We start from the raw sequence: 144179 nt of genomic DNA on the forward strand, positions 1-144179 counted from the left end.
AATTAGGATTTTATACTTGTGTTATAGTGATTGGATTTTGTGAGTGAACAGCTCGAGTGTGATTTGATATCTTCAGTCTAAGGTAGGTTTCCTTCACTATATTCGTGGGTCGGAGGCACCAATGCTAAACCACTAGATTATGTTTGTAGTATGGGGATTGTCTCTGTGATAGTTTTCTGTTATGCCTATATTCATTTGATGACTCTGTGGCTCTGTTGTTATGATAGTATGTAGTAGTGGTAGGGGTGAAATAGACCCGATACCAGTTCAAAGAGACTGAAGAGTTTGAAATATACCAAGTACCGGTTGAAAGAGACCGAAGGCATTGAAATATACCCAGTATCGGTTTAAAGAGACCGAAGAGGTTGAAATATATCTTATACTGGTTGGAAGAGACCAAAGGGGTTGAAAGCACCCATATATGCTTTACTGTTATGTGTGTATGGTTTGTTTTTTTGGGGAATCTCACTAAGCTTTGTACTTATAGTTTTTAGTTTATGTTTCATGTACTTCATGTTCGAAGGGGAAGGGCCCGACCTGATCGCACCGCATCCCCCTATAGTTTTTTCTTTATGTGATTTTGGGATTTTTTTTCTCTAATCATATGTTATTATTATATACTCTTGACTTTTTTATATTATTACCATATGATTGAAATGAATTTAAAAGTCAGAATTTTATTTGAATTTTTGGGATGCTGCATTTAGAACCACAAGTCAGTTCCTGTTCGATTAAACCCAGAATCACCTGTCACAAATATGGTCTCGAAAAAACGCTTTGCAAGAGATTGTCATGCTAAAGAACAAAAGAAAATAAAACTGGAGGACCCTTCTTACCATGCTCGTCATGCACAAGAGCTAGCAGAAGGTGAGAAAGTGTTTGTTACTACTATTTCTCGAAATGTGGATGGTTATTGGTCATCCGGAGATGAGAAGGATGAGAACACTGCAAAAAAATATATATCTCATGGCAAGGAAAATTGTTCAGTGTGATGAAGGATACTGGTCATCTAGTTCAGAAGATGAAAATGAAGATGTTGATCCCAATTATTGCTATGTGGCAACAAATCACCCACGAGACAGAAGCATCATTTAGCTGGTAAAATCTATGATCTCTGAAAACAATTTTGATTTATCTATTTTTGAACTTTATCTAACTCAAATCAAACCAATTATAATAGTTATTCTAAAAGCTGATTATTCTTCCATAGAAGTGAGTGTGAAGCTGGACAGTGAATTAACTAGACTTAGATTACGTTTTGAAAGCTGCAAGATTAAGATTGAATCCTTAGAAAGTGAACTTGTTATAGTTAAGGATGAACGTATTATCATATATGAAAAGTTTCATATTTCTATTTGTGCAACAAATCTTTTGGTTACTGATAATATCCATCTTAATGCTAAGATTGATAATTTGCACAATTCTATTGACATGATTGAGTCGAATGAAAGGATGGCTCATAATTTTTGTCACTCTTGGTCAAAATCTCATAGTCTCGGAAGCGAGTTTCCAAAACCAGTTGCTATGCTCTTTAAAGAACTTCAAAATCTGACTTTTATGAATGACATTTTGAACCACACATATTTTGATACTCTTGTCTTTCCATTATCATCCCTTCAAGAACTAATAGAAGGATATCAATCCTTGATTCTTAAATGCAAACATATCACTGTCACATGTCCTGATTCTACAAAACTTCAGCCTCTGATATCCTTGGACCTAAATCAGTCTCAAGAAATTCCTTGTGGCACAGGAGGCATTAGAGTTTATTTTTTGAACTCGAGTCCTCCACACATTTGTGTTATTGAGGAAATTATTCCTGAGATGTTCATAAGTGACTCTAACAAACCAAACGAAAATGATGGTTCATTTTAGGCATCCCTGGATAGTGACATTGATGAAGAAATAAGATGTGATGACAACGCATCGTCTGATTTTTCTATTCTGAAATCTAAAGTTCTTTCCAAATGTACCTTAGTTTCAATAAAACCCAATTTCAAAAAACACATATTTCAGATAATCTTCCAAGCCAACACATGACTCAAGGAAAAAGCCATGGTTAAATAAGAAGAATATTTTTCATTTAAGGGTATAAAGTATAGAAGAGTTAGAGAAAGAGACTAGGTCTGGACAATGCGCTAGGTTCCTTGAAAAGTTCAACAAGAGTGTGTTACAAATTGTTGTTAGTGCAACAACTAGGAATCACAATATGTTTGTTCCAATTAAAATACTCTAATGACCTTCTATTCTTGCTAGTTTGTACACTGATGATACATTTGTTAACAAATGTGTTTTTTTTCAAAAATGCGAAAACTAGTTGTTACAACCTCACCCAAGAAAAGTAACACACCTTGGAAAATGCCCTCCCTATCATTCAAAGCTACCACAAAAGGCATGTTTTTAAACAAAAATAGTTTCAAAAATCAAATTTTCCCATGAGATCTATGAATAAGTGAAAGGACATTCAGAGCCATTATGTGAAAAATTATTCAACATAATTAATTCTGAAATATGAATGGAAAATTAAAGAGAATGTCATTCCAAATGAATCTCGGAAAAGAGTTTTTTCAAAACCTTCTTAGAAAATTGTGGTTCCGAAGACATTCATTACTAAACCACCGAACCTTGAATATGATTTCTGGATTAATGAAAGGACCCCTAAAATTGTACTTTTTTCCAAAAAGAATCTTGGATTGTTCCATCTGAGATCCTAGCTGTTTAGAAATCAAAGCCAAGTCTAATGCACAAGCTAAAGTGTCTCATACTAACTTGGAGCCGAAAAACTCCAAAACTAATTGATTTTTTAAGCTTTTGGTGCTTCGAAATAAGATAAAATATGGAATATTGATAGTGCTTGTTGCATGCACATGACGAGGCATAAAGATTTTCTGCGTGATCTCTAGTTAACTCCAAAAGCTGGTTACGTTACTTATGGAAAAAACAAGAATTCTCAGATTAGAGGTTATGACATCCTTACAAATGGCAACTTCTTTGTAGCAAATGTAGCACATATGGCTGATCTCAAGCACAACCTGATAAGTGTCACCTAACTTACTGATAGAAATCAAAGAGTTAAGTTCTATAAGAAGCAAAACAACATTATGATAGAAGATTAGAAAGAATGTATCGTCAAATCAGATCAGAACAAAAATAGATTTCCCTTATATATTAATATTATTGTCGAAAATCCTTAGATGTGCTTTCTAATGAAAGGTGATTACTGATGAGAGTCGGCAATGGCGTCCAAGACTCGCTCATCTGAATTTTCGATACATGAATCATCTGGTTTCTAGAGAAATGGTATGAGTATTTCCACTCCTCAAGTTTGAAAATGATCATCTCTGTGCTGCATGTGAATATGGGAAGCAATCCAAGAAACGTCATCTTGTTCTAATTGAAAAGTTAATTTTGGAGCCACTTGAACTTCTTCACATTTATCCGTGTGTCCTTCTGTCATCGAGATTTTACACCATAAGAAATATATTCTTGTGATTATTGATGACTACACCAGATTCACATGCTTGTTCTTTCTGAGAATGAAGTCGAAAACACCTTCTAAAATCATCAATTGTTTTAAAGGAATTGAATTTCTAGCAAAGCTACCCATCCGAAGAGATTGCAGTGGCAATGGAATCTAGTTCACTAATGTTACAATTGAAAACTTCTTGGTTGACAAAGGCGTTGAACACAACTTTTCTGCTCCGTATACTCCATAAAAAATGACGTCGTTGGTAGGAGAAACCAAACCCTTGTTAAAGCCACTCGATCAATGTTGAATTTCGCCAATCTACCTCTTTATCCTTTGGCTGAATCAGTTTACAAGGCTTGGTTTACTCAAAATTGAAGTATCATTAATCGAAGGCTTAACATGACACTTTATGAAGTATCATTAATCGAAGGCTTAACATGACACTTTATGAAGTATCATTAATCGAAGGCTTAACATGACACTTTATAAATCCATGGGTGGTAGGAAGCCTAGTGTATCATTTCTACATATTTTCGGATGTACATGTCCCATCAAGAACAATTGTGATCAACTCACCAAGTTTCAACCGAAATCTAATGAAGTTATATTCTTAGGAAACTCAGCTAAATCAAAAGCTTGTTAGTTTTTGAATCATCGTACCCGTGTTATTGAATAAAGATTTGATATAACTTTTGATGAAAACATCATTCGAAACTCATAACCAACTAATGTTACAACTTATATCATGGAGGTTGATGGTTCACCTCATGGTTCTCTGAATCCTCAAGTTATATATGAAGTTCACTGTAAAAGCTTTTTCGAACCAGTAGAAATAGCACTTCACTCGAAATCCAAATCAAGACTCTCTTCAACTCTAAATCCTCATGTTTCTTAAAATTTATTTGGTCCGACGCCCATTCTTGCTCCATTTGATTCCAAAAATTTTCTATCTCAGAATGAGGGTGAGATTATCTCTACTTTTATGGCTTAAGGGAAGGGAAGAAATCCAATCCTTGAATCAAATGTTGAAGGTTTTCAAGATGTAGTACATTAATTTTCTTAAATTGATCCCATTCCAAACAATGACGATGATGCAAACTTCTTTGATTTTCCCTTCGTGGATGCAAATATCTTTGGTTCAGAAGTTTAGGGGGAGCATCAGCCTTATATTCAAATAGTTCAGGGGGAGAAACAAAACCTCATAATTGATGTCAGATCATCTAATGCACAAGAACTTCCGAGACTACATATTTATACTAAAGATAATCCTCCAGGCCAAGTCATCGGAAATCTAAATGGCAAAATTCAAACTTGCTCTGAAATTGATATTCAATATTAATGTTACCTCTATGAATTTATCTATATGGTTGAACCCAAATCCATCAATGAAGCTCTATAAAATTTTGATTAGATTACAGCCATGCAAGAAGAGCTAGCTGATTTTGATAGAAACGAAGTATGGAGTCTTGTCCTTCCTCGTTCGGATCACCCAATTTTTGGAACTCACTGGGTTTTTCGAAACAATCTCGATGACGTAGGAGTAATCACTTGAAATAAAGCAACATTGGCGGTCAAATGATTCACACAGATTGAAGGTCTTGATTATGATGAGACATTTACACATGTTGCCCATCTTGAAGCATTCTTATCTTTCTTGCATATGCAGCTCATAAAGCCTTCAAGGTTTATCAAATTAATGTTAAAAGTGCCTTCCATAATGATGAAATTGATAGTGAAGTATATCTTTAATACACTCTTGGTTTTGCAAATTTAGCATATCCTTGCTACAAACTCAAGAAGGTTGTCTATGGCCTTAACAAGCTCCTCGGTCCTTGCATGAGACCCTTACTTGTTTTATAAGGTGATCTAACTTTAAAAGAGGAGTTCTTAATCCTAATTTATTACAAAAAACCAATGGGAAACGTCTCATGTTGATTTTGATATATGTTGATGACATCATCTTCGGGTCTACCGATCCGATGATGGTTGCTAACTTTTCTAAGTTGATGGTTAGTCAATTCCAAATGAGTATGAATCATGAGCTTAGGCTTCTTCTTCAATGAATCTCTATTCACTAAGAAAAATAAATTTTCGAGCTTCTTAAAAAGTATTCGTCAGACACATGTGCATCTGCATAGGTTCCAATGGGGTTCACACACAAGATTTTTTCCGACCCATACGGTGAAGCCGTTTATCGAAAAAATATAGGGGTTGATCGGATCAATGCTATAACTCACTGGAAGTCGCCTTGACATCATGTTCTTGACATCTTTATGTGCTAGATTCTAGGCTAACCCGAAAATATCTCTCCTCTTGGTTGTAAAATAAAGTTTTCGATATCTCAAATAAACAATTAGCCTTAGAATTTGGTATCTTGTAAAAGAAAGCTTTTTGTGGAAAGCTTAATCGGATTCTAGCTATGATAGCCTACAACTTGATCGGAAGAGCACATCTGGTGGTTGGCAATTCATAGGTGGAATATTGGTATCTGGTCATCTAAGAAGCAGGACTGCATCGCACTCTCAACAGCTGCGGCGGAATACATCTATGTTGCAAGTTGCACATCTCAAGTTCTCTCGATGAAATCAAAACCTTTAGACTATGGTTTCCAATTTCACTAGAGCCTGAACTAGTATGACTCTCAAAGTGTCATCACGGTTTCTCATAACCTGATCCAATACTCCGTGACAAAATATATCGACACTCAGTACCCACTTTATTAAAGATCATGTTTTAAGCTGTAACATGGAGTTTATTTTTGTCCCAACTAATGATGAGATCGTCTATGCCTTCACTAAGGCATTGGACGAAACCAAATTCAACAGTTTTTTTGAGTGAAATGGAAATGTTGTTACGTGATCCTCAATTTTTCAAATAAGTTTTCACTCTCTGATGGCAACATCAGAAAGTCAAATAATTCTGAGTGTAATTTATTTTTCTTCATAAATGTTGCATCTTGGAAAATAAAGGATCATTTTATGTTTTTTATGTAACCTTTCATATAGTTTATGCTTTTTTAAGTTATCATGATTGAGTTAAGTCAGTTCATTCTGAACTCATACTTTGTCAATAATTTTCAAAAGTCTCTCAAGGTGATCAATAATTTAACATTCCGATCTACCTTTAATAAAATTATCTTGGAATTCAAATCCGAAATGGTAATGTGATCTTTTTTTTCTCTCTTTCTGACCTCTATTCGTTTAGCTCTCGAAATTTCTCAAGTCTCTGTTTTAGTCTCTAAGACCTATAAGATCTTCAATGTAACTTTTATCTCTAATATCCATTCTAGAATTTGTGTAATTTCTCAGATCAATATCAAACATCATTGAATGATTTTCCTTTCTCGGAAGCATCTAATGTCTGTTGTTTTTTTTAAAATTTCATGGATCCAAATTTATCCTTCAAATAAATGAATAATTATCCATTTGAAGCTTTTCATGTAATCTTTGTTACTGAAAAATCCAAAAAAAGGATTTTCAATGCCATAATTATTTCTTCGACCTGAATCGGAACAAACTACCTATAAAAGTATTTTGAATGCAAATTGTTCCCTCTTTATTCTCTTTATCTCTCTTTGTCATAGAACTTATTATGTATTTTGCGCTCGTCATCTTAAAGCTTAGAACCTCATCAATGGCGTCCAAGGTCACAAAATCCCCATCGAAGAAGAAATCCTCCAAAGAATGTGTCACATCTTCTTCCTCGGAACCCATCTTGAAGGAAACCACTCAACTATTTTCACTCAATCCTCTCAATTACGTTAAATATGATAGGGTTATGATCGAATGTATCTCCCACCATCCCGTCACCATTCCTCTCATAAAAATCCCAAAACCTAATATACCTTTGAGATTGTTGTTCAAAGCTTTTGTACATTTGAATATCGACAACAATGTACTTGCATGTCTCATAACTAATGATAGGATTGTTCCTGTCACCAAAGAAACCTTCCTCAAATCTATTAGGGTTTCTTAATTGAAAAAGCTTTTCAATTTTTTGAACCCACTATAGAACAATTTCAATGGATTTTGAATGAAATTGGCTTCAAATGAGTGTATAAGTCAAAAGAATTCAATAAATCGGTGGTTCCTGGGATATAGACGATCCTTCTACACATTATGATGAAGGGTCTTTTAGGCAAGCATGGACGCATAGACTCCATGAGCCAAGCCTGACTATACCAGGACTACAACATCTTCATCGGAAGATCAAACATCGTCGACCTACCTAAAGTCTTATGGAAAGACTTTTAGAAGATTGCTATTCTTCAGAAAGCAAACAAGATTCTGAGTCAGACACACCTAAGTTATACTAGGCACTCACACTTCAATAAATCTACTAGGACAGATGTGAACCTGTTCCCTTGATGTCAGACACGTCTAAGTTATACTGATTCATTAAATTTATTTAGTCTTATCATTTACTAAATCAGATTTCCTTTGGTCCTATCCGATGTTTACTACAACATATGTTGGACTTTCTTCCTTTTGAATCTCCCTTAAAAGCACAACATATAGATGATTCATAATTAGTTGACCCCCTAATTCCTACCCGGAACTTAGGTGTCATCCCCTCATAAGAAGAGAAATCATCCAATAAACGAGGCCATATTATGATCAAAACCAAGAAGTTTCCGATTCCTTCACCTGTCAAAGTCAATGCCAAAAAGAGAACCAAAACCGATGAATCCTCTCAACAATATTCACAAACTAGTGCTCGACCTGACTTTGGGTCTCTGCCAACCCCACCCACCTATTCTTCTGATGTACCCATCAGAGTATTAATATCACGGGTGCATACTTATGGGGAGTCTAAACACAATCTACCACAACCCTCCCAACAGGGTGGTGCCAATATTGTACAATGTTGCATAGGGATCTCTGGAACACACTCACGAGTTACTATTGATCCTTTTGCTTCTACAGAAGCATGATCTATGGCATCCACCATAGATCGCAATTTTTACAAACAAGGAGGTGTTCCTCCAAGTTTGAAGCCACAACCGAACCGATAACCACCACAAGTAAAGGAAGTTCGGGTATTACTAACACCGCATGGGATGATTATCTTAACAGGGCTCAACTCAGACATCTAAAACTCACACAAAATTAGATAGAGTTCATCATGACTAGAATGCGACCCAGAGTTTCTTGTTACAACATGAGCATTATCTCATTCCGAAACATGTATATTGTGATGTTTATCTTTCCCACATCAATACATAAATTCACATTTCCAATGATGTTCCCACAAACATGGACGATCCAACCAATGTTTTAGAAGATTCCGAGTGAAGATGTGCCCGACCAAGGCCAATTTGGATGAGCCTCCTCAAATTAATGAATAAGCTTAAGGAGATGTTCTCAAATCTAATATAGTTTAGGGTGGTCCACTTCATGCTTATTAAATGATGAAGCTGGCTGTCAGATCTTGTTTGATGATGTAAACATTAAAATCTCAAATGTTCTACCTTCCCGTTCAAAATTTCAGTTCCTTCAAGATTCCTCGTCCAAATGCAAAATCAAATTTCATTTCCAATCATCTTTTGAAGACGTGGACCTAGGTGATAGTGGAAACAATGATCGAGTAAAAGCACCTACAACTGGTGGTGCTAGTGGTGGTAATCCGGATGATAATGGTGATGAATCGAGCAATTCAGGTGAAGGATCCAATTCCAATACTGACTCCTCAGATGAAAATATTGACGATCCATTTTCTCTGCTTGACATACGAGAGAGGATTGAACATGTTGATGCTAAAATTGATATTTTTAATGCTTAGGTTGAAGCCATGAACTCAAAACTGAATTTGTTCATTAAATCCATTTCCGATGTCAATTCTACAACCCTATCCATTCAATATCAAGAACAACAATTGGATCAACTGATATTTCTATGACTCTAGCATTCAATGGAAGATTCCAAATAATGTTATTCCAATCTCATCAATCATCATAAAGACATTATTCAGAAAATGTCGATGGTCTAGGATGAGTTAGTCAAGGCAATAAAAAAGCTCATCAAACAAACTCACATCCGACATGAAAAACAAATTGAACACTTAAAAAGGGAAATCTAATCAAAGGACTCAAATAACCTCATAATGCAGGAAGTCCACATCAAAATAATTCCGTTAGCCCAAAATTTTGTGGACATTTAGAATTACAAATTTGATGAAGTCCTTCAGATCTTTGAAGACACCCTTAAAGCTCAAGCTCCCACTGTAGAAGCTAAACATAATATTTCAAAGATGGTGAATATAATATTTTAAAAGGTATTTGATAAGATTACATAATTAAAGGATGATATGAGGCCTGTTTTAGAAGCGGGGCCTTCCACTGCAAGAAAAGGGAGAAATTGAAATGACTACATGGAAGCCAAACTTAGAATTCCAACTCCAAGATGAATCTACAGAAGAGGAAGATGAGTTGATGGTAAACAAAGAAGATGATAATAAGGAGATAGCTAATGAGAGAATTCTATTAGCACTCCAATCCAAAAGAGAGCTACCTTCGTTCAAAAAAATCATTTCCAATGAAGATAAGAAGATTTGGTCTTCCTGGACATCAACACTGGATGACTTTTTAAAACGAAGCTTGGAGATAGGCAAACTCAAAACGTAGTTGAATGTTGATGCTTTATGAGCAAACAAGGCCTCCTCCAATTCCCTATTTGAAAATTGCTCAAGTTGATGAATGATCCCTTATCAAGAAGGATGATGATCGTCCAGGCCCCAAATTTATCCTAACAATTTCCAAAGTGACTGTGACTCTTGCCACTCATAAAATCATCCAAGTCACCTTTGATGCTCCAATAAATAATAAGGGAAAATGGAATTTCTTTTGAAGGGTTCTTCGAATCCTATGTTTGGAATCTCACTGTACTATTTAGAAGGAAGATTATATGACATTCACATGGTTCCTTTTGTGATTTTTAACCTTCCTGCTTCAGACATAAAACAACTCGATCTGACAATTTTTCTTATGGTAGATTCTATGTGAAATTTTTGCCTTTTCATCCACCTGATGGACAAGAAATTATTGTTTAAATTAAAAGAGAAAGCATGCATAATTTCTACTTCACTAATGCTCTTCTTGTGAAAGAATCATAGTCAAAATGAAGAATTGAATAGATAAGTGGATGTGGAATCAAGATTCTGAGCAAATTCAGACAAGATTGCATTCTTTATATTTCCTACATCAATTGAACACTAAAAAAAGATCACAATGTAGGATGTTGACTATGCATCGATCAACGAAAACGATGTTCTTGTAATTCTTGCTCACCTTAAGAACAAGAAAGACTATGAAACAGGCATTGGAGTCTACAATGTTGCCTTGAATTTTCTGAAAGACTATGTTAAATAATTTAGCCGTTCTAATGTCGAGTTTATTTCTTTATTCGGAACTGTGAAGCTCCTTGCCCCAATTGACACTGAAGTAGAAGAAGTTAATGTGCTAAATGAAGGTCCTATCATAAATCGTGACCTTGAATATGTGTACAAGAAGAAGAATTAAAAAAATGCAAGAGTTCTTCAGAGTTACGCAAAAGCTCCAGGTTCACACCAATGTGCATCAAAAAAAGTTCTCCAAAAGTGATCAAGCAACTGCCATGGAGGATAAAAGTTAAAAACTAGTTGCAAATATCATATTTGTTTGCTTTTGGAGAAATTTGTGAACTCTTGTCAATTTTTAGACATTCTGAGTTATCAATATTCTAAGATGATGGTAGTTCCAAGGAAGCTAAATTTAAAGCTGTTAGAGATTCTGAAGTTAATTGAATACTAAGTGATGCAATATATCTACTATTTTGTCATGTTGTATTTTGTCTTATTAATTGTAACGCATGTAAGAGATAAAGGTCAACCACACCAATGTGCTAGGTGGTTGATCTGTAGTTAACTTTTCATACATGTGTCTCCTTCTATGATTAGTCCTACGTTAGTATAAATAGGACCAACCCATGTAACTTCTTGCAACTTTTCCCACTTTTAAAGTATCAAATCAAGAATTATTTAGTCAATTGTTTTTCGCACTCTCTTTTTTCTTGCTCATCTTCATACTTTTATTACTCTTTATCATTATCTTGAATATTTTTTTGATTATTATCTTCAGGGATTGATTGGTTCATCCAAACTTTACTAGAAAGATTATTCGCCTCCATTGTTGTGTATATCTCAACCTTTGAGTTTTCAAACCTAGTCCTAGATATCTTAGATATTGCCTTGAACTCACATTAAGAAGAAAGAAAGAAATGTCATTTTATGAAATGATATTTGAATGGGCTCTATTGTTAAAGAGATGCCAAGAGCATATAGAAAGATTGATATTATGGTATCATGATATAAGTATGTGTTAAAGATGAAGTGTCCTCATGAGTGGACAATAGATAGAATATGTGTCCCAAAAAAAGAGTTAATAGTGAAGTTATAGAATAAGGAAAGAAAAAGGGACATGAAGAGAAGAAAGAGTAAGATCATTTGTATACCCAGAGAGAGAAAAGAAATATGAGAGTCTATGTTGAATGGACCCTAGCGTCAAAGAAGTGTACTTATAAGTACAAGAGTTGATTGGTATTGCTTGAGAGCAAGTGACCATGCAGAGAAGAAATTACATTGCTAAATTGAAAGTGTATGAGATAAGATTAGTAGTGCTTGCACCAAGTCAATGATGCTGTGGTGATATCATTGACTAAAGATATATTAGAAAAGATGTAACACGTTAAGATTTCAAACAAATTTTTCATTTTAAAATCACATAATTCTCGTTAACACATTTCAAAAAAACCCCAAAGTGTCAAATTATCTAAAACACATATCCATAATTGTTTAAATAAAATCCAGGATCCTAAAAAGCGTAATTGCATCTAGTGTGTACAATCAAGTCGGTGCCTTCCCGCGATTCTGAAAAGTACCTGAAACACATATCACATAACACGGTAAGCACGAAGCTTAGTGAGTTCCCCAAAATACCACACACATCTCATTATCCTCTCATGGATATATCTTGAATAATACCCTCCGGTTAATGTGTCTCAGTGGAAACCCTTCTGTCCCATAACTCCAGTGGACCCTCCGGTCCTAATTCAGTAAAGCTCAGAATAATACACATCATAAATCACAAAGACATAATATAGGATATCACAACACTCAATAAAAGCATACAAGACCCTACGGTCACACAAAGTTACCACTCATGGTATGTATAGTGAGAAGACTTTCCTCGTAAGTAAGCAAGGAAACTGCGTACCCCTTGAACGGTCTAATCCCCGCCTACATATCATAAGCATCTCTAATTAACACTTAAAATCACAACTCTAAATAAATCAAGCTATCCCCCCTCTATAACTCTTGGGATAAGTAAAGGACCATTTTACCCCTCCATGGTCTCCATAATCCCTGTCTTGACTCAACCCTAAAGTCAACAGAAGTCAACACTCGAGTCAACAGTCCATGTTGACCCAACTCGTTGAGTGTATCTATGTAACTAGTTGAGTTCCCTTGTTTCTTCAGCAATGTCGTGAAAATCCAACTTAACTCGTCGAGTTGTCTCATCAACTCACCGAGTTACACATGTTCAGACTCGTCGGCGGAAAACCCTAGCCGACTCGTCAAGTCAGCTCATCGACTCGTCGAGTCCTTCAGACCATTTTCTCATTCAGACGATTTTAGACAGAAATTTTGCCTCATACTCTAGATCTAGCCTTCTAAATCTCACTTATCACATAAAGTTGCAATCTTTACGTTCATACATGGCATCTATGGCTCAAAATGCCAAAATAAGTTGGGGTCTCATGCATGGAAACTTGTCCAACGCTTGATAAAGCTTGGATCTTTGGGCTCATGGGACCTCAATATGTCCAGATATGGAGTCTCCACTCCATGAGAAGGTCATAATGCTCTAGAATCCAAAGAAGGATGGGAAAAAGGCTCTTAACTCCCTAAAAATGAGATCTGACTAAACAATGAGCAAGATAGTGACTTTTTACCTTCAAACAGAAGCTATAAATGAATCGACACTAGATCCAAAAGCTCTTTCTTGTCCAAGGTCTCTTGCTCTTCAACTTTCCTCCAAGAATGCACTAAAACTCACAATATTACCCCCTCTTTCTCACATACAAGGTTACAGCTCGATTAGGGTTTCACACTGTGTAGGAGGGTGACAAGGGTGGCGGAAATGAGGGCATAAGGTCCTTTAAATAGGAGACAGACCCAGAAAATTAGAGTTTCCTCACACAACTCCTACTCATCGAGTCGGGGTCCTCCGATTCGTCGAGTAGACTCTAAAAATCGTACGGCCATAATAGTTCCTAATCGACGAGTTGGTGCTTCCAACTTGTTGAGTTCCATCTCAAAATTAATAAAATAATTTAAATGTCATACATGGGAGTCGGGATGTTACAATTCTCCCCCACTAGAACCAGACTTCACCCCCGAAGTCATTCTCCGGAAACAACTCGGGGTACTGCTCTCGCATCTCGGACTCCAACTCTCAAGTCCAATCGGATCCTTTCTGATGTTGCCACTGAACCTGAACCAAGGGCACCTCTTTATTCCTCAAGACCTTCACCTTGCTATCTAAGATCGTTATCTACCTCTCAATGTAATCCAGGCTCGCATCTACCTGAATGTCCTCTAAAGGGACCACTATCGTCTCATCGGCTACACACTTCCTTAGCTGAGATACGTCGAAGGTGTTATGGATCTGATTCAGCTCTATAGGTTGCTCCAACCAATAAGCTACCTTACCCACTCGGGGGATCATGCTAAAAGGACCAATGTAACTAAGGGCACAACTTGCTCCATTTTCTGAATCACATCACCACTTTCCATGGGGATACCTTCAGGATGACAAAATCTCCGACCTGAAACTCCAGCTCTGAATGGCAACAGTCGGCGTAACTCTTCTCACGACTCTGGTCTGTCAGTAATCTCTGTCTGACCTGCTGCATCTGCTCTGTCATCTTGAGCACTATCCCAGTGCCCCCCAAAACTCTCTGCCCTATCTCTCCCAATTAGATGGTAGTTCGATACCGCCTCCAATATAAGATTTCAAAGGGAGGTATACCAATACTGGAATGATGGTTGTTGTTGTAAGAAAACGCAACCAAGAGCAAACAAGTGTCCTAACTTCCATCGAAGTCCATAACACATGCACGTAGCATGTCCTCGAGCGTCTGAATCGTCTGTTGACTCTACCCATCTGTTTGTGGCTGGTATGTGGTATTGAGGTGCAATCGGGTACCCAACTCCTCATGAAATTTCTTCCAAAACCTAGAAGTAAAGCGCACATCTCGATCTTACACTACCGATGTCGAATCCATGCCATATGACCACATTTAGAACGTAGATATCAGCTAATTTCTCTGAAGATGAGCTCTCACTGATAGCTAGGAAGTGAGCACTTCTCATCAATCGATCTACAATCACCCATATTGCATCGACACCTTGGGCAGTCCTTGATAATTTGGTGATAAATCCATTAAAATCTGTTCCTACATCAACTGGGGAATCTCTAGAGGCTGCAAGGGGCCATGTGGATGCTAGTCCTCCACCTTAACCTCACGACAGGTCAAGCATCTTTCAACTACCCATGCCGCATCTCTCTTCATATAGAGCCACCGATAGACCATCTTCAAATCCAAATACATCTTAGTAGCCCCCAGATGGATTGATAATCTCGATCTATGTGCCTCCTCCATTGCTATGCACCGAGCTCTTCCCGTACAGGGCACTCAGATCCACCCACGGAAAGTGATAAGCCCTTGACTATCCATCCCAAACTCAGAAATCTTCATAATTACCCACTTTCTCTTATGGTTCTCTGGTCTGACGACCTCCCCCTGGGCCTCTAGGATGGTATCTAAGAGTGGAGTCATCACTATCATCCTCATACACATATCTCGGATTAGAGAACTAGCTGCTCTACGATTCAAGGCATCAGTTACCATATTAGCCTTACCTGGATGATAGAAGATCTCGCAGTCGTAGTCTTTCACTACATCCAACCACCTCATCTGTCTAATATTCAGGTTGGGCTGATCCATGAGGTAGTTCAGGCTCTTATGGTCGGTGTATATGGTACACACGACACCATAAAGATAGTGGCACCAGATCTTGAGGGAAAACACCATCTCCCCAAACTCCAAATCATGAGTGGGATACCTCATCTCGTGAGGCTTCATCTGCCTCAACGCATACGCTATCACGTGTCCCCTATGCATCAATACAACACCTATCCTTGATATAGATGTGTCACAATAGACTACGAAGTCCTCCACTCCCTCTGGAAGGGCTCACACTAGAGATTCGCACAATTTGTAGTGAAGAGTCTTGAATAACGCTTGCTGCTCAGGCCCCCCAAAAAAAGTAACACTCTTTCGGTTCAAATCTAGTGAGAGGCGTGCCAATCTTGGAGAAATCTCTAATAAACCTCCGATGGTAGCTAGCCAAACCCAGAAAATTCCTGATCTTAGATGGGGATCTAAGCACCTCCCATCTCATAACTGCCTCAATCTTGGTCGGGTCGACCAATATCCCATTCTGATTAACGAGGTATCCCAGGAACTGGACCTATCGTAACCAGAATCGCACTTGGAGAATTTAGCATAAAGCCTCTCCGTCCTCAATACCCCGAGAATCTCATGAAGATACTCCTCGCACTGTTCTCTGGACCTCGAGTATACCAAAATGTCATCGATGAACACGATCACTAACTTGTCCAACATGGTCCTGCACACCCGGTTCATAAGATCCATGAACGTTGCCGATGTGTTGGTGAGTCCAAAAGGATTCACCACAAACTCATAGTGCCCATAACAAGTTCTAAAGGTCGTCTTCTGGATATCCTTATTGCAAACTCTCATATGATGATATCCATATCTCAAATCAATCTTGGAAAACCAAGATGCCCCCTGCAACTGATCGAATAAATCGTCAATCCTCGGTATTGGATAACGGTTCTTGTTCGTCAGCTTGTTAAACTACCGATAATCGATGCATATCTGGTGTGAACCATCCTTTTTTTGAAAAAACGGTTCGGTGCTCCCCATGGTGAGTTACTTGGTCTAATAAAACCCTTCCCCAATAGCTCTTGGAGCTGTGAGGATAACTCTTGCATCTCAGGCGGTGCAAGGTGATAAGGTGCCTTGGCAATAGGCGCCACACTCGGAACCAAATCAATCCGGAACTCCACCTGCCTCTCGGGAGTCACACCCAGAAATTCCACGGGGAAAATGTCTAGAAACTCACACACTATCAGAACCTCAGAGATAGAACTCGGTCTCTCTGTAGCAACTCGCGTATCCATCACGTATGTCAAAAAGCCAATACAACACTAATGTTGACTCTGTCTCGTCCTGGCGGCAGAGCAGAAAGCTGATCCAAAGTACCCTCGCCATACATTGTAAGCACTCCCTTACTAGGGTCTTGTATGGTCACCATCTGATGCTCACAGTCAATCAAAGCTCAAACTGAATCAACCAGTCCATGCCCACTATGACACAAATATTACTGATCACTATCAATACCTGATCTATCGGGAACTCAACACCAAAATCTTCAATACACACCCCCGTAATACCTTAGTGGCAAAAAGTGCATGCTCGTTGGCTACAGAAACCCTCAGTGGTCGACTCAAAGCCTCACGTCTGACATTAATGTGACGGCTAAAGGAAAAGGACATAAAACATTGATTCACACCCGAGTCAAATAACAACAAAGCAGGTAAAAAACTCACAAGAAAAGGACCTATATATAACATAGTATAAGCACAAAAAATCTCAAAATGATATAAATAAGGAAATACGTACCAGCCACGACATCAGGTGTTGCGTGGACCTCCTCTGTTTTCAGCTGAAAAGCTCTCCCACGAGCTCTCAATGTATCAACCTTCACTGGCTGACTATCAATAGCACGTAAAGCAGCAGGAGCAGAACCCTGGGCTGATCCCTGAATGAGATGAGGGCACTCAGCCTTCCGATGGCTAGTCTGGTTGTAGTGGAAGCAAACTGCAAACCCCTTAGGGCAATCCTTTGCCATGTTCCCCTATTTTCCACATTTTGTAGCAAATCCCAGCCCGACATATCCCTTGTGACTCTTTCCGCACTTGCCACAAGTGCGGCCCTTCTGGCCCCCAGCTCTCGTATCAGCGGGCTTTGCACACATCATTGTCGGCTATGACTGTATCAGTCTCTTATCTCTACACCGAGACTCCTCCTCCTCTCTAGACTGCGACTCTAGCTCAATTTCCCTCCTCTTAGCATTGGTATGAAGCTCAGCCAATGTCATGTATGGCGAGTTCTCCACGAACTCCTGTATATCCCTCCTCAGTATGCTCAGATAACATCTCACATGTGCCTTCCCAGTAGACACATGCTCATGGCAAAACTGCTCCCTCTCATGGAACATCCTCTTGATCTCCATCACGGTTTCTTTCTTCTCCTTGAGAGACGAAAAACTCTTGGGCTAACCATTCCCATTGCACTGGGAGAACATACTTGTCTTAGAACGACTGTGTAAACATCTCCCATGTCACTGCAACATGATCTGCAGGAGTAAAACTGGTTGTCACGAACTTCCACCAGTCCATCGCTCCCAAGCGAAGCTATTTCAGTGCAAACCGAACTCTCTGGTGCTCGGGGCATGAACACGTGTAAAAGCACCCCTAAATGTATAAGATCCATCTCATAGCAGCAATTAGATCTTATGTCCATCAAACTCCAGTGGCTTCGCGTTGATGAACTTCCGTAGAAACAATGAGTCACCTCCTTGTGGCCTAGTAGCAGCGACGACTGCGGTAGCTGTAGCAGCTGCAACCTTAGTAACAGTAGCATATCGCTCATTGAATGTCTCAATCAGTGTAGTCTTAATAGACCCAAACATCTCCGATATAGCCTCCCGAATGGCTGCGGCCACCTCCTCTACAATGATCTTGCAGATCTCATCATCACTGGTCCCACTGCTCCTAGGGTTGTGGCGTGTCCCCACCATAATGTCTCTGAAACACAACACGAAAATCATCAGAGACTAGCTTGAGCATACTCACACTCGATTACCCATCCTTACATGGTCCTTATTATCCTAAGGATTCTTACTTTAGTTACATACATATCTGATGCTTTCAGTAGCAAGAGCCTAATACTGAAGGGTTTTGAGCATTTTAACACTCCTATGGTGTACATGCAACCCTAGAAACCTTGGATCAATGTTTTCTCTAATATACATGCAAATTTTATTTTTCCAAGGTTATCATCTTAACTAGCATGTTATGGGGTACTTGTAACATAAAATCTAGTAGAATGACATACATTTTCTAGTGGTTGATTGCTTGGAGTTTTGTGATCCTAACACCAATAATGTGAATGCCTCAAGTGGAATCACAAATCACCACACAACTTGGAAAACTTGAGAGAATAGTAATGCACACTAGAAATCAACCCACCTTCTCTATCACACTCACTAGTGCCATTTCAATATGCCAAAGTCCTCTTTATATAGTATGGTGGATTAGGGTTACATCCATGTAAACCCTAATACCCATGACCTTTCATTTCCATAGGATCCATGGGTCAAAAACTCCATGGACTATCCATGCAAGCTTAGCCATCCTAAATGAACATTGGCCCATTATAAGAGTCCATATTTAATTAGTTTCTTTTGATCACTAAATTAATTCCAAATTAATTCTTGATCAATACTAATTAAATAATATGATTTCATATAAATATATAATAACTTATAATATATTAATAAATCATAAATATACTATTCTCAAAAGACTATCCATACAAATTGTTTCGGTAAAGTGAAACCCAAATGAACCATGCTAGTTCGGGTCAAGTACATACCAAATATAGTTATGGACTTAGACACCTTATCCAACAGTACTACCTTCCACACCAACTTGTACTCACCCGAAGTCCTCCTACCAGGATCCTAATTCACAGGTACTCTATATCTCATGAATATTAGACTAGTCTCTAAGTAGGCTTCTCATATGCTCATCTTGGTATCTCTCCTAGATTGTCCCTTGAATCAGAACTCTTTCTAAAAGGTTCCTGCTAGATACTCCTACTTAACACATACTTAGGGCAAATAACCTACAATATCAATTAATAGCATCTCCTAGGCTAAGGCATCACAATAAGGCAACTCTAGCCCTGTAATATGAAATACCTAGCCTATCCTCTATCATGCATCCCAAATATCTCATGAACATCTCATAACACAACAAGTAAATGTATTTTGGGAAATCACCGTTCGGGGTCTGGCTGATGATACACACTGCTCCATCTCGTTTTTCTCTTAAAACTCTTACTCGTTTTAGAAAAATCATTTCTTTTTGAATTTTTTTTCTCAAATCCTTAATTTGAGTCCAGACAAACCCAAGGGTACATCCAAATCCCTTATACCAAGGCTCTTACACCAACTTGTAACACCGTAGATTTTCAAGCAAAGTTTTCATTTTAAAATCACATAATTCTCATTAACACATTTCACAAAAACCCCAAAGTGTCAAATTATCAAAAACACATATCCATAGTTGTTTAAATAAAATCCAGGATTCTCAAAAGCATAACTCCATCTAGTGTGTACAATTAAGTCGGTGCCTTCCCACGATCCTGAGAAGTACCTGAAACACATATCACATAATATGGTAAGAACGAAGCTTAGTGAGTTCCCCAAAATACCACACATATCTCATTATAATCTCATGGCTATAAATCGAATAAGACCCTCCAGTCAATGTGTTTAAGTGGAAACCATCCGGTCCCACAACTCGGGTGGACCCATCGGTCCTAAATCAGTAAAGCTCATAATAATACACATCATAAATCACAAAGACATAATGCCTGATATCACAATACACAATATAAGCATACAACACCCTACGGTCACACAAAGTTACCACTCATGGTACGTATAGTGAGAAGACCCACCTCGTAAGTAGGCAAAGAAACCGCGTACTCCTCGAACGGTCAAATCCCCGCCTACATGTCATAAGCATCTCTAATTAAACTTAAAATCACAACTCTAAATAAATTAAGCTATCCCCTCTCTCTAACTCTTGGGATTGGTAAAGGACCATTTTACTCCATCCATGGTCTCCATAATCTGTGTCTTGAATCAACCCTAAAGTCAACAAAAGTCAACAGTCCATGTTGACCCAACTCATCGAGTGCATCTAGGTGACTCGTCGAGTTCCCTCGTTTTTGCTGCAATGTCACAAAAATCCAACTTAACTTGTCGAGTTTTATCATCAACTTTTCGAGTTACACATGTCCAGACTCATCAGAGGAAATCCCTCATTGACTCGTCGAGTCAGCTCATCGAATCGTCGAGTCCCTTCAGACTATTTTCCCATTCAGATTATTTTAGGAAGAATAGGTGTCTCATACTCTAGATCTAGCCTTCTAAAGATCACTTATCACAGAAAGGTGTAATCTTTACATTCACGTATGGCATCTAAGGCTCAAAATGCCAAAACAAGATCCATAAGGGGTCTCATTCATGGAAACTTGTCCAAGGTTGATAAAGCTTGGATCTGTAGGCTCATAGGACCTCAATATGTCCAGATCTCGAGTTTCCTCATCATGACTAGATCATAATGCTCTAGAATTCAAAGAAGGATGGGAAAAGGGCTCTAAACTCCCTAAAAACGAGATCTAACTAAACAATTAGCAAGATAGTGACTTTTTAACTTCAAACATAAGCTATAAATGAATGGACACCGGATCCAAAATCTCTTTCTTGTCCAAGGTCGCTTGCTCTTCAACTCTCCTCCAAGAACGCACTAAAAATCACAATACTACCTTCTCTTTCTCACACACAAGGTTACAACTCGATTAGAGTTTCACAAAGTGGAGGAGGGTGCCAAGGGCGGAGGAAATAAGGGCTTAAGGTCCTTTAAATAGTACACTAAACTAGAAAATTAGGGTTTCCTTACACATCTCCTACTCATCGAGTCGGGGTCCTCCGACTCATCGAGTAGACTCTAAAAATCCTGCAGCCATAATAGTTCCTACTCCACGAGTTGGTGCTTCCAACTCGTCAAGTTTCCCTCTCAAAATGAATAAAATAATTTAAATGTCATACCTGGGAGTCACGATGTTACAAAAGAGGTGAGACAGATATGTAAATATAGAGAAAAAGGTGCAACAATTGTCATGATGCTCACTTAAAAAAAATGAAATGTAGTAAGAATGTTTCAATGAAGTCAACTGAGAGCTCATGAGAAAATGTGTTTGTGTGTGTGTGTGTTATGTAAAAAAATATTTGTGAGTAACTTTTAGAGAAAGAAAAATATGTTGAACCTTATATGTAATAAGTGACAATTAGAAGAAGTGCGTGAAGTGGCATAAGATGGTGAGAATATAGTGGACTTGTCAGAAGATTCTAAGATTGGGTGTAGAGTCCTAGTTGAGAATGAAATGACCAAGTGTCATATATAGATGAGAAGTTCAAAACATTAGGAGTGTGTGACTTCTAAATGTAAGAAATAGTAAATGTGTAAAAATGTTTTCTTTTATATTTATCATGTATAGAGTTGGTAAGAAGAAGGGAGAAAGTCATAACATTTGAATTACGAGAAACTAAGGGATAAAGAAGATAAGAACCAAAAAAGATATGATAATATTGAATCAAATGATGAAGTTGTAATATTTAATCTAGGTAAGTAAGATTTTTATTTCGTGTATCAGCATTGTAGGCACATTGTACTTATTGTGTTTCAAGGGATCCATTATGTTTCATGAGGATCAAGTGGCTTGAGATATGAGGTGCTAGCATGGTAAATCGAGAAGAATTTATCATGAAATATAGGAGATTTGTGAACGAGGAAGTGAAATAGTGAAATTGAAACTATGTGAGTATAATGTGCATTCATAAGTATGGGCACTGCATATACATTGCACTTATTGTGGTTCAGTGGAACCATTCAACTACATTAAGATCAAATAGTGAATAGGAAAGGAGATAGAAAAGTGGTGAACCAGGAAATGAAATGGTGAAATTGAATCTATATAAGTATAGTGTGTATACAATGTATGGGCATTATAGACACATTACACTTATAATGATCCAATAGGCACATCAAGGTAATGGAGGATTGTATGGTGGCATAATAATATTAACATGGTACTTAGAAGAAGTATCACTATATAAATTACGATTTAGGGTCTCGGAAGTAGTAAGAAGGTAGATGAGAAAGTTAGTTCACAAGCACTAAGATATTGTTGGGGAAAAGAGTTGTAGTTAGATTCAACACTTTAGAATGAATGTGAAGTGATAACATGTAACACTTCATAGAGAGTTACAAAAGTGGAGGTGTGGAGACCTATGGAGTAGACCGGTGCAGTGTAGGCATTATGAGTTAGTAACTTACCTAAGAGTAGTTGGTTAAGAAGTGTGTTAGTATACTTCTAAGAAATCGAATGCGAAAGGTAAGTTTATGCACATGGTTTTGAGAAGTGGGACAAAAGATAAGAAATGGTTTTAAGTATGCAAGGTACATGCATAAGATCAGAGGGGGGTAGTAGATATCCCTTAACAACCATTATGGTTAGAAAATGACCAAGAGAGTAAGAAAAGATTTTGAGGACGAAAATTCTCTGAGGATGGTAGGTTGTAAGAACCCAAAATTTAGAGAGAGTTGACGTGTTAGTCAACTATTAACCAAACCGAAAAATGGTCAATTATACGAATTTAGTAAGTTTATGAAGTTGTGAGTTCACTAAAATGGCCAAGATGAGTTTAAGTCACTTATAAGTGGTTATATGAGTAAGTTTAAGAGAAATAATGCACAAGAAGATGAATTTTTTCCAAAAGGGTGAAATGGGCATCTTTATGGTTTTAGGTTAAGTTGGTGACCTAATAGATTAAGACGCATGTTAATTCACTAATAAATAACTTAACAGAGTTGCATAGTGTGTTCCTACATTTATGTGGATATAAAGATCATAGAATATAGGGTAGAAACAAAGAAGTTATCCAAGTTAGAAGTTAGGAGAAAAAGTATCCCCATAGCAAGAATGGAATCAACAAAGCACTTTGTTGATCTCCAAGTACTATGGCATGGTACATAGATTGCCACCGCATAGTGGAATACATGATCTTCCATTTACCAAATTCAAATGGTCATCACGTCGTAGTGTCATAATAGATGTAACAGTTATTAAGCCTTCGTTCTCGTCATCTAACACCCTCAAGCCCTTGGAGCGGAGCTCTAACGATTTTGAGGATGGAAGTCTATTAAGAGGATATCAAGGGTGTTTATGTCTCGGATTAAATGTGGAAAATCATGAGGTAATCATCTTGTCCATAATTATGCTAATTAGGGCTTAATGTTGTTTTGATGAATTAAGTTAGTTCTATTAGATTGTGTTAAGATAGATTATTAGTAATGTTTAATCAAGTGTAAAGAGGCTATGGACAAGCTCTATATGAGATTTACAAGGTGAAATATATATATATATATATATATATATATATATATATATATATATATATATATATGAATTGAGTTAGTTATGTTATATTATGTTAAGAGAGATTGTTAGTAATGTTTAATCAGGGTGCATTAGAGGATATATTATCATGAGTTAAGTAGTATGGGATGCTTAATTCATTAAATGGATTGATTTTAGAAGTAGAGAATGAAATGTTAGAATTATGATCAAGTAAGTGATCATTTTGACATTTAGAAGTACATAAGCTCTTAATAGGATAAGACAAGTTGTAATGAACTTGGAATATTGTATGAATATGAAATGAGCAAGTGGATGATCCAAGGTGCATCAATTAAAGATTTGGAGTCAAGTGGTAGTTAGTCCTTACTAACTAACAAGGTGAGTTATTACTTTCTCTCTCTCTCTCTCTCATTCTCTATGATGTTATATATATATATATATATATATATATATATATATATATATATATATATATATGTTTGTATGTGAGAGTCATGTTTCTGAGCATGTGTATGTAAGCATAGTATGTAAAGATGTATTGATTGAGAAAAAAGGTATTATGAGTATGGACCTTAATAATAGATAAAAAAAAGAATGGAATTATATGTATTATAATCCTATGAATGAGTAGATGATGAGAAAATGTGTTTATGGCTATGTTAGATATTGTAGATAGAGATAGAGAACGATTATATGTTGTATAATCATAAGTATATGTATGTGTAGCACCTGCTTAATGTATAAGCCAATCTACTATTTTTGAATTCTTCATTTTAGGTGGTAGTTGCATGGTTGAGCCTTACTACGACATGGTGATATTTTTTAAGGATCAAAGGATTTAAGGGAACGCCACGGCATGGCTATATGTGCGACGATGTGAAAACCTATTTTAATGAAACCTTAATTTTTTGGATTTGCAGCCAATATAAAAGAACAAGAAGGCTAGGTTTTGCTTGTCCCCAGGCTCTATCAGCCTCCTAAAGCACTAAAGAAACTATAACCTTTTTCCTCCATTATTGATGCTATTTTTGGTGATCTTGGTAGTTCTTGAAGGAAGAAGGAAGAGGAAGTGAGCTTGGATTCAACAAACAAGTCTCCATTCTTCACCCTAGCACTCTTCTTTCATTGCATATTTATCAATTTATGTTGCTACATATTGTATTTTATCACATAAACTTCTTGTTTTTTTTAGTTTGAGTGGTGAGATCTTATAAAGCTTTTAACTTAATGAATCTCTTTGCCATTTGGTGTGATTGTTGGTTTTAATCTTAAACATAGTTGAGTCTTGTGTCATGCATGAGATTTATATCAAAAACCCTTATTTTGACTCATTATGGATTCAAGACATGCATTGGACATGCATGTCTATAAAGCACAAACTTTAATGCGAGTTTTGGTGTTAGAAACCCTACAAGAATTGATGGGCTAAGAACTTTTTGGAATAAGTGCTTAATCAATGAATCTATATTGTTTAGCCTTTTTGGAACCTATGGTTTAAGATTTTGAACCTTTTGGGTGGTCTTAATGGATAATTTTGGAAACTTTATCCTTGTAGACCATGTTTCAGACCATATTTAAGCTTTGAAGTTCTTGGGGTTAAACAAAACAACTTAGTCTATTAAGCTTTTTGGTACCTAGTTTCCTTGATGTGGAATTAGGTTGTCACATTGTGGCTACTGGGGATGGTTCGACCATTGTCTTGATTTTGTTCCATGATGTGGCCAAAGATGGCCATGGAGTGGCAATCAGCTGAAGGGAGAAGTTTGAATGTTGACCTTGACCTTTGACCGTTGACTTTTGCCTTGAGTTGACCTTTGGAAAAAGTCTTACTTTTGGAAGAAGAGATAAGGGCTTACTTGGTAAAACTGTATAGGTGGTGTGTAGAATCTGTGTTTCTAGTAGTAAGATCTATAGCAGTTGAGTATCAACTAAGAGGTGAGTATCTTCATTGTATTCGTAGGTCGAAGGAACCAATGTCGGCCCACTAGATTATGTTTGTATGATGATAGTTGTGATTGTCACACTTTATGATATGCTTTTATATGCTTGTTCTCTTTGTGAATCTTGCTGATATGACTGTATGCTTAGATGTATGGAGTGGAATAGACCTATACTGGTTGAAATATAACAGAAGAGCTAGAATAGATGCCTTTATATGCCTGTTGTTTGAGCCTATAAAACTTCATGCTAGTATGGGTATCAGATATTGGATAGAATGGCATGTTTACATGATACACTGGTTTGAACTACTCGATGCTAAAATACTGCTTTATTTTTGCTTTTAGAGACCCCAATGATGCCAGTTAGCCATTAAGCGAATACGTTAAGTTACTTTTTATTGGTACTAAATAATTTTAGAAGGTTAGGTTCAACCCTATTGCAAACTCTTGTTTGAGTCCAACTGAAATAGAGTGGGACCTAACAATTGAAGAATTATCTAGTGTCAATTCCATGTAATGGTATTCATGAGGTAGGTAGAAGATATTGGAGGTAGTCTCTTCTGTAGCTGATGACGGAGAATGATGGGAAGGGAACCGTGGGAAACTTAGGAGATGTACTAGCTCATACGTCACTTTTTAGTGCAAATGAAGTAGTTGATAGTAGAGTGGTGACTTCGAGGATTTGAGGCGATCCTTGAGGAAGGTATGGATAGGTGTGGACGGTAGTATTATGCCCGTACTACTAAACTCACATGATTTGTACCCAAGTCAAGGAAAATCTTGATGATTCTAACAAAATTTTGGAGTATGAATGTATTCGTATGTAAACTAATTATATGTGTATTCTGTTTTAGTATGGTGATGACACGTTGTGGAGCAGGAGGTTTCTGGATCTGGGTCTAGTTTAGGAGATGCCATAAGACCAATTAATGAGGGACTATGTGAGTTCATCATGTTTGAGAATGCATGAGACCTTGATGTGACTCCGGTGAAGTTTGATACGTTCAAGGAGGGGATCATTGAGATGATGGAGGAGCACTTCCAAGCCTTTCAGGCCAAGATGTCTGTTGGACAATACGAAGCCTGTACCCTCACGTTCAGGGCTTTTCAGGGGTGTAGGGCACTAGACTTATTTAGAGTGAAAGAACCCATTGCAGCCAGGAGGTAGATAACGAAAATAGGGTGTGCCTAGATAACGAGCTTATTCCCCAAAAGGGTCGAATGTGAGGTTCGTTGCGAGCTATTTGAGGGAGTAAGCCCGAGATTGGCGGGAGAAGGTTGGATATGCTCTAGGCCACCAGCTTTTAAGTCCATGTATTGGCCTAACATTGTGACCCTATTTCAAGCAGAGTTTGCCCAATTTGTTGAGGTGCAACAACTGGAAAAGGAATTCTAGGACCTACGCCAGAAAACTGAGATTGTGGCGAAGATCAACCCCATGTTCCGAGAGAGATCATTATTGGTACCTCAATATGTCGTAGATAAGGAGATGAGGAAGATACGATACCACGACATGTTGAGAACAGACATTATAGAATTTGTTAGCTTTCCAACTCGTCAGAATTTGGAGGAAATGATAGCCAAAGCCTGAAACGGGAAATCTATTTGGAGCACCTTGGAAAAAGGAAGGCAGAGAAAGTGTTGACCACCGGGGGTTCAATAATGATTCCTAAGACTTTTAATTCTAGATTGATGGGCCAGCGATATCGAAGCCGATGTGGCAAGTGCAACAAGGTGCATGATGGGATTTATAGGGAGAGTGGTTCAAGTTGCTATAAGTACGATAAGACCGGTAACCTTGGCTGAGATTGTACTACCCCCACCCAGGTATCAAGACTGATTTTCTTTCATTGCAATCAAAGGATCCATAAGAAGGCCGATTGTTCGAGTTTGGCAGTACGAGTGGTAACAACACCCGCTCTAGTGACATTGAGAATCAATGACAGCTGCCAAGGTAAGGTGGAGGCATCGGTGATGAGCATTCGAGCTTTCCATCTGATAGTTGAGGAGCCTCGTGCAACACAAGATGTGGTTACTATTATGTATCTTCTCCCTATCTTATTTTATTGTATATTTCTCTTTCTAAAGTGTATCTGGTTGTATAGGGACATTTTAGTAAACGATGTTTCGGCCTTGGTTCTTTTCGATTTGGTGCTACCCAATCATTCGTATCTCTTGCGCTCTGCAAGAGATTTGGTGACGCTCCTGGGGAGCTTGATTATCTGTTGGTGGTAGAGATCACCAAGGATTGTCAGGTGCGAGTTCTAATTACCACTGATGAAGCTTCATCTCAACTCTTGTTGAAGATTTAGAGTTCTAATTACCAAGTGTAACCCAATGTTTCAAAATACCCAGAAGAGTTACAAATGTCGATAGTATCTCTTAATCACTTTGTGCTTTCCACAGTGATGATTGCTTCTTTTTCTATGCCAATGACAAGGTTATCTTTGGCTGGTTACACTATTTTGTTCAAGAAAACTTCTAAGATTTTCACATTCCAACTCACGAATGAGAAGAAGTACAAGGTTTCCAAGAAATATCTATCCCGCATCATGAAAGTTCTCACTAATGGTCCATTTTATTAAATAAAAAATGATCAGGTTATACATATGTTCAACAAGATGGTTCATCAACCTAGCCTTACATAACTCACTCTGCTACGTAAGTCTGGTCTACCCCGTATCTGGAAGTTACTTTTTGGGATTTTCTTCGATGCCTCAGATGTTGAAGTGTTGGACTTGATAAGGCCAAATTGGAAGCCTATGCCCTAATTGTTGGGTTATACTATGATCTGAATGTGGACTATATTTCATAGCTATTGGAGGAGTTTGGCACTAGTATCTCTTATACTAAGGTTGTCAATGGAGTTTCGTGTGCTAGGTACTGGAGTCTTATTCTTCAGGATGTATATGTGAAGGAAGGGATTCTTGTTCCCTCTAATGCTCCAAAAGTAGAGTTTACTATCTATCAACATCCAAAGACTGTTGAAGATGACTCGACAATGTTTCCTTCTATTGCACGAATTACAGATATTGTGCTTCGAAAGGTGGATCCGATGAACCCTACTAATGTTACCTACCTTTCCACACTCAACCGTGATGTTGAAGTTGGGATTTTTCTTCCAAAGGGAATTGAAGGCCCTTAGAAACATGGGAAAAAGTCCAAAAACCCAACAAGGTTGAAAAACCTGCATCTGTACCTCAGGATGGAGAGAAGGAGGTCACGAAGCCTATCAAAGAACCTATTGTTCAGGAAGTTCCAAAAGAAACGGTGCCCACTAAAACAGGTGTTCTCAAGAGAACGAAGAATCCAGCTCATATACCTCGTCACTCACCAGAAAGGAGGCATATTCTCAAAGAAAGTCCTGAGTAGTCTCTTTCTTCATCTACAGGCGGTTCAATATCAAAAATCAAGAAGATTTGAAAACCCCTGATAAATCGAAGGGGCATGGTTATTCATTAAATACCTGATCTAGTTTCTTTGGCTTCGAAGAAACGAAGAGCCCATTCCATGGTAAAGAAGATCAAGAAGAAACAAAAGAAACTTCAAGATCCTCTTGATAAGGATGTGCTCGAAATAGAATTCGAAGATGATAGTGATCGGTCTCCAGTTCAAAATGATAACATTGGCTTCGATTCACCTCAACAGGACTCTTCGGTCAAGTCGACTTTTGAGGAGACTCGAAGTCTTAGTGGCTCTATGAAATCATCTAATGTGACACATTTACTAATTTGGGTGATTCTTTAAATACTTCCATCCCTGAGCAGACTAAAGTCATACGGCCCGGAGTTTCAATGGCCGAATCAGTTTCTATGGAGGTTTGAACTTTAGGCATCCCTATGAACATATCTAGTATGGACACAAATGTCAATATGGGGATGGGATGTCAACTTCCGAAGCTCAAGGTAACTCTTCGATTCAAATTTCATCTATTCATGTTTCTATTATCTTATCATCTGCCACTGAAACCTCCAATACCGACACTTGAACTTCACTACCACCATTTATAAAACCTACTCCCACTTCATTACCTTTTTCAACTATATCACCTACTTTTTCCAACAGTATGGAACAAACCATCACTTCTCTTTTTCCTTAACAATCAACCGAAGGAGAAAAATCAATTCCATATGACAGACAAGATGATGACGATGTTATGATATATTTTGATGATATCCAATTTGATCCAGAGGAGGTAAATATTCCAGATCATATGCTTATGTCTGGTAAGCAGTTCAAGATCTTGAAATAAAACATGAATTCTTTACTACAGCTTCAGGCTGATATTGGGAGTAGATATACTGTGTCTGGCATTGAATTTGATGTTTTACTGAAATCCCAAGAACATCGCTTGATAAAAATTATGGAAAAGATTGAAACGAAGCATGAAGAGCATTTGAAGCATCACGCTGATTCTTTTCAATATGAGGGTAAGGAATTGAGGGTCGTTGCTAAAGAAATTCATATTCTATTTTTAGAAGAGGTTAAGAAAGTAAAGGATGATGTTAATATCAAAGTTGAGGTGATCCAAATAGTGATGTCAAAAGAGATTGTTAAACTCAGTCAGAATTATTCTGATCTTCATACTAAGGTTGATGTAATTGTTGGTGCAGTTATGAAGGAAAGGGAATACTTCACTTCCTTTAGTACTTGGGTTGATACTAAGCATGATTCTGATTCGAATATGTTTGCCAAGATGGAAGAATTATTGGGGAGTGTAAAGGAATCCTTTTCAAAGCTTAATGTTTCTCTTTCCTCTTCAGTTTCTCAGGAGTCTCTTTCAAAGATGTTTTCTTTCTTATAAAACAATATTAAAGCTGAACTTGCTCCTCTTTTACGACTGGTGAATTTGATGCCAACAGATGCCCCACCTCTATCTCATGTGGTGCAAGGGGGAGAAAAGGGTATGGCTGGGGATCTTTGAAAAGAGCTGGTACTAGTTTATTAAAGGATTATGATAGTGGAAACATTATAGGGAAGGTAATAAGTGTACAAATTACAACTTCACTTCCTACTTCTTTGTTAAAAACCTCGACTACCATGACTTCGAAGCCTTTAACCAAGGGTGTTGTGGGATATTATGATTCATGTCGACGATGTATAATTCATCTGGTGGAAGTTCGATTTCTAAGCCACCATCTTCGAAGCAAGACAAAGATGATAAAAGAAAGGTTATTGAGCCTTCTATATAAGAAAAGAAGAAAGCTATAGAGGCTAAAATCGAAAGAAAAAGGCAAATACACAGTATAATTCATCAAACACAAAATGATCCTCTAGGGCATGAGAAGGGTGATCCAACAAAGCCATTTTATTACGAGACTATTGAAGATATAGTTTTTCAATGGGATCATGAATGATTTTGAGAATGTTCCTAAAAAGAGCTTTGATACAGAAAATACTGATTTCAATCAGTTGGATAAGTTTAAAGGCAAGGAAGAATACAAAAGATTGTAAGTCCCAAAATTACCTTGATGTATCAATCAGATCCACTTGATGGTGTAGAATCCCAATCAAGTGGACGATGCAAGATAGAATGGAGAAGAAGAAGAAGAAGAAGAAGAAGAAGAAGAAGAACTTGATGAATCTATGATGTATAGATGATAAGAATGAAGAACACTACATAAGATTCACACTTGTCTCTACTTTCTCTCTCTAGAACTTCAAGGTGCTCAATAATGGCTTCCATTTTTCATGTGGTCCCCTCCTTGGTTCAATGTTACCTAACACTGCAAATAACGCTCTATATATACCTATCGACTACACCCAAGCCCAAAATACAAAGGCTAGACCGAAAATACATGTGTTTTCGGTCCAAGATACAAATAAACCATTAATATTTTCGGCCCAAGTACAAAAACAATAAATTCTTAGAAAAGCAAAGTATAAACCATATTTTTTGACCAACAATCTCCCCCTTGGTTTATAGCTTTCTTTTCTTTTGATCCAACAATTAACTCCCCCTAGGTCTGTAACTTGCTTTTCTTGATAATCTTCGCTTGGTGCTTGGCTTCATCTTTTATCTTTGATTTCTTCACAATTTCAAGATGATCAAGTAAATATTCTATGTGAATGACTTCCTTTTGAAAGGATGGGCTTTTCTTTAAGATTTGACTTTGAACGCATGTTGGGTGTGGAGGCTTCTAGAAAAGATTCTTGAAAATCTGCACTTTCAGCTTGAGAATCTTGAGAGGGAATAACAGAGAGATTCAATCTTCTGGATCACTTCAACAGGTTCATAGATAGCAGCAAATTGATTGAGGAGTCTTCAATGCAATTTGTCACATAATCGTTAAGTACAGCTTCACCTTGCTTCTGTTGTTGAAAGATTCTATGTTGAAAGAAAAATCTTCATTCCTTGTTCCTTCGAATGAATATTCTTTGACAATCACGGATGAAGCCTTGTCTCATAAAAATCTCGATACAGTCTCCATGAGTCTCATCTACATTTGAATTAACTTTTCAAGACAAGGAAAATTTTGAGATAAAAACAAAACTAAAAGAAAAATTAGCACACAATATTTTTGGATTTTTCAAATTTTCTGAAAGAATAAAACAGAAACAAAAATATTTTTGGATTTTTGAATTTTCTAAAAAAGAAATAAAACAGAAATAACACTATTTTTGGATTTTAAAATTTTAAATTTTTTGTTTGATTTTAAAATTTTTAATTCTGCCCATTAAATTTGTGTATAGAGGATAATTGTGAACAATTTTAACAAAAACAAAAATAATAGCTAACTTTAAAACTTTTGGGATCAAAGTTTTCAGACAATTCAATATCGTTTATCAGCACACGCCTGCATTTTTCAAAACTGATAAAGTCTTTGACAGGAAGGTCACGCACAATATCGTTTTTAACAAGTCGATTCAGGTTCTTGGCGTTCGCATGGCTGAGATGGCGATGCCAAAGCATGGCATTGTTTTCAGAAACTTTAGAGAAGAGACATGTGACTTGTTCTGGGATATTATGATTCATGTTGATGATGTATGCATTTCCATCTCTCTTCGATTTCACCAAGATCCGTTCTTCAGGGATAATAATTCCAGGCTTAAATATGAGGTACTCTTTTTCAGTGAAGTGTGTTGAATAGCCTTTGTAAAAGATCTGTGAGACACTCAAGAGATTGTGCTTCAGCTCGGGAGGATAATTGACATTATCAAAGCCAAGCACTCCCTTTATGACAGCTCATTTCTGGGTGATCTTTCAGCCTTCTCCTCCCGCGAAGGAAACATAGCCCCCATTAAAATTTTGAATGTCATGCAGTTGGGAGATGTCTCCTGTCATGTGCCTGGAATAACCACTATCGACATACCAGGGTATGACGACATTCCTCCGTAGCTGTTCCTGGACGATGCGCATGATTAATTACATTTTGCAACCCATGTCATTGAAGCACTGGGTTTCCCCTTTTTAGCAACTAAATTTTGTTTTTCACTTTTTGAATTTGATTGATTACCAGATGCATATACAGACGACTGAGATGATTGGACATTTAAAATCTTGGGCATCCATTGGTATTTAGGTTTAGAAATATTTACATGTTATTTTGAAACATTTTTCTTTGGTTTTGATCGTTTGGATTTCGATCTTGGCTTAGCCACGTTTGGTTTCGTTAAAGTAGATGTTGTATTTTCATGTAAAACATATTTATTCTTTTCAAGCTCAGCCCATTTTCTGTCTTTATTGACATTCCAATTATTATCATGAGAACGAGATCTCAAGAATTTTCTAATGAGAAATCTTCCTCGTAACTCGTTCTCTCTTCTATTTGCATGAAAATGAACAAATGACCGATTTGGACAATTGCATGCAATATGACCAACAATTCCACAATTAAAGCATGTTTGTTTCTTAGCATAAAAACCGGTGTTGCTCTTTTCTGGTCTAGTGTTTTTATTGACCCCCTTACTCTTCGCACACATGCATGTGCAAGATTCAGGTTGTGTGATAGGTGTAGGTGGAGTTTTTTGTGTTAGTAACAGGAACATCGGATTTATCAAACACATCACCATAAATAACATCTAAATCATCAGACTTTGACACAAAATCATCACAAACCAAACCATTAGTCTTAGAGTTAGAAACTAAAGCATCATTGTTTAAAACAGAAACATCAGATTTTGAAACAAGATTATTATTATAACCACTCTCTTCAGAAGCCTGCTTTCCATGACTTAATGGTTAATCTGCATAGGAAGTAGAAATATTAGTATACTTTTCCAGGAACTAATATCCGACACATGTACAATAGGTTTTCCATACACAAGATGTTCCTCTTTGTCTATCTCTTCTTGGGTCATATGGATAACAGTGTAATTGTGATTAAATGGAGGAGGGACACTCTCATACCCTAGACCTACCTGTTTCTTGTCTTGCCATCTTATTTGTTTCTCTATCATGGTTGCAACTCTCTCACTTGACACATCAAACTTTTTGAAATTAAAATTAGCATTTTCAAATAAAAATTTTAATGTTTCAAGCTCGTCAGTAACAGTGGCAAGTTGTTTCTTGATAAAATTGTAGCTCTCACACTCGTTGCTGTACTCTTCCTGTAGTTCGTGCGACATATCCCACAAAGTAGCAGTCATTAGCCTTCGAGTTGAACATGGGGTTGGATTCTAAGTGAAGGAGGGTGCAAGGACATCCAAATATTTGGAAGTGAGCAACTGATGGCTTGTGATTGTATGGAAGTTCATATGGGGTCTTCATTTGGGATTTGTTGATCAAGACACGATTTTGGACATAGCAAGTAGTGTTGATCGTTGCGGACCAAAAGATGACCGGTAGTTTGGAATCACAGAGCATCGTCCTTGGATCGTCTATTAGAGTACGATTGCACCGTTCCACAACACCATTTTGCTGAGGAGTTCGATTAGCACTATACTGACGATGTATACCCTTGTCGGCAAAGAAATGATCCAGAACAACGTTCTTGAATTTTGTGCCATTATCAGTTCTAAGTGCCTTCACTCGTTCATTAATTCGGTTATCAATCATCATAATGAACTTCTTGATAAGATCAACGATCCCATTCTTGTTGGATAACAAGAAAACCCATGTGAACTGCAAGTAGTCATCTATCACAACCATACGATAAGAGATGTTGTTGATGCTAAGTACGTTGACCGGACCAAATAAATGTATGTGCAACAATTGAAGAATTTTGCTGATTGAGTTGAAAGTCTTTGGCAAGTGGGGCTTGCGATGATGTTTGCCTTGAGCACACGCGTTCCCAAATCTGGAACCAGCTACTGATCAAACACAAGAACAAGCAACAAATGCTTAGAAAAGAAAAGTATAAACCATATTTTTGAGCCAAAAAAGATTTAAGTTAATATTTCATGTAGTTATTGGGAAAAGAGAAGAGGATATCTGGTCATTCGTGAAAATAGTGAAATTTCTCAATATTTCGAAAATGTTTTGTTCGAAGGGGTGTTGCAGAATTATCGATTGCACCTAGTCAGAGCTAACAATGTTGCTTGTGATTTCTTAGTGGCAGATATTCCCTTAATGAACATGAATGACCTCATCAACGTTGCGAAGATTATAAGCTCTATGTATGTATCAAAACTAAAATTCAATAAAAAGGAATACTTCTTGATTGGATTTTCTCATATCAAGTTGTTCATAGACATTTATTATGATTGTCTAGCCTTGACTGCTGTGGAGTTTCATTTAGCAATGGGACATCAAGTTAAAGTACCTCAATCAATGTTAAAAGGTAAAAGAAATTTAAAGGATTTCGATGATGGGGAGATAGTTTTGAAGCCTTTGGGTGTGGTGTTTTTTGGGAAGAACAAGCATAACAAGGTGATGAAATTTATTTTTCAAGTATGTGATGTTGAGAAGTATATGAATTCACAGTATACTAATCTTATGGTTCACATCAGCAAGTGTAAGAAGAATAATCTAGGAGATATAGCTGAAGTTCGAAAGAAAATTACATGGTACTACATTATTTCTATGTGATTTATGCTGTGCATGTTTACAGAGTTAAAACCGGAAGGTTCACAGAGTTAGAACCTGAGGGTTCACAGAGTCTGGGTGCATGGACCCACAGAGTTATAGCCTCGAGTGGCTAATATGTGTTTTATGTGGTATTTTGGGGAACTCACTAAGGTTTGTGCTTACAGTGTTTGATGTTAATTGTTTCAGGTACTAGTGACGACCGCGGGAAGGCGCCGACTTGATCAGTACACACGCACGGGATTTATGATTTTGAGATCTTGGGATTTTGTATTACTTGGATTGAACGATTGAAAATGGTTGTTTTCTGAATATTAAACGAATTATGTTTTATAAAAATTTGAAAATTTTGTTTTGAAATTTACGGTGTTACATTATTATCTTATCTTATAAGGGTAGTGAGTATTTTAATCAACTGTTTTTGAAATAAACTATTTGTAACATCCCAAAATACCGAGTAAAAAATTCATTTAATTAATTCAAAACCATTCATTCATTTGTTCCAAACAGAATCAGAGTAACAGTACTTCTAAAACATCATAGGAAATCTTAAACAGTCATTTATGGAATAAATCACCAGGGGATGTAATGCGGTCAAGTTGGGCCCATCCTTTTGAAACTGAAATTACTCGAAGACATTTAAAAACAAAATCGTAAGCACAAAGCTTAGTGAGTTCCCCAAAAGACCACACACCATACATAAAATGGGTCCTGCCCATCATTAGGCCCCATTCGGTACAGATCTGTCAATAACATGCGACGGGCCCCGCCCAACTCATTCATCAAGCCCCACCTGGCATTGGGCCCCGCCCAATATACATACAAATAGATATAATACATGCAAGAGTCACACAGAAAGCTAGAATTCTATAAATACAAATCAAAGGGCCGACATTGGTGCCTTTGACCCACAAATACTGTAAGGAGAATCACCTAAACTACTCAACATACACCTCAACAATATCACAGCCGACCCAGTCTTCCTAGAATCCAAACCAACACCCACCCTTAGTCAGATATTCAATTCTACTCAAGTTTGACCAAAATTCAAACTTTTCAAAAATTCAACAGTCAAAGTTGTCAATCATCAACCCTCCATGCTGTGGCCTTCTTTGGCCACGTCGTGGGCACAAAATGCCAAAATAATCGATGATTCCCCAATCTCCATGTTGTGGCAGCCTAAGGCCACACTGTGGGGACTGGTTTGAACAGATCAAACAAGTTTGATCCATTTTCTTTCGATTATATGATTTCCAAACCTCAGATCTGATCCTTTTTAAGGTCTTAATGGATAAGGTTTCTAACTTTATCCTTTACAAAGGTCTAAATCACCAACATCTAGATTGTAAGTCTCAAAGGGACCCAAAAATGAATCTCAAATTAATCCATTAAGTAAAAGTCTCAAACTTTCAAATCTAAATCAACAAGATGTCTAGGTGGATAAAGTTTCCAACTTTATCCACAATAACACCATAATCTTCCAAGATCTAAACTTTTATAATCCAATATGGCCTTAAGGACCAACATAACTTGCATGCCTAAAAGGTAAGACAAAAGATGACAACTTTCCTAGTCCATGAGGTCCAAGAATCATTCTAAACTTATCAAAATATGTTAGATTCCCCTTAACTCCAAGATCACCGATAAAATGGAACAAAAGTGCCAAAAAATACCAAATGAAAAGATCTAAGGAACTAGATAGCAAGATTGGAACTTCAAACTTATAATAGTACAAAAATCTAGTGTCTTTGATGGATCTAAACTTGAAACATCATTCCTTACAACCAAAAGAAACTTTTTGATCTTTAAACTTCATCAAAATATTATAAAAAGCAATCAAAAGAGGAGAGATAAGAGAGGAGAAGCTCAAATCTTGAAGGTAGAGGCTAAGGTTTCTCCAAATGGGTTTTAGTTGTGATGGAGGTTGGTAAATGCTGAAAAATGTGGAACCTTATGCTTAAATACGTTGAAACACCTAAAAATCATGGGTGTGGGCCTGACTAATCACCACGCCATGGGCTCTAATGTAACAGCTCAAATTTTCAAATAAATTTTTTCATTTAAAACAAAACATCATTATTCGACACAAGAGTTTATTCCAAGTTTATTTCAAAAGTATAAATAATAAATCTCCAAGATCTTCAACAATGGCAGTGTGTACGTGTCACGCCGGCGCCTTCCCACGGTCATCACTAGTACCTGAAAAACATAAACACAACTAGTAAGCATAAATGCTTAGTGAGTTCCCCAGTATACGACTTACCCACATACGCCTTCCGGCCCGGACCTTTCGGTCCACATAACATTGCCTTCCGGCCCGTAACATAATCGCCTTCCGGCCCATAACATATCGCCTTCCGGCCCGTATTAAATTGCCTTCCGGCCCATAGTATTTTGCCTTCCGGCCCATAATAGTATAAAACATAACACATGTAACATAACGCACATAACACATAAGTCATACATCATACCGTTCTTTCTATCACATAAAGTCTCGCCTTCCGGCCCGTATAAGCATACATCACATATAAGCATACATCACATATAAAGCATCTACCTCTCTAGACATAGCATAAATATAACACATACGACCTTCCGGTCTCACAGTCAAACCCTTCCGGGTGAAGTATAGTGAGAAGACTCACCTCGTAGTATGCAAGCTATAAACCCTTCGAGCTACTCGCACTCGATCCGCTAATCCGCAGGTTCCCTATAATACCACATACCTTTATTAATGATCTTATCAAACAAGACAACTGACCCTACTAAGTTACATACAGGTCAACGGTCAATCTTGACCGGACTCGTCGAGTGCAAAGGGCAACTCGGCGAGTATAGACACCCTGACTCCACTCGCCGAGTCTGAAGAACGACTCGGCGAGTCCTAGTAGATCTTCAAGCTACTCGCCGAGTCTGAAGAACAACTCGGCGAGTTCTAGTGAATCTTTAAGCTACTCGCCGAGTCTGAAGAACAACTCGGCGAGTCCTAGTGAATCTTCAAGCTACTCGCCGAGTCTGATCATTGGACTCGGCGAGTCCTCGCCATGCAGTCAATCCGCTGCCTCCTGTATTTCGCATGATTTCGAAGTATATAGATATGGGGCTTCCTGGACTTTCACATATACTATTACAGGGGTTTTTAAACACTTATAACAACACTATAATCTAACAATTCCTTAAATGGGTTTCCTAAACCCTAAATTCGCATACAACGTAAAAGCTACAGATTGTGATCCGAAGATTACCTGGAAACGTTTTCCCTGTGTCCCCAACCTCCAGTACTCGACTCCTTGGACTTCCTTTGATCACCACCTTGCCCCTCCTTGTCTAACAATCTCTTCAAGCTTCCTCTAGCCCTCACTCTTGCTCCAGATGCCCACAAACTCCCAAGGTATCTTCAATCGGCCAAAAGACGCGACATGACGGCCATAAGATCATTATATACGATTCAGAATCGAAACGGCTAGGGTTCAGCTGAACAGCGTCGACTCGCCGAGTCCCTATTTGGACTCGCCGAGTCCAGTCGCGTATCTGCGACCAAGACCTTGGCCTTACTCGGCGAGTCATGCACCAACTCGCCGAGTCTCCTCCTAAATGTGCCCCAAAAATAATTTAAAGAAATACCTGAAATTCCGGGCTGTTACAACTCTCCCCCACTAGAACTAGACTTCGCCCTCGAAGTCTCATTCTGCGAATAACTCCGGATGTTGCTCCCGCATTTCTCTTTCCGGCTCCCAAGTCATCTCCGATCCCTTCCGATGTTGCCACTGAACCAACACCAAAGGTATCTCCTTGTTCCGTAGAACCTTGATCTTCCGATCCCTGATAGCTACTGGTCTCTCGGCGTAATTCAGGCTCGCATCCACCTGAATATCTTCTAACGGAACCACTGCTGCCTCATCGGCTATACACTTCCTCAACTGTGATACGTGGAAGGTATTGTGAATCTGACTCAGCTCCACTGGCAACTCTAACCGATAAGCTACTCGACCTACCCTTGCAATTACCCAAAATGGACCTATGAACCGGGGCCCCAATTTGCCCCTCTTCCTGAACCGAATTACCCCTTTCCAAGGAGAAACCTTTAGGAGAACGAAGTCACCGACCTGGAATTCGAGCTCGGACCGGCGTCTGTCCGCATAACTCTTCTGTCGGCTCTGGGCGGTCAATAACCTCTGCCTCACTCGCTGAATCTGTTCGGTCATCTGAAGTACGATCTCTGTACTGCCCATCACTCTCTGTCCCACTTCTCCCCAGCAAATGGGAGTCCGACACCTCCTACCATACAACAACTCAAAAGGTGGCATACCAATGCTCGAATGATGGCTGTTGTTGTAGGAAAACTCAGCCAACGGCAGATGCGCATCCCAGCTACCCCCGAAGTCTAACACACACGCTCTAAGCATGTCTTCCAATGTCTGAATCGTCCGCTCGCTCTGACCGTCAGTCTGGGGATGGTATGCGGTACTAAAATGCAGTTTAGTACCCAACTCCTCATGGAATTTCTTCCAGAACCTGGAAGTGAAACGTACATCGCGGTCCGAAACAATCGAGGTCGGCACTCCATGCCGAGATACTATCTCTCTCACGTATAACTCTGCCAACTTCTCTGCTGATGAACTTTCGCTAATGGCAAGGAAGTGTGCACTCTTTGTTAGTCTATCCACAATCACCCAAATCGCATCGACTCCCCTGGCAGTTTTCGGCAATTTGGTGATGAAATCCATCGTGATCTGATCCCACTTCCACTCAGGAATCTCCAAGGGTTGCAACTTACCGTGCGGTCTCTGCTGCTCGGCCTTACCCCTACGGCAGGTCAAACACCTCTCAACGAACCAGGCAACGTCTCTCTTCATACAAGGCCACCAGTACTCCTTTTTCAAATCCAAATACATTTTCGTAGCACCGGGATGGATCGAGAATTTCGATCTGTGTGCCTCCTCCATCAAAGTAACACGCGTACCGCCCACGAATGGTACCCAGATCCGACCCTGAAATGTCAGAAGTCCCCGCCCATCCGTAACGAACTCTGAGATCAACCCGACGACCCGCTCCTGTTTCTGCATCCCAGACTTCACGACCTCGGCCTGTGCCCCACGAATAGCATCAAATACCGGAGTCATCACCGTCAATCTCGAACATACGTCCCGCAATGGAGTACTCTCCGCCCTACGACTCAATGCATCAGCTACCACATTAGCCTTGCCTGGGTGGTATAGGATCTCACAGTCATAATCCTTAACCACGTCTAACCATCTCCTCTGACGCATGTTTAGGTTGGGTTGATCCATCAAATACTTCAAACTCTTATGGTCCGTGTATATGGTACAACGAACCCCGTACAGGTAGTGACGCCAAATTTTGAGGGCGAACACTACTGCCCCCAACTCTATGTCATGCGTGGGATATCTCGCTTCGTGAGGCTTCAGCTGCCTCGATGCATAGGCTATCACATGGCCCCTCTGCATCAACACTGCACCCAGTCCTGAAATCGATGCGTCGCAATATACGACAAAGTCCTCCATCCCCTCCGGGAGAGCTAATACTGGTGCTTCGCACAGTCTCTGACGAAGTGTCTCGAAGGAAGTCTGCTGCTTGGGTCCCCATGAGAATGTAACACCCTTTCGGGTCAATTTGGTAAGTGGCACCGCGATCTTGGAGAAGTCCCTAATGAACCTTCGATAGTACCCCGCCAACCCAAGGAAACTCCTGATCTCCGAAGGTGACTTCGGTGCCTCCCAACTCATCACCGCTTCCACCTTGGCCGGATCGACCAATATCCCTGCCTGATTTACAACGTGCCCCAGAAATTGAACTTCCCACAACCAGAAGTCACATTTGGAGAATTTTGCATATAGCTTCTCCGACCTCAGTACCTCAAGGACCTCCCTCAAATGTCCCTCATGCTGCTCCCTAGACCGCGAATACACCAGAATGTCGTCAATGAATACAATCACAGACCGATCCAGCATCGGCCTGCATACCCTGTTCATGAGATCCATAAACACTGCTGGGGCATTGGTGAGCCCAAAAGGCATCACCACGAACTCGTAATGCCCATACCGCATCCTAAAGGCTGTCTTCTGGACGTCCTCATCCCGCACTCTTACCTGATGGTACCCTGATCTCAAATCAATCTTGGAAAACCAAGATGCCCCTTGCAACTGATCGAATAGATCATCGATCCTCGGTAACGGATAACGGTTCTTGACTGTCACCTTGTTCAGCTCCCGGTAATCGATACACATCCGGTGTGAACCATCCTTCTTCTTGACGAACAGAATCGGTGCTCCCCACGGCGAGCTACTCGGCCGAATAAATCCCTTCCCCAACAACTCTTGAAGTTGCGAGGACAATTCTTGCATCTCTGGAGGTGCAAGACGATAAGGCACCTTCGCAATAGGCGCAGCCCCTGGAACTAGATCGATACCAAACTCCACTTGCCTCGCAGGAGGTATTCCTGGCAAATCCTCGGGAAAAACATCTGGAAACTCGCACACCACTGGAACCTCCTTCAATGTCTTCGGTCTCTCGGAACTCTCCCGCGTATCCATCACATACGCCACAAAACCGTTACATCCCCGCTGTAGGCATTGCCTCGCCCTAGCGGCCGAACAAAAAGCTAATCCCGAACGGGTACCCTCGCCGTATACCGTAAGAACTCCCCCACTAGGGTCTCGTATAGTCACCAGCTGACGCTCGCAGTCGATAAAAGCGCTGAATCGGCTCAACCAGTCCATGCCTACAATGACACAGACATCCCCCATCGCAATAGGAATGAGGTCAATCGGAAACGCGACCCCGAAGATCTCTAGCACACATCCCCGAAGAACCTCCGTAGCACAAATCACCCTCTCAGCCGCAATAGAAACGCTCAAAGGTCGACTTAACGGCTCACGACTAATGCCGATGTGCTGACTAAAAGCTAACGATACAAACGATCTACTCGCACCCGAATCAAATAACACTAGAGCAGGCATAGAGTTCACAAGGAAAGTACCTAGACATACATTAACATAAGCATAACATTTCGACCTTTAATTAAATACGTGAATGATAACATACCTGCCACAACATCGGGCGCAGCGCGGACCTCCTCCGCAGTCAGCTGAAAGGCTCTCCCGCGAGCCCTCGGGGCCTCGACCTTCGCCGGTCGGGTCTCAGTAGTCCGGGTAGTAGGTGTAGCTCCCTGACGAAGTTGCGGACACTCGGCCTTCCGATGGCCTGTCTGGTTGCAGTGGAAGCAAACCATAAACCCCTTAGGGCAATCCCTGGCAATATGTCCCTCCTTGCCACACTTGTAGCAACCACCGGCTCGACACGCCCCCTCGTGACTCTTGCCGCACTTCGCGCAAGTGCGACCCTTCGAACCTCCCATCCTCGAATCAGAGAACTTAGTCCGCTTGGCTGCCGGCTGAGACTGGGCCGGCCGTCGATCCACCTGCCGAGACTCAGCCTCCTCCCTCGCTTGAGTCTCCAACTCGATCTCGCGCTTCCTGGCGTTCGCCTGAAGCTCAGTGAAAGTACGATAGGTGGAGTTTGACACAAACTCCCGGATCTCCCTCTTCAAAACACCCAAATAGCGGCTCATCCGCGACTGCTCCGTAGATACCAGCTCGGGGCAGAACATTGCCCTCTCATGAAACTTCCGTGTGATCAATGCCACGGAATCAGTACCCTGCTTAAGGGTCAAGAACTCCTGAATCAATCGCTCCCTCTCTACCGGGGGAACGTACTCGTCCCTGAACATCTCCGTAAACCTCTCCCATGTCACCGCCGAAATCTCTGCCTGAGTGAAGTTCGCCGTCACGAACTTCCACCAATCCTTCGCTCCCAGACGGAGCTGGTTCAAGGCGAACCGTACCCTCAAGTGCTCCGGGCATGAGCAAGTATAGAAGCACCCCTCGATGTCGGCGATCCACCTCATAGCTGCAATCGGATCCTGCGTCCCATCAAATTCAGGGGGTTTCGTGTTGCTGAATTCCCTGAATAGTAATGAATCACCCCCTTGCGGCCTGGCAGCAGCCACAGCTGCGGTAGCGGCAGCAACTGCAGCTTCAGTAAGTGCGGCGTACCGCTCCTCAAACTCCTCCATCAGCGTGGTCTTAATAGACCCAAACATCTCCGGGATCTCAGCCCGGACCGCCGCAGTTACCTCTTCCTGAATAATCTGACGAATCTCCTCGTCACTCGCACCGCTCGAACTCGCCCCATTGCGTGTGATAACCATGATGTCTCTGAAATACAACATAAAATCATCAGAGACTCCACCAAGTACAATTGTACTCGATACGCGCCCTACCCAGTCTCCGATTTCCAGGGATTCTTACTTGAGTCTTCCACTGATTTGGTGCCTTCGGTAGTACGGGCCCAATACTACCGACCACACCGTATCAGTATTCGTCCCAAATCTTCCTCCCCAAATCCCGAATAATGAGTACTCTACCTCTAGTATGCACTATCTACTTGCACGCTACCAAATATCTCATATAAGCAATCTCCCTAGACTAAGGCATCACAAAACAGGCAATTCTAGTCCTATCATGTATACCTAGTCTTCTAGCATGCATAACAATTCATAATTCAGTGCATAACATAACATCGTAAGGTATTCTGGGGATCTTTACCGTTCGGACGCTGGCTGCTCGTACACACTGTTCCATCCTTGTTTTACCGCCTTACCATTTATAAAATGTTGTGTCCTTATTATTTAAAAAAAGGTTTTTCCTCAAATCCCCGGTCTGAGTTCAGTTGCACCCAAAAGTACACCCGAATCCCTCAAACCAAGGCTCTGATACCAATTGTAACAGCTCAAATTTTCAAATAAATTTTTTCATTTAAAACAAAACATCATTATTCGACACAAGAGTTTATTCCAAGTTTATTGCAAAAGTATAAATAATAAATCTCCAAGATCTTCAACAATGGCAGTGTGTACGTGTCACGCCGGCGCCTTCCCACGGTCATCACTAGTACCTGAAAAACATAAACACAACTAGTAAGCATACATGCTTAGTGAGTTCCCCAGTATACGACTTACCCACATACGCCTTCCGGCCCGGACCTTTCGGTCCACATAACATTGCCTTCCGGCCCGTAACATAATCGCCTTCCGGCCCATAACATATCGCCTTCCGGCCCGTATTAAATTGCCTTCTGGCCCATAGTATTTTGCCTTCCGGCCCATAATAGTATAAAACATAACACATGTAACATAACGCACATAACACATAAGTCATACATCATACCGTTCTTTCTATCACATAAAGTCTCGCCTTCCGGCCCGTATAAGCATACATCACATATAAAGCATCTACCTCTCTAGACATAGCATAAATATAACACATACGACCTTCCGGTCTCACAGTCAAACCCTTCCGGGTGAAGTATAGTGAGAAGACTCACCTCGTAGTATGCAATCTATAAACCCTTCGAGCTACTCGCACTCAATCCGCTAATCCGCAGGTTCCCTATAATACCACATACCTTTATTAATGATCTTATCAAACAAGACAACTGACCCTACTAAGTTACATACAGGTCAACGGTCAATCTTGACCGGACTCGTCGAGTGCAAAGGGCAACTCGGCGAGTATAGACACCCTGACTCCACTCGCCGAGTCTGAAGAACGACTCGGCGAGTCCTAGTAGATCTTCAAGTTACTCGCCGAGTCTGAAGAACAACTCGGCGAGTTCTAGTGAATCTTTAAGCTACTCGCCGAGTCTGAAGAACAACTCGGCGAGTCCTAGTGAATCTTCAAGCTACTCGCCGAGTCTGATCATTGGACTCGGCGAGTCCTCGCCATGCAGTCAATCCGCTGCCTCCTGTATTTCGCATGATTTCGAAGTATATAGATATGGGGCTTCCTGGACTTTCACATATACTATTACAGGGGTTTTTAAACACTTATAACAACACTATAATCTAACAATTCCTTAAATGGGTTTCCTAAACACTAAATTCGCATACAACGTAAAAGCTACAGATTGTGATCCGAAGATTACCTGGAAACGTTTTCCCTGTGTCCCCAACCTCCAGTACTCGACTCCTTGGACTTCCTTTGATCACCACCTTGCCCCTCCTTGTCTAACAATCTCTTCAAGCTTCCTCTAGCCCTCACTCTTGCTCCAGATGCCCACAAACTCCCAAGGTATCTTCAATCGGCCAAAAGACGCGACATGACGGCCATAAGATCATTATATACGATTCAGAATCGAAACGGCTAGGGTTCAGCTGAACAGCGTCGACTCGCCGAGTCCCTATTTGGACTCGCCGAGTCCAGTCGCGTATCTGCGACCAAGACCTTGGCCCTACTCGGCGAGTCATGCACCAACTCGCCGAGTCTCCTCCTAAATGTGCCCCAAAAATAATTTAAAGAAATACCTGAAATTCCGGGCTGTTACATCTAATACCCACGTCATGCCCACGACTTTCCACTCAAATTCACCTCAACTTTAAACAGCCATAATTTCTTCGTTTCAATTTCATTTTTTGCAATCTTTATATCCACGAAAAGGTGTTGACAATTTCCACACTTCTATTTAGTTAATTTTGGCTTAACACATTTCGAACCAAAAAGTATAATCCATTCAAGAATCCTAACAAATAACTTTTCCCATTTTTTCCTTTGGCTTTGAAACACAAACGAAGGGATTATACATAATCAATATTATCAACATACAATAAGGTCTAAACCCTATTCCATTAAAGCAAAATGAATTTAGTTGATCTATTTATTGCCCATAATATCGAAACAAGAAACTTCTCGAAACAAGATGTTATAACTCTCCCCCACTTAAACTGGATTTCATCCTCGAAATCCGTCTTGGTTAGAATCTCTTAAACGAACGCCAACATATTCCATAAGCTCCCTCTAACCACTTCGAAATCAAGGAACCTTTAAAAGGAAAACTCGAGAGACCACTCAGAAACGCATAGCCGCCAACAAAAAACCCAATCACTTGAAGATACTCAGCCACAACAACTATCCTCCTCTCCCTAACTATAAGACCCAACCTCCAGCGAAAACCACTAAAACTGGGAAACTTCTCAAAAACTAGAACTACAATTAACTCCATCAATAAACCTCTAAAACTAGGAACCCATCATCCTAAACTCCAAGAACCATACCTTAAAACTGATGATCATCCATCGTGATACCTACCCCTAGTTGTTGACTAGGAACACACCAAATCATGCAGAATGAATACTTCAAACTTACTAATGGTGAATTTTAACCAATACCAAATCCAGTAGTTGTGACCAAAAACCTTAAACACACACTTGACTTCCTAACATGTCATCACCAACCCACTGCTCCCACGAGCATAATGATAGCCCATCGAAGAATCTCACGTTGAAACCCCAATCTCTTATTAGCTCAGGTGTACATCCATTTAAAAAACCACTTGATACATTTACAACGGAATTCAGGGCACGAGATTTCAGAAAAGATACCCAACATTGTTAACTAAACTCCTAATAAAAAGCTCGCAACCAAACGAGGTTCATAATGAAAACAATCAGCAAGAGACTCTGATGCGCAATCAATACTCCCAACAATCTCTTACTATTCACATGATCCAAACCAGTTGGTAAATGAGTCTCCCGACTCCTAAAAATGCACTAACACTCAACCATACCAATGACTAATTATTTGAGATCTTAAAGTCCCAATCAAACGACTATCGGGTCCCACCCACACGAATCATGTAACCATTGGTTCTTGATACATCGTGACACCATCTAACCACTTAAACGATAAGCTCAGATTACCATGCCGATCTTGTCGTCTTTTCCATCACTGGCTTGAAGACTCATGAACAGCACTACAGGGTCTAAAGATACTTCAACCATCAACCAATCGACTTGCAGGAACCCAATCAACATCCCTTTCAACGCTAATTGAACACAAGATGGGTCATGCCCTTCTATCCCACACAATTCCATTCATAGTAAAGGCTGCTACCAATGCAAAATCAGACGAAAACATGGTCGTACACAACCAGAGAATGATATGGGAGTTTGCACTCTTGTTTCAAATAAAGGGATATAAACAAAATAAGAACTATGCCAATAACCCGAGCCAAGTGTTCTCGTGCTATCATATTCAGCCTACATGCATCCCCAAGGGAAACACATAAGCATCCCTAGATCTACTACATTCCTTCTTCCTCACAACCTTACCGACAGGGTGTGGTACTAATACATCTAACTGAAATAATAAAACTCAACCGCTAACATAAATATCCTCATGAATGGTCGAAATGAAGATCACACACCTTGATTGAAAATGATCAGATCCAACTAATACGTAACTTAGCTTGATTTCAAAAATGCTGTCAAAACCATAGTTGGGTCAGACCAAATACAAACCCAACCAACACAACATGTGAAAAGAGGATCCTTTGTAGATCCAAAGCCACACCTAAAAACTAAATAATGTTTCCCTAAAATTCGAACTTTCAATAACCAAGGACTTTTACCAAACTCGAGCCTACTACGAACAATAATTCCACAACCATAATTTGCTACAACGAGCCACTGGCTACAATGAGCACCCTATCCAACAATTTTCTGCCTCAAAGATAACTCATGCATTCCTGAGCACATGTATCTGATAGAAAATAGCTCTACACCCCTGACTTGACAAAATATTGAACCAAAGTTTCCTATAGCCAAATCGCAGATACCTATGACCCATTCTTCTGAAACTATAAAATCGAACAGATCGATGATCCTCCATGCAGAATAGCCTGTTATCCCCCTCTTAGGGTTCAAACTACCACCAAATCACATTGCAAACAAACCAAAACTCAAGCTAGCTCAACCAGATACATAACATTCCTAACCCTTGGAATGTATAACACAATGCAAGATTATCTTCCATATAAAGACCAAGAAAACTCAAAAGAGATTTTGAATCTTAGATGGAGACCTCAGAAGCTTCCAATCATAATTGCCTCTAACATAAAGAATCCAATACAGATGCACAAACAATAATTTTGATAATCCATTCATAGCACCGATTCTCTATCTAGGAACAAATGGACTACCACTTACCTCGTCCACAAATCCCTAACCATAAATTCATCGCGAGGATCATTCATATATATATATATATATATATATATATATATATATATATATATATATATATATATATATATATATAATGCATCACTCTCAGAGTCAGGATACATCGGAGAAAACAAAATTTGCCGTTCCCGATTAACTTCCCTAATCACCTGAAACCATCAACTAGAACTTGACCTTCCTATATCTAAAGAAAGCAGACCCTTGATCTCATCTCAAGACAACCGTACCACAATAATCCTCTTGTGTATTCCCACACTGCCATACTTGCCACCAAAAACCGCAATAGTCTAGCCTCATGTTAGGTCTAGAAGAACATAACCCCTTTCGAAGATAGTGACATCCTACTTCATCTGCCAATCACTCAGCCTCCGGCTACAATCACTGATTCGAGCATCACGATCGCTCCCTCCTTGAGTCTCACGACTTAGTTTGCACTGCCTCGAGCAAACCCCTCGAGACCTTAAAATCAACTAACTCACCTAGGTTTGCACCATTAAAACCCAAACTAACATGGCCACTAGCCCAAACAATCACCAGGCCCATCCTCTGCCAGAAAAACCATAATCGACAAATTAAATAAGATAGAAACACATTGAAATGAATCATGGTGCCTAACCATACAATGTACCTTCAATCTGCTCCTTAGAATCCCTAAAAGTTTCCTCGATTCAAGTATGGATCATGTGCTTGTAGTAGTACGAGTCCAATACTACCTTCCACACCTATCTGTACGTTCCTCAAGAATCGTTCCAAGTCCTTTAAGTAACTACTCATGTCTGGTACCGACTGATCCAACCACATATACTCGCTCTTAAATGAGAATACAATTCTAATCTTCCTAAATTCTCCTTTTAGGATTCCACTTCTGAAAATGCTCACACAAGCACATTTTAATAGTTTTCCTAGGTTCTCTTAGGGTTTCCTTCCCACTATTCTCCTCCATCAGCTGCAAAAGAGACTCCCTCTAATACCATCTAACTACCTCATGAATACAATTACATGCAAGAAGTACTAGATAATTCTTCGACTGCAAGGTCTCACACTACAATGGTTGAACTCAAACAAGAGTTAAGCAATAGAGTTTAACCTAACCTTCTAAAATTATCTAATCCATGCAATATGTAACCTAACGTATTCACTTGGTAGATAGATGATATTATTGGAGGTCTCTAAAAGCACAAAGCAAGCAACATTCAAGCATTAAGTAATCTAAACCAATGCCTTACCTAAACAGACGATTTTATCCAACAACCTAAAATCCATACTAGCATGCAGTTCCAAAAGCTCAATCGATAGTCATATAAATGCATCTCTTCTAGCATTCTATCATGCAAATCCTAAGTATATCCTTAGCCCTAATCTATCAAGTAATTCCCATATACTCATACCAAAACAATAAACATAACACATGTATGGGAATTTTGGGAAATACTTACTTGAGCATGGTTGATTGCAAGCATTGCACCTCCTTTTCTTAAAACCATTTTGGAAAACCCATTTTCTTTTTCAAAGATTTTATCAACTCCTCAGTTGGAGTTCAGACACACCTGAGATTATGCCTAAATCCCTCAACCAAGAGCTTCGATACTAACTTGTAACATCCTAAAAATATCAAGTAAAAATTTCATTTAATTAAGTCAAAACCGTTCATTCATTTTTTCCAAAATACAATCAAGTTAAATTAATCCCAAAACATCATAGTAAATCGTAAACAATCATTGCAGAATAAATCTCTTAGGGATGTAGTGCAATCAAGCCGGACACTTCTTTTTGAAATCGAAAGTACCTGAAAATACTTAAACACAAAAACCGTAAGCATAAATATTAGTGAGTTCACCAAAAGATCACATACCATACATATAATGGGCCCCGCTCAGCATCGGGCCCTGCCCGGTATAGATTTTTCAATAACATGTGATGGACCCCGCCCAACACATTCACCAGGCCCCGCCTTGCATTAGGCCCCACTTGGTATAGATACAAACACATAGAATACATGCAAGAGTCACATAAACATCTAACATCCTGTAAACGTAAATCAATGGATTGGAATTGGTGCCTTCGACTCGCAAATAATGTAAGGATACACACCTAAACTACTCAATAGAAGGTCGACATCTACCTCAATAATAACACAGCCAACCCAAGCTTCCTAAAATCCATACCGAGACCTTATTTACATACTCTATTTTACTAAAGTTTAACCAAAAGTCAAACTTGTCTAAAATTCAACTATCAAAGTCAAAGACAAAAATGTCAATCAGAAGCCCTCCACATCCTCGCCTTCCTTGGCCAATTCGTGGGCATAAAATGCCAAAACAGTCGATGACTCCCCCATCGCCATGTCGTGACATCCTAAGGGAAAGTCGCAGGGACTAGTCTGAGCAGCTAAAACGAGTTTAATCCATTTACTTCCGATTCTTAGAACTCCAAACCTCAGATCTGACCATTTCTAAGGTCTTAATGGATAAATTTTCTAACTTTACCCGTTAGAAAGGTCCAAACCACCAAGATCTAGACTTTAAGTCTAAAAAGGATCCGAAAATGCATCTTTCTCAACTTAATCCATTAATTCCTAGTCTCCAACTTTCATATCATAATCAACCAGATGTCTAGATAGATAAATTTTCCAACTTTATCCATAATAATGCCACAATCTTCCAAGATCTAAACTTTAATACACCAAAATGGTCTTAAGGACCAAGATAACTTCCATGGCTAAAAGGGAAAGCAAATGATCATAACTTTCCTAATCCATGAGGTCTAAGAAGCATTCTAAACTGATCAAAAGATGTTGGAGTCCACTCAGCTCGAAGATCACCCATAAAATGAACCAAAAGTGCCAAAAATCCCAAATGAAAAGATCTAAGGAACTAGATAGCAATATTGGAACTTTATACTTACAATAATTCAAAAATGTAGTGCCTTTAATGGAACTAAATTTGAAGCATCATTCCTTGCAACCAAAAGAGCCTTCTTGACCTTTAAAATTCATCATAATATTATAAAAAGAACCCAAAAGAGAAGAGAGGGAAGTGGAAAAGCTCAAATCTTGAAGGTGGAGGCTAGAGTTTCTCTTGAAAGGTTCTAGAGGTGATGAAGGCTGATAAAATAAATATGGAACCTTATGTTTAAATATGTTGAAAACACTAAAATGGATTGGTGCTGACTAGTTTCCATGCCGTGGGATCTGATCCCCACATCGTGGCCACGACTTTCTACTCAAATCCACCTAAATTTCAAACAGCCATAACTTTTTTATTTTAACCCCGTTCTTGGCGATCTTTATATCCACGGAAAGGTATTGGCGAACCCCACACTTCTATCTAGTTATTTTGGCTTAACACATGTTGAACCAAAAATCATAGTTTGTGCAAGAATCCTGACAAATAACTTTTCCCATTTTTACATTGGCTCCAAAACACAAACTAAGGGATTATATTACAAAATCAATATTATCAACATCCAATAGGGTCTAAACCCTATTCCATTGAAGCCCAAGGAATTTAATTGTTTCATTTATTGCCTATAATCCTGAAATAAGAAACTCCTCGAAATAGGATGTTATTGTTGGATTAATGTCTAAGTCCATAACTATATTTGGTATGTACTTGACCCGACTCGGCATGGTCCATTTGGGTTGTACTTCACCGGCGCAATTTATATGGATAGTCTTTTGAGAATAGTATATTTACGATTTATATTAATACATTATAATTTCTAATATATTAATATATAATCATATTATTTAGTTAGTATTGATCAAGAATTAATTTATAATTAATTAAGTGATCAAAATGAACTAATTAAATACGGACTCTTATATATATATATATATATATATATATATATATATATATATATATATATGTATGTATGTATATATATGTATGTATATATATATATATATATATATATATATATATATATATATATATATATATATATATATATGGAATGGGCCAAGTTCATTTAGGTTGGACTAAGCTTTCATGGATAGTCTATGGAGTGTTTAACCCATGGATCATATGAAATGAAAGGTCATGGGTTTAACCCTAGTCTCCATAATATATAAAGATGTCATTGGTTGGTGAAATTGGCACTAGTGTGGATACACTAAGAAGGGCTAGCCAATTTCACTAGAGAGAACCAAGTATCCATATTCTCTAAAGTCTTCCAAGGTGTTTTGGTGATTTGTTATTCCACTTGAGGCTTCCACACTATTGGGGCTAAGCTCTTAAGGCTTGAAGACATCAAGCTACATCAAAAGGTATGTCATCTAACTAGTACTTTATAGTATAAGAAAAGTTCTTATTTGCATGTATAATAGAGAAAACATAGATACAAGGTTTATAGGGTTGCATGTACACCATAAGAGTGTTAGAATGCTCAAAACCCATCAGTGGTATTAGAGCCTAGGCTTTGTTTCCATTATACTTGATGCAAATAGATTTTTCGAAGCCAAGAAACTGTCAGAGCCTAAAACTCGACGAGTTCTAGTAGAAAACTCGACGAGTTCATTTATTAAAGCATGAACTCGACGAGTTCCATGAAGAACTCGACGAGTTTGGCCTCCAGACAGCATATCTTCATGGTTTTTGGCTGCAATTGGACTAGGAACATTATCCTAAGATGTTTTTGGACTTATAGACTTGTTTTTGATGTGGTAATGTTCATGCTAATCCAATGTCAAAGATGATTGTCAATAGATTCATGTTTTGTATTAGTTTAAGTGTTATGCTAATTACATGAAAAAGTCTGATTCCAATTATCTTGTTCTTATGAGTTGCTTAGATTAATAGAAATGTTAATTGATCATGTGTATTTCAATCCATTTTAATCTAAGAGATGATTCTAAAATGTGTTTGTGTAACTTGTCCTCAATTTACATGAAAGGTCACATTTAAGTTTCATAAAACTCATAAAAGTTGGCAATGGTTACAAAAATGAAGAGTCTTGTCCTCAAGTTATGGAGGTTCAAGAGTCACTTCATTAAGTAATAAAATGTAACCTTAATTAATTTCATAATTTAAAAAAATAAAGAAAAGTTACATTCTTTTATTAGTTTAAAGTCTTCAATAATTTGTCCTCAAGTTATGGAACTTGAAGAGTTTTTTTTTAATTAAAACTACTTTAAACACATCAGTTATGGAATTAATTAGTTTTGAATAGTTTCAAAACTTGCCCTCAAGTTTTGGAATTTGATAAGTTTTCACTTATGAATACTTTAATTCCAAGTTAGCCCTTAGAATTTTAAACGTTAAAATTCAACCCTTATACTTTATAATATTATAAGTTAATAATATTTATATTTATGTATAAGAGTAAAGTCAGTCTTACCGTTAGTAGGCCTCATTTACGAAGTCGGTCTATAAGGGGGGGTATAAGGTTACTGTCTATAAAATGGCAGTTTAATGGGTATCCACTCTCACCCATCGCTTCCTTGACTGGTGGAGGGTCGTTAGCCGAACGGGTAGGACAAGGACTATAATTCTCCCTTCACTAAAAGTATTAATGATAAATACTAAGTAACTAAACCTTTTATAAATACCCAATCTTAGTTACTTAGGAAAATGTGAATAAGGTGCTAATCCATGAAATTACACTTTGCACTTTGTTTAAGTCTGTCACACGCTGCAGATTTGCATTGCGGACCAGAGTCCTTTCATGAGCAGACTCTAGTTGGCGAATGTGGACAGTGTTAACACCAGAGTTGGAGTCAACTTCCAAAACTTGATTGATAGAAGCCTAAGCCATAATCGTGTTTCGAGAAATCCTACGCACCATGATTGGTAGGACTCTATCAGCAGAACCTCCTTCAGTGAGGTTGTAGAAACGTCAGTCTTCATTGTAGGGAATGGGTTGACCTTGTTCCTAACTCCATTCAGTCAAGTTAATGGCCCACAAGGGTGGGGGTCCTTGAAACACAGGACGAGGGTTCAGGTTTGGGTTTTGAGCAGCTGGGGGTAGGTTGTTGACTTCTGGCTTCGAGTCAGAACTATCGGAAAAGCCCTCAACATGGTGATCATCCAAAGGAATTGGGTGATCATTTTCTGGTTCTGCCTCTAGCCAACCAGCATTTCTTTGGTTTGGGAAGTACGGATCGCCATGGTGAAATCCAACCATCTTAATCTACGCGAGAAAAGGGATATAAGAAATAGCTTAAATAGACGAACTAACTAAGATAATTACAGTAAGATCAAATACCCATATGGTATTTTTTTATGGTTGTGTTGGTAAGTTTTTAGACTTGTCGCCACATCACAACCATTCTTGGGCATATGCTAATCACTCCTTGGACCAGCATAGTTGATCAGGCTATGCTATTCCCAAGACTGACCATATATCCCCAGGCTCACTTGTGATGTTCAACAATCGTAATACTTTTGTTCTTGTCATTGTCACACTGGTTTTGTATGAATGCAGGCACGTATGCTTACTTAAATATTTTATTATTTATAAGTATAACTCTTAGACAGAGTGTTTTAATCCCATGTATTTATAGTTAGTATATCTTTTATGGGTTGATATACTTAATTCACTATAAACAATGCTCTGATACCAATCTGTCACACCCCAAAATCACAAATAACGGAAACGTTCAGGGGTGGAGGACGTCATGTGCAGTATCACAACAGTGTAATATAATAAACAAGCAACAACATCATCCATTGCATTATAAGTAAAGTTTTAATACATGTGTGTTTCTTTCATTGTAGTAAGACACCAAAAATATACAATCAAAATAAAAGACGAGACTTGTCTGCTCCGTCTTCTCAAAACCTGGCCTCCGTACCTGTCTACTGATGACCTGAGAATACAAGTTATCTTGAAAGCGAGTATCAGCTTTAAAGTTGGTGAATTCATAAGTATATAAGTGTTATTGCCTTGTTTATGAAAATCTGTTATAAAGGCCTTGTAATTCATTAAATGAAAATGTTGAGGTAAATATGAAATCCCTAGAAAAACCCTTATTTTCTATAAGTATGAAATGTAGTCTTCTACCAAGACCCGAATGTTCTCTACGTATGAAGTGTAGTCTTCTACCAAGACCCGAATGTTCTGTTTGTAAAATGATAGTTTTTCCTTTGTGTTGACTAGTACTAAAAGTGCTTACTCTAACTCATCGTTTATGTGAATGTATCACAAAATAAAGTAAACAAGAAAAATGTAATACTGTAAGTGTTGTCACTGGGTACTAGGACCAACACAACATCGCATTAAGCAAAATGTATAACCTAATGAGCATCCAAAGATTATCCAATTGTTCTCTGTAGCAGCAGCAGGTGGGTGGAAGGGTTAGTCCCAAATCGATCCTCCTAATATAAGTAATAACCGTAGGCATCCGTAGATGTTCATTACTCACTGTTGCTAACAGATGAGTTCCGGAATGGTTAGTCCCGTACGTATATCCCGAGGTACTGTCGGATAGAGGCCCATCTAGGTATCCCGAGGTACTATGGATAGGGTCCTGTCTAGATATCCTGAGGTACAGGGGGATATGCAGGAAGATTTAAACAGAAAGTACTAATAAATCATCCTCGCAATTCGAGATACAAGTATTCATGTTAATGTACATAATTAAGTGTATCTACGTAAAGGTACTCATGTAATGCGTTCATGTACGCGTGGTCATGTATTATGTAAGTATACGTAAACATACTCATGTATCATGTAATCAAATGTAAAGGTACTCATGTATCAGGTAATGTACTGGTATAGACTCATGAATGAACTGACTCTTGTGTGATTCCTTGTAATAGGAATTATGTTTGATATCTCCAAATTATCCCTATGATAACTTACTGGAAGGTAATTGGTCGTTCAAGTAGGTTTATACACTCTTACTACTCAAGGGTGTGAGAAAACAAATGAAAACTGTAAACTATAACATCAATACATATATAAGAATATAAGTATACATGCATAGTTTAGTTCAATAATGTAAAATGGTTTCATAAGACATCTTATGGGTTTTGAACAATAATTAACAATGACTCGATGTCATTTTAATATACATTTCAAAGGTAAAACAATAGATAACAATGCGTTTTTAAGATTTAAAACCATTTCATGCATCACATTTTGTAGTATGTGAAATCTGTTAAATGACAAACACAGTTATAAAATACATAACAATGATTTAATAACATGTTTGTTTCTACTTGTATCCCCCCCCCCCTTTAAAGCATTTAAAATCATTTAAAACATTGATTAGGGGTATGAACTCACCTGTAGTTGGTGATTGGAATGAACTGAACGGTATATGATGGCTAGGTGTCAAGCGAGGACTTGTGCACACACTACGATCCTAATGAACATATAATCACACATATATGCACTCAATTAGACTCAAATGACTAATTGATAATGTTTAAGACATCCTAGGCATAATAAGCACTTTATATAAGTGTTTTAAGCCTTAAGGATTGCATCTAAGCTATTGTGGGACAGGGTATTTGTGTTTACGGTTTCCAAAGGACCCTATATGAGAGTTTACTCTCCATAAACCATCACACATGGAGTTTACGGTTGTAAAATCTTGAGTTTACGGCCGTAAACTCCCAAACATGTGTGTTTGGTGTGTTTTGAAGTCTTAAATGCTTTTTAGAATTATTCTAACTTAGTGACTAAGTCCTTGAAAGGGTTTAAGGTCTAGAAATGCTCCAATTTGGAGTTTACGGCCTCAAGGCCATTCCCCTTAGAGTTTACGGCCGTAAACTCTAAGTATAGGGTGTTTTTGTTGTTTTCTAGTCCTTTGCACTTGTGGTATGGGTTCTAGACTTTTACTCCTAGCATAAGAAGGCATTAGGCACACCTTGGTGTCCTTTTTAGGAGTTTACGGCCCAAGAACCATGCCTTGGCCGTAAACTCACTTTGTTAAGTGATTTTGATGTGGTTTGGTCCTTCCATTAAGTGGGTACAATTTCTTGTAAAGGTCTAGGGCTTTAGGTGTCATGAAAACACCCCTTTTGTCCATTTTAATGGAGTTTACGACCTAAGATTCACTTGGGCCATAAACTCACCTTTTTTTGTGTCATTTGATGTGTTTAAGGCCTTATACTACTTGGGAACATAGTATAGATACAAGCCTTAAAGTCTTATAGTCCTTAAATCACCATTTTGAGCTTGAAAAGGGAGTTTACGGCCTAAGTACCTCTTGGGCTGTGAACTCCCCATACTTGGGTGATTTGTGGTTGTTTTCTTGTCCCTAACATGTATACATAAGCATCTAAGGCCTTATCATAACACAAGTATCGGATTTGGCTTCGTTTCGGGAGTTTACTGCCCAAGAACACCTTGGGGTGTAAACTCCTAGATTTCATGTTTTAGCCTTCTAAATCATGTTATAGACACATATTAAGCTTTCTAACATTACTATAAAGAGTTACTCACGTTTTGGTATAAACACCCGAAGATCCGTCAGAGAGAAAATGGCTTTTCTCTAGTCGGAAATGTGAATAATGAATGATTTTGGTTTAGAAATCTATTTATAGTCCTGAGATATTTTGGCAGAAAATATTTTAATTCCTGAAATGATCCCTAATAAAATAGAGTGTTGGAATAACAGTGTTGCACAAAACCCTAGTGCACCCACTCTCCTAATATTTCCTGAAGTGTAAACCCTGAATTTCTCAAACTGACGCGAAGAGTCTGAAAATTAACTGTGACTGCTACAACTTCTATTGAAGTGATATAGTTTGTACAGAATGGAAATTTCGGGTTGTCACATCATCCCTCCGTTAGAAGGAATTTCGTCCCAAAATTAGAATTTAAGCAAATAAGAAATTACAAATAACTAAGCGAAAAGGTGAGGGTATTTCAGTTTCATCTGATCCTCACGTTCCCAAGTGAATTCTGGTCCACGCTTTGCGTTCCAGCGCACCTTCACTATCGGGATACGGCTCTGCTTTGTTTGCTTGACCTCTCGGTCCATGATCTCTACTGGTTACACCACGAAGTTGAGGTTCTCGTTGATCTTGATCTCGTCGAGTGGAATAACAAGAGTCTCATCGGATAGACACTTTTTCAAGTTCGAGACGTGGAAGGTAGGATGTACGTTACTGAGTTCTTGTGGTAGATTGAGCTTGTAAGCTACAGGACCGATTCTCGCAAGAATCTCAAAACGCACTATGTATCTTGGATTGAGCTTCCCACGCTTTCCAAAGCGTATCAAGCCCTTCCAGGGTGAGACTTTCAGTAGGACTCGGTCGCCCACCTGGAACTCCAAAGGTTTCCTACGCTTGTCAGCGTAGCTTTTCTGTCAGTCTCTAGAGGCTTTCAATCGTTCACGAATTTGAACGATCTTTTCTGTCGTTTCCCGAATGATTTCCGGACCCGTGAGAGTGCTTTCGGGAACTCATCCCTTAGCTAACTGGGTATCACCCACTTCAGCCCAGCACAGAGGGGATCTGCACTTTCGGCCATAGAGGGCCTGGAATGGAGCTGCCTTTATGCTCGTGTGATAACTGTTGTTGTAGGAAATTTCGCGTAGGGGTAAATGACTATCCCAAGCTTTTCCAAAGTCAATTACATAGGCAAGCAACATATCTTCTAAGGTTTGGATAGTCCTCTCACTTTGCCCGTCGGTCTGTGGATGGTAGGCTGTACTCCAGTCCAACGTAGTTCCTAGGGAACTTTGTAATAACTGCCAGAACCTCGAAGTGAATCTACTATCTCGGTCCGAGATGATAGATAAAGGAACACCGTGCATCCTTACAATCTCCCTAATGTAAGTTCTGGTAAGTTTCTCCATCTTGTCTGTTTCTTTGATCGGTAGGAAGTGTGCAGACTTGGTCAGTCTATCGACGATGACCCATATGGAATCAAGTCCACCCGTCGTCTTGGGAAACTTGGTTTTGAAGTCCATAGTGATCCGTTCCCACTTCCATTCTGGTATCTCCGGTTGTTGTAGAAGACCGGAGGGTTTCTGATATTCGACCTTGACCTTTGCGCAAGTAAGGCATTTACTCACGAAGGTAGCAATATCTGCTTTCATGTTAGGCCACCAGTATAGCTTTTTAAGAACCAGATACATCTTATCTGAACCCGTGTGGATGGAATAACGAGTGTTGTAAGCTTCGGTCATGACCAAGTCTCTGAAGCCATCGTGTTTCGGTGTCCAGATCCGATCCATGAGGTATAAGGCTCCGGCACCCTTGACTTCCAAGTTCTTATCCATCCCTCTAAGGGATTCACCAGCCACGTTTTCAGGTTTCAAAGCGTCGAGCTGAGCCTCCTTAATTTGCGTGGACAAGTGTGAATGGATAGTTAGAGTCAAAGATTTGACTCTACGACCAGTATATTCTTTCCGACTCAGGGCGTCGGCTACTACATTGGCTTTACCCGGATGATAACGAATTTCACATTCGTAATCGCTGAGTAGCTCGACCCACCGTCGTTGTCTCATGTTGAGCTCTTTCTAGTCGAAAATGTGTTGTAGGCTCTTATGGTCTGTAAAGATCGTGCTTTTAGTACCGTATAGGTAATGTCGCCAGATCTTCAGAGCAAACACCACTGCTCCTAGTTCAAGATCGTGGGTTGTGTAGTTAACCTCATGTGTCTTTAGCTGTCTCGAGGCATAGGCGATGACTTTGCCTCGCTGCATCAGAACACATCCAAGTCCTTGATTGGATGCATCGCAATAGACAATGAAGTCTTCTATCCCTTCGGGGAGGGATAGTATCTGGGCGGTGCACAAGGCTCGTTTGAGCGTTTGGAATGCACTTTCCTGTTTCTCCTCCTAGTCAAAGGCTACGCCTTTCTGGGTCAGGGTTGTAAGAGGTTTCGCTATGCTGGAGAAGTTCTGAATGAACCTGCGATAGTAGCTAGTGAGACCTAGAAATTGATGAATTTCGGTAGGTGTCTTTGGTGCTGACCAGTTCTCAATGGCTTTGATCTTGGAGGGGTCCACGTGTATACCTTCTTCAATAACCACATGGCCCAAAAATTCGACTCGCCGAATCAAAAATTCGCACTTTGAGAACTTCGCATAGAGCTTCTCCGACCGCAAGGTTTCTAAGATTTTTCGGAGATGTTGACTATGTTCCTCCTTACTTCGAGAGTAGATGAGTATGTCATCAATGAAGACGATGACGAACTGATCCAAGTAAGGACGACACACTCTATTCATCAGATCCATGAACACTGCGGGTGCGTTAGTTAATCCGAATGGCATCACTACAAACTCGTAGTGCCCATAACGAGTTCGGAAGGCTGTCTTGGGAACATCCTCCTCTAACACTCGTAGTTGGTGATATCCGGATCGCAGATCAATCTTCGAGAAGTAGTTGGCTCCTTGAAGTTGATCAAACAAATCGTCAATGCGAGGCAAGGGATAACGATTTTTAATGGTAAGTTTGTTGAGTTCTCTATAGTCGATGCACATGCGAAACGATCCATCTTTCTTCTTGACGAACAAGACCGGTGCTCCCCATGGTGAGAAGCTTGGTCGAATGAATCCCTTCTTGAGAAGTTCGTTAAGTTGACTGGAAAGTTCCTGTATCTCGGCCAGTGCCAAATGATAACGAGATTTGGCTACTGGGGTAGCTCCTGGAACTAAGTCGATTCTGAACTCGACTTGGCGTTGCGGTGGTAAACCGGGAAGTTCTTCTGGGAATATGTCGGGAAAGTCGCGTACATCTGGGATTTTCTGGATGTCCTTCAATTCTTGACTGGTATCGACGACGTGTGCTAGGAATGCATGATATTCCTTTCGCAAGCACTTCTGGGCTTGAATGCACGAAATGATACGAAGGCTCGTACTAGGTTTGTCGCCGTAGATAATTAAGGTTTCGTTGTTAGGAAGGTCAAGATGAACTGCTTTTTCAAAGCACAAGATGTCGGCGCGAAGAAGACTCAACCAATCCATACCGATGATAACGTCGAAACATTTAATTGTGACTGGCATGAGATCTATCTTGAAAGTATGGCCATCTAAAGCTAAGGTACAACCTACGTATATGCAGTTTGTACTCTTCATTTTCCCGTTATTCATTTCTACTGTGAATGAGTTATCTAATGCACATGGTTTTTGTTTAAGCAGGTGTGCAAATTTATGACTTACGTAACTTTTCTCGGCTCCAGTATCGAAAAGTATGCAAGCATATGATTTATCGAGGAGGAACGTACCAGTAACTATCGTAGGATCAGCTACTGCTTCCTCGTGACCTAGGGCCATAACTCTTCCCACTCCTCCAGTCGTCCCCGCTTTAGGGCAGTTCCTCTTGTAATGGCCCACCTCGCCACATCCGTAGCAAGTTTGGCCCATACCAGCGTTAGGGACCTGGGCGGCTTGAGCTGTTGGAGCCTTGCAGTAACGGACGGTGTGCCCCTTCCTATTGCAGTTAGAGCAGAACATATCCTTGCAAGGTCCGTGGTGGTGGAAGTTGCACTTGGTGCACTTCGGGAGAGTCCCAGCATATGTTTTTGCTGGTAATAGGTTCGCAGGGGCAACCGGAGTCACTGTGGCAGCATTGATCGCCACTAGTTGTTTCTTATTGGAGGATCCTTGCGGAGCCCCTCTTTTCCTCTTATTCCACCCCTTCTTGTGGTAGTCGGGGTTGGACTTTTGTGGTACAGGTGTAGGGATTGTTGTGTTCTGAGGTTTCCAGTGATCGATGAGGGATTGTGCCAGTTCCTTGGCACTATCAAAAGTAATAGGCCTGGAAGCTATAACACTTGACTGGATCTGGGGCGATAGCCCCCAGATATATCTTTCTATCTTTTTGCTCTGGGGAGCAACCATGTCAGGGCATAAGTTTGCCAGATCACAGAACCTATTCGTGTAGGTTTCTATGTCAGATCCAACCATTTGCAGGCTCCAGAGTTCCTGCTTGAGTTTTTGTATTTCTCCCTGAGGACAGTACTCTCTTATCAGCATGTCCTTCAAGTGTCCCTAGTTGATGGAATACGCCACCACCAGAGTCAGGTACTTAACATGGCCGTTCCACCATGTTAGTGCCCTATCAGAGAAGGTACAAGCTGCGAACTTGACCTTGTTGCTTTCTTGGCAAGCGCAAATTTCAAAGACAGATTCCATCTTTTCAATCCATTGCCTTAACACCATAACCCCATCGGTACCATTGAAGCTGCGGGGTTTGGCGTTTGTGAAGTCCTTGTAGGTGCATTCCCGAGGGTGTCCATGGCTTTCGCCGTGGTTCGAGGGAGGTGCACCTGATAAAGAGTCCGGACTATCTCTTGAATATATGGAAAGATAGTCTTATATGTCAAGGAAACAGTGGGAGTCTAAAACATCCTGAAAGGGTCTCAAGAAGTAATCAAGAATAAAACCAGTATTTCATCACTAGCACACAACTGGAGGTTTATAACCTATAGTGTTGACATTTCTGTGCCCATTCCACTTAAGTTGGCTATACATTTGAGTTCTACATGTTCTCGATTGTTTGCATATCTACTTGGAAGCAATGGCAGATCCTTGAGCTGTCAGGTAGCAAGAAGTTAAGATTGCACAAGTTCAATCCATATGAGTTAGGATTTATCACTAACCTAGTCTTGTGAGTTTGGTTTTGACAAATTCACATGGATAGAACCACTTACACCATAAAATCTAAGTGTCATAAGGTTTTTCTTCGATTCATGAAAATGATGGTAAGGAAACTCTTTCACTAAGTAGATTTTAAGTAGATACCAATTGTGATATTTGTAGTTCTCAAAGTCGTTAGTGGAGCGTGCGTGGTTAACCGGCACACTAACATTGACTTATGAGATATGGAAAAATGTCTAAACAATTGAGACTATGATTACGACATCCCTTTTCATAGTACTGAAATTGCTTAGATACACCTGTAGCTATCTAAGAGAGGTGTATGATTTTAATAAAGTCTTATCAAGGCAATCTAGTATCAGAAATCTAAACTTTGGTAAGAAAGTCAATAAAGTATTGTTTTTCCTAGAAGTTCAGCTGGTATCTGAGTACATGTCATAGCTAGTGGGAGCATAAGTGTTATGCTAATAATCATCATGTTAGTGGGAGCATGATAATTATGATAAAGGTTGCAAGTTAGCAATGTTAATTATAGAAAACAAAAGGTCTCAATTGTGAAAAAGTTGTTTTGCTATAATTAAGGGAGAGGAAATTATACTTCATCTCAAATCTAAAAGCTTAGATTGAGGTCTTAATTGTATTTAGTCAATAATATATATGAATTTCATGTTGGAATGGCTCAACATAAGGAAATTCTATATATGGGTTCATTATTTGCGTTCTAAAATTCGATTATGATTATGGCATCCCTTTTCATAATCTGAATTATGAGAACTTGGCAAATAGAAACGGAAATATTATAGCAAAAGACTGGTGTATTCTTTATGTGAGAAATCGTGAATCGTGTCCCATATGCTTCGGATATAGGATCGATTACATGTGCTATATTCATTCTTTCTAAGTTTTTCAAAATGCCTGGGGCATTAAGAAGGGAAAAAGGTCTAGAAATTGATATGACTAAAATGATTAAGCAATTGTCGAGGAAAATCTAAGGTTTACCAAATATTGGTTGCTCAAGGACAGTTGGAAGTATAGTGTTAATTGTTGGAAGGACCATATTGACATATTCTGAAAAGAGGCAACTCTTGTTCAGAAGTGATAGTCAAAAGGGGAATATGGAAATGATCCCATAGGTGGAAGTTATTCAATAAATCTGTGTAAGCTTAAGAAACTTAATGCAAGAAGGATGTTCCCAAGGAGTTGATCTCCTTTAGAATACTCCGTAATGATTGTTGCCAAGTGAATTTGTGCATAATCATTACAAGAGGATCAATGCATATATGTTTAGAATAAAACAGATTTCAGTAAATGGCATGAATTTGGAATTCTTGCATTTGCAGTAAGGGTTTGGGACTGTGAAAAGATGATCATTGGAGTTATGTTCAATCGATTGAGTTCACAAAGTAAGGATCATAGATAAACATAGAGTGCATACTTGGCGTAAGGCAAAGCTATTGTTTAAGAAAAACATATTGTACATGCTTGGAGCATGGGACAACTAGTGTGTTTAGTTCAAGTATAAAGTTGATAAAACCGAAACAATGAATAATGAGAACCAGTATGGTGATAAATGGACCCGACTCGGCATGGTCCATTTGGGTTGCACTTCACCGGCACAATTTATATGGATAGTCTTTTGAGAGTAGTATATTTACGATTTATATTAATATATTATAAGTTCTAATATATTAATATATAATTATATTATTTAATTAGTGTTGATCAAGAATTAATATATAATTAATTAAGTGATCAAAATGAACTAATTAAATATGGACTCTTATATATATGGAATGGGCTAAGTTCATTTAGGTGGGCTAAACTTTCATGGATAGTCCATGGAGTGTTTAACCCATGGATCATATGAAATGAAAGATCATGGGTTTAACCCTAGTCTCCATACTATATAAAGATGTCATTGGTTGGTGAAATTGGCACTAGTGTGGATACACTAAGAAAGGCTAGTCAATTTCACTAGAGAGAACCAAGTATCCATATTCTCTAAAGTCTTCCAAGGTGTTTTGGTGATTTGTAATTCCACTTGAGGCTTCCACACTATTGGGGCTAAGCTCTTAAAGCTTGAAGACATCAAGCTACATCGAAAGGTATGTCATCTAACTAGTACTTTGTAGTATAAGAGCTTCATAATATGCTTGTTAGGATTTAAGCCTTGGAAAGTTCTTATTTGCATGTATAATAGAGAAAACATAGATCCAAGGTTTATAGGGTTGCATGTACACCATAAGAGTGTTAGAATGCTCAAAACCCATCAGGTAGGAGATTTTTACCTTCAATAAGCTAGAAACGGTAAGAAACCTCTCGATCTACAAGCTCTGGTTGGTCTAATGCCTCTTCACAAATCTCCTTCTTCTTCACTAAGCACCCATACAAACAAAACACCCACACATGCTCAAAATTTAAGGAGAGTGGATTAGGGTTTCGATATATGGCTCAATAGACAAAGGAGGCAGATAAGGTGAAGAGGCTGAAGGCCTTAATGTGTTTAAATAGGGCGCAAGCCCTAAAAATTAGGGTTTTCCCCTGGCTCACGTACATATGGGTATGCCCAACATATGCAGGGGACATCCCTGATCCGCGAATGCGTAGGAGTACGCCATGCATACCTTGTGTACTCCCATCGTAGTTGGGTCTACTCCATGGGTAAAAGAAATACAATGAAAGAGTTTTTACCTGGCAAATATGAACGCTACAACTCTCCTCCATTTGAATTAAACTTTGTCCTTAAAGTTTATTGTCGCAAATAAATCAGGGTAATATTACCTCATTTCTTCCTCCGACTCCCACGTCTACTCAAAACATTTACGGTGCTGCCACTGAACTTTCACCAACTCAACAACCTTGTTCATCAAGGATTTCCTCTTCTTGTTAGGGATCACTACCTATCTCTTGATATAATTCAGGTGATCGTCCACCTAAATATCCTACAATGGAACCACCGTAGAATCATCAACCAAACATTTTTGCATTTGAGAAACGTGAAACATGCTATAGATCTGACTAAGCTTCTCAGGAAGATCTAAGGGTAAGCCACCCAACCCACCCAGGCTTAAACCCTAAAAGGACCAGCGTACCTAGGGCCAAACTTGCCCCTCTTCCCGAATCAGATGACACCTTTCCAAGGTGATACCTTCAGAAGAACCATATCCCTGACGTGGAATTCCATGTCTGACCAGCGTCTGTCAGTGTAGCCGACTCTATGTTATCCGAAGTCTACCCCGAATCGGCTAATCCATCTTGGTCATCTTGTGTACCACTTCGGTACCTCCCATGAACTACTGAACGACCTCACCCCAATATATTGGGGTGCAAAAATTCCACTAACGGAAGATACGTATCACAAATACAGCCAAAATCTAGAACACATGCCCGTAGTATATCTCCAATGTCTGTATGGTCTTCTCAATTTGACCAAGCGTCAAAAGGTGAAAATTCATGATGAAGTGAAAACGATTACCCAAATCCTCATGGAACGTCTTCCAAAAACGAGAAGTAAAGTGAACATCCCTATTCGATACCATAGAAACTGACACCCCATGGCATGCCACAACCTCCCGAAAGTATATATCTGGTAACGTCTTTGTAGAGATACTCTCCTGGATTGGGATAAAATGTCTACTTTTGGTCAATGGATCCACGATGATCCATATCGAATCCACTTTGTGCGCCGTCCATGGCAACTTTGTGATGAAATCCATAGTAATCTCTTCCCATTTCCAAACAGGAATGTCTAATAGTTGCATCTTTCCATGAGGTCTTTGATGCTCGGTCTTAACTTTCCTGGAAGTCAACCACCTCTCTACATACCAAGCTACATCCGGCTTCATACATGGCCACCATTAATCGGGATGTACATCTCTATACATCTTTGTTGCTCTGGGTTGAATAGAGAATATCGACTTGTGTGCCTCCTCTATCAAAAACTGTCATGCACCAACCCAGTATGGAACCCACACTCTCTGATGAAGGTTTAATAACCCCCCGACTATCTTAATCGAAGGAAGCCACCTGCCCTATGATGCACTCACTCTTCCAGTGCTCTTCCTTCATAGCCTCAATCTGAGCATCCTGAATCTTCTCTAAGAATGGGGTAATCACTATCACCCACAAATATAAGTTCCTGATCGGATCCGTGACTACCTTCCAGCTAAGAGCATCAGTCACCACGTTGGCCTTTCTCAGGTGATTAAGGATCTCATAATCATAATCTTTCACCACATCTAAACGTCTGCGCCGCTTCATGTTTAGATTCTCTTGATCCATCCAACACCTCAAGCTCTTATGATCTGTGTAGATAGTACAGCAGACCCCATAGAGGTAATGTCACCAAATCTTGAGGGCAAACACCACTTCCCCCAACACCGAATCATGTCGAGGGAAATTTGCTTCATAAGGCTTCAGTTGCCTCGATGTGTAAGTAATCACATGACCTTGCTGCATCAACACTGCACCTAATCCCATGATTGAAGCATCACAATACACCACAAAATCCTCCACAGCCTCTAGTAGGGTCAGAATCGATGCCTCACACATCTTTTGTCTCAAGGTTTCAAAAGTTGCTTGTTCCTCAAGCCTCCAATGAAATGTGACAGTCTTCATTGTCAGTCTGGTGAAGGGAACCGCTATCTTGGAAAAACCCTAAATGAATCTCCAATAATAACCTGCTAATCCATGGAAACACTGAATCTCATATGGAGACCTCGGAACCTCCCACCTCATCACTGCCTCAATCTTCGTTGGGTCGACCAGAATACCTTTCTAATTAAAGGCTGCCCAAGAAACTACACCTCGCGCAAGAAAAACTCACACTTAAAGAACTTCGCCTACAAACTATCCCTCCTCAGAGTCTCGAATACCTCCCTTAGGTGCTCCTCATGCTACTCCCGGTTCTTAGAATAGACCAGAATGTCATCAATAAACATAATCACAGGCCGATCCAACATTGGTCTGCATATGCGACTCATGAGATTCATGAATGCGGTTAAAGCATTAGTGAGCATCAACACAAACTCGTAATGACGATAATGAGTTCAGAAGGCTGTCTTTTGCATGTCCTCCTCTCTGAACCTCATCATATGATAACCTAAGTGCAGATAAATCTTGGAGAACCAAGATGTGCCTTGAAGCTGATTGAATAAATCGTCGATCCTCGGGATTGGGTAATGGTTCTTCACCGTTAACTTATAAAACTCTCGATAATTAATATACATCCGATGCGTCCCATATTTCATCTTCATAAATAAGATGGAAGTTCCCCATAGTGAACTACTTGGTCAAATAAATCCCTTGTCCAGTAGCTCTTGCAACTGAGTAAACAACTCTTGCATCTCTAGATGTACTAACCGATAGGGTTCCTAGGCTATCGAAGCCGCTGCTAGAACCAAATCAATATGAAACTCCACCTGTCTCTCTAGAGGCATCCTCTGGGAATACATCCGGGAATTCTCGAACAATCGGTACATTATCAATGGTTGCCCAACTGAGAACCCTCATCATGGATCACCAACTCTCCCCCACTTGGGGTTCGAACACATACTAAATGAAGTCCAAAATCAATCATCACCCCATTGGGGCTCAACCAATCCATCCCCCACAATGACCTTGCTCTCGTGCAGGGGTATTAGAAACAAGTCAATTGGATACTTCTCACTAAAAAACTCCAAGGTACATCCCCAGTGAACCCTCGATTCTCGCACCAGATGGTTATTAGTAATCTCAACCTCTAAAGGATGACCCAACTCTCCTAGGGCAACGCAGAACCTCTTGCTAGTCACAACAGATACAAAAGATCGGGTAGCCCCCAAATTAAACAAGACTATTGTAGGAATACCTTTCACAAGGAACGAACCTAAAAGGAAATAACAATATATAACTAGGACATATAACATGTATAAAACTATAAGGTGAAAAGACATAACATTGACCATATGGGGGTGCTACACGAGCCACTTCGGTTGTCAGCTGAAATGCCCTACTCCGAACAAGGAGCACCTCTGCATTGCCCTGGTGACCATCTGTAATCCTCAGAATCGTTGGAGAAGGTGTTTCTACTGGTCCTCCTAATTCTAAACTCGGGTAGTTAGACTTTTTGTGGGCCCTCAAATTGCAATGGAAGCAAATCAGATTAGATCCATAGGTTGTAATTGTAGCAGTACAATCCCTGCCAAAGTGCCTCGACTTGCTGCACTTATAGCACCCCAAACCACTCGCCATGTAGGCTCCATTATGAGTATTACCAAACTTGCCATAGCGGCCCCAACCCTGTTGGCCCCTTGATCTAGAATCAAATCCCTTGGGTTTCTTAGCCAAAATCCCAGTCGTCTGCCCCTACTCATTCTTCCTCTTACCTAGGTGCTCCAAATCAATCTCCAACAATTGGTCCCTAGCTATCATGTCATCTAATGTCGGACAGGCGGAAAAACTAACAAACTTCCAAATACCAGATCTCAACATATCATGGTACCGATTCTTATGCATATCCTCGTTTGTGGCATACTGGGGTGCCCATCACACTCTTTACCGGAACCTGGTGGTGATCTCCACCATGGTATCAGTCATCTGTCTCATGTCTAGAGACTCCTTAACTAACTTTTTCACCTCGATAGCTAGTGAAAACTCTGCTCGAAATGGGGTCACAAAATCCGGCTAAGTCATGGCCTTAATAGCTGGGGCTCCCAACGTATAGTCGACCTGCTCCCACCAATATCGGGCTCGCTCTCTCAGTCATTCTATAGGGAAACTCACGTTAGACCCTCGAGGTAGAAGTTCATCATTTGGGCACACTCAATGTCTGATAACCAACGTTTGGTGCCAATGGAGTCCTTTACCCCAAAGTAATATGGTGCCCCACATCCCCCAATATCCTTAAAGGAGAGAGTGCAAGCCCTAGACTAGCTAGCGGCCAGATCAACCTTTAAAATCTGAAGGCAATCCTCCATCAGCTCCATATCGACCCAAACATCATCAGGGTGGTATCAAGATGCCTTTACTAATCTCAAATGCAATGAACCTACATCAACCCTCATCAATTGGCTTGGTTCTTGTGCCCGAACTAGATCCAGATCTTGGACCTCCTGCTCCATTACGTGTCATCACCATGTTGAAAAATAAGTAGATAAAAAATTAGTAAACACATGAGAAGGTTCACACTCTCAAGCTTCTTCGGTTCATCGTTGTCATCCAGTCTCGAGTATAAATCTTGTACTTCCTGTAGTACGGGCCCAATACTACTTTCCATACATGTTTATACATTCCTGAATGAATACCCCGACTCCTTCAAGTCACTCCTCTCCATCTAATACTCTTCTCATACTATCTAAGTACCACATGAATACGATTACGTACTATTAGTACTGGATAAATCTTCGAATGAAAGGTCCCACACTATAACGGTTGGACCCAAGCAAGATTTGCGCAATAGAGTTAATCCTATCCTTCTAAAATTATACAATCGCAACAATATGTAACTCAATACATTCATTTACTAGTTAGTTGGTACTAATAAAATTTCCTAAAGCACAAACCATGCAGCATTCGAGCATTGAGCAATTCAAGTCTGAACATAGCCCACACATGCCATCCTATCAAATAACTGATCTGATACTAGCATGCAAATATATAAGCTAATTGTAAGTCCCCAATCTGCTTGTGTATCAATCAGATCTATTCAATGGTGCACAATCCCAATCAAACGGATGATGTCAGATCAAATAGAAGAGAAGGAGAAGAAGAAGATGATGAATCTTGTATGTATTGATATGAATGAAGATCCGGATACAAGATTCACAAACACTAACACACACTCTCTTTTGTCTTCCTCTAGAACACCTTCAAATGCACACACTTAAGCTCATCTATTCTTACCCCACTCCTCACCCCTAACACCTATATATATATATATATATATATATATATATATATATATATATATATATATATATATATATATATATAGGCTTGGTGAACATGAGCCGTAAATGGGTTTGCGGTCGTAAACCTGTTTACGGTCGTAAACACCTACCGTAAACACATATATGGCCGTAAACACTGAGTTGTTTACGGTTCTTGACATAAAAATACATTTTCCTAGAAAATAAAGTATAAACCATAATTTTGACCCAACAATCTCCCCCTTGGTTTATAGATTTCTTTTCTTAATTAACCTAACAAGCTCCCCCTAAAATGTAGCTAGTTTTTTTTGTTAATCTTCGGTTGGAGATTGGCTTCAGTGTTTATCTTTGATTTCTTCACAACATCAGGATGAATATATGAATCTTCCATGAATGACATCATCTGTGTAGTTCTGAATAGCTTTGTCAGTGACTTGTCCTGCAACAGTGGTGGTTATTCTGACGGGATTCTTAATGGTGCTTCTCCAAATCATGAAGTCCTTCATTTTAATTTACTTTTCTATCCAGAATTTCCATTTAGGAAAACCTTCAGCAGACAGCAGTCTTGGAATGTGTGTGGTTGTGCCCATGACAGAGTCCAGCTCATGGTGATGTGTTTGACTTTGTGAATCCATTGATCAGATTCATCCTGAAGACGTAGAAGAAATGGATATTACATGGCAAATTGTCATGGCAGTTTTCAGGGCAAAGCAGTTTGCGAAGAAGACAGGATAGAATAATTGGGGAATGAGTGCTGATAAAAAGGTAGCTTTCTGCAAAGGAAACCTGTGTTGTTTCAACTACCACAAGCGAGGTCATTTTGCTCTAGAGTGCCCAAAGCCATATAGAAGATTAAACAATGACCGGACAATGGTTGCAGTAGGAAGCAATCGATGCAATGCTCAAGTCAACAGTGAGAAGGCTATGGTTGCTCATTCATTTGACTAGGAGGATCAAATTCAAGCACTAAATATATCAAGACCTAAAAATGCTCATTTGGCTCAAGTTGGTGGTGAAGCTTCGGCAGAGAGTGTTGCAGCTGAAGATCAAGTAATGGAGCTGCAGTTTGCGCTGATGGTCTCTTCTGCTTCTGAACCGAAGAAAAATGAGGTAAATCTACCTTCCTGCTCTCAAACTTGTATCGATTATGTTAAATATCTTCATGAAGAAATAGAAACACTACGTAGAGAAGTAGAACACCTTAAATATGAGGGTTATCAACTTAGAAAAGGACAAAAACCCCTTAAGGCCCAGTTAGAAACTAAAATAAAGGACTTCAGAAGACTTCAAGAACACTACAGTAATAAATGTGAAAATTATGACTACATAAAAAAGACACTGAGTTAATTATAGAACTTGAAACATTAAATGGAAATTTTGAAATTGTTGATTTTGATTTTAGAAAATTTCATGTATCAAGTGAGGTAGTTGCCAACATGATAGACCACTAAATGCAATTTAAACATAATCAGTCAAAGGGTCTAGGGTATGATAAAGTGCCTCCTCCTTTCAACCATTCATATCAGTTTCAACCTTTGTCTAAGGAGGAGATTGCCAATGAACCATTCATTGTTTATGGCAAGCCATCTTGTTTTGTTTCGGGAGAATTTATTAATCTACTTCTCTTGCAGATCAATCCTTAAATCAGTCAAAGCACGAAGTTGAAGGATCTGTTTTTGAAAATAAAACTGAGTCTGAACCTAAAGTTTTAGTTTTAAATAAAGACTTTAATTTTTATGATGTTGAAAATGACAATGTTTTTTGTGATTTTTCTGCGCCTTCTGATATTGGTTTAAATGTTTTTAAAGTGTTTGATGAGATGGTTGATAATTATGATGTTTGTAATGATACTAATAAAAATACACCATTTCCACAAGTTTCTCCATCTGGTACACCCTCACTTATCTCACAACCTACTTCTTGATCTTGTTCATGTGAGAAAAGCAAGGGTGTTGGTATGGAAAGCAAATCTGAAAAGAGTAGTAGATGTTTTAACAATAACAAACAGATTTGTTTCAATTGTGGTATTGGTGGTCATATAGCTAGGAATTGTCCTAATAGAATACTTGTGCATTATATGTCACCAAGAGGAGAGAATGAATTTAGAGGAAGGTCTTTAACAAGAAAGTTCTCTAGAACTCGTTCTTGGAATGATGATTGGAAGGACGATCGTAGTAGAAAACGGGCTGTTTTTCAAAAGAATAAAAAAGGTCTTTCATAACAAAGTCCCAAACAGTTTTCCAAAACCGGACATGGTTAAGCCAAGATCGATTTCATCAAGGAGCAGCTATGGGTCTTCAACCGATTCAGGTAGAAAGCCCAAGTGCTCAAGGCAAACTGATAAAAATCCTATTTCAAAACCATCAGGGACTGTTAGAAAAAATATTACCAATGGTTGCCCAAAATAAGTTCCAATCCATCATTAGTATCCTCTGGAAAATTAGTAGATAATGATAAATCTGAAAAGGTAATGGTTCCACCCAGGAAAGTGATGACCTAGGGCCCCAAATCTGAATGATCCCGCACATTTGGCAGGGACAATTGTGGGGGAATGTCATCAGACCTTGGTTCGTCGACAGCGGCTGCTCCTGGCATATGACAGGAGATATCTCCTAACTGAACAACATTCAATCTTTTAATGGGGGATATGTTTCCTTTGCAGGTGGAGAAGGTGGCAAGATCACTCAGATAGGAACCGTTACAAATGGAGTGTTAAGTTTCAAGAATGTCATCTTTGCTCCCGAGTTAAAGCATAGTTTGTTGAGTGTGTCTCAAATATGTGACAAAGGCTATTCTACACATTTCACTGACAAGGAATGTATGATTCTCAAGCCAGACATTGTCATCCCAGAAGAATGGATTCATATCAAATCTAAGAGGGATGGAAATGCTTACATTATTGATATGAATAGCAACCTTCTAGAACAAGTTACATGTCTCTTTTCAAAGGTCTCAGAACAAAATGCAATGTTGTGGCACCGAAGACTCAGTCATGCTAACGCCAAAAACTTAAAATCATCTTGCGAAGAATGAGATGGTCCGTGGTTTTCCTGTCAAAGACTTTATAACTTTTGAAAAGTGTGTGTCATGTGCACAAGGGAAACATTATAGAAACCACACCTTCCGAAACAGGTTAACTTAATCAGTCAGGTACTTAAATTGCTGCATATAGATCTATTTGGACTAGTCAACGTTCTCAACATTAACATAAATTCGTATTGTCTAGTTGTGATTGATGACTTCTCTCGTTTTACGTGGGTTTTCATTCTATCCAACAAAGCTGTGGTTGCTGATCTAATTAAGAAATTCATTGTGTTGATTGAGAACCAAACAAACAATCGAGTGAAGGCGCTTCGTACCGACAATGGAACAGAGTTCAATAATTCTATTCTAGATCATTTTTGCACAAAAAAGGGTATTATGCATCAATACAGCTCCACTAACACCCCTCAACAAAATGGTGTCGTTGAAAGGAGAAATAGAACTTTAAAAGACGCTGCAAGGACAATGTTGTGGCCTGTGTGACTCCAAGTTACCGGTTTTCTTTTGGGCCGAGGCGATTAACACTGCTTGCTACATTCAGAATCGTGTGTTGATCAACAAAGCTCAGATGAAGACTCTGTATGATATTCTATATGGTCACAAGCCTTCAGTCAGTCATTTCCGTGTATTTGGTTGTCCTTGCACCCTTCTTCACCTAGAGACCAACCCATATAGTTTAATGCCAAAGCCGATGATTGTTACTTCGTAGGGTATGTTGCATGCACCGCATATAGGGTTTACAATAAGAAGACGAAGCAGGTTGTGGAATCTTATGACGTGCGCTGGTTGGAGGAGAATGAAACGGATGCTCGAGTGGGTCCGGATTGGTTGTTTGATTACACATCGCTTTTTAATTCCATAAATGTGTCTTCAGATAGCTCATCTGGATCTTTCTCTGGTTCGTAGAATGTTTTTGAAGACGAAGACGGAGAAGTTGTCTACATATGTCACACCCTAAAACCGATGGTGGAATCGTTCCGGGGCGGAGGACGTCATGTAAAGTATCACAACCAATGTACATAGTAAGCATAGTAAACACAAAACATTACATTACATAGGAATAATTACATTTGTTTGAAAGTAAAGTGATACATGTTTATCTATACAATAGTTTGAACAAAAGTAGAGATGTGACTTCTATACGCTCTGTGTTCTCCAAAAGATCGCGGGTACCTGTCTAATGTGGACCTGAGAACACAAGCAGTTTGAAAATCAGCATAAAGCTGGTGAGTTCATAAGAGGTTTGTTTTCTGAAAATGAACAAGTTTCCTTTGGTTTCTGAAAAAGTGGTTATCCAAAAAAATCCCATATATTCTTATATGTAAAGTTTGGTTATCCGTTTGTTATACAATTTGGTTATGCACAGTTTGTTATCCCAGAAAAAACCCTTATTTTCCTTAAAAGTATGTAATCAGTTATCGGTTCTGAATGTAATGTACAAGTATCTACCATAATTAAAATGTTCGTGTGATGTTTCCTGAAAACCTGGTTATCCTTGAAATGTATGTTAGTTTTAACACGTATATAAAACTATTGTGTGAAAAGTAAACTAATTCATAAGGTTATTAGTCTACTAGATCCATTATTACCAACAAGTAAATCTCTGTTATCTAAATTACGAGTTCTATAACCATACGATAAACAATATATGGCAATAAGTAGTCCATTATCATTTTATGACTTTCGTCACCCTTGAACCTTTCGGTTCGACTGTAGCTAGCATCCAGGTGCGGGGTTGTCAATCCCGTTTAGATCTATACACTCAAGTCACGCTCTCCCTCCAAGAGATTCTGGTTACGGGGGCGGTCCTCCACTCGCGTATCTCTGTGGAGTTTTTTCGAGGACGTGTCTCCAATTATTAAGATTAACAAATTTACAAGTAATAATGCGGAAAATCCTGTTTGTGATTCTGGTTACAACGGGGGTCCTCCACTCACGTATCTCTGTGGAGTGTTACCGAGGACGTGTTCTAATGTTCTAGGTTAATGATTTTATCATAAATGAAGTGGAAAATCATTGGTGAGATATACAACATAACACTGTATAATCAGGTTTGCAATTAGTTTGAAAACTAACTCTACAAGTCAAACAGTTGGTTAAAATGGTTTCCAGTGTTAAAGTATATGAAGTATGAAATATTTCAAAATGAAATAATAAGTTTGAGTACAAGATTTACTTGTACTTTTGTATTCCCCCCCTCCCCCACCTAAAAACATTGAAAACATGGAAAAACGTAGGGGTATGAACTCACCAGACGATAAACGTGTCGGTTGGATGCTAAGTGTCAGTTCGGGGCTTGAATACACGCGAGGTTCATATGTAATATGAAGAGATACATAATTGTATCTAATTAGACTTTAAACTACCAAATAAGTAAGACAATACACTCCGTGACACGAAAACACTTTATTTCAAGTGTTAAGAGTGACCTGGGTAGCATCTAAGGGTGTGTAGGGCCTAGATAAGGAGTTTACTCTTCGAGACTAAGCCCTTAGGGGAGTTTACAGTCCAAATACCATATCCCCATGAGTTTATGGCCATAAACTCATGGGTGGTGTGTTCTTGGATGCTTAATGGTCTTACAAGGCACAAAGGAAGGTTCTAGGGTTGATTTCATGGCTTAGGAAGTGATCGGGACTTGGATTGACCTTGGAAAAGGAGTTTACAGTTCGTGAATGGCACTTGGGGAGTTTACTACTGTAACCACATGAGTTTATGGCCATAAACTCATGTTTTTCCATGAATCATGTGATTTGGTGGTTGTAGGTTAAGCATACAAGGTTCTAGACCCAAATCTAAGTCATACAAGGTGTTTAGGGCACTTAAACACCCCCATTGAAGGTGTTTACGGTTTTGGGAGACCTTTCCAAACTGTAAACTCAAGTGTGACTCATTTCTATATGTTTTGGTGCATCTCATGGAGTAATATAAGGTTCTAGGAACTCATGGAAGCCTTTGGAGGTGTTTAAGGGGCAAATTAACACCTTAAAAGGTGTTTAAGGTCCATGAAGATGTGTTTACGGTTCAATAATGTTCTTGGACCATAAAATCATGTTTACTACCCAAATAACATGATTTTTGGTGTTCAAATCTCGTATATGCAAGTCCTTAAGTCATATCTAAGCACTAGAAGGGACTTGGAAGGGTTTTGGGGCTTCAAAACCCCTTTAAGGGATTTTACGGTTTTGGGAGGTGTTCCCAAACTGTAAACACAAGTTTTTGATGGTTTTGGGTAGTTTAAACATACATTTTCATGATAATCAAGCTTAGAAACATGCTAGGATAGATTACTTACCAAATTGAAGCTTGAAAGGGGGGTGTTTTTGGCTAAATTTCGAGTTTTAGAGAGAGAGTAGAGAGAGAAAGTTGTGAGGTGGTTAAAAGTCTTTAAAGGATGACCACTCAACCTTTATATAGGGGTTGGGTTTGAGACCCGGTGGAAATCCACCCGATACCGACGTTAAACGGGGTTTAAAATTTTACCCGATTAAACTGTCGTGATTACGACATAGTCGTAACTACAAATTTTCCAAATAATAATTTGGGGCGTTTTCACGTGTTTTTATTGCATTCTGAAACTTATGATGTCAAAATAAAAAGTCCCAATTTAATTAATTTAAACCAAAAGTTTAACGGAAAAATTGGAATACGAACGGTTTTATTAATAGGGACGGGTTACGGTGACGGAATAAATTATGGGTTGTCACAATAGACCCCCAATGGTATCCTCTTCACCATCTGAGGGGGAGTCCTATGCTTCGCCTGAGGGGGAGTCATCTGTACCACCTGATAGTCCAAAATCTCCTATTCAGAATGATACTCCTGATGCTGAGACTACACCACTTACTCCTGTAGAAAGAGAGTTTATGTCTAGATATGCTTCCGCTGTCACTTCAACCTTTATGGAACTACTCTTTCCTGAACACATTTCTAATGAGTTTGTAGTAGATTCATCTGGTGTGTAACAATTAGCAAATGAAGGAGGTGTGAATATTCACAATCTTCCTGTCTCGCTTAATGATATCAGCCAGGAGATACCCTCAAGAATTCAACGTGATCAGCCGATCGAGAACATCATTGGTCAGCTAGGCGATGGCACTAAAACCAGAAGTCAGAGTGGAGATGTCAATACATGTCTCTACTCTTTCTTTATCTCTCAGATACAGCCCAAGAATGTTGAAATGGCTCTGATTGAGCCTAGCTGGGTAGATGCTATGCACGAAGAGTTAAATCAGTTTGAAAAACTCGGGGTTTGGAAATTGGTTGAGTTGCCAAAGGGAAAAAAGTGTCTTGACACACGTTGGGTCTATCGAAACAAGCAGAATGATTCAGGGGTTATAGTGCGAAATAAAGCTAGATTGGTGGTTCATGGGTTTCGACAACTCGAGGGTCTTGATTACACTGAGGTTGATGCTCCAGTAGCTCGCTTGGAGGCTATTCGTATCTTTCTTGCATATGCCTCCTACATGAACTTCACGGTTTACCAAATGGATGTTAAGACAGCCTTCTTGTATGGAAATGTGAAGGAAGAAATCTACGTTGATTAGCCCCCTGGGTTCATTGAATCGAAGTTTCCTAATCATGTCTACAAGTTGGACAAGGTATTGTATGGGTTATATCAAGCTCCTCGAGCATGGTATGTGAATCTTACAAAGCACTTGATCGAGCATGGATACTCTCATGGCACTATCGATCAAACTTTGTTTATCAAGCATGTTGGTAATGATCAGATTCTTGTTCAAATCTACGTTGACGACATTATTTTCGGGTCGACCAGCGCGCAACTATGCAAGGAGTTTGAAGGCGTTATGAAAAGGCGGTTCGAGATGAGTTCGTTGGGAGAAATGACCATGTTTTTGGGGCTTCAGGTCAAATAACATTCAACCGGAATCCTGCTACATCAAGCCAAGTATGTGGAGGGTATTCTTGAGAAGTTCGGGTTTCAAGACGCTAAACCTGCATCGACACCGATGGCTGAAAGACCTCTTCTGATTCCAGATACTGATGGCGACTCCATAGATCAGACACTCTAAAGATCGATGATCGAATCGTTGATGTATCTTACTACAAGCCGTCCATACATCATGTTTGCAGTTTGTCAATGTGCACGTTATCAGGCTAATCCTAAACTTTCACATCTTATTGGTTTCAAAAGAATTTTTCGGTATATCAAAGGCAGTCCAAAATTAGGTCCTTGGTATCCCTATATGCTTTTGCTGATAGTAATTATGGAGGCTATGAGCTTGAAAGGAAATCTACTTCAAGAGGGTGTCAATATCTTGGTGACAGGCTAGTGTCCTGGCAGTGCAAGAAACAACACACTGTCTCAACCTCAACAGCGGAAGCGGAATATGTTGCTGCATCTTCTTGTTGCTCCCAAGTTATCTGGATCCAACATCAGTGGTTGGACTACAGTTTGAATTACTTAGAAACCCCTATTTACTGCGATAATGAGGCCGCGATTCAAATTGCTAAAAATCCTATCCAACATTCCAAAACCAAGCACATTGATATTAAATTTCATTTCATCATAGATTGTTATGAGCGTTCACTCATCCGGCTGGAACAGGTTCCCACTGCTAATAATGTGGCGGATCTATTCACCAAGCCTTTTAACAAAGCTCGATTCGATGTGCTTGTGGGATTTTTGAAAATTATTCGTTTTGAGGATTAACTTTTTTTTTTCTGTTTTTTACTTATTTTATGTTTTTTTTCATTTCATTTTCATAATTTTTATTTTCTAGTTTTTTGTAGATATGTTAGTTTAAATTTGCGCTTGTTTATTTCATTCTCACCCATGCACAAATTTAGGGGAGAAATAATCAAAAATCCAAAAACAATAAAAAGTCTAGAAAATAAAAAAAAAATTATGTTGCTAATAGTCTTGTTTGTAGGTGTTGTGACGGGAAGTGATATTATCAAGCGATAACGGTAAATCTGAATCTGCGTAGCGTACCAAAATTAAATTGTGTACGCTCTGTGTTTGATGCGCTGGTAGGCACGAAATATTTTAAATAGACTTGACTAGGAAGATTTGAACTTAAGGATTTCAAGGACTTGACAAATATTAAACTAGTTAGATCCGCTTTGCCTGACAATACGACGCTCGGTTTGGTTGAGCAGCGAGATATACATGAGAATCTATTGGTCACATTAAAAGAACCCGTATCTAGAACTGTGGATTAACTTTTCCTCGATGTGCGAATTCTGTCCATAATTTCGGTATTGATGGGGTGACTGGGGAATTCTGATAAATTGGGTATGTATAAGGTTATTTTCTTTCTTTTTGTCTGTTAGTTATATGTTGCCTCCTCTGCGTGATCAAGAGATCCGACCTGGAATGTAACATATGCAGTTCTATCTGCATCTTCTTTCTATGCAATTCTTTCTATATGTTAGCCATATACTATCTCCTCTGCGTGACTTACTATCCGACCTGGTACACAGTATATGCATCATTCTTTTCTCAATCCCTCTAAAACTTCAGTTAGTCATATGTTTCATCATCTGCGTGATTGGAAGAGATCCGACATGGTTGTATAGCATATGCATTCTAAATCTATCTTCTCTCTTAATAATTGTCTGCTCACCCGGTGTAAGGAGTATTCTAGAAGTCCTTGATTGCTGGAGCATATCAGGAAGCAGGAAACATGTTCTAGTACAATTAAAATTGAACACATACAGATTGTTTGTAGATCTCACTACTCAATTTAGGTGGACAACAATATCCCTGGTTGTAATCAGCTAAATGATCCCGAGGAAATTTATTTAAGAATAAGGGCTCAAAATATCGTGTCATTCTTAATTTGTCCAAATTTTGTCACAAATGTTTCATGCTTAAGTGGACCACAATATCGGCGATCAATCAGACAAAGACATGAAAATAAGGGTACTGACAAGTGGATTACGGTTGTTCAACAACTTTGATCCTAGTGTCACAAAAATTATTTTCAGTAATTAAAATTTTTTAGGTTGTTTATTTTATTTGTCTTATTTTATTTTTATTTATTTATTTTTAATTGTTAAAATTTTATTGTTAATTTTAAATTTTGGAATTTTATTTTATTTTATTTTATTTTTAATTTTAATTTTAATTTTAATCCTCAAAAATTTTGTTTTTGAAATTTTTTGAAAATATTGGACTGTGCCTTACACTGTGTGGACAGCAAGTAAAAGGATCAAAGGTATATAAAGGGTTTACAGCCGGAAACTCTCTCATTTTTCGGATTTCGGCCACAAACTCCCACTCTCTCTCTCTCTCTCTCTCTCTCTCTCTCTCTCTTCGAAAAAAATTATGTTTTTTTTGTGAAATTGGTCCGATCACTTCAAAGGTACTATGATTCTGTCCATAGATATGTATTTAATTCTTGGATTTGACGAGTTTTGAGCCTAAAATCGACAAAAAAAGATTCGTCGGAGTTTACGGTCCAAGATTACGGCCAGGACCATACGACCGTAAACTCCGTTTGCAGCCCTGAGCTTACGGTCACGAGTTTACGGTCGTAAACTCCATATTGACCGTAAACTCCTGGTTGACTTTAAACTTAATTTTTGGACAAAAATAATTCATTTTTAGACTCGAATTTAAATCGTTTAAAATATTATTTACTCAAGTATCTTTCTTGTCTTACTTAGTATGTTTTAGTGCAGATCAAATGGCAGGCTTAAAGTTCGCAAACATACACAATCTGGTAATTGTGCTGGCAGATCCTCCGGTGGCCCATGGAGAATTCAAGTCAATGATTCATGGACTGAGAGAATGTTGTTTGGCCTCCACCATCACCATGAACACCGTTGTTTATCAGAAAATTATAAGAGAGTTCTGACAGACTGCCAAAATGACAAGAGACGATGATGGAGCAGTGGCTATAGATGCAATCGTTAAAGGATGCAAAGTTGTGATCGATGAGCAGTTCATTAGAGAGACATTGTGGATCAATGACTTCCTGAGTTTTCCCACTGAAATTGCAATTGAAGATGCTCAGAAAATTTTGAAGAAGATGGGGTATGAAGGCGATTCTCCTCCTACAATGAAAAAGCTTCTGCAACCCTATTGGAGATTTCTAGCCCATGTGTTTGTGAGCTGCATCTCTGGCAGGAGGTTTGGTGCGGATTAAATATCCCTGAGAAACACTGGAGCTATTATTTCTCTTGCTACAGGGATTGGCTTCAACTTTTCAAGGTTTATCCTGGACGAGTTTGTGGTCAATATCAATGTTATCACACGGGATACCTTCTTGATGTATCCTAGATTCATTCAGCTCTTCATCAACAAACAATTTCCTGACATGGTAAAGGAGGGAGATACACTTAATATGAAGTCCTTGGGCCCTCACACTATTCGGCTCATTAAACAAAATCGCAAAGGAAAACTTACCTTTCAAGGACTATATCCACTAGTTAAATTCAGATGATTTGCTGAGCTGAATGAGGCGTCTGAGTCCCACAGATCTTTTGATAAGATATCTTCAGAGCCCACTTCATCAGAAAGGGTGATCTCGGAAGGAGATGTGATCACTATATCAGATCTGGAAGGGGAAGAGACAGTTGCTCCTAATGTGTCTGTAGCTGAGGAGCATGACCTGCGATCAGTATGAAGACCTTGACCTTACAGGTTTTGATAGAGATGAGATTCCAACCAACTTTGGAAGCAATGATGATTTTTTGTCGAATGTCAACCTCAACACATTGCTTCATAATATCAGTGATGTTGCTCACCCAGCAACGGAGATAAGGGACTCTGAAGACGTTCTTGATTCAACACCCATTTCTACAAATCAAGTGGTTGGTTCTACAACTCTAATGGTGACAGTGTCAGGGATTCCTCCCCTTGAAGTTGCCTCACCTTCAATTGAACCACTTCAGGGTGATTATTCAACAGACCAGACCTTATAGCCTCCGTCTAAGAGAAGAAGACGTGATCCTATGTTTGGGCCTTTGGATTCTAACTTGACTCATGGCATGCCAATTACGCCAACAACTACCCCTGCTATCGTATCAACAGGACCTTTATGTGGAGGTCCTAGCACAACCTTTAAAGTTGGTGGCTCCTCTGCTCCACCAAGATTCTCTCATCCTAGGGCAGATCTTGATGATGCCTCCATGCGGTTAGCTATGCATCTTGCCCAGGAACAAACTATTGTACCTTCCTCTAAAGATAAAGGGGTTGCTTTTAGAGAAGGTTATTCAGGAGAATATGACTATGTTGTTGATAAGCTTCAAAAGAGAGTCAATGTGCTTGACCAGAAGAATATAGAGCTCAGCATTCAAGTCGAAGATCTTTTGAGTGAGAATGCGAATCTAAAAATTCAAGTTTTTGATCCTAAGGATGATCGGGAAATAAAGACAAAGCAAATCTCTGAGCTTCAATCCCATTTTAATCTCCTGACCTCTAGTTATTTTGATTTAAAGAAGAAGCTTGAAGAAGATCTTGGTGTCAAATATAAAACATCTGCAGACGAGTATAGAATTAATCTACATACTCAAGCTCATCCTGTTGCCATGCCAACCGTTCAAACTTCACGGGTCGTAGATCGTTTTGAAGAAGAGCCCGCTCATGCTCCACATGTTGCAGCAATTATACGTGATAGACAAGCTAAAGCTACTCAAAAGGGTCAACTCTTGTTTAAGAGGAGTTCTGACAAAAATGCACCAGGGGATCAACCAGCAATCACCGTTATGGATCTTAAGGACGTACACTTTAGAGATGCGTATGTTGATCGGTCAGGGATCATTTCTTGGGGATTTCATGATACCCTAAACATGTGGATAGTGCGGAGAAAGAGTGGTAACATGGAGCTCTACAAAGATTGTCATGATTTCAATTTGTGGACTAGGGTGGATCTATCAGAGCTATCCCTTAGATAATCAACAAGAAACTCAGTTCAAATATTTTCTAGAAGACCATGTGAAAAAGGATTTTCCTTTGATTAAGATTGTTGAGTCTATTATAAAGCATTATCCTGATGTCATAGATCCCAAGACTGGTCATCCACTTCAGGTGGTGATGTGGCCTGCAACCAATCAGCTCAAACAAATCCTTGTGCTTCAAAGTTACCCAGATGGATCCCCAAGCTCCATGCTTTATTGGGTTTTCGACGAGACTACAGCTTCTGTTGTTAATAAACTAAAAGATGGATGCATCCGTCTTTATGATCGAAGGGATTTTTTCCAGTTCAGGAAGTGGGATATCCATCATCTGAGTCATCATCAAATTAAAGTTGTTGAGGAGATTTTTGAGCAAGTCGCGAAGGAATACACGTCCATGGTTGCTGAGATCATCAATAAACGCATGTGGAACGGGGAAATGGGGCAGGAAGATGTGATGGTGATTGACAAAGATTAACTCCAAGCTAGCACCAAACCAAGGAGAAGATTGAAGAGTATAATTAATGGTTTGGTCTAGGCTTTCGTTGTGATTGGTTCTTTTAGGTATGTATCTAGTTTTGGTAGCTCTGTTTATAGTTTACGACCATGGTATTAGTTTACGGCTGTAAGTTGTATACGGCCGTAAACCCAGTGTCGGCCTAGGTCACTAAATATAGAGGTTATGTAGGTTACTTAATGATTGTTGATGCCATAAAGTTCACGGTTGCTGTAACCAAGTTGTACCAGACATTTTTCATTAATAGAAGCGTGTGCAAGCTTGTTCTGGTTTCTGTTTCTACTTTATTCTTATTATTATTGATTGTTTTGTTTGCTTGATCACTTGTAAGATCCGTTTCAGGTCCTTAAACTCATACAATAGGCATATAAAGTAATCTTTCCTAGCATTCTATCATGGAATCCTAAGCAGATCCTTAGCCCCTATTCTAGCATGAAATTCCCATATCATAATGTAAAACATATAACATGTATGGTTATTTTGGGAAGACTTACTTGAGCTTGACTGATTGCACGCATTGCACCCATTTTCTTTTATAAAATTTCCTTAGTTAAAATGTTTCGACAATTGGGGACCCCACTGTCTTGCGGCTCAAGGCATCGGCCACCACATTGGCCTTCCCTGGATGGTATATGATCTCACAAGCATAATCCTTCTACACATCCAACCACCTCCTCTGTCGCATGTTGAGGTTCTGCTAATCCATCAAATATTTCAAACTCTTGTGATTAGTATAGATGGTGCACCACACTCCATACAAGTAGTGCCTCCAGATCTTGAGGGTGAACACCACTGCCCTCAATTCCAAATCGTGAGTGGGGTAGTTCACCTCATGAGGCTTCAATTCCCTCGAGGCGTAAGCTATCACGTGCCCTCTCTGCATCAATACCGCGCCTAACCCTAAAATTGATGCGTCACAGTACACCACCAAATCTTCTAACCTCGTAGGTAGTACTAGGATCGGAGCCTCGCATAACCTCCTTCTCGGGGTCTCAAAGGCCAATTGTTGATCTGTGTCCCACCGAAATGCCACATGATTCTTGGTCAAGCGGGTCAATGGCACAACAATCTTGGAGAAATCTTGAATAAATCTCTGATAACAACACACTAAACCCAAGAAGCTACGAATCATTGATGTATTCTTCAGTACTTCCCACCGCATCACAGCCTCAACCTAGGCCGGATCAACCGAAATTCCCTCCTGATTGATCATGTGCCTTAAAAATTGTACCTCTTGAAACGAAAAATCACACTTTGAGAACTTTGCATAAAGCTTCTCCACCCTCAGGCTCTCCAGTACCTCCCTCAAATGCTGCTCATGCTGCTCCTTGGTCTTAGAATAGACCAGGATATCATCAATAAAAATGATCAACGACCAATCCAGCATCGGTCTACACACCCTGTTCATAAGATCCATGAACATTGTTGGGGCATTCGTGAGCCCAAACGACATCACCACAAACTCATAATGTCTATACCGAGTCCTGAAAGTCATCTACGGTATATCCTCATCCCAAATCCTCATCTGATGGTACCCCGACCGAAGATCAATCTTGGAAAACCAAGACGCACCCTACAGCTGATCGAACAAATCATCGATCCTTGGAAACAGATAACGGTTCTTCACTGTTAGCTTATTTAGCTCTCGATAATCAATGCACATCCTGGCTGATCCATCCTTCTTTTTCACGAATAGGATCGGTGCTCCCCACAGGGAACTGCTCGTACATATGAACCCTCGGTCTAGCAGCTCCTGAAGCTGCATCGATAACTCCTGCATCTCGGTCGGTGCCAACCGGTACGGTGCCTTGGCTACCGGAGCGGCACCCGACACTAGATCAATACAAAACTCCACCGGCCTATCTGGAGGCACCCCTTGTAAATCCATGGGAAAAAGCATCTCGGAACTCTCGTATAATTGGAACGCTGCCCACGTCCCTCGTTGTCTCAACCCTCATATCGGAGATATAAGCCAAAAATCCCTCACAACCTGGATGAAGTAACCTCCTAGCCCTCGCAGCTGAACAGAGGGTTGGCCCCTGTAAGGCCCTCTCCCCGTGAATAACTGGTTCTCCTTCACTTGAAGTTCGAACCCTCACCAGCTGGGGCTTGCAGTCGATCATGGCCCCATTGACCCCCAACCAGTCCATCCCAACAATTACCTTTAGTCCTCGCAGCGGTATTGGGACAAGATCCTCATGAAACCTCTCCCCAAGAACATTCAGAACACAGTCCCGATACATAATCTCTACAGTCTCCGTACTCACGGTGCGGTCATCCACAATCTCTACCTTAAGCGGGAAATCCAAATCACTGACGCATCCTGGAACTTCTTGCTAAGCGAAGAGACACAAACGATCGGGTAGCTCCCGAATCGAACAAAATGTGAGCAGATAGACCATTGACCAAAAAGTTCCTTATACATGAGGATAATATACAAATAAGCAATGCAAATAAATAAATAGAGAGCAAGGAAATAAATACATACCAGCCGCGATGTCTGACTCTGAACGAGCCTCCTCGGTGGTCAACTGAAACACACGGATCTTCACCGCCGGAGCATCCGCCTTATCAGGGTGGCCATATGTGATCCCTAGTGTCACGGGTGTAGGCACTGCCATTTCTCCCCCCCCCCCCTCCCTGCAACTTTGGACAATCGGCACACTTGTTCCCTGTCTGGTTGCAGTGAAAATATACCAAGCCCTTCTTGGGGTAGTCCCTGCTCACGTGGCCTGGCTGCCCACAAGTACAACACACCGTGCCTTGTCCTCTACACGCTCCCCCATGTGCTCTCCCACACTTGGCACATCTGCCCCATCTCTTCTGGCCCCTACTGGATGAATCCAAGGTCTTAGGCTTTTTAGCCTGACCTACTGTTGCATGTGCCTACTTAGGCTTCCGCTTTGTGTGAAAGTCCAACTCCATTCCCTGCTCACAGGCCTTCTCCACCATCTCAATCATGGTTTAACACCCTATAAAGCTCACAAACTCCCAGATATCATCCCTTAGCATGGAATGATAATGTTTCATCCTCATGTCCTCATCGGTAGTGTACTAAGGGATCAACAAAGCTCATTCCTGAAACTTGGCGGTGATCTCCGCCACGGTCTTGGTGGTCTGCTAAAGGTCATGAAACTCTCTCACAATTTGTTGCACCTCAATGGATGGTTCAAACTCTAGGTTAAATCACTGAACACACTCAACCCATGTCATCTCAGCCACATTGGCTGCTCCCACCTAGCTAGTAACCTCACCCTGCCAATCTCGAGCCCTATCTCTCAGCATGCAAGAAGCAAATCCAACCTTTGCTACATCTGGGAAAGAGCTCATATACTGGGCATTCTCGATATCCGCCACCAAGCATCGGCTAACAATGGGGTCCTTGACCCCGAAAAACTTTGGCGTGCCACACGCCTTGAACTCCCAGAATGAGGGAGTTCGGGCCCCAACCTGGCCTGTAGCAATCTCGGCTCTGAATGCCCTGAGCCTCTCCTCCATTATCTCCATCATACCCTCCTTGACCATCCCAAAAATGAATGGGGTGGCATCAAGGATGCCTCTAGTAACCTCAGCTGCAATAAGCTCACGCAGCCTCTCATCGATGACATCAGTAGTGTCACTTGATCTAGCCCCGGATCCAGATCCCGATCCTGACCCCCCTGCTCCAATCGTGTCACCACCATGTTGTACTTAAATGTCATAAATCATAATGATCAGGATACTCATAAAAGGGATCTTCCCACACCGGTACTCCTTGGAATTGTCAGATCTAACATTGGTTCGGGTACGGGTTTTGTGCTTTCAGTAGTTCAGGCCTAATATTACCTTCCACAGCTACATGTACCTTCCATGATGCTCTACCTGACAGCTTCAATTTGTCCCAAAATAAACCACATTCCACAGACTACCACACCTCTTAAATCTTGGGTTGTCTTAAGATTTTCTCTACTAATACTAATCATATATGGTTGCCTTTATGTTTGCAAATTATACATAGAAAATTATCAACTAGAATTTCGAATAAAAGATTCTACCCTAGGACCACAACCAAAGAAGGAAAAGGAAATAAGTCCAAATCAATCATTCTAAGGCTATAAGCTTCTAACCATATACAATTTTAAAAGCATACACATAGCAAGTTCCACATAATTATCAAAGCTCAAACATCAACATAACATGGCTAACACCTTGGAGAACTACTTACTTGGCTCGGCTAATCACGCGTGTTGCACTCTCATATTTTCCTTTCTTTAAAAGCCTTTTCTTTTTTCAAAACAATTTTACCATTCCCTTAGTTTAAGTCCTGATACACCCAAGAGTGTGCTCGAATCCCTCAATCAAAGGCTCTGATACCAACTTGTAACTGTTGGATTAATGTCTAAGTCCATAACTATAAGATAATTATAGTTTTGTGACTAAAAGAGATTAATTAAACTTAAAGGCCTTAAAGAAAAGGCTCCATGGGTTGCTTAGGGCTTAAGCATCCAAATTAGGTTTTCCTTGTTAGATAACCCTAATAGCCTTACTATATATAAGACCCTTATGACCCAAAAACGTGGCTAATGATCCTTCTAGGGTTTCACACATTTTTTGGGCAGCCTCCATCCTCTTCGTCTTGGTGTTTGTGAACCATTAGAGGAGTGACATTTGTGACTCTAAGCTTTCTAAAGTCAATACAAGGAGGAATTGAGATTGTTATTGCTACATAACAATCAAGGTATGATCTTGAACGTATTCTCATGTTAATATGATTACTTGAATGCTAGAATCAGGGTTTATAGTCTTGGATAACTTGCATGTACAATAGAGAAACCTACATCCAAGCATTATGGTTTGTATGAGCACATAGGATGTTCTTATGACCAAAACTCATCAGTAGTAAAAGAGCGTGAGGTTGGTTTCAATTGTATTGATGCATTGTATATCTAAAAAATTCGATTTTTTGGTGTTCTAGAGGTTGGACTCGCCGAGTCTATAGTTGAACTCGCCGAGTCTAGGGTGACTCGATGAGTCCAGGCTTGACTCGACGAGTCAACTCGTCAGATAGTGCTTATCTCGGGATTTCTTGTTGTTTTTGCATATGGATAGTTACCTTATCATGTTAGATCAATATTAATCCGATTATATGATATATTTGACTATATTTTTGATCTAATTGAAGATATTTATCAATTAATAAGATAATTGTTTCCTTATAAGATAATTGATTCATTATTTTGAGTAAATTGATAAATTGTTTTGCAAAAAATCATTAAACAAATCAAATATGGATAATTATGTAATTAAATGTTAGTTTAGATTATTTGTTATTTGATCCTTATTGTTGTGAAAAGTTTCATATTTACCCTTTAGGTTTTATAGTTTAAATTTGAACCCAAAGGTTTTGTTGTTTTGAAATTTAAATAATTGAAACCCTAATGTTTTTGAAATGTTTCAAAACTTTCCCTCAAGTTTTGGAATTTAAAAGTTGATTAAAAGTTAATTAGGAATGTTAAATTCTAAAACCCTAGTAATGTTTTGAAAAGTTCAAATACACCCTTATGGTTTTATTAATTAATTAAGGAGTATAATTAAAAGAGACTTAATAAATCCATAAAAGTCAAGGTTAACCATTTAATTGAATTAAAAGTGTAATTGTTAAAGTTGACCACCTAATATTTTATAAGTGTAAAAATGCACCGTATATATATATATATATATATATATATATATATATATATATATATATATATATATATATATATATATATATATAACATTAAAAGTCTAACATTATATATATGTATGAGTAAAAGTCAGTCTTACCGTTAGTAGGTCTCATTCACGAAGCTGGTCTATAAGGGGTGTTTAAGGAAATTACCTATAAAATGGCGATTGAATGGGTATCCACTCTTACCCACCGCACTTTTGACTAGTGGAGGGCCGTTAGCCGAACGGATAAGATAGGACGAAACCTTCCATTATAAGTATAATTAAATACAAAAGTAACTAAATGTTTTTACAAATTCCCAATCTTAGTTACTTATGCAAAAGTGAATTGATGCAATTCCATGAAATTACACTTTGTGCCCTTGCGAAGACGTTAGTGGAGCGTGCATGGTTTACCGGCACACTAAATGGTTCTAAGAAAAGGTAGCAAATGGTGACTCAATGTTTGTCATAGTTCGGTGGAGCGTGTGTGGTTTACCGGCACATCGAATAGGTGACTGTAACATGTGATGGCACCATATAAGTTTGCATGGTTATTCACACTCGCTTTGTGATCCTCGGCATCCCAGTCACAAACAAGAGGGGCATATCGAGATTTAAACATGCCATTGAAATGGTCAATGAATCTCAAAGGATCTAGGAGTTTTCATAGATTTAAAACTTAAGTTTCTTTTTCGTTTTTCATGGTGGAAATTAGTGAATCGTCATTCACTTACCTTCAAATATTCTACAACTAGATTACGACATCCCTTTTCTAGGTTGTAGCATATTGTGTTGGGTCCTAGCCTTAGTATCTCATTTGGGTGATTTACTAAGGACTCAATCAATCAATCAACTAACTTGAATTTGTTTCTCCTGTTTTGTAGATGTCAAAGTTCGACAACTATGGTCTTCCCAAATCCCGTGGAACAAGCATTCCACATGAAGATGATATTCCACGATTCGATCGAGGAACAAGAAATCATGCTTCATTTCCTCCTCCTCCTCAAATTATTCTCCCTAACCCACAAGATTGTAAAATTGAAGGGTTCTGCAATCACTCCCTGAATCATATAATGAGTTCAAAAGAAAGTATTATATGATGAATCATGACGACAACCTCATTGTCCTAACTTACATGTTCATTGCTGCTGAATCAGAAATGATTTGGCGAAGCAATGGAGCATATTTGTTGGGAAAGTCGACCGACCATGCTTCCGAGGACGTTCTAGGAGAAGCGACTTGCGTTTGCTGCCAAGAGAAAGGGCGTTGGATACAAGTCTGCCCCAAGAGCCTGAAAATTCCAAAGATGGGAGAGTCAAAGAGTATGACTGTGCTTCAGGTAAAATCCACTATCTAAATTAAGTTCCTATTCGTTGATTCTTAATACATGATGTGATAAGATTGCATTTGAATGTATTGTAGGATCGGTGAAAAGAAAGGAAGCCTGATAAGAGAGCAAGATGAATCTAATCACAAGAGATGGATCTCGATTGCATGGACTTGAAGATTAGGTTTTGAGCTTAGATAGTTATGATAGAGTTGTTAGAAATTTTCCTTTTACATAGTTTTCAATAGATTTTGCATTGTAAGGACAAATGTTTTTCCGCTGCTTTTATAAATAAAATAAATTTTTTTTGACTTGTTTATTTATTTGTTTACTTCCTTGCAATGAAATCGTTATGAAAATTGATGTTTGCATATTTCTACAACGAATGGATATGATTCTTAGTTATGTTATTTATGGAAATGTCGAGAATTTACCAAATAGCGAGAGTTTCTCATCGCCCAAATTTCAATTGGACAGAAATTTGGAATCACGCAACTTGGTTGCATGATGAATGAGAAATTTCATATTTGGAAATTAAACTAATTCATTGACAAAGTGTCAAGTGAAGGACTAGGAGATCGAGCACACAAAGTTGTGTGTTGATCAAGTCCACCATAAGAGTAACAAAGATATTCGTCATGATTTAGTAAAGGTTTAGTAAATATGATTATACTTATAAGATTAAGTGTAATTCGGAATTGATTAAAAGGGTTTAAATCAATAGCAAAACGAATATGAAGAATCAAGTAGGCAGAAAGATAAAAGTTTTTCCATTCTAAGAAGAAGGGAGAGTAGCTTTTATGCTTTATAATGGGTCTTAATGATTAAGAACCATATCTCAATTGATCCTCTAAGTGAGTCTTAGTACAATTGTATGTTTAAGAAGAGGAATCAAGGATTGAAGAAATGGTTAAATCAAGAAGTCTATCATACTTCATTCCAATAACAAGTCTTAAAGTTAAGATTGTGATAATGAGTGAAAAGTATTAAAGGTTTATAACATTCATCAAATGTGGAAAGTTGTGATGTCTTGAATAAGACAAAGACCGACTAGGACCAATTTATGAAGTGTTTTGATAAAAACTACACTAACTCTTGAATATTTGTTTGTCAAGAAATGGTTATTGACAAAAGAATCTTATATGTCAAGGAGTGAGTGGAATCCTTAATGGTCTTGAAAGGTTTCAAGAACAAGTCAAATAAACCTTATTGATCATCACTAGGACACGAATTGAGGTTTACAACCTATCGTGTTGACATTATTTTGTTTCTGTGCTGTTTACAATTAAGTTAATTATGCATGTGAGTTCTATGAGTTCTCATTTTGAACGCATAAAAGGCAAGGCACCTTGATCAATGAAAGGTACATTGATAGGAAAAAGGTGAGATGCTTAACTACTTGGAAGACGTGGTGGGCAGTTGTGCTACCATAAGGCAAGAAATCAAGATTAAGAAAGTTCGGTCCATATGGGTTTGAATTTGTCGTAAACTTTGGTTTTAACAAATTCACATGGATAGAAACACATACACCGTTTAAATCTAAGTGTCATAAGATTTCCTTCTTCATGAAAATGATTGTGAGGAAATGCTTTCACTAAGAAAGATTTTAAGAAGATAGTGATTGTAAAATTGCATTCTCGAATTCGATCATGGTTACGGTATCCCTTTCCATAATTTGAATTGTGAGGTTTGGCAATTAGTCTTAATTGTTTAGACACACATATGAAGTATCGAAGGCAAAGGTGTACAAGTTCAAGAAGCCTTGATAAAAGATTATCAAAGCATTAAGTATTAGAAACATGGACTTAAGAAATTCAATAGGTATTGTTTTTCTGAAAGTTAAGATGTTTATGAATACATGTCGAAGCTAGTGGGAGCATAAGTGTTATGTTTTATAGTAATCGTCATGATAGTGGAAGCATAAATGTTATGATTGTATGATTATTAAGGAAAGTATTGCAAGTTGGCAATATTAATTATAGAAAAACAAGAGTTATACCTTGTAAAGTCGTAAGGGTTGTAAAGTTGTTTTGCTATAATTAAGGGAGAGAATATTATGCTTCATTTCAAATCTAAAGGCTTAGGTTGAGAAATGTTAATAAATTTAGTCAAAGGTACATTGTGTGTTCTTAAAATTTCGATTATGATTACGGAATTCCTTTTCACAATTCGAATTTTGAGAACATAGCAAATAAAACATTGTGCATTGTGTCCCATACGCTTCGGGTATAGGATCGATTGAAAATGATTTAATGTTTGACCATTCTAAGATTTTCCAAATGTCTAGCGCATTTAGAGGAAAAAGGGACTAGAATCGGTTTTGACTAAAATAATTAAACAACTATCAAAGGACAATCCAAAGTTCGATGAGGATTGGTTGCTTGTGAGTAGTTGGAAGCATGGTATTAATGGACCATATTGACATTATGATGAATAGAAAAGATTCTATTAATAAATGAGTTGTCATATGGAAAATATGGAAGCGTGTCCATATTGGGAAGTAAATATTGAAAATCTATGACTAGATTAGAAACTTTTATGCATAAAAGATTCTATTAATAAATGAGTTGTCATATGGAAAATATGGAAGCGTTTCCATATTGGGAAGTAAATATTGAAAATCTATGACTAGATTAGAAACTTTTATGCAAGAGGATGTTCAAAGAAATGTACTTTGAGTGAGAGACATCATATCTAAGGAATTGTCTTGTAACAATCTCCGATAGAGGACTTTGTAATATCATTGGCAATAGTCTTTGTGACTTTGGTGCAGTGACATTATGAAAGAATCATTGCATACAATGTTAGAATCTAGCATATTCTATAAGTAGCAAGAATTTGATATTCTTTCACTTATGAAAAAGGATTAGGAGTTGTGAAATGAGAATGATTGGAAATGTGCTAAATTTAGTCTATTTCACAAAAGTAAGAACCAAAGGTAAACATTGTGTGCATGCGAAAGAGCATGGGACAAGTGTAATAATTCAAGTAAGAAGTTGATTACCCGAAACGACAAATAATGAGTAATCGATATGGTGATAAATAAAAGGAGTTTTATTTATACTCAAAGTTTTGATGCCATATGGGATTAGTATTATTCTTGTGTTTCACTTTGCATGTTTTGACTTCCAGAATAATTGAGTTTATTAAGAATAATCGAATTATTCAAACGGGCCACAGTCATTCATATGTTGGAAGTAGATATGAATGAAGACTGTCGTGAATTGGTGTGTGGATTGTCTAAAAGAGTATTAGACACAAGCAAATGTTTGCTGCAACGTTCATGAGTGCTTATGAATAAGATTTGAGCATTGGATTAAACCCAATTCGCTTGGATCACTCCATGAATTGTATCACGAGTGATTGGTGAGACGATAACATCTTATATTCTTGAAACCGAGATGTGTGAGTTGTATCTTGCAAATCGGTTGCACATTGACAATATGTAAACGCACCAGTAACTTGGTGTTATAAAACATATTGTTGTGTGTGATTCGGTGAGTGAGTGTAAGCAAGCATTGAATCAAAGTTTATCCGTTCCTTTTATCCCAAGTAGGATAAAAGCGATATCTTTGGGCCCCTCAATGGTTTAGTGATGACAAACGTAAATGCTCGGCCGGGCTAGAGCTAATTTGATTTGTTCAATTAGTCAGTCGTTATAAATCAGAAATCGAGAAATAGTACAAAGAGAATGATTAGAAATCATGTCTTACAATATCTAGAATGGAGGAATATATGATCCCTTATCTAAAGGACATGCGTATCTGATAGGATCAGAGTTGACAGCGGCTTTGGAAAGCTATGATTGCAGATCAGGATCAGAAGTCATACGCAGAATAGTTATTAGACTTATCCAAGTGGGAGACTGTTGGATTAATGTCTAAGTCCATAACTATTTTAGTATGTACTTGACCCGATGGTGCATGGTCCTTTTGGGTTGCCTTCACCAAAGCAACTTGATAGGATGAATTATGGAGAGAAAGGATTAAATATGATTTATGAATATATTAAAAGAATAATATATTAAAGGAGAAATCATATTGTTTAATTAATATTAGTCAATAATTAATTGGTAATTAGTTTTGTGACTAAAAGAGATTAATTAAACTTAAGGGACTGGAATTGTAATTATAAGATAATTATAATTTGGGCCATGGATTGCCTTATATTATAAGGTGGACGAATTCTATGGGGAAGCCCATATGAAATCGTCCAAGGCCTTAAAGGAAAGGCTCTATGGGTTGTTTAGGGCTTAAGCATCCAAATTAGGGTTTCCTTGTTAGATAACCCTAATAGCTTTACTATATATAAGACCCTTATGACCCAAAAGCGTGGCTAATGATCCTTCTAGGGTTTCACACGTTTTTTGGGTAGCCTCCATCCTCTCTCCTCTTCATCCTCTTGGTCTTCTTGTTTGTGGAACATTAGATGAGTGACATTTGTGACTCTAAGGTTTCTAAAGTCAATACAAGGAGGAATTGAGATTGTTATTGCTACATAACAATCAAGGTATGATCTTAAACCTATTCTCATGTTAATATGATTACTTAAATGCTAGAATCAGGGTTTATAGTCTTGGATAACTTGCATGTACAATAGAGAAACCTAGATCCAAGCATTATGGTTTGTATGAGCACATAGGATGTTCTTATGACCAAAACTCATCAGTAACGACCCAAATTTTCAAAAGAAAATTTTCATTTTTAATTAATCAAACACATTTCCATAAATCATGAAATCCCAACATAATTGTTTTCAAATCCACATTTATTACATCTTTATTTAAAATTATTAGAGTGTCCCACAAAATATCGATGACAGAGTACATGTTGTGCCATCATACCTTAGCCTTGCCCTTGGACTCTGAACTACCTGAAACAAATCCACAAAGTGTAAGCTAACGCTTAGTGAATTCCCCAGATCATACCGCATATACAATCCACATAACACATATCATATTAGCCATAAATGCTACATATATCATACAAGCCATGCATACCAACATATAAGGAAGCCATGGAAACCCTCTAGTGTCTTACTCCGGGTGCCATGGGAACCCCCTCATGGTCTTATCTGAATGCCTCGGGAACCCCCTGAGATCTTAACCTAGGATGCCAGGGAAACCCTCCAAGGTCTTACACCTAAGTGCCTCGGGAACCCCCCGAGGTCTTTGCCTAGGATGTCGTGGATACCCTCCATGGTCTTATACCTAAGTGCCCCGAGAACCTCCTGAAGTCTTCCATACAACATTCATAAATACAGCTAGCACATTGCATATCACATAACTCCATAGCACATACGTAAAAAATAATGGGTTGGCGTTGGTCCCTTCTACCCATTAACATGGTGAGGAGACACACCTCTCATGAATGCTGAACTGACAAGCTAGAATCAGATATGTCCCACGTGCTGCTCCAACTCAACTGCCTAAAGCAACAAAAGATAAAGTTGTCAAAAACCCAAAAATACTCCCAAAGTCAACCGTGGTCAATCTTGGTCAAAACCAAGGTCATCAGTCAAAGTCAACGGTCCATGTTGACTCCAACTTGCCGAGTGCATCTAGCAACTCGTCCATTTCCTTCTGAGTCCAGAAGACCTGATCGAACCCTAGCCAACACACCGAGTTCGCTAGATATACAGAAAACGTGGAAACCCAACCTAACTCGTCGAGTTGCTAGGGGAACTTGTCGAGTCCCCCTTCTTGTTTGCTTGTTGTGATTATACACTGAATACACGGATTCTAGGGCTTAGATATGAAGCCTTAGGTTGCCTAGAAGGATTTACCTTCTAGAACTGTTCCAAATGCTCTAAGGTCCTTAGTAAAGGTTGGAAAGCTTCAAAACATTTCCATATGGTCCAAAACTCTAGGGATCTAAAATCCCTCCTTTTCCAGAAAGGTTTCTAGTCCTCAAACGTTCCAAAGGTGGAGGCTTTATGGAAATCCATGTCCAATGCATGTCCCTAGCTTAAATGGAAAAAAAAAGGAAATATTCCCTAAAACCATTGCATGGTGTCCTTACTCGACCAAAGGCCAGATCTAGCCCACCTTGTGACCATTTTACCCTGGAGATTCATAAAGTTGCAAACTTTATGAACCCCGTGCATGTAATCAACAAAAGGGTAGGAAATTGAGAGTAATCTCAAGATCTAGCCACAATCTGTGATAAAAATCGAGTCTTGAAGACTTAAAACAATCCACAAGAAGGTCAAGCTCAAGGATGGGTGCTTGGTCTACTGGATCTTCACACTATCTCCTTCTTCTTAAGCTTCAAAACCACACTAGCTCACAAAATGGAAGTTAATCGGAATTAGGGTTAACACGGACATTCTTAGGGTTTGGAGGCAGATGGGAGGTCAGCCTCAAGGCCCTTAAGGAGATTATATAGGGGACAAGCCCTAAAATTAGGGTTTTATCATTACAGCGCCTACTCCGCGAGTCGGCCTTCAGACTCGTCTAGTAAAGTGTAGATACCGCATCCTTGAAATGCCCTCTACTCGACGAGTTGGACTCCCAACTCGCCAAGTCCACACACACCAACACCCTAGATTTTAAATAAATTAAGTAATACCTGGAACAGGTGTTACAAATCCAAGGAATACATGACCGTATATACTCAGAGGTGAGATAGACACCTGGAAATGTGATCCTACTCTAGAGCCACAACCAAATGAGGAACACGCATGAAAGGCTAAATCAAGGGTCCTCAGTCTATTCTACATGACAATATATAGTCCCTATGGAATCCTTCTACTAAAAGATAATCAAAACTAGTGGGCCAATGTTGGTGCCTTCAACCTATGGCTACATTGAGGCAAACTCACCTAAAATGAAAGAACCCGAAATATTGAGACGTATTTCCCTTTTTGCATTGTATGCTCCCACGAATTCTCTAATCACCAAAATCAAGTAAAACCTTAATCAATAGGCCGAAACTCTCAAGTTTGACCTAAAGTCAAAGTTGGTCGAAAGTCAACGGTCAACGAAAGTCGATAATGTCAAAGTCCATGGCACCTTAATCAATATGCGACCTGAACTTATTTCTCGATTAAGTACTTTATCACTTAAGACATTTTGTCTAGAGCTTAGATCTACACTCAAAACATCGACTTAACTCATAAAGTTTCCACCTTTATGTATTTCCATGGCTAGAAAAGGTCCAAAAGCCAAAATCGAAACTTATTAATCCATTAAGACATCATAACTCTTGCATTGAAGGGATAGAATGACCAAGATCACATTTTTATGGTTCTTAATAGCTTCATAATGGATAAAATTTCCAACTTTATCGATTAGAATGATCCCAACAAACGAGATCTAGTCTTTAAGTCTCAAAGGGAACAAAAGTTCATATTTTCCCAACATAATCCATTAAGTTCATGTCTCCAACCTTCATATATGAATCAATATGATGTTTAGATGGATAAAGTTTCAAACTTTATCCATAACATGGTAACAAACTTTCAAGATCGAAAATGTATGCACTTAAAGTGACTAAAAGCTCATAACACCCAAAACTAGCTAGATCTAACAATTTCATCATCAAGATTCAAACTATATACTTTCAGAAGAAAGATCAAAGTAAACAAGGTCTGCACCTACAAGCTCCTTTATATATTTACACTCTTAATCCTTCCATGTCCTTTACCCACCAATTTAAATCCTAAAAATCCTAAAGGGTTAATTAAATTAATACAAGGTTAAATTTCATTTTTGTCCAATAGACAAGTAAGACCGTAATAGCTTTATTTCCCTATTTGGACTCTATTAAACATTAGAATATTTCTTAATTAAATTAATTGTTATTATATTTAATAAAAGTTTTCGGTTCATCTATTTGTTTTATTTTATTTTTCAATTTGTTTACAATGGACTAAAACTTCCAAATTGATGGTGTTAGAAAATACAGATCGGCGCATAATTGTGGTCGTGAAATTATTTTATTAGTTTATGTAAGTTCTTTAGTATTTTATATGAATAACGGAAAATTGGGTTGAATTCTGCACTTTAATGATATTTTATAATAAAATAATTTATGAAGAACTTATTATCGAACTTGACATTTATATGACGATTACAAATGTTTAATTACTTTCAAATCAGACATTATTTAGGGTATCATTATAATCCATTTATTTCTTATTGAAAATAACATATAATCCATTTATTTCTTATTGATTTGAATGTTCGTAAAATTTAATACTTTAATCTTTTAATAGTATGATCTATGAAAAATATATCCATATAAAGAAAACAAACATACTTTACGATGATATGTAGATTTTTTTAAAGGAGTATATACAATATGTCATGTGTGGTATATTTTATATGTAAACAAATTTCTATTATTATTTAGATAAAAATGAAAAGATCTCAATTATATATAATTTATAACAAAAATCACGTAACAAAATTTATATAGAAACAAGATTAAAAAGGTTTGAACTAGTTATGGAAAAAAAATGTTAACTTTATTGCATTATAAAATACTAATTTACGATTATATTATAATATAATATATTGATTCTTCATTATCTAAATTTTGTAGAATAAGAGTGCAATCTCATGATTGCTATTCTAGTATATCATCATATGATATGATCATATTTTATATCATATAATTTACCTTTACTTAAAGTTTCTTTTTAATATATATATATATATATATATATATATATATATATATATATATATATATATATATATATATATATATATATATATATATATATATATATATATATATATGACATGTTCTGTCGGTCAAATACGTCGGAACGCTTAAGTGGCAAATTCAAAATGAATGGTCCAGATTCATTTTCTTATTCTCAACATATATATATATATATATATATATATATATATATATATATATATATATATATATATATGTTCATTTGAGACCATCTATATTTTGTGAGACCGTGAGACGCATTTTTTTATTTTTTTTTATTTTTTTTATTTTTTTTTAGTTAATTCATGTTCCGAAAATAATATTTAAACAAAAAGAGCTTTTTGATTTTTCCATTTATTTTGCATTTTAAAATTATTTTTAGAATATGTACAGTGTAATATTCTATTTAGAATATTTCACGTATTTTTCAAAACAAATAGAATTTTTTTTTATTTTTTTTTATTTTTTTTACTTAATTCAAGTTCCGAAAATAATTTTAAAATTTTTTTTTAGATTTTCCAATTTATTTTGCATTTTAAAATTATTTTTTAGAATATATCAGTGTAATATTCTATTTAGAATATTTCACGTATTTTTCAAAAAAAAAAAAAACGAAATTTTTTTTATTTTTTTTATTTTTTTTTTATTTTTTTTAATTAATTCAAGTTCCGAAAATAATATTTAAAAAAAGAATTTTTGGATTTTTCCATTTATTTTGCATTTTAAAATTATTTTTAGATTTGGTCTCACGGTCTCACAAAATTAGAATGGTCTCAAATGAACCTGAACATATATATATATATATATATATATATATATATATATATATATATATATATATAAGTGTTCATATATGAATACATATATTCATCTATGAATAAGTATAACAGAATTGGTTATTCGTATATGAATACTACGGCGGTGGGTGGTGATGGAAGTGGTGGTCGTTGGTTACAGAGGTGGATGGTAGTGGTGGTGGCGGAGGTGGCGGTGGTGGTGGTGACGGAGGGATGTGGTGGATTCATATATGAATACACTTATATTTATATTTATATATGAATAGTACTCATCCTTCGTCGGTTCGGTAAGTCAAAGCATTTTGCAGCAAAATAAATGATTGTTTGATAATGATCCCCCAATTCTAGCTGTTTTTATTTTTTCAATTGAACTTATCTCTATGTGTATGTGTGTATGTGTGTGCGTGTGTGTCTATATATATATATATATATATATATATATATATATATATATATATATATATATATATATATATATATATATATATATATATATATATATATATATAATCAAGTTCAACGACGAACCCCTTTTATATAAGCGAACTAACGAACTCAATAATATTGTTGGATTCATTCGAATTAATCAATTATAGAAAAAAATCTTACCCGAAGGACAATATATATTCTCGTGATTCTATATAATATCTTCAACAATTGGTTCATCTACGGATTCTTGTAGATTGAACTACAGACTTATCCATGGAAATTATTGAAGTTGCAAAAAATACAGATAATTAATTATCAGACACACTTCAAGCATGTTGTTATTTCGATTCTAATTATTTTACGGTTATATTTACTTGATTTACCTGATGAACTTTTGAAAGAAAAAAAAAGCGCTCTACAGTTATGCATCGGTTCAATGAATATGTTTCAAGTTACATTATAATAGCGCTTAAAGCTACAATTGTGTTCAATTTTATTATCTATTACATTATTAGCATATTTCATTCAATTATAGTTCTTAAAGCTTTAAAAACTGTTGGATCATCACATGATTCTAATGAATTGTCGATTTTCACTAAATGCAAAACAATTAGGAAAAATACAATGTATAAATCAAATGCATAAGATTTTTTAAAAGTTTACTTGAAAATAATAAGTTTCAATCTATATAATCTAATAATGTTACCATACAAATCCTTCCTAATATCCACATCACACTTCTTGATAGAATTATAAGTGGTCTCATGAATCCATCAGGTTCCATTCTGATTATGGATGGTTAGAATAGAACCTCTGGGCACGTGAAACACTTAGCACCAATAGTAATCACTTGCATCAATTAGTTAGGTGTAATGTTTATTTTAGTAATTTGATCATGTAATCTGAATTAAGAGACATTTTTAGAGCTTAATGCATTAAATGACACGTTTGTTGACTACTAAGTTATTTTTTAATCTTTTAGTTTAGTCATGTCTATCAGTATCAGATCTTAGGTTTTTTTTTTTTTTTTTTTTTCGAAATTACCGTTTTATTAGCATTTTACTTTCGAAAAAAAATTTTATTACTTTCATTTCAATGTCATTTATTGCATTTTTCTTGCTTTTTATACTCACTTATTACACTTATCTCAAATTAAAGTAAAAGTTATTTGTATAAATATGATGGTTGTTGCTGCAGTCTTTGGATTTTGGTCTATATAGTTTGGAAAAATGACGCACTTTACCCCTTATTGATAATTTGGTTGCTTTATGGTCACACATAGATATAAAACAAAAATCTCCTACTGGAAGTTTACATACCGTGTTACTTCAAGGTTCTATTGACACTTTGAAAAGATGGTGAGTATGAGTATAAAACATATTTTTCTTTAATTTGAAAAAATTACCCATACATAGTACGGAAGATCGTGATCTCCTCTTTGGTTGATGAGATTTTGTTATATATTTCTCTTTGGTAACCATTGTTGACAAAAATTAACCAGATTATTTTCTTTCTTTTTCAATAAAAGTGACATTGTTACCCTTGGTACCGATAACTATGGCTTAGAAGAATGGCAAATATTGGAAACTTTATATTCCTTAAATTTGACAAAATTTGTTATGGGCGCTTTGTCTAAGAGATTCTATATTTATAATTATAATGATTTTTTTTTGGATGACATATTTACCTTTAGCGTGAGTTTGCTTAAAGAATCAGACCAAGATATAGTGATTGTTGTTTCATTTTATCTTAAACTACAGTTCTATTAATGGTGTATCATAAGAGTTTATTTTTATTATAGTCTTACTATTATTTTCTATTTTTCCTTCCATAGGCATTGATTTGGTGAGGTTTAATCGCAGGGAATGAAGAAGGATGGGGTGAGTTGGTAGAAGAAAAAAATGGAAACAAAGAAGAGAATTAGTGGGCACAAATGACGTTTTAAAAATATATCAGTATGCATGTTCATAAAAATCTTAATATGCATATGCATATACGTATATATATTATCATGTATATACATTTCATATGCATGTGCATATGCATATTCATCTTAAGATGCATATGCATATAAAATTGGAATGCAAATGTATATATTCATGAATATGCATATGGATTATCAATATGCATATACTTATTCTTATGCATATGCATACGCATATACTTATTCATATACATATACATATACGTATTCTTATGCATATGCATATGCATAGACTTACGAATATGCATATACTTATTTATATGCATATGACATGTTATGCATATATATATATATATATATATATATATATATATATATATATATATATATATATATATATACTTATTGATATGCATATGCATATACTCATTTTTATGCATATGGATATACTTATTCATATGCATAGGCATATACTTATGAATATGCATATATACTTATTCATAAGCATATGCATATGGATATACTTATGAATATGCATATACTTATTTTTATGCATATACATTTACTTACTTTGATGCATATGGAATGTTATGCATATGCATAAACTTATTCATATATATATATATATATATATATATATATATATATATATATATATATATATATATATATATATATATATATATATATATATATATATATATATATATATATATATGCATACTAATTCTTATGCATATATCTTATTACACATATGTATACGCATATACATAAGCATAATCATATGTATTTAATCGCCTTCTGCATATACTTAATCTTACGCATATGCATATACTTATTTAGATGCATATGCATATACTTGTTCTTATGCATGTGCATATACGTATGCATATGATCTTCATAGTATGAAATTGGCCCTCTAGGGTTTCTTGAAGCATAAATCCGATTTTCACAAGGCAATGGATCTATTTATACTTGTGGCTGCTAGGGTTTTAGGTGGAAACCCTAATATGACTGCTTAAGCCGTAAGCAACTCATGGACACCTTCTAGAATACCCTTTGGACGAATTCTTTATGGGCTTCCCATAGAATTCATCCAACCTTATTACAAGGTGAACCATCAGCCCAATTGCAACTATCACTGATTTGCAATATCAGTCCCTTTAATTTAATCAGTCTCTTTTGATCAATAAATTAATTCCAAATTAATTTCTGATCAATACTAATTAAATAATATGATTTGCAAATAATATATTAATCTTGTAATATGTTAATAAAATCATTCTGAGTACCAATTTATTATTCACATAATAAATCCTACTCTCTCTCTCTCTCTCTCTCTCTCTCCTGTTGTCATCCTATCAAGTTGCATGAGTGATGGCAACCCAAAAGGACCATGCTCATAACAAATCAAGCACATACAAAAAAATAGTTAGGGGCTTAGACACCTAATCCAACATTCTTTACCTAGGATGGCGTGGAAACCCTCCAAGGTCTTACACCTCAATTCCTCAGGAACCCCCGAGGTCTTTACCTAGGATGTTGTGGAAACCCTCCAAGGTTTTACACCAAAGTGCCCCAGGAACCTCCATGCAAGTATCACAAAGACAACTAGCATATCACATACCACATAATCAATTAGCATTACACATAGCACAAAATCAACTAGCTTATCACCTAATACATAAAGGGACGACCTTGGTGCCTTCGACCCATTGGTATGGTGAAGAGACTCACCTCACACTGTCGAATTCTCGCGGATAAAACTCTAGCTACTTGTTAACAGATTCCCGAACTGTCAACATCAAAACAACACCCAATTATTAATTGGGTTCCAATACACAACCATAAGTCCATGCTTAGGGTAAAAAGGCTACTTTACCCCCAAGCTAGCTTGATCCATGCCCAAGGCCCAAACACACACTGTGAAGGCCCAAAAACGAATTAATGAACCCAGGCCCAATGTATAACCCAAATTTCAAAATTGGGCCCAAACCTCTACACGGACATACCTTAAGGCCTAACCATTTATCCTAGTCTAAAAAATTGGTATTCTGATGGTCCAATATCTCATAATCATCAAGGCCCAATTATAGCCCACTTATGGCCAAATTTTCCAAATTGGGCCGAAGCCTTTCCAATGGGCCTTATCCTAAAGCCCAATAATTTCCTTAGTCCACAAACTTGTTCCCATTTAGCCCAAGAAGGCCTACAATAACCTAGTCCAAGAAATGGTCTAACAAGAACCCACACCTAATTAGGGTTTTTTTTTTTGCATAAAATGAAGATGAGGGTTAAGTGTTCCTACTTAACCTATTAAGGACTTAATCCATTAAGTCTACCACTCCAAACATACAACATGGTCGGGTGTAGTTCAAAATTCCAAATCCAATGGTCCAAACGTGCGTCCTGACAAATTCAAAACTCACATTCCCGAAATTAGGGTTTTCGAAACCCTAATTAGGGTTTCCGATCAAATCAAAAACCAATTAATCTAATAGTCAAGTTTTTACAATAATAAAAGTCTAATCAAGTTGGGTACCACCCACTACCACCTCGGGCAGTGGTGGTTGGTGGTGGTTCACGGCGGCAGCCACCACCTCACAGTGGTGGTGGTTATGATCTTGGGCCAATGCAACACTACTCAAAACATTAATTCAAACACACCCAAAAGCCCACGGCCACTAGAGGTGGTGGCTAGAAGTGGCGGAACGACGACAGTAGGTGGTGGTGATGAGTTTTTTTTGTTTTCCTCGCCAAGAAAATCCATACAACATTAAACTCATGAATTATGGTCACACATACACACCAAATCACGCACACGGCCACCTCCTCACGATGGCTGGTGGTGGCAGAAGAAGATGACATAGCGGTAGCCACCATGGTTTGTAGCCATGGTAGTTTTTTTCTCGGATTTTTCTGGCCAAACGAGTACCCACAACACTTCACGGTTCTAACAACAACCCTATCTTATTCAAGACACTGGACCATAGCCCCTAACCTCCGACTAGGCGGCTGAGGATGTAGGAACAAGCAAAAACGGTGACCATAGTGCTACCGGCGGCAACAACGACGCACATGACATCGAGCAACTCGATGGGAACGAAAGTATGAGATGAGGTTAATCTTAACGGGGGTTTACGTTTGTTCGCAACCTTTTCTTCATCGTTCACAACTCAAACTTCGATCTCACTAGTCCTCTTGGCTGCTTACGGTTTCACCGGCAGCAAGGCTGTGGTGGTGGTGCTTGACGGCAAAGTAGTGGTGGAGTTGGGCAGCAGTCGGTCTCAACAGGGCAGGCGGCAGTCGAGCTTGTCTTCAGCAATGGTGGCAGCTGAAATGGTGTTCTAGGGTTAGGGTTGATAAGGTGACAGGTTTAATACCCGCTCATATAAATTTTTTGTTCAATGTACGCCTTTAGTCCCTCCTTCCTAATTTCTTTTCGATTTAGCTCCATAAGTTACCATATAGCCCTCCATGACAAATTCTGTTCAACTAAGGTACATAATTTACCATTCGGCCCTCCACATTCGAAAATCTATTCAATATAAGTTCAAATGATACCAAACACCCCTGACTTCTGAAAATCTTTACAAAATAAATCCTGGAATTACACTTTAACCCCCTGAATATCCAAATTATATCATTTGGCTCCCCGAAATCAACACCCTGCTAAAGATTATGGATTATAAGGCTATTACAAAATAATAGAAAATATAAATTTACATCTTGTATTTTCGTGTTTATTATTTAATTACTCTATTTCAAACGGGATGTTAAAACTCTTCCCCACTTAAATTAGATTTTGTCCTCGAAATCATTCCTTACCAACCCTGACACGCCAAACAGCTTGAGTAACATGGCCACATTCCCCAGCATACCATAGCCTTCCCAAGGCAACCAAAACCAACCACGCAGGGTTCTAAAACCCGAAGATGAAACAAATTCCTTGCAACATGATCCCATTTACCTAATTTAGAACCTGAAGTCTCCAGGTGGTATGTCTCCCTGACAGACCGTCCCACTCTAAACCATTGTTGAATTCATTGCACTTATCTTCTAACTGACTTCTCAACTTCTGATAACTTGAGGTTCCCGCTAGAAAACATAGCACAAACCATATTTCCCTGTAGTACATTTATACTTGAGAGGTAGCTCATCCGGGATACTAGATTCCTACCAGGTTGTTGGACCAACGGACAATCTTACAGTCGCCCCACGCGACCTCCGAAGGAAACTTCGACTAGCAATACTTGTCCTCGCTATATCGCCAATCATAGCTCCATCAATCTTCTGGTCCATTCGATCATATTAGCCTGACAACCTGTCGTCACTGAATCCAACTCAAAAAGGTAATTACTACCAGAATAATTGTAGCCGTACCTCATGTCCAGTCCCCTTCGACCTACCGTTTCCTGATTCCAATTATGTTGTGACATACTCACAACCTTGTGAATTGGCCCACCCTAGCTTAAGTCATCTAAACGAGTCCATAATTGTCATGGTTACCCTGTAGTATTTCTTCACTTCCCACACTATCTGGCTGCTTGTGAATGCTATGGCTCCCCCATAATCTTACAACACTTTCTACATTATCTGACTTCTAGTGAATGCTATGGCTCCCCCATAGTCTTACAACACTTTCTACATTATCTGACTTCTAGTGAATGCTATGGCTCCCCCATAGTCTTACAACACTTTAATCCTAACTGACCATTAGTGAATGTTATGGCTCCCATGTAGTCTTACAACACTTTCACCCTAACCGACCGTTAGTGAATGCTACGGGTCCCCCGTAGTCTTACAAAACTTTCACCCTAACTGTCCATTAGTGAATGCTATGGCTCCCCAGTAGTCTTACAACACCTTCACCTCACCATAATCATAGCCCTACGCCTAGCACCCAATATATCAATTCGGAACGCACACAGAGTCGAGCGTGCACTCGACCAAACACCCAACTCAACTCACTTTATGACTGGAACCCCAACATGTTTCCCCAAATTATGATATCAAGCACCAAGAAAAAGCAATTCACATGCCGGGAAATTTTTTCCGAACTCCAAACTCGCACAACCCTCAAACCAAACATCCATTTAGGCCTCTATTTTCCTCGATAGGGATAAGAAACTCATCCTGGTCTCATACCTGCTCCTGTACTAAATACCTGTGCAATTCTCTCCGACTTAGATTCGACTAAGTATTTGCAATACATGAGATTTGAACGATTCTTAATCCTTCTTACCCTTACATAACCAAACTGCTAACAACATGTGCTTACCTGGACTAGTGTTCTATTACTGACCCAAACCCCAAAGACCACACAACTCCTACAGATCAGACGACACTTCCCGGATCCTAGCAAAACTAATACTCTCATATGCCTTGAAATGATGCCACACTTATATCTTGAAGTCCAAATAACCGATGCACGGACCAAAGCCTCTACAGTAGACCACTTCCCCTGGAGCTTCCAAAGGACGACCAAGGCACAATGGCTGAGTCACTAATCATGACAGTAGAGCTTCCACATCGCGTCCCTAAATCGATCTCAACCATAGACCTGGATAACAATGAACACTTCAAACCATCAAAGATGGAAATAACCTTTCACTAACCGCTCCGTCACTCACGGTATGCAAATGGCATATTACAATGTTTAGAGGTATAACCCAAACACAAGCAGGGAAACAAACCCAAAGGTACATATACCGAAACCCTTGGAACGAAAACTCCATCATGTAGTATCCCGCAAGTGTTGCACTGAATCCGGCCCTACTGGCCTCTCAAAAGCTTATCCGAACAATTAGGTCTCTTCCTGAGATCCTCCTTTAAATTCACATGACCTGAACCTCTCTTATCGAGGTACTCCCAATCGATCTTCTACCTTCAGGCTCTGGGACCCATATCATTCAGGGTCTCGCACCCTGACCCATTCACTAGATCAATCATCAACGGCTGAACTGTTATAGTTGGAGCAACCTTTGCTCTAAACCGGACTACTAACTACCCTCAAGACATAGTTTCCAATCCCGAAAGTGAAATAGATCATGCAATAAATCCTTGCTTCCTAATACAAGGGATCCTAGGCGAACTCAAAACCTTGACAATCCTTCCAGTAACTGGCTCACTACCGGAGCCGCGACCAAACCCTGATCCTTCCTCATGTGTGCTCATCCTCATCTGGAAAAGCACATATCCCCACTATCAGAGAATAACCAATACTTCTCCTTTCCATAAGCTTCTTAGATTCTCCAACACTCTCACTGATTCGAGTATGGATCCATTGATTTCAGTAGTACGGGCCCAATACAACCTTCCACTCCTATCCATACTTTCCTCGACAATCCTCCAGAATCCTCTAAGTCACCTACTCCACCGATGCACCAAATATCCACTAATTAGCAACATAATACCCACTAAAGCTACTCAATGGCTCTCCTTAGATTCTGAACCTCACCGAACTGCCCCATTAACTCATTGGAGCATATCCTAGGCTTTCCTAGGTTCCCAACCTCGCCCTGCCATTAGCTGCTGAAGAACTCCTCATGATGCCAGCCATCCACCCCTTGAATATTGTCATATTAACTTAGTAACTAACTCCCATCATTCAAGAGTTCCATAAAGCAAAAAGCAAGCATCATTTGTGCAGTAGCACTCTGATCCAAAGAACTATCATACAACATTCAACCCACATACCACAACTCATGCTATCCACATCCATCCATCTTCATTGTCGGCTGCCCTATGCATGCAAATTATACATAGAACAGGATCTAATAGACTGTCGAATAATAGACTCTACCCTAGGACCACAACCAGACAAGGAACATGAAATAAGGCCAAATCAATTCTAAGACTATAAGATCTTAAATATATACATTTTTAAAAGCATACATTTAGTAGTTACTAATACCAATAGTCATTCTCCTTCTAGCATGGTATCCAATATTCCTAATACTACAAGCACCACATATCAGGACAATCTATCACTGACTACTCAACACTAGCATGGAAGTCTACCAGCTCATACAACATATAAAGGCATCTCTCCTAGCCCTAACTAGCATGTGATTCACAGATTCATAAATCAAATCATAACAGATAACATATATGAGTATTCTGGGGAAAACTTACTTGATCTTGGCCAATTGCATGCACCAAACCCTTTCTTGTCTTAGAAAATTCTTTCCTTGAAAACATTTTCTTTTGAAAACTTTACATATCCTCGGTTTGAGTTCAGATACACCTGAAATCATGTCCAAATCCCTCAAACCAAGGCTCTGATACCAACTTGTAATGACCCAAAAATCAAGGGTAAAACTTCATTTTTGTTATAGTGAAAACACAGATATAATCTTATCCAAATAATCCAAAAAAATTGCTAATTAAGTCAGGCCCTTCATTTCCAAATTGATGATACTTGAAACCATAAAAAAATAACTATAAGAACGAAGCTTAGTAAGGTCCCTAGAGCACACCCCACGTAACTGCATAACTATATCTATCATATTGGCCATATCAATCACGTTAACCATGCATATCAACATATAAGGAAGCCATGAAAATCCTCCGGGGTGTGCGTTGCGACCAAGGTTTTACACACATAATCATATAAACCATATCAACTACACAAGTCAAGCATATAAACACATAGGGATGCCCTGGAAACCCTCCAGGGTCTTACTCCGGGTGCCATGGGAACCCCCATATGGTCTTAGCCCAATGCCATATAAATCATACATACGAACAATCATATATAGGATGCCATAGAAACCCTCCAGGGTCTTACTCCGGGTGCCATGGGAACCCCTACATGGTCTTAGCCCAATGCCTCGGGAACCCCCCTAAGGTCTTAACTAAGGATGCCCTGGAAACCCTCTAGGGTCTTATACCCTAGTGCCTCGAGAACCCCCGAGGTTTTTACCTAGGATGTCGTGGAAACCCTCCAAGGTCTTACACTTAAATGCCTCAGGAATCCCTCGAGGTCTTTACCTAGGATACCATGGAAACCCTCTAAGGCCTTACACCTAAGTATCCCGGGACCCCCACCCCCCCCCCCTGAGGTCTTCCATGCAAGTATTACAAAGACAACTAACATATCACATACCACATAATCAATTAGCATTCCACATAGCACAAAATCAACTAGCATATCACCTAATACATAATAGGCAGGCCTTGGTGACTTCGACCCATTGGTATGGTGAGGAGACTCACCTCACACTGTCAAACTCCAATGGATAAAACTCTAGCTGTTGGTTGATAGATTCCCGAACTATCAATATCAAAACAACACCCAATTAATAATTGGGTTCCAATACACAAATATAAGTCCATGCTTGGGTTAAAAAGACTATTTTACCCCCAAGCTAGCTTGATCTAAGCCCAAGGCCCAAACACACAATCTGAAGGCTTAAAAATGAATAAATGAACCAAGGCCCAACATATGACCTAACTTTCCAAATTGGGCCTAAACCTCTACATGGACTTATCTTAAGGCCCAACCTTTTATTCTAGTAAAAAAATTGGCATTCTGATGGTCCAATATCTCATAATCATCAAGGTCTAATTATGGCCCACTTATGGCCTAATTTTCCAAATTAGGCCCAAGCCTTTCCAATGGGCCTTATCCTAAAGATAATAATTTTCTTAGTCCACAAACTTCTTCTTATTTGGCCCACAAAGGCCCACAACAACCCAATCCAAGAAATGGCCCAACAAGAACCAAAATCCAATTCGGGATTTTCACAAAAAATGACGATTAGGGTTAGGTGTTCCTACTTAACCCATTAAGGACTTAATCCATTAAGTCCCCTACTCCAAACATACAATCTGGTCGAGCGTAATTCAAAATTCAAAATCCAATGGTCCAAATGCGGGTCTCGACAAATTCAAAACTCACATTCCCGAAATTAGGGTTTTCTAAACCATAATTAGGGTTTCCAACCAAATCAAAAACCAATTAATCCAATAGTCAAGTTCTTACATTAATTAAAGTCTAATCAAGTTGGGTACCACCCACTACCACCTCGAGTAGTGGTGGTTGGTGGTGGTTTACGGCGGAAGCCAACACCTCATGGTGGTGGTGGTTATGATCTTGGGCCAAAGCAGCAACACCAATAGCACTTCAAACATCAATCCAAACACACTCGAAAGCCCACAGCCACCAGATGTGGTGGCTAGTATTGGCAGAACGGCGACAGTAGGTGGTGGTGATGAGTTTTCTTCATTTTCCTGGCCAAGAAAATCCATACGACATGAAACTCACGTATTATGCTCTCACACACACAGCCACCTCCTCACGGTGGCTGGTAGCTGCAGAAGAAGACAACATGGCGGTAGCCACCATGGTTGGTAGCCATAGTGGTTTTCTTCTCGGGTTTTTTCTGGCCAAACGAGTACCCACAACACTTTACAGTTCTAACAGAAGCCCTATCTTATTCAAGACACGGGACAACAGCCCCCAACCTCTGACTAAGCGGCTAAGGATGCTGGAACAAGCAAAAACGACAACCATAGTGTTACCAGCGGCAACAACGATGCACATGACGTCGAACAACTCGAGGGGAATGAAAGTATGAGATGAGGTTCTAACAGTAACCATAGTGTTCCAATGGACTGTCTAGAAAAGTCTGTGATTGTCATCAATACTCTACTTGATGACTTCTCTTAGTTGAGCATGGTCTCTCATCATTATATTTTCTTTGGTATGGTCTCTCTCTACTATTCTATCTCTGGAATGGTCTCCTATAATTATATTTTCTCTGGTATGGTCTCTCACTACTATTTTATCTATTTTCTCTTTCTACCCATTTTACCCAATACAATACAAGTATAATAAAATACATATATAATTTACTATGAGTAAAATCATTATCTCATTTATCACAATTATCAGGAGCTCAGATAATATACACATAGGGCATTTAAGAAAATTAAATATGTTATACCTATGTGTAAGCTGAAAGTAACTATACATTCACATGAAAAAAAGTGAATGCGTCAGAATTTGAGCAAACCTTCACCTTAGAACTCTATATTTTCCTTGAACGTGACCTAGGTACAAATATCAACAAGTCTTTGTAACACTCGTTTTCCAGTGGATTTAGGGTTTTAAGGAGTCTAAATCTTAATTTTTGTAGAAAATCAAGTGTCACTACGTGACAAGCCAAATGAGAAGTGTGTTTCAAAACCTTCCTCAAAATGTAAGACATAAGGTGTCACGATGTAAGGGAGGCTGCAGCCCAAGCCCATGACCTTTTAGGGTTTCCTTCGTATTTAACACCCTCTAAGTCGATTTTAGGGTTCATTATCAGCCTCCATCACCCTCTTACCTCAGAGAAACCCTAAACCTACTTCCCTTGATGGTTATTGGCATGTTAGTGCATTTCGTAGTTTAAAAAAGAATAGGAAGGTGGTGTTCTAGTTTTGGATATAGAGGGGAAACTTCATCCTCTTTAGCTTGTGCTCATTCTAGACCTTGGTAAGTGTCCAAGATCCAAACTTTATGGTTGAATGTTGCTAGATCTAGGTTTTTTCCCATTTTCTTCATGTTTTTGCAAGTTAGAACAGAAGGGAACCATAAAATTGGCAACTTTTTGTGTTATAAGGGTCCCTTGAGTATGATAAGGTTTAGATCTAGAAACTTGTTGATTATTAGATCCATACATGTGAGTTTTGGTATTATCTCTTCACTTTTTTACATAGAATGGATACAGTCCATGCATGAGGCATGCATGTCCATAAAGTAATCATTTTTATGGACCTTTGGAGTCCCCTTTGACTTCTGGAAAAGTTAGAGTGAAAGTCTTAATGGATTAAGGGCTCAAATCTTTGGATTTTTACTTTAGATTGTAGTCACGATGTGACCATGAAAGGATCCTACTTTTGTTATGTCTTTTGAGGCTTACGACTTGACAAGAGAACATTCACGTTATGAGGCTTGCTTAATGGGTTGTATGTGACCAAGTTGGCTGATTTGGAGCAAGTCGAGTTGGAATCGGGTCTAGTGTATTCTCATGACGTGACCAAGGGTTGGTCATGACGTGAGGATCATTGGTTGATATTATTGGTTGTTGGATTTAACTTTGACCGTTGATTTTTTGTATGGGTTGACGTTAGGTCAAATTTTCTATTTTAGAATGTAGACTTAAGGTTTACCTTGTTTAGATGTAGGGAGGTGTTTAGCACTCAATCATTGGTTGGGGGACTCTGTTAGCTATGGTCGACGTGACATCGAGTTGGGTTATAGTTGGCTTTGGGAGTCAGGTAAGTCTTCTCTCTATATCATGTAGGAAGACTAGGTGGTGGCCCTAGAAATTGTATAAAAGACATGGATATGGCTACCGAAAATCTATATGCAAGACTAGGGTCTGGATCCTAGCAGTTATATGTAGGATGCTAGTTGTCTGAGTGATACTTTCATGGATGACTAGGAGGTGGATCTAGGCACTTATTTGTAAGACTTGGGTTTTGGCCCCCAACATGGAAAGGAAAGACCATGATGAGGCTCATGGTATGATAGTGATTGTAAGACTATAGATGGCACATAGCATTCCCTATCCTTTATATAGTATGTGGTATATTAGGAAACTCCCTAAGTTTTGTACTTATGGTTTATCGTTTAATTTTTTTCAGGTACTTCCAGTTCTAAAGGGAAGGGCCAGGCTTGACTGCACTGCATTCCCCGATGGATTTTTCTGCATTTATCACTTTTGATATACTCTGATGTTTGAAAATACAATTAATATTGATTGGATTTGGAACCAATGTTTGTATGACTCTATGTTTTAAAAATGAAATTTTTTATTAGCATTATTAGGAAGTTACAAGTTGGTATCAGAGTCTTAGTTTGACGGATTCAGACACACTCTCGTGAGTATCTTAAACCAAATTGAGGAATTGGTAATCTTTTAGAAAAAAAATAAATTTTCTAAAATATTTTTATAAAGAAAAGGGGTGTGATGCGTGCAAGCAGTCGAGATCGAGTAAGTGATTCCTAGAATACCCATACATGTTATGTTATATTTTTTCATGCAAGAAGTTAGCATAAGGTGTCTAAGCCCATAATATAATTGGTATATACTTGACCCGATAGTAGCATGGTCCTTTTGGTTTGCATTCACCTGAGCAATTTGATAGGATGGACATTTGAGAAAGAGGTTATTTGTGATTTATTAATATATTATAGGAATAATAAACTAATTAATAAATCATATTATTTAATTGGTATTGATCAAGAATTAATATGGAATAATTTAGTGATCAAAAGAGACTGATTAAATTTGCAAGGGACTGATTAGGTAAATCGGTAATATTTATAGTTTGGGCTAATGATCCATGTTGATTAGGGATGGGCTAAATCTATGGGAGAGTCGAGAGTCCATGAAGAGTTAGTCCAAAGGGATTATCATATGGATCATCGGAATACCCAAGGTTTTAGGGTTTTATGTATGAAACCTGATGTGTGTAAAATGCACTGGTTTTAAATTATAAATTTAGCACACAAAGGCAGTGAACCTGTCTTTTAGTGGTATAGTTGGATAAGTAGAGTGTCGAACTCAGGGAATGGAAATTAAACTAATAACTAATTTTAACTAAGCAAGTAATAAAAGTAAAGGTTTTTCTCTAGTTTTACAATACTAGAACCTTAAACATACCACCTAACAAGTGATTAACTAACAACTAAAAACAAGTAAAAATTCACCAAATTTGATAACGAGTTTCTGTTTAGTTCTACCGAATTCACTCATGTGGTTATTTGTATAATAATATGATAAATTAATTGTTATTGGTTACCAACTATAGTGGTTAGATTCATGCTCACTAATACTAACCCTTAGAAAATTAATCAATTCAAGCAGTGGCCAATTGTTTAAACTAATTAATTCCCTAGTTCAATTATTTGGATTAAATAAGATTTGCAATTGGTTAATCAAGTTGGTGTTTCAATTAACCTCTTGTTTGTTGGTTTCTCAAACAAGCTCACACATTAATTTACCCATTCTCTAACTAATCCTAGTTTCATGTTCATTATTCCTAGACGTATGATAAAGTGTTCACATAGACATATGTAGTTAACAACTAAGAGATGTTCATACAGCTTAATTGACTTCCAATTAATCGAAAATAGTTGTGGTTAATGAATAAGGTTCTTTAACAAACCTAATTTAATAAAATCACCAATAAACAATCAATAAAAGTAATAATTAACCCATAGGAGTAACTTGGTTCTTCCTAAACAGATGCAATACAAATTTAGCTCATGATTACAATGGAAACAAGCTCAAACACGAAGTTAACTAGGCTAGACATGATTCAATCCTAAGATTAAGTGGAAAATATAACCTAATTCGCCTTGAGTCTTCAAAAGATCAAAGGTTAGGGTTCTTCAGGTCTCCAAAGGGTTCTTCAATCGTAGGTATAACTCCATACAGCCAGAAAATTTTTTCAATTCGGATTAAGATCCAATATTTATAGTTATCACAAAACAGGGGCAACTCGGCGAGTAGGTACCCTAACTCGCCGAGTAGGCGTGTAAAATCCGTGTAGGGCAAGGATTCTTGACTTTTCTTCGGGAACATTCTCATGAACTCGCCGAGTAGGTGTGGGTTTTCCTTTTTCTTCATTCTTTGGTCTCTAATTGCTTCTCCTTATTCCTTTTTACTTCCAAGCATGTCTTTTGGCCTGAATACACAATTTAAGCATTATTTAGTACATTTTGTCCTCATTATGCACATAATTAGCTAAAAATGAATAAAAATATATACTAAACATATGGCTAATTATGCAAATATCAAAACCCTAAGGATTCCACACTATAAATTGAACCCCTAGCTTCCTAAAATTGGCTAATTTATTCGATAGTGAAACCCTAGCTGATTTTGGTGCTTCCTAACCTCTCTCTCATAAGCATGCTCTTGCTTTTGGTGTTTGTTACTCATTAGAGGTATCAAACTTGAGGTACTAAGCTCTTGAAGGGCCAAGAACTGCAAGCTACAACTAAGAGGTATTCATCTAACTAATTTTTATGTTATATATCTCCAATTGCATGTTAGCTAGGGTATATGCTTTGGATAAAATGAAATTGCATGTATAACTTGAAAAAACTTAGTTCCAAAGCATTAGGGTTGTATGTTAACCATAGGGATGTTATAGTGCTCAAAACCCATCAGTTGTATCAGAGCCTAGGGTGTTTTCTGTTATATTGATGCAATGGTATTGTTTTCAAAGATGGAAAATTTTAATTTTGGCCACTGACTGTTGGACTCGATGAGTTCCATGGAGGAACTCGACGAATTGATCCTGAGTTGTGCCAACTCGATGAGTCTATTGCCTGGCTCGACGAGTTTGATCAGCTCTTTGCAGTTTTTTCGAGCTTTTGGCTAGTTTTGGATTAGGATCACTACCACAAACTGTTTTTATTGATAAAATTTGATTTTTCTAATAAGGTAATGATTGTGCTCATCCAATTGAATGATGATTGTTAAATTTTAAGATAATTACTTGATTTTGTGAAAAAAACGAATTATTTGTAGAATTTGATTTGAATCATCTTGCTATATGAAATTAGATTAGGTCAATTTTGTGATATAGTTAACTATATGATTAATTTAATAGTTATCAAATTGATCCAAGAGAGTTTTGAAATGATTCAAAATTTGTCCTCAAGTTTTTGAATTTGAAAAGTCTCAGTTATGAAACATTAAATTCTAAACCCTAAAATTTTAAATGTCTAAAACTCAACCATTATACTATTATAATATTAAAAGATTAATAATTATATATATATATATATATATATATATATATATATATATATATATATAAGATAGTCAGTCTTACCGTTAGTAGGCCTCATTCACGAAGTCGATCTATAAGGGGGATATAAGGAAACTGCCTATAAAATGGCGGTGGAATGGGTATCCACTCTCACTCACTACTTCATTGATTGGTGGAGGGTCGTTAGCCGAATGAACAGGATAGGACATTAATTCTCATTAAAAAATATAATGATAATTACAAAAGTAACTGAATGTTTTTCTAAATTCCCAATCTTAGTTACTTTAGGAGAAAAGTGAAATTGGTGCTATTCTATGAAATTGAACTTTGCACCTTGCCAAGTCGTTAGTGGAGCGTGTGTCGTTAACCGGCACACTAACTTGGATTAGCAAGGGTGGCGAAGGCTAGCTTGATAATTATCATATATCGATGGAGCGTGTGTAGTTAACCGGCACATTGATTAGGTGGTAAATGACTCGAGAGTAGCAAGCTAATTTACATGATTATTCATACCTTTTTTGTGATCATCGGTATCACAGTCACAAACTTGAAGGGCATAATCAAGATTTAAACATGCCATTGAAAAGTTCAATGAATCTCAAAGATCTATGAATTTCATAAAACTTAATTCTTTAAAAATTTTGTTTTGGGTGGTGAAATTTGCAAATTGTTATTTACCTACCTTCAAATATTTTGCAATTGGATTACGGCATCACTATTCCAGATTGTGAAATATTGTGTTGGATCCTAGCCTTAATATTTCATTTGGGTGTAATATTAACGAATTTCTATATAATGAAACTTGTCTTTCTTTTTAGATATCTGCTTCAAACAATGCTACGAACTCAAATGCTTCTAGCTCTTTCTCCCTAATGAACTTATGTGGGAGGGTCATTTTGGATGGGTCGAATATCAATGACTGGATTCGAAACATTCACATGGCCATTCTCTAAGAGGAAAATGAATATGTCCTCGACAAGAGCTAAAGGATATTGATGAAGAAACTGCTACTGCTTAGCAGTTGGCTGAATCTAGGGCTAATGAGAAGGAGGCAAAAAAGGTGTCGTGCAACATGCTAGCCACTATGACTTCTGAGTTTCAGAAGTCCTACAAGGACTTCTGGCCTTTTGAGATGCACCAAGAATTGATGGAAAGGTACCATCAGAGTGCCAAACAAAAAAGGTATGAAATAATTGCCTCTATGATAACAACAAAAATAAAGGATGGAGAGTCCATCACAACCCACTTGGAAAAGATGTAGAGATATATGGACCGCTTGCTGAAGTTGAATCTCAACTTTGATGAAGACTTGGCTATTGATATTATCCTACACTCTTTACCTCCTTGTTATGATCAGTTCCGCATGACTTATCATATGAACAAGGAAGAAGTCACTCTAAGAAAGCTTCAAGGCCTTCTGAGAACTGTTGAAAGTAGTTTCAAAGGTAAATAAATCTATTGTACCTACTCCTACTGTTGTTGCCCAAATTCTTGAAATTAGGCATAGGAAAGGGAAGAAAAAGAAATCTCCTTTCAAGAATCACAAGGGAAAGTCTCATGATGTATCATCTTCAAGTGGGTCCAAAGGTGGTTCTATTGCTATCTCTGCTAATACAAAGGATGCAACGTGCTTCCATTATCATGAAAAAAGGCACTAGAAACGAAGTTGTCCTAAATACTTGCAGGACATTAAGGATGGGAAGATAAAACCCACATTCGCAGGTATTTACACTATTCAATCCAATAACTCATCACATGCTAGTTATTGGGTCCTTGATATAGGATCTGGTTTTCACATTTTTTCTGATTTGCAGGGTCTAAGAAGAAGTAGGGATGTGGAGCACGGAATGATGAACTTGATCAAGGGGAATAGGAAAGCATCGTCTGTCACCAAGATTGGAGTTTATTCTTTATTTCTTTGTAATGGGTTAGGTTTAGAGTTGAATAATTGTTGCTACTCGCCAGATATGGCAAGAAACATTATTTCTTTTCCTGTTTTGTATAAAAAAAAGGTTTTAGATTTTCGTTTAATAATGAAATTGGTTTTATAAATGCTTTCTATAATGACAAGTTTTATTTTGAAGCATTGCCTTGTAATGGCGTATGAAATTGTGATGGGTGTAGGCAACTTAGGAAATAATGTATTGCATATTGATTCATCCAATGGTTTGGACAAAGCATACTTGTGGCATTGTCGTATTGGACATGTCAACAAGAAGCGCATAGCCCAACTCCAAAAGGATGGAGTGTTGGAGTCATTTGACTTAAATTCGGATGACACATGCGAATCTTGTTTTCTTGGAAAGATGACCAAGTCACCTTTCACTGGTACTTGTGAAAGGGGTAAGGCTTTGTTGGATCTCATGCAAACCGATGTGTGTGGACCCTTCAGATCTGCCACAAGGGATGTTAACCGCTTCTATGTAACCTTTACCGACGATTATAGTTGATATGGATATGTCTAATTAATCAAGCACAAGTTGGAGACCTTTGAAAAGTTCAAAGAGTTTAAGCAAGAAGTGGAGAATGAATTGGACAGGAAGATAAAGATGCTCCTATCCGATCGTGGTGGTGAGTATCTTAGTATCGAGTTCCATGACTACCTTATGGAATGTGGAATTATTCCACAATTGACACTGCCTAGGACACTGCAGTTGAATGGTGTAGCTAAGAAGTGCAATCGAACCTTTTTGGACATGGTTCGTTCCATGATGAGTCGAGCTTTGTTACCTATCTCATTTTGGGGGTATGCCTTAGAGACTGTCACCCATATCATTAATCTAATCCCAACTACGAAGGTTCCCAAAACACCTCACAAAATGTGGACAGGGAAGGTTCCCTTGTTAGCACATATCAAGGTTTGGGGTTTCGAGGCTTTCGTAAGACGAAAGACTCACGACAAGATCGAACCTCGCAATGAGCAGAGTATTTTCATTGGCTACCCATAGAAGTCCTTTGGATATCTCTTTTATAGACTGAGTAAAAATGTTTTCTTCGTTACGTGGAGAGGATTCTTTCGCGACAGAGAGCTCATATGCCAAGAGGAAAGTTGGAAGAAAATTGACCTTGAAGAGCTTCAAGAGTTAAGCGATGAAGGAACCTCTAACACTAGCGCTCAACCTGAGGAGGAAACTCCTATTGAACCAATTGATGAGTCATTACCTCTTTGACATTCCTCTCGAGTAAGGATGGCACCGGAGTTTTATGGTTTTCATATTACTATGGAAGGTGATACATTTATCATTGATAGTACACTGGTAAATTTGGATGAGCCATCAAACTTCAAGGAAGCCATGGCGGGCCCTGAGCCTGCTAAATGGAAAGAGGCAATGCACAATGAGATTCAGTCCATGTTTGACAATCAATTTTAGAACTTGGTTGAAAATGTACCAGGTCGTAAGACGGTCTGGTGCAAATGGATCTTCAAGAAGAAGACCAACATGGATACGAAAGTACACACATATAATGCACAATTGGTAGCGAAGGGATTTACTCAAACTCATGGAGTTGACTATGAAGAGACCTTCTCACCAATAGCAAAGATTAAATCTAGAAGGGTTATGCTAGTCGTAGTTTCGTTTCATGATTATGGAATATGGCAGATGGATGTCAAAACCGCTTTCCTTAATGGAAAGTTGGTTGAGGATGTTTACATGAGTCAGCTAGAGGGTTTTATAGATGCGAAGTACCCTAATAGAGTGTGTAAGCTTGAGAAATCCATTTATGGATTAAAGTAAGTATCTCGCAGACTGAATCTTTGTTTCCATGAGAAAGTCAAAGAGTTTGTTTTTTCGAGAAGCAAGGATGAGTCCTGCGTACATGTCAAAGCTAGTGGGAGTATAGTTAGCTTTCTGGTATTGTATGTGGATGGAATACTGCTCATAGGACACGATATTCCAACCTTACAGGAAGTTAAGTCCTAGCTTGGGAAGTGTTTTGCTATGAAGGACCTCGGGGAAGCTGCTTACATTCTTGGGATAAGGATATTGAGAAATAGGAGTAAAAGACTAATAGGACATAGTCAAAGTACCTACTTAGACAAGGTGTTGAGACGTTTCAACATGGAGAATTCCAACAAAAGATAATTGCCTATCTAGAGCAATACCCAACTGAGTAAGACTCAAAGTCCAAGTACTGATGCTGAAATAGCATAAATGAGTCCAGTACCGTATGCTTCTGCCGTTGGCTTGATCATGTATGCTATGACATGTACTCGCCCTGATGTGGCTTTTGCTTTGAGCATGGTTAGTTGATATCAAGGGAATCCTGGTAGAGCATACTATATTGCAGTAAAGAACATTCTTAAGTACCCACAGAGAACTAAGGACTGGGTCCTCACCCTCGGTGGGAGTGATGACTTGAGAGTGACAGGGTATAGTGACGCCAATTTTCAGACCGATAGAGATAATTTCCGCTCTCAGTCGGGCTGGGTATTTACCCTAAATAGACGATCAGTAACATGGAAAAGTTCCAAATAGGAGACTGTAGCTGATTCAATGTGCAAATCAGAGTACATAGCAGCAAGTGAAGCGTCAAAGGAGGCAATATGCCTAAAGAACTTCATCAGAGACCGTGGAGTTGTACCAGCCGTAAAGGGGTCTACAGATTTTTTCTGTGATAGTGAGAGTGTTGTCACCTTAACCAAGGAACCAATGGATCATGCAGATCTAGGCACATCGACAGAAAATATCACTTCATAAGACATCGAATAGAATAGGGAATCCTCATAGTGAAGAGGATATCATCAGAGGATAACCCATCAAATCCCCTTACGAAAGAACTGAATAACGTTAAGCATTTGTTGCATTCTAAGAGTATTGGCCCAAGAGATGATATTAGTTTTAGTGATTAGATAGGTTGTTTCAAAACTTGTAATAGTTTAAATGTAATTAACATTTGATGATTGAATAAAAGAGTTTTATTTATGAGTAAAGTTACTATTTTGTGTTAATTGTTTTCTATTGTCTCATACTGCATGTTTTGACTTCCAGAATAACATGATTATTCAAATTATCCATAGTCGGTCATACTTTGGAAGTAGGTTATGAAGTTAGGTTGTCATGAATTGGATTGAGATTGTCTAAGGGGTTTAGACATAGCAAAGGTTTTCTACAGCGTTCATGAGCGCTCTTGAAATAAGATTTGAGTATTGGATTAAACCCACGCTCACATGAATCACTTCATAGAATTTATCACGAATGATTGTGAGACGATACTATCGTATTGATAGCATGAGTTGGTTGATTACGAGTTGCTTGTACATTGATAGCACGAAAATGCATCAGTAACTTGATGTTATAAAACGTGTTGTTGTGTATAATTTAACAAGAAATTAGTAAAAGCATATAACTCGTTGTTTATCTATTACTTTTATCCTAAGAGAATTAAAAGCGATATCTTGGGCCCCTTGATGACTTTGTTTTGACTTATGTGTCGGGCCCGATCAGGACTCAATTGATGTGTTCAATAAAGTTCTATGTCAAACAAATCAGAAATCGAGAAACAAACTACTGGACAATAAGTATGACTATGTTCCATGTATTTGTCCACACGATATCTTGAGGAATAGAGGATTATATGATCCCTTATCTAAAGGACGCATGATTGATTTGATCAGAGTTCGCCAACGGATTTTGAGAGATATGATTTCTAATCATATTTTGAAGTTACATTGGCAATTATAGTTATTAGACTCATCCGAGTGGGAGACTGTTGGATTAGGTGTTTAAGCCCATTACTATAATTGGTATGTACTTGACTCGATAGTATCATGGTCCTTTTGGGTTGCATTCACTGGAGCAATTTGATAGGATGGACATTTGAGAAAGAGCTTATTTCTGATTTATTAATATATTATAGGAATAATATATTAATTGAGAAATCATATTATTTAATTGGTATTGATCAAGAATTAATTTGGAATTAATATAGTGATAAAAAAAGACTGAGTAAATTTTCAAGGGACTGATTAGGTAAATTAGTAATATTTCTAGTTTGGGCTAATGATACATGTTGATTAGGGATGGGCTAAATCTATGTGAGAGTCCATGAAAAGTTAGTCTAAAGGGCCTATCATATGGATCATTGGAATACCAAAGGTTTTATAGTTTTACGTATGAAACCCTAACGATTCCACACTATAAATTAAACCCCTAGCTTCCTAAAATCGGCCACTCTATTCCATAGTGAAACCCTAGCTGATTTTGGTGCTTCCTAACCTTTCTCTCATAAGCATCATTTTGTGTTTGTGACACATTAGAGGTATCACACTTGAGGTACTAAGCTCTTGAAAGGCCAAGAACTGCAAGCTACAACTAAGAGGTATTCATCTAACTAGTTTTTATGTTATATATCTCCAACTGGATGCTAGCTAGGGTATATGCTTTGGATAAAATGAAATTGCATGTATAACTTGAGAAAACTTAGATCCAAAGAATTAGGGTTGTATGTGCACCATAGGAATGTTATAGTGCTCAAAACCCATCATAAGGATATGTTTGGGGTTGCATGATAGAATGACTATTAGGAGATATGCCTATTAAGAAGGATACATGTTGATGATTTGTGGCTTATAAAGTTATACTGCTCAAATGTAGCTTGCTTTGTGCTTTGTAGTATTCATATTGATGTGAGTTAGATATTTTATAAATACGTTAAGTTACATGTTGTAGAGGTCAAATAATCTCAGAGTGATTGATTTAACTCTATTGCAAAACTCTTTTCTAAGTCCAAACGTTGTAGGTTTGAATCTTTTAGTCAAAATATTATTCAATCTTTGTCGCGTGTAATTGTATTCATGAAGTAGTTAGCTGGAATTAGTATTATGACCGTACTACAGAAAGTACAAGATCCGTACTCAAGTTAAGGAAACTCACAGAGATTCTAGGAAGCCTGTAGAGTAAGGAATTCTTTGGATCTGTTCTGATTATTGTATGGTTGTTTTTCAGTATGGTGATGAGTACTTGTGGAGGAGGCCCTAGTTCAGGTTCAGGTTCAATCTCTGGTGTTGATCTGACTGATAAGAGGATTCATGATTTTGTTCCATCTGCGATCACTCATGGTATTTTGGATGTGACTACTATGATGTTTAGTTCCATCAAGGAGGGGATCATAGAGTTTTTGGATGAGCGTCTTGGGGCTTTCTAGGCCAAGATTGTAGCAGTACAGTTAGGGGCTCGAACTCTCTCTTTTTGTGAGATCAAGGCTTGCGGAGCCCCAGATTTCTTTGGTCTAAAGAACCTATTGCTACCCGATGGTGGATTGCTGACATGGAGAATGCTTAGCGAACAAGCTTCTTCCCAAAGGGTTCAAAGGTGGTGTTTATGTCATGCCTTCTGACGGACCAAGCTTGTAATTAGTAGGAGGAGGTTGGTCATGCTTTGGGACCAGTGGCTGTAGAGACCATGACTTGGGATGATTTTATGATAAGGTTCAAGGCTGAGTTTGCACTGACTATTGAGGTGTAGTAGTTGGCAGTTTCAGGACCTTTGCCAGACGAAAGAGATTGTGGTGGAGATTACTGCCAAGTTCAGGGAGAGATCTTTTCTAGTCCATCAATATTATACGGGTGAGGAGGTGAAGAAGATGATGAATCATGATATATTGAGGGATGATATTTGGGATATTGTTAGCATGTCCAACTGTAAGACATTGGAGGGTAAGATTTCTAGATCCTGGGAATGGGAGACTGATTTGGAGCTTCTGGGGAAGCGGAAGCCAGTTTCGGTTCTGATAGTGGAGGGCCCAGCAAAGAAGCCAAAGATTTTTGATTCACGAGTTAGTGGCCAACAAGGACGAGGCCTTCGTAGCAAGTGTAGGAAATCGTATGATGGGTGTTCCGAACAAGAGGTATGAGTTGCTAAAAGTGTGGCGGGTTCGATCATGTCAGAAGGGATTGTCCCCAAGGGTCGAGTCTGATTAGTTGTCACGACAACCAAGTGGGCCACAAGAAGGCCAATTGTCCGAGGTCGATATGGAGCAGTGAGGGAACCTGCTCCAGCTACATTGAGGATTACTAATGATCATGAGGATAAAGTGGAGGCTCTAGTGGTGATGAGCTGAGCATTTCAATTGCAGGCGTAGGGAGTTCAGTCATAGGATGTTGCTGGTACGTATCATAGTGTTTCCCTTCATGATTTAATTATTTATGTTTTTTTCTTGTACTCCACATCATGTTTGAGTTATTTAAGTCTCCACTTAAGAATCATAGTTCCTTTATGATTACATAGGTATTATAATTGAGAAATTATCATATGCCATTTTGCATACTGAGGATCATGGTTAGAAGGTATTTGGATGATTCGATTTAGGTTACTATTATGGAGGCGTAGTCCAGTGCCACAGTAAGCCTTATATAGAGGACGATTGTGTGTTTTGTTTGAAAGATCAATAGTTGTATTGGTTTGTTTATTTAAGTGCATTGAGTCTGAGGAAGTTATAGTATGAGCATGTAGGGATTTGAATGTAGGATTTGTAGGGATCTTTTGTGGTTACGAGGAAATGAATGATTGGTTGAAGCATTGTGTAATGCTAGTCGTTGCCAACCTCATATATATTCAGGTCATGGCTTTTTCATGTTCACGTGGGTAATTCTTAGCTATAATTGGGTTATTGGAATGATTATCTGTTTTCGATAGTTGGGTTATCCGTTCATCATCATCCATTGCATCCACTAGAGAATTGTGAGTTGTAGCAAGTAAAAGGTGATTGGATATGTCAGGTTTTCGTGGAGATAGTAGGGTGTACTTATCCGGATTTTTGGGATGTACGAACACTAGGTCGACTAGTCATTAAATTTGAGTTCTTGCAAGCTCTACATTGTTGCAGCATTGAGTAGTGAAATTGTAGATAGCTTGGAAATTTGAATGCTTTCAAGGTTGATAGAGTGTAGATGATTCCAAGTGGGGAAGAACCACTTGTGGATTAATACGAATACCTCCAATTGAAAGTCAACTTGAAGTTTCCTATCATGGGTCAAGGATAGCCATTCTACTCATGGTTTAAGATGAGGCTTATGCAAGGGGTATTGTTCAGTGTTTAGTCATTATTAGGGAAGCATTTGATGGGGATCCGGGTGATCCTATTCGAAATGTGGAGCATCAATAGTGACACATCATGGATTTGTGGTTAAGTTTAGGTTTAGGGTTGTGTTAGGACCTCTCTGTCTGTTCTTGTCCGATGAAGGTTGTGAGGTTCAAAGCATGACCCAAAAGCCTATTGGGGTTTATTTTATTGGAGTTCCATATTGTATTGATTCTTGGATAAGTATTCTTGTGGATAGTTGAAATGACCATGGTTTAGGACCTTAATAGTGGTAGGAGTGTTGTAAGATTGCAGGGTGGCCAATATCATTCACTAGATTGGTAGATAGTGGTAGGAGTTTTATAAGACTAGAGGGTGGCCTGTAGTATTCACTAAATTGATAGGCAGTGGTAGAATTCTTGTGACTACGCGGTGGCCTGTGGCATTCACTAGATTGATAGGTAGTTGTGGAAGTGTTGTAAGATTGTGGATTGGCCCGTAGCCTTCTTTAGATTGATAAGATATTAGGAGAAGTGTTAATGGTCTACGTTCCAGCTAGTAGCCTTCACTTGGTTGATTTAGACCATTATAGGGATGGTTATAAGACTATGGGAGGGCCACACCATTCATAGGATTGAGGAATGTTGTGGGACGACATGGGGCCAGGTGTGATGTAAGACTATGGTTGGGCTGGTAGTATTCATCTGGAGTAAAGTGGACTAGATAATGTTGAAGAGATAGCGGATTATGTCATTCTTAGTTCGATCAGGAGGGCACCAATGCTTGAGACTCATGAGGGAGTTTTGTTTTCTATTTATCAACAAGATAATTCTGGGTTGAGGATTTTGTTAGCCCAGGTTGCTGAGTGGAATCATTATGTTTGTGATTCAGAATGATGATGTGTGTTTGGAATTCATACATGGTTTTGGGGTTTTTGGATTTCGGGAAGAGTGGTGATGGTTTCTCGTCATTGGTTAAAGTTAGTGTGGCAAGGTTCGTTTCTTTTTTTGATTATGTGAATTTTGCTAAGAATGGGTTTTGATTGCAGTATTGGAAGGTAGTCGTCTATATGAGATGACTTCTCAGACCTAATCGAGGTTCAAGAAGAATTGTATGAGTCGTTTGGTGTGGCTGATTTTTGGAGAAAAATCGAGTGTCACGATCTGACCATAAGGTGGTCACGACGTGACAAGCCAAAAGAGAAGCATGTTTCAAAACGTTCCTCACGACGTGAGACATAAGGTGTCATGACATGAGGGAGGCTTCAGCCTATCCCATGACCTTTTAGGATTTCCTTTGTATTTTATCCCCTCTATGTCAATTTTAGGGTTCATTATCAGCCTCCATCACCCTATTACCTCATAAAAACCCCCTAATTCCCTTGATAATTCTTGGCCTTATGGTGCATTTGGTAGTTTGAAAAATAAGAGGAAGGAGAAGAAGGAAGTGTTATAGTTATGGATCTAGCAAGGAAACTTCATCATCTACAACATGTCACCCTCTACTGGCAAGACTTGGGGAGAAAGCAATGGCCTAGATTCAGCCACATCACCGTCTTCGCAGCAACACCCTGCCAACTTCTAAACCCCGTAACTTTCTCATACAAGCTCCGTTTTCAACGTTCTTTACATCCACATGTAGGTATTGACAAGATCTACAACTCTCCTTTGGACTACGTCGGCTAATTCTCGACTGATTAAAAATTTAACAATATGAGATGATTATATTGTTAAAGGACCGTGTAAAATTCATAACTTTTACATACGGACTCCTTTTTCCTCTATCATTTTATCATTGAACTCTTATCAATGATATCTTCAATTCTCATTTAGGTTGTGTCAGCCAAAATTTGATCAATCTAAAATTCGAATTCCGGGTTGTGCACTATTATGCTAAATCTTATAAAAATCATAACTCCTCATACGAAGTCAGATTTGGATGTTCTTTTTATGCACGTTATGGGTTTAATGTATACTACGAATTTCATTTATATTGTTAAGGCTAAAAAGTAATTTATCAAAAATTCACTTTTTACGTCACGCGGTGCCATGCCGGTATAGCTGTAAAATTTCGATGGGTTAGAACTTCTTCATTATAACTCATATTTCAGCATTCTTTATACGTACGGAACCCTTGTGACATATACTATAACTTAGTTAAGATTATTTATTCTAAATAATAGGCCATAAAAAAATCATTTTTGATGCTCGTTGTCTCTAAATTGACTAGCCTGAATCTTCGTACGTTACAATTATCTCCCCGCTTAGGATGATTACGTCCGGGAATCATCAACGAAACAGGGTTGTATAATGACTCCATACGTTATCTCTTCATTCTAGGTAACAATCCTAACTTCTATGTTCCTTCGAATGAGTATCTAACTCTTGGTCCTCTTTACTACAAGTGGTGACCGTTCTTGCACCCACTCTCTGTCTCATGTTAGACTCTTAATCATGACCTTTATGTCACAATATCAATCATTATTAGAGACTCCTTCTTCTTCTTAAAAACTTAGGATAAGTTCTTTGACTACCACAATAGACCGATGGGTCACGTTCTAATGACGTCTCATCGTATGATGCAACGCTTAGACTCAGGTCTTTTATAGTCAAATTCCATAATGAAATATACCTTCCTTCATAATCTAATGTAATATAGTCACATTCTAGCATGTAGTACTTCTAGCTACAAGATTCTTACTTTAACGGCTATTAGCGATACTTCTATTGATCGCTTCGATTATCTTTCACATCAATCTTTTGTCTTAAGTCAGATGCTACATCGATCTTGGTTCTCTAAACCATGTAACATAATCATCATAGTCGAACTCGACATGATATGAAGATTAGGGTTGGAATAATAATCATCTTCTTAGTCATTACCAAAATGATAGTAACGATATACATGAACAAAATGGAATCAATTACTAGCTCCTTGGTAACCTTGTGACTTTCCCATATCCAAGTGTGAGTCATATGCTTTCAGTAGTTTAGGCCTCTACTACCATTCACACCTACTCATACTCGTCCCAAGTATTGTCTCACAGTTTTCCAAGTCACCATACAAAAAAAATCACAAATCAAATTATCATACATGAGTGTCTTTAAACAAGAACATACAATAATTTCTTTAAGGATTTCGCATCTCTATCTTGGCTTTCCTAGATTCGCCTTCTAAGATCCTTCTCACGCATATGTTTGATCTAGAATATTCTCATTCTTTCTTAGGTATCTAGGAATTTCACTTCCAAACTTTTCACAAAAATTCTTTCTTGGGTAATGTCGGTCTACAAGGCACACTAAACCAATATATACTTTAGCGGTATGGAGACAAATGCTCTTCAATTACTTGTATAATTTTCTAGCTCATGCAAGTCACCATGCACGTCATTCAATTTCTTCATGACATCATCATTCCTTTATATGAGAAAGTTTTCTTCTCAATGGTGTATCTTTTAAGTCTACGTCATAAAAGTCAATCCTAAGAAGTCTTCATTTTAGCTGCATCTCAGCATGTTCTACAACCTTCAACTTGGTTCTCTATCATTCCTGACAACAACATCTCTTCTCTTGTAATACTATGCGTTTATTGCTTCTTCAACTAAGTACTCTACCTTACTTAGATAAGTAAGTCACTCAACCATTCACAACCAAATGACTCATTTCACCACCCTAATCCTATATGTTAAAGTCAGCTTAACACACTATGGAACTTTCGTAAGGAGGCAATGGAAGTCAATTATCAATCTGTATATTTAAATACTAAGTCTGAGCATCCTATACAGGGTATAGATCAACTCTTAACACACCACTTGAACTGCATACTGCATCACAACGTAAGACAAGGTCTTGGTCTATTCAGTTTGAAAAACTCTATTATCTTTCCTTTAATCTTCATTGAAGTCTTCTAAATCTTGCACAACATCACTTCATCACCATTTTCAGCTCTTCTAACTTTGTAAGCAATCACTGCATCAATCTGATCGGCGGTGGAATCGCCAAGCGGTGAGATGACCAAAGTTTTATCATCCCGCCAGTTGAAAGTGTACTTCACATGAACAATACTCCTTCAATGTTACTATCATCAAACGTACTCTAAAGGTACGATACTGGTCTGTAGGTATTAATACACTATTCACGGTATCACTTGCTATGTATTATTTTACGATATCACTCGATTGGTTTATTTACGAAGTTATAACTATCATAAGTCTCCTTATCACCTCTAAAAGTTACATGTCAGTTCTAATACCGTAATTAAATTTTTAAAAATCAAAACACATCAAATTTCCAGATCTAGTCGGCAATAGACCATAGATCTGATCAAATCATAAAGCATCATAAATCATTTAGCACATTAAAAGAAATTTAGGCATTTTTCCTAAAATAAGCTAGTGCTTGTGTCTATTCAGGTGTACTGCCTAAAATATATTAGACACACTCTTCTTGATCATCTTTTAGCATTCTAAGTTTAAGTCTAGAAATAAATCTTTATTCCTAGTCCGCTTAAACTAATGCTCTGATATCAACTGTAACATCCACGAAACCTAACATTATCACTAAGTTTTAGTCTAATCTCTATTGCGACTAGTTATTAGTCTAGATTCATCATTAACACAAAGTCTAATTTCATGACCTATCAAGTAAGCAACAACCAGGTAGGATCATATCAGAGGTAAGGTCTGTTTGGTATACAAAGTATACAATTTGGAAATCCCACTTTAAGCACCTCACTAAATTACAGTCTAGACATCATCCCCATAAGTAGATCAATCAGTATAACGACTTGGAATCACTGATAAATCTTGTTTATAGGTTCATAATAACGATATTATATTTAAATATAAGCTATATTTAAAGTAGTGTAGGCGTATCTCACTCACAACAGGTTTTGCTGAAAATCGGGCTCCGCTGGAGCAGAGCTTTTGAGCCGAAAAGCTCTTTTTCGCGGAGCCATCAGGCGCTATGGAGCTTTCTTCTAGCGCTAGTGGAGTTTCCTAGGGATTTAGGGGGGGGGGAGGTTTAAAGAGAGTTTAGAGTGAGAAAGAAAGAGTGGAAGGTGTGAGAAATGAAGGCACCTTTGCATGCTATTTATAGGCTGAAATAATGCTCAACTCGTCGAGTTGGGGCCTCCAACTCGTTAAGTTGGTGCCACATGTCACCCTCTAGTGGCAAGGCTTGGGGAAAAAGCAATGGCCCAGATTCAGTCACGTCACCCTCTTCGCAGCAGTACCCTGCCAACTTCTAAACCCTTTAACATTCGTATACGAGCTCCATTTTCAACATTCTTTATATCCACGCATAGCTATTTACAAGATACACAACTCTCGTTTTGACTCCATCGTCGAATTCTCGACTGATTTTAAATTGAACTGTATGAGAAGATTATACTGTTAAATGACTATGTAAATTTATAACTTTTACATACGGACTTCGTTTTCGTCTGTCTTTTTAACGTTGAAATGTTATCAACGATATCTTCAATTCTCATTTAGTTTGCATCAGCCAAAATTTGATCGATCTAAAATTTGAATTCCAAGTTGTGCACTATTATGCTAAATCTTAGAAAAACCATAACTTCCTCATACGAAGTCAGATTTGGACGTTCTTTTTATGCACGTTCTCAGTTTAACATATACTACAACTTTCATTTAGATTTCTAAGGCTAAAAAGTAATTTATCAAAAATTCACTTTTTACGTTACGCGGTGCCGTGCCGGTTTAGCTGTAAAACTTCGACGTGTCATAACTTCTTCGTTATAACTCGGATTTCAAAATTCTTTATATGTACGAAACCCTTGTGACATATACTATAACTTAGTTAAGATTATTTACTCTATATAATCTTCCATCAAAAAGTCATTTTGATGCTCATTGTCTCTAAATTGACTAGCCCGAATTTGTGGGCATTACAGGTAAGGACATAAGTATTTTGATTTATACTTCAAACTGTTGTCACGATGTGACACTAGGGGTATCACAACGTGGCCAGAACGCAAATATTTTGATGCTCACGACTTGACAGAGGAATGTTCACATTGTAAGGCTTGCTTAATGGGTTGTCCGTGACCGAGTTGGTTAGGTTGGAGCGAGTCGAATTAGAATTAGGTCGAGTGTATTCTCATGACTTAGTCAAGGTTTGGTACCAACGTAAGGATCGTTGTTAAATATTATTAGTTGTTGGATTTGACATTAACCATTGATTTTATGCATGGGTAGAATTTTGGTCAAATTTTATATTTTAGAAGGCATAGGGTTTACCTTGTGTAGACTATATGGAGGTGTTTAGAACCCAATAGTTAGCTGAGGAATCTGTTACATGTGGTCGGCATGACATTGAATTGAGTTATAGTTGACTTTGGTAGTCAGGTAAGTCTTCTCACTATATTATGTAGGAAGACTATGTGGTGGCTTGACAATTGTATGAAAGACTTGGATATGACTCCCGTAAATCTGTATGCAAGACCAGGGTATGGATCCTGGCAGATATATGTAGGATGCTAGTTGTCTTAGTAATACTTGCATGGAAGACAAGGAGGTGGCTCTTGGCAATTATTTGTAAGACATGGGTTTTGGCCCCCGACATAAAAAGGAAAGACTATGATGTCGTCATGACATCATAGTGACTATAAGACTATGGATGACACATAGCCTTCTCTATCCTATGTATGGTATGTGGTATTTTGACGAACTGTCTAAGCTTTGTGGTTACGGTTTGTAGTTTAAAATTTTTTCAGGTGCTTCAAGTAAAGGGAAGCGTCTAGCTTGACTGCACTGCATCCTCTGATGGCTTTTTCCGCATTGATCACTTTCGATATACTCTGATGCTTGAGAATACAATTGATATTGATTGGATTTGGAACCAATGTTTGTATGACTCTATGTTTTATATATTAAATTTTTTATTGGTTGTTTTGGGACATTACAGTCTTAGTCTTATATTCCTGGTGACTAATGATAGTCTAGATTCCTCACTAATTCTAATGCCTACACCAAGATATATCAAGTAAGGATCAACTAGGCAAGACAGTTAGAAGCATGATCATTTCGTCATAATAGCTTTTCTGAAATCCAATAACCAAACCAACGTGACAATTCTCGACACCTCTCCGGTAAGTAGAACAATCAATATAATAACTTGGAATTACTGATAGATCTTATTTATAGCTTCATAATAACGACTTATGACTATAAATATAAGTTACACAGAAAGAAAAATAGTGTAGCTTAACTTACAGAGGTTTTAGTGAAATCCGAGAAATTACACGGACATAACTCCAAAAGCGGGAGCTTCTATTTTTCGGACTCCTAGACACCTCAAAACCTTGCTAAATATTCCAAGGAAACCCCAAAAATCCAGACTCAAGAAGGAATGGTATTTCAGAGAGAAAGGAGTGGAATTTTGGTGTGAAAATAAATAAAATCAGAAGGAGTATTTATAGGATCAGGGGAATGTGTTACACACCGACCATAGGCACGTCGTGCCATGCTGCTGACACTGCTCCTTTGGATAATCGCCATGTGTCGTCTCCTTTGTGGTCCACCGCACTCTTTCTAGAAGGCTACCACATGGCTTATTCTTGTGGTGTCACGTGTATATGTACGACATCATTGTCACATATACTACAACTTTGATTAAGATTATTTATTTTAAATAATCTTCTATCAAAAAGTAATTTTAAACGCTTAATATATATTTAATTGACTAGCCCGAATAGGTGTTACATAAATTCTCTTAGATGTTCCTACATACTTTCTGTGGATTAGTGACAAATTTTTCTAGGTGTAGCAAATTCTTCAAAGCTTCATACACATTTCCTAGGGATTTCCAACAATGAGTATACATGTTTATGTGTATCTATGTGTGTTGTAAATGTCATCTTTTTTTGTTCCATATATTTTACAATTTCATTATACACAAATTACATTAATTTTACCAAGTTATACGTCATATACACATATATACATGCGTGTGGACCATCAAAACTCGGTACTCACTTATTTTAATATGTGTATGTATGCGTATACGTGTTTATGTGTATGTATGTGTTGCATATATCTCGGTGTATACATAAAAACATATATATATATATATATATATATATATATATATATATATATATATATATATATATATATATATATATATATATATATATATATATATATATATATATATATATATATATGGATTTCCTACAACAATTGTTTTTTTCAAGTTTAGTTGATGTTTTCTCCATTCCATATTTTGTCTTTATTAATTATCTTTATAATAATAATAATAATAATAATAATAATTATAATCTACATTAAATAATATAACTAATATGTAAAAATAGTAATAACAAATGTTAATTAGTTAAGATATTTTTACGATTTTCTGAGAATATGGTATCCTACATATTAAAATGGACAGAAGTAATATTGGGTTTTATCCGACTTTGAATGGTAGTAGATGCAAACATTTTTTATTAAACACAAAAGAAATAACATTTTTTTTTTAAAACTAACCCAATATTGATTAAGAGCAATTTCCGACTAAAAGCCTCCAACAAAAGCTTCCCTCGGAAATGTGTATGAACCTCTAAGAAAATGTCATTTTAACGCGTTTTTTTTTTTTTTTTTTTACTTTGCTATGAATTCATTCGGAAATTTGTAGGTACTTCTGAAAAGACTATTTTAACCGTTTTATCCATATTTGCTAGGAAATCCTTCAGCAATGTGCAAGAACTTCCGAGGAAATATTTCCTATAAAATTTTCGTTGGAAAAAATATATTTTTTTGATAATGTTCTTTAATGTTGAAAGTTGCAAAATATATATATATATATATATATATATATATATATATATATATATATATATATATATATATATATATATATATATATATTGTTAATAAGTCGTTACACCTCTCATAAACATGTCTGATCACATATTCCTAGCTTTGTCAAATACCTAATTAAATCGACATCAAGCATGAGATAATAAAACAAAACTTTGTTGCATTTCTTAAATAATTGCATACATTAGAGAGTCGAATATGTAATAATTAGAGATGTAAACGGACCAAATGGTCGTTTGGCATAAATTTCATTTGTTTAATAAATAAACGAACAAAAACACAAATTATTTTTTGTTTAGCTGAAAAAAACGAATATAAACTATTCTTTTGTTCATTAATTTATGTTTGTACATTTAAGTTTATTCATATTCATATATGTTCAAAAAACAATTTATTAAATTATTATATTATATTCGATTTAATATATGATAATTAATTCTGATTGTTTATCTTGGTTCGTTTAGGTCGTTTAACATGTTCAAGAAAATAAACAAACCAACATAAAAAATATAAATTATCAAATAATTTATCCATTCATATTCATTTATTTATTTGATTAACTTAAATAAACGAACATAAAAAAATAAAAAAAATAAAAAAAATAAAAAAAAAAGACTTTGTTATATTTTTTCATTCGTTTCGATTCCTCATAATATCCAAAAGAACAAACAATCCACACCTTATAACTTAGTTTTTTTTTAGATATTAAAATATATAAATGTAAGGGTGGTGCCGGTTCAAAAAAAAAATATAAGTGTCAATGTGGGGTTGGATTTGACATACCCCTTCATCACCTTGACCCACAACAACAACATTGATGAATGCATCTCATGAGATACCATGATGCACCATAGCGGTGGTGGCACTTTTTAGTTTTTACTATTTTTACAACTTAACAAATCCATCTGTTATTATTAAATGTAATACATCGTAATGGCATGTAAAATTCGAAAAGAGCAACTATATTATCACATACATAACAAGTTGTCATAACTTTATGTTTCATATGTATATATATTATTAGATAGAAACCGTGGGTGGGGTTTGATTTATGAGGCAGCCAGGGTGTGTGGGGAAGGGAAAAAGGAACGATCCACCAACCTGTTCATGAACATTTCAACATAAAATTAATGCATTACACACACACATACATATATATAGATCCTACCCTTTCTTTTTATATAATTACAGCCTCCCAAACAAATCGACGACAGAAACTCTAAAAAAAAGATTAATGAACTGTAAATAATAAGCATATATATATATACCTTGTTTGTCTGCTGCTTAATAGCAGAAATTAAATTTGGATAACATGTTGTTGTATGAATCATGTTACTCCGCCCTCAATTTCGGTTCATGTTATTATATGGAGTAGCATCATGTTGGATGCAACACCTAATTAAATCAATAAATAATGCATGCATCTTTTTTCATTCCCTTTTTCCTCTTTATACTATATGGAAAACCTTGGCCTTCACGTGCTAATTATGCATCTACACATGGGAATCTAAATCATTACATGTTAACCATATATCTTTCAGTACTTCCTTGATTATAATTATTCTTACACCTTGACCACCAACTAATTCTTTATAATTTTGTTTGATAGAAGTGATTCTCAAACTCTTTAATTTTTTGAATTTATGATATCCAAATTAAATCTATATATGAATTATTGGGTTGGCCTACTATATATTATTATTGATAAGGATTGGCCCTTCGTTTTAATGGCTGGGACACAGGGTCCAGCCCAGGTGATGTTCATGTCCAAACTAACACAACCATTACCTTCAACCTTCATACGTGGGTCAACACCAACCTCATCACCATGCATCCTCATCCTCATCTTTCTATCCTTTCTGCGTTTACGTTTCATGACTTCATCTTGCTCTCTCTCTAGCTACTAGGCTTATAACCATGAAAATCACTAGGTCACATTAGTAGTTACACATGTCATAAACGAATCAACTTCCCTTTTTTCCAAATTAGCAACATAAAAATTTGGCCACGAGGATTGGTCGCCAACTAATAATGAAAGAAACAAGTAAGCAAGTATGGGAGGAAACGCCAACTAATATTATAAGGTATCTATGTCCAAATAAAAATAATAATCTGCATCACAATATCAATCAATGCATCGAATGAAAATTCAAATATGCAGAACTTTGCACATATGCCCCTGGGCCCGGGGCATGTGGAAATATATTGTGTAATGCATTGAACCTTTGGAAACCCAAGTCTCTATAGCAAAGATATTGGTGGACAAAAGAAGAGCCGGTTTTTTTGGTCTTTTGCGAAAGCATTGACATGAGTAGTCATGCGATCCCGATAGGCGTCATTTTTCAGTGTCAACTCCACGATAAGCTGCAGTGTTTATGTTTCTGATCGCATATATGCAATCACCCATGGAATTGACTTAATAGCCTATAATGTTGACAAGAATGCCACAATCTACATCAAGCTGTACTGATATGATCATATAATTAAAAAAAAAACATGAACAAAAAATTACATGTCTAAGAATGGATTATGCCAAGCATTTTGGAAAACTCGATTCTTGTAATAATGGACAAGTTAAAAGGAGTACTTTGCTACTTTTGTGCAATTGGATACACAATCATACAACACCAAATCTCGTACACCAAGAGGGTAAAGCATGACGGGTTCATTACACTTATGGCTTGCATGCAACCTATAACAACATGAATCCAACCATTTGTTTAAGATAATGATTACAAGGCACACTATAACAAGTCTACAAATTAATTGCTGAGATTGTATGCACTAAGGAAAACATTGCCTTTTGGGAAGCATCTCCAGAAAATATATAGGGTGCGTTTGGTTGTGGAAAATTGTTTATATTTTCTAAGAAAATGTTTTCAAAAAATAGAGTTGAGTTTTCATTTTTTCAATTTTCAATGAAAATTTTAGAAGACACGTTTGATTGAAACTTGAGGAGTTTTTCATTTTCCATCTTAGAAATTTGAAAAACTTTGGAAAACTGTAAAAATCACTTTTCTAATTTACATACAATTTGAAAAACTGAAAATTTTCATTTTCTTGGAAAATTTTGGAAAACTGAACGAATCAAACGTGTTTTCAAAATTTCCGTTTTTTTTGGAAAATTTTCTACAACCAAACACACTCATAGTTTCTTTCGCATTAAGAAGCTCCACAACATCGCCAAGTCATGGAGTCTCGAGTTTCCTTGTCTTTTTTTTAATTAATTAATTTGTTTTTTTTAATTTCTAGGTTCCAAAACTATATATGACTTGAAGATCAATTCTTCTCTTATCAACGGCTTAAACAAACTGAAAGGCAAGAGAGAAATGCATATCGTCTTCTTAAGTCTAGTATGAAAATCTTGTATTTGACATTAGTGTCGCTCAAATGGGCCCCCGGCTCAAGTCAAATCTTGCTCAACGGTTGTGAAAAACATGCACCATTGGAGGTAATATAACGGATGTAATATTAAAACTGAGCTTCGTGCATTACCATTGTCGTTTTCTCCTTTACATCCGCTATATAGTAAATAACTCTTTAAAAGTAGGTTAAAAGATATCATTGTTATGTTTAATAATTCAAGCATCAAAGCCTAATATCTTACTAGACTTTCAGCTAGGTTTATAATGCCATCTATTACATTGGGTATAGTGTTTTATCCATGATGTGCTCAAAATTCTCCCGAATGTTGAACCATTTGCTTGATTTTCTGACAATCTTCAAGCATGATTGAGCATCTCTTCTCTTGATGACTTAATCATTTTTATCATAAACAGTTTGAAAGAATTTATAAATATCATAAGTGAAATGATTGCAAATTCAATTATAGAGAATTCATAGAGACGTAGCAGAGAGAAGTGTGATATTGTGTGGAGTTGTACCAAACACAACACATCCATTTATACTACAAAAGTCCTGCCTAAATCGACCAAAATACCCCTCCCCTGTCTCCCACGCAAACTAGTCCTTAAAATGGTAAACTTATGAAGTACATATTTTAAAATAATAAAATAAAGAAAAAACATCATAAATGGTCCCTATGGTTACCCAAAATCTGAAGTTTAGTCCTCATGGTTTAAAAACCTCATAGATGGTCCGTGTATTTTCAAAACTTTTGATATTTGGTCCTTTTTGCTAACTCCGTTAAGTTTGTCTGTTAACTAAAGGGTATTTTCGTCATTTCACAACCATAGGGACCATTTATGATGTTTTCACATAATTTTTTTTAAATGGAATAAATGCAGATGGGTCCCACCCCCCCCCCCTTCTCTCTCTCTCTCTCTTCCAAACAACCCTAATTCTGTAAGTTGATTCAGAATGTCTGCACCTCAACCCACATCTAAAAACCGTACCTCTCTTAAAATCCATCTCGCTTATCGATTCCTTCATGCTTTAAACACCCTCAACATGAAAAAATCAGTTTTTGATCACACCCAGAACCATAAATGCTCTCACTGTGTAAAGTTTGTAGCCTACACATCAATGAAGTTTGTTGTTGGACCAAGAAGAGCTTGGACTTGCGATGTTATGGAAGATCATAAATAGAGGTGTGTTAACAAGAAACAAGAAGCTCATCATATAACTACTAGTCTTCACCTTCATCTAACAGATGAAATCTCATATTCAATTCAAGCATTGAAACATTGAGATCATCGATCTCTCTACAAACAAGCTCACTAGATAATCTCTGGAGGTTTCGGTAATCTAATGTGGTTAACAAACTTGAGTCTCAGGTGAAATCCCATCAAGATCGAAATTTGAATTTGAAAACTTTTAAGTTTGACTCAGTAAAATTAATAAACATACATCAAATTTTTTAAGGGAACCTGCAAGTCGGACTCAAGAAAAAAGAAAGGAAATCAATTTGTTTTTATTTCTGGGCAAAAAAAATGTTCACAACAGATGGCTTTCACCGTGTTTTTTGTTGGTAATTTACGGGCAAATGGAGCCCTATGGTCAGCATCAATCTCACCACCACCTCTAGCAAATTGAAGAGGGTAAGGATTTCAGTCAAGATGGCTCCAGTAGGTCGATTTCAATGTCCGGTTTCACATGGGTTGTCATCAAATGAACTCAAATGCTAAAATAAACCTTTTTGAGGGTTGGGTTCCATCAGTGATGCAAAAATTTTTGAACATTTTTGGTGTACAATGGGGCAATTCAGATGACGATAATTAGGTCACGAAGGAGCAATTAATATGAAGCACGTGGTTAGTGGAGAGGGAGGAGGATGAAGAAGATAGATGTTGATAGTGAAGATGTAGGAGTGAAGATGGCGGTCAAGAGAGAGGAAGCATCAATGAAAGCTATTATACATGCTCCAATTCATAATCAAAAAGGGAATTGGGTTTTGGTTTCTTATCTTGATCGACACTGTTTTTGGTATTAGGAAACTCCAACAAAGGAGTTGCAGACGAATAGGGAGTTGCAAACGAATAGGGAGAAGCAGTGGGAAGGACACACACAAAGAAAAAAAATCAATCCTCTGATATTGGGCAACTCCATTAATGAATCAATAATCTTGACAGGTTTGTAAATCTTTTTTTTGAAGAACACACAAAAATTGATCCTATGATCTTGTTGGTTTACTAGTTATGGATCGAGAGAGAGAGAGAGAGAGAGAGAGAACCATCGACTCCTCTATTCAGATCAAGAAAGAGAAAAATCTACTCCAACGCCTTCTGGACAGCCTATTAATGGGTTTTCAGGGTATTGATTTTGAGAGAGAGAGGGGGGGGGAGAGAGACCTTTGATATTAAAATTCATTTTTTTTCTTTTTTAAAAAAATAAAAGAAAATAAAACCTCATAAAAGGTCCTTGGATAGTGAAAAGACGAAAATGCCCTTTAGTTAACGGACAAACTTAACGGAGTTAGCAATAAGGACCAATCGTCAAAAGTTTTGAAAGCACAGGGACCATCTATGACGTTTTTAAACCACAGGGACTAAAGTTCAGATTTTGGGAAACCACAGGGACCATTTATGATGTTTTTTCTAAAATAAATTAGAGGTTTAAAAGGCTTATATCCATTTTTTCAAAGAGGACAAATTTAGTAGGAATATCCAAAGAAACTATAACGAATAGTTTTTTATGAATATGAACTGACCTAGCTTGAGCACGCACAAAAATAGCTCTGGAAATGATGGGAATAACTTCTAATTTTTGTCCCATGGTGGCTTGTATAATGTAGGCTACGCATGGATCACTTTATTACTGTTCACTGTTTGGGCAAAGACTGGGCAAGTTGGGTCTAGTCTGGCCTGAAAGTTTGGGACTAATGTTTATGTATACCAGAGATTGTGTTAGTTTAACCTGAGCTTAATTTGGGTAAAAGTTTTTTACTTGAATTATGTTGAGAAAGTATTTTTTGTTTTGATTTTATTTAGGCTTGTATGATTTGCAGTGTTCCTAAGTTCCGGTCAACAGGGTAACTATTGATAATATAACCTATGTAAATCCTTCCTTCGTTTCCTTAGCTTAATCATAGTTTCTCAAATGGTAAGATAATTTTTATACGTAACAATAGTTTTAGTGTATAGCATTTCAAGATGCTAGCATTATTGAAAAAATAAGAAATGAGGATTCTTCTTATCGATGTGAAACCCATAGTGCTCGGTAGCGAGGTCTACGGTGCCTAGTATCAAGGTCTATGGTGCTCGATAACAACAGTTGTGATGTGCAGACCAAGACTCTTATTCAAATGATGACATCTTCGAGTTATGCCCCCCGACACACAAACAGTTCTACGCCAACTTGTTAGTTTAAATAGATTTTCTTGTACCTATGTAACCCTATGCTAAAAAAGGTGTGTATGGCAATTGCATTTCTGCAAGTCTAATAAAATATATCTCTAGTTCATCCATGGATTATTACTATGATCATTTGAACCATATTAATTCTCTGTATTATTAATTTGTTCTCCACATCTTTATTTGTGTGTGTTTATTATATTCTTATTCCCATCAGATTATTCTTCACATCTTTATTCGTTGTGTTTATAGAATGCTTATTTCTTCGGTAAGTTTCATCTTATTCCCTTGCTAAAGAATCCAAGTTCAATAGGGGCATACTTTAGATCCTAAAAAGACTAACATTATTGTGTTAGCATATTATTATTATTATTATTATTATTATTATTATTATTATTATTATTATTATTATTATTATTATTATTTATGTATAGTCTTCAGTCATACGTGGCCTCATATAGGATCGGCCCAAATTCGATGTATATGTATATATACTCTTTATTAATGAATGAAGTCTTTCATGGGAAATTAATATTATCACATGGTATCAGGGATCCCTCTTAATTATTCTCCCTATCAACCCTAGCCGATTTGTAACACATGAATCTTGGTAAGTTTCTCTTTAGCCCTTGCATTATTTAAATTGTCCAATTTAGTCCTTCAGTTGTATGCATGGTCTACCATAAGGTACGCTTAGCATACAAGCTGTAAAGCGAGTACGCGGGGTGTACCATGTAACGCCTTGTTTCGAATTGTTCCCAGGATGGGGATGGTGATCATGGATTGGGTATTAGTTGGTTTCAGATCCTTGAGGAATTGAGTTTTGGGTCCAGTTGGAGTTGGATAATGAAATTCATAGGTTTTGGGTATTCGGTTTGTGTTTGGAATCAAAGGGCATTTCGGTAATTTTTCAGTCAGGGCTTTTATGGAAAGTGGATGTCCGTCCGGAATATCTTACGTTTAGTATGAGTTGAAAATAGTGTAGAGCATCTCGATACCTTTTTATGGATATATAGATGGTCGAAATCAGAGTTGTATTGAGAGAGTTCTGGCCTTCGGAAGAATTAGGGTTTAGGGAAAAACCCTAGTAGTTGGGGAGTATTAATGCGAATCTGGTTATGCAAGGCATAGTGTAGAGTACGTGTAGCGTAGTGCAATGAT

This window comes from Lactuca saligna, chromosome 5, assembly GCF_052625555.1.
Source record: "Lactuca saligna cultivar CGN05327 chromosome 5, ASM5262555v1, whole genome shotgun sequence".
Taxonomy (NCBI): Eukaryota; Viridiplantae; Streptophyta; class Magnoliopsida; order Asterales; family Asteraceae; genus Lactuca; species Lactuca saligna.